Raw genomic sequence first — 141,617 nt, forward strand, 5'->3', positions numbered from 1 at the left:
TCTCTTGTTTTAGACACTGAGACAATGTACAAACAACTGAACAAAAAGCAGAGTTTGCATATATATTTGAATATTAATAACTGACCCTACAAATAACATACTGTACTGAATCCAAGAGATAGATGTTCAGTGAAGGCAATTGATGTAACCAGGTGAACTTCAGCATGATACATCGTTAAAGGTCACATGCAACGTAAAACACAACTTTGCAGATTCTGATACCTTTCAGTATGGAGTTACCAAAACAAAGCGTCAAAAATGCTAATTCAACTTACAAAGTTGAAAAATAACGCGATGAAAAAGAACGCGCGAAATCGGAGTTCAAACGTTTCACTAATTTTCCCCATACTTTTCTGGGGAATACGGGTTTCAACAGCTGGGCTGCGCTCATAGCACGTGCGCAGTGAAATAGGTTCGCGCAACTTGGAAGTGGGCTGTCTGGTGAATACTCAGTGAAGGCTTTGGTGTGAGTTTTTTCATAATATTTTGTTGATATCTCACAGGCGCGAGCTTTTTGTATGTTATGACAGTAAATAAACTGTTTATATAATTTCATTTGTCTATTTCACCACACGTTCTTCTTACTTGCAAAAATGTTATACACAAAAAATGAGCATGTATTTACAAAACCCAACTTTCTATATATACACACACAATTAGCCGTGAAGGTGGCATCTGCTAATGAACCAGTCGTTACACTTGAGTGCACACCAACCCTCGCTTCTTGACTGGGTTCGGTATCCCGGCTGCTTCGTTCGAGGGGAGGTAAACCCAAGTACAAAATATTGCACTTTGATTAGCGATTATCGCTTATAATTTTGTTTATTCGCTTTTTTCATAATCAGCAAAATGCATATTATATGTCATGAAGAAGTGATAATTGTGTTTTAATTATGTTTGATTTTTTTGGTTGCATGTGACCTTTAACTATATTAACAAATGACCAAAATATAGACAAGACCTCTTTAACAATATCTTGTTTGGGCTGTTATGGAGAGTGTAAATACTAAAACAATAGTAAGCATTTCTGAATTGACAATATTCTATAAATTCCAACCACCTGCCAACTTAATCAGGTCGGGAGAACCGCAAAAGCGACCTATAATAGTTAGATCGAGCTATAGTAGTTCAAGCGAGCTATATGCCTATAGGTCGATCGAGCTATAATAGCACATATATATGGAAGAGGCCCTTTAACAACAACTTTCCGCTTTTCTGCGATCAGCATTGCTACACCGACTGGAATCGTCTTACCCATATGTGAAGCGACTTGCACCACAAACCCAGCGTTTGTGATATATGAGCTACTAAACTACCTAACCCTATGGACAGTTACACTTGAGAGACAATATAACACACCTGAAAACTGAAAATATACCCCAAAACTTGGAGTCCCACTTCGCGAACAGCTGAACTTGACGATTGCATGACTTCCGGTTTGGAAATAGTACTCGTTACCGCGCGTGTATTTTTGTTTTCCACTACCGTTAGACGAATAAACAAAAAACTATGCAAGCCCAGTGTGGGACACATTTATCCGTCGTAGCGAATTCTGAATCTGTTAGCGTATTGATCAATAAATAAGGTCTATCCTTGTTTTGTATCGCATCTGGATGTTTGTCGTGAAATTGTGTGTGTATTTAGATCGTATGGTCATTGCAACTCTTCGGAGAAGTACTTGTCATTTGGTCACATTCACTCATTCCATGCAATATATATATATATTTACCCTGGATTGGTAATCACCATAATGTGTAATGCACTTACATCAGGCTACATTCGTTGCATTTTACCCATTCACAATGGCATCCGAAGCCAAGGCAATAGTGTTCAACAAATTGAGTTCAGATAGTACTTATATTGAAGAACAACACATTCACAACATGTTCATAAATGTATTGAATGTGTATTCTTTCAATACGTACTATCTAAAGGGCCTCTTCCATATATGTGCTATTATAGCCTCGATCGACCCATAGGCATATAGCTCCGTTTGAACTACTATAGCTCGATCTCTTATCGATATAGCTTCGTTTTTATGGTTCTCCTCTCTTTGACCTGTTAATGATACACCTGACAAGAAAAGTAAAGTTACAGATGAAACAATTTACGATACAATTAACTTTGCATCAATATAAGTCTAACACACTGGATATGATCATGTAATTATTAACAACAGAGTAATACGAACGTAGCCCAATACACAGACCTATGTACCCTGCACACAGGCATATGCTTTGCACAAGTTGTTCAGGGAAGTCGTTCTGGCAACATGACAGCTGGTACGTATGAAGATATATTGAATGACAAAACATGATCGAAATCGCTAAATAAAGACATCTAAGCACATCCAATTTATTTTTAATGTATTTTCCTTGTAAAACCATATGGACTTGTGCCAACATGTGACACATATGGAGTAGAAAGTATCCTTCGGTGTGAGTTGGCAAGTCCTTATACCCAAGTAAAACAAAGACTCACCTTCGTCGGTAACATTGTCAACGAAATCTTCTGATCGCTAAAATCTGGCTCATATCTTCGTAGGCATGGTCATAATCGTTATCGTTTTGAGATTCTGATCTCCGTTTTCCCTCCATCTCTTCACTGTGCCTCGGCCGCCATCTTGAAAACCTCGTGGTCTTGCCGGCTTTGATTGCGCATGTCAGTAATACGAAAAATATTGTTTGTATGTGTATTGATATAAAAATATAAATATATTTTTAAATCTGAAAAACTATAATAAAAATTAAATAATGTCCATATTGAAGGTGTGTATGTCGAGTTTTTGTAACAATAAATGACAAAGGGAGGTAACTCGACTCAACATTGGCACTGACTACACAATGTCTTGTTTCAGTGGTCATGAGATCTCTATCCTGTTTGAAACATTTGATATAAAGCGTATGTTGTTTCAACCTATTCAGTCTCTTATAGGTTTACGTTTAGATTTTTTACCCCCATTTCTATTCTAAAACATCAAGACTGACCATGTGCACATTTTATTATAGACATTGAGATAGTGTATGTATTTTCTAACGGTTTGATGATATTTTACTACCGCAGTAGAGAAACAACAACAGCAGGTTTGGGGACACAACAAAATCAGATTACTGGCCACCCACCGATATCTGGGATAACATTAAACCGGTTCAGTTCAAACAGTGGAAATTCTGCTTTTAGAGAGTGTGATAAGTAGGAGTTTAGTTTTACGCCGCACTCCAGCTATCTGGCGGTCAATAGTAGGACCATTCATTCAGGGTTCATTCACATTGTACATGCTTCTTCATAAAAATCATCACCACCACCCCTAGCCATAACTTCATGAACGGTCCCTTTTAATTGCCTTAGATTTTCTCAGTGCCAGTGTTATGTACACTCTGCACGAACCCAGAGGACAGTCCTGATCTGCAGTCGCGTTCAACATTACCGATGTCAACCCGATGGTTTTACTGAGCCTACTGACACAACCGTTGCCAGGGTACAACTGAATACCGTTGCAGACAACGGCATGAGGTTGATAATGTTTGGACCGATAAGTAGTGGCACGTGACACGGTGGGACTAGTCGCTGGTGGTTAGAATGCAGTGGTTATTTTGTGCCCAGAAAAACAATTGATTCAACTGTTGTGGACATCAATGCCATATGTCTGTCATGACGAAATAATAGACGCATTTTAAACCAACGAACTGGAAGCGACAATTTACTTTAGTCATAAAGACGCCAAGAGGAGGATGAAGGTCACCGTTCATATTTTGTTTGAAAATTTAGAAAAGAAACAAGTTTAAATCTGTCAAAATGTTTGATGATTCAACTTTGTACACCACTTTCTCAGAATGACAAGCTAAGGAAAATCGTTCTCCTTGAGGCAGTGTTAAAACCCTGTGAACATCGATACAGTTACACATTTATCTCCACTAGTTAGTTTACTTCGTCAAAACGGAAAGCAAACGTCATCATTTTCCCCTCGAAACAATATGTGAAAAGCTGGACTTACTTTGTATACTTTAGCAAATTTGATCACATCTTTGTACAATAAGGGGGTCAATTTGATCACATCTTTGTACCATAAGGGGTCAATTTGATCACATCTTTGTGCAATAAGGGGTAAATTTGATCACATCTTTGTACAATAAGGGGTCAGTTTGATCACATCTTTGTATAATTTGGGTCAAAGTTGATGACATCTTTGTATTATTTGGGGGCAATTTTTATCATATTTTTGTAAAACGTTTGGGGCAAATGATATCACATATTTGGATAATTTGGGGGCAAACTTTATCACATCTTTGCATACACTAAACGCCAAAAGAAACGTTACCCTCCCTCCTGCCTTAGTGACGGGGGAACCTATTTTCAGCTGGCGCTCTGATGCGTGGACGTCCACTTCTTGGTCTGTCTACGATGAGCCCAGTCTGACTGAAGCATTGAATAAGTCTTATAACTGTGATGCGGTGGCATCCGAGGGGGTTGGCAACAGCATTATACGTCGACCCCATCTGTACCATCCCAATGACTCTTTCTGTCTCTTCATTTGTTAATCGTGGCATATTTCTCGTACTTGTGTATCATATCATATATTCTAGGCTCTCTTCATACCCTATAGAATCATTCTACATGTAAAATGGATGCAAATACTGCTTGAATATTGCTGCGTTTTGACGATTGATATTGCTATGTGTACACAGAAAATGGAAACATGTTACTTTGCAAGCAGAAATGTTAACAAAGATAATTTTGATGTTCCTATAAACACCTTTTCACAAAACCACCTTTTTCACAACTCAAATCAACAGGAAATGTTTTAAAAGACTGGCATCATAGGAATGGTTGTTTTACAATTTTACACACTCTACAATAGTTGTTTCTTGTTTTTAATAGTTGGAAAATGGTGACTTTAAATGGTTTATCTTAATCTCAGACAGAATTATATTTCAACCTTTCTTTGACATCTAAATCCCTAGTTTGGTTTATTTCGACATGGACGAAAATAGGACAATTTAACTCTTCTGAAAAGGATGCATTTCATCTTAATATGAATGCCTTTGGGATTTGTTTGTCGTGATTTGCATACAGCTGTTTTGTTATTAATAAGCTTTCTCGTAAATTAATATCTTCTAATATATCTTTGATAGTTTTTCAGTAATTCATAAAGGTAGAGGGTAACGTTCCTCTTGGCGTGTAGTGTATTTTGGGGGCAGATTTGATCACATCTTTGTATAAGTTTGGGACTGATTTGATCATATCTTTGTAAATTTTGGGGCAAATCATGATCACATCTTGTTATAATGTGGGGGCAAAACATCTAGGCAAGAAGGCAGGCATCCCCTTGGGCACCGATTGCGACCCTCGCTTTGATGATCTGTTTCGTTATGCATATGAATCGGAATTTATGCTCGGATAGGCAATGCAAAAACAACACAATTATGACGCTTCTAGTCTGCCTGGTCCAAACTCGATGAATAATGGGTAAAAACTGAAAAAACAAACATCATGTACAATTTGGATTACTAGTACTCCCACTATTACACACACACACACATCCATCATCCAGTTACATCCAACTAAGAATAGAAAACCAGCATTAATGACATCACGTTCAATGCGTGATCAATACTTATCGATAAACAATCATTTTGCAGTAGGGGAGGGAGGAAATCCAGGATGATCAGATGACATGGAAGTGTATGTTATCATGTGGAATATTGTGAATGTAAAGAAGCGCAGGTGTTGGCGGAGGGTGTGTGATCACCGGCGTGTGACCGGACGAGACTCAAGTTGATACTAGATGTAGCGGATACCTACGTTTAATAGGTCAGTTGTTTGTGTGTGGCTTCAATGCGCAGTCGACTCAAGTGGGATCACAGTGTACAGGCAGATAATGCAGGCTAATGTGAATTCATCGACAACAACAAATGGCGGATAAATATGTACCCGTAAACCCTCTGGTTTCATCGATTGGCTTATGAATAGATTCGAGGGTGCGGTCCAAGGTGAGAGTTATTTGCCGAACGAAGACGGACATGAATGCGGAAGTACTCAGACTGTGCGTGCTGTGATAACTCGTGAAATTTGAAAAATTAGAGCGACAATGGCAACTCTACCAGTGGACTTACCGAGAGTCAGAGGCCGTGTTAACCCACAAGGTCCTGCCAACCAAGACTGCCAGCCCGGTACTCATGTTCCTAAGACCGCTGGACCAATCGAAACAATTCCATGCCTATCGCTTCTGCCAAAGACCTCTCTCGATTCCCTTTCGACAAGAAATCCTCATTGACGAATCTAGAAGGGATTCATGGATTTAGGTGTTACCGAGAATTACCACAGGGGATTTAGTGGTAGGAGAGGGTTCTGGATTTAATGACTATGTTCATTTTTCACGTCGGACAGAATCGTCTTTATTCTGTCTGAGAATTTTTCTCAAGTCAAACTATGCCATGTACCAACTTCAGCTTGCCGTGCATTATTCCATTGACCACGACACAAACAAGATTGTGGCACTCCACTTCGATGAGTGTAGAGTGCCAAATCAGAGCTATTGACATTTCAGATCATTGACACAAAGTCTCACGGGTGGAAGGAAAGTTTTCTGGATTATTTGAAGAGAAACCCGGTAAGTCAGAAATACATATTATTCACCTATCATAAGTTTCTACAGATATTTCAAAAGGATGAATTAATTCCACAAATCTGAAAAACAGAAAATATGAATATATTAAAAAGTTAAACGATATAAATGTCAGTTTCAACTGAACATATGGACTGATTAACTGAAGAAATACTTGGGACCTGAATACAAGTCTGGGGTATTGAGGATTATTACGTACTTCTTCCTCATAATTCAGTTGTCCTGCTTCAAACACCTTCCAACAATAGCTCTATACACTATGGACTTAAACTACACAAAGAATGTGTGCGGTGCATATAACAACTGGTGTATACACATATTGCAATATATACATGTTCATCGGCTTTTGCTAGTGATGTGTGAATTGGGTTTTTTTCACTATTCAGCTTCTATTGATAATTTATGCTCACAAAATGGCGGAAATACTGTCGGCGTGACTTGTCAACTCACTCCTCCCTTAAATGTCAACGGAAACCAAATTTTGTGGTATATCTGCACTCTCCGACCGTCTCTCAGGTCTTATCGTTATATAGGCCCGAGAATGTTGCAGCTAAGTAAGACGTAAGGTGACTGATTAACATTTAGCACATTTGGATTCTTAATTACAAACTGGTTTATGTCATTTTTGTAAAGTTTAAGACTCCTTACATCGTATCAGAATTTTTTGGGTATTAATACTTACTTCTCCATTGACAATTGTCTGACGGCATTGACCCTTTCCCCAAACTGCTTTTCAAAGACCCATTGCTTCAATTTACATTTTTGTAAATCGGTCTCAGGATGTAAAATGTAAAAAATGTATGTACAAGACGTACCGCTAAACGTGTTAAGGATTGCTTCCACACATGTAACTTGGAAGAACAAGTTTCTGTGTTAACAGCGTTGGCGAACCCTCTGAAAAGCCGGTATCGTCTTTCATTAGGCCCATTTTGGAAGTGTATAAATGGAATAACCGTAGTCAAAGAAGAAACTGCGAAAAACGTGAAATGATACAAGCAGAAGCAACTCTGATAGTAAGAGATCTTCCAACATATTACCCAAGGTCGAGTTCATATTTTGAGACAGGGTGGAATCTCTTTCGAACAGATGTAAATCTAAAAACATTGTAAATATATACCAGTATCATGTATAATATATGTGCATATTATTTATATGACATGCCACCTAAGGTGTCAACAACTAATAGATATGATTTACAGGAAATCAGAGCAATATATATGTATATATATACAGCATGCGCGAAGGCTACACGCCGAAAACACTCATTCATTCCTTCTTTTTATCAAACTTTAGAGATTTGATAACCCCAACTGGACAAGTACAGCACCTTAGTTCACTTTTTAAAACTGATGATCCAAAGAACTATTAGTTCTTAACCAACAATGAAGCAGTTTACTTACCGCCTGGGACAATCTTGTAGATCTTATCCAAGAAAACCATCTGATACTTTGTCCCCTTCTGTTGTTTGAATTCCATGTGAAAACAATATGCACTACATTCTTGAGAAGGCCCCAAATACGCTCTTCCCAGAAACATCATGTCCATCAACACTGGCTGCCCCCCTCACTCTCTATCTCTCTCTATTTAATATGTATTTATAGAGAGCATTTAAGTGTTCTTGTAAAATGCAGGTATACATGTTTACTTATGCATTGAGTTCCTGTGTGTATTGATGTGGATAATATAAATAATAATGACTTCATATATATATGTATTGTACGTATATTTATGTTCTTTTTTCAACTCGTGTTTCGGTTTTCATATGATGATTTTTTATGTGTAAAGTCATTTCCGACAATCTTAAAGCAACAATGGTAAATGTCTGTCCATTATGTATTTGGGGGAGACCACCTAAGTTGGGCATCTATTGAACAACCCCACTGACCTTATATATAAATAAAATATAATATGTAATAACAAGCCTCACTGTAGAATCAAATACCAGGCAATATTAAAATTGGAAGAAAGAAAGAAATGTGTTGAACTACCTGATGTGATGGAGTTTGAGCAGCTGGATGTCTCAAAGGTATTTCACTGAACGTTCTATCAACCACATACTCGTTATTAGCTAAACTGGAGGGTTGATGACATACAGTTGTATTTATTAGGAACCCTAGATAACGTTTAGCAACATATTAACTTACTATAAAGTTCACATTCACCTCTACTCAGCTTACAACAACGATTGTTTCCTTATAGTTTATGAAGATATTCTCACATACCTGTGGAGGTCTACACAATTGATACCGTTCTATGATATTGGCAAGGTATTAAATCCACGTGTTCAGAGGAAATTGGATATGTCTACATCGTGACATGCTGTTGCGAAATACCGACACTTTAGATCAGATGTGCTGATTTGATAAAGCGTAACCATTTTCACGTGACACACCTGTCATGACAAAGGGGTTCACGCGTACTATGCTCCTGAACCAGGAAGTGATCGGGTTGTGGCCCTCCACGAATTTTCCTTGTTTATGGGCGGATCCAGGGGAAGGTATGTCCTGAAAGTTTATTAAATGACCATTGAAACTCTCAAAACGAGGTGAAAATGAACTGTGCCTCCCACCCCTTCTCAAAATCTATACCCACCCTTATTGTCTGTCACCTTGCATCCTTGACTAGCATATCGATATAACTGGGGGCTGTTTTCTTATCACCTGTGTAAACACGACAGCGCTATTATTATTAGCGGTAGTTTATTTCCGGTAAATCAGGCCACTGGCCCATTTTACAGTTAATGTGTTGACAAAGATGTTGATGTTGCGCAACCAGTGCACGTATCAATATTTGAAACAATACGTAAAAAAGACAACACCAACATGTGGAGTAATGGCCTTTATCCACATGTATTGTGGCGTCAACCCCAACATGTGGAGTAATGGCCTTTATCCCATATGTATTGTCGCGTCAACCCCAACATGTGGAGTAATGGCCTTTATCCCATATGTATTGTCGCGTCAAGCCCAACATGTGGAGTAATGGCCTTTATCCCACATGTATTCAGTGTCCCATCAACCCCAACATGTGGAGTAATGGCCTTTATCCCACATGTATTCTCGCGTCAACCCCAACATTTGGAGTAATGGCCTTTAACCCATGTGTATTGTCGCGTCAACTGCAACATGTGGAGTAATGGCCTTTATCCACGTGTATTATCGTGTCAACCCCAACATGTGGAGTAATGGCCTTTATACCCAAGTGTATTGTCGTGTCAACTGCAACATGTGGAGTAATGGCCTTTATCCACGTGTATTATCGTGTCAACCCCAACATGTGGAGTAATGGCCTTTATCCACGTGTATTGTCGCGTCAACCCCAACATGTGGAGTAATGGCCTTTATCCCCAACCCCAACATGTGGAGTAATGGCCTTTACGCACATGTATTGTCCCGTCAATCCCGGCATGTGGAGTAATGGCCTTTATCCCACATGTATTACCGTGTCAACCCCAACATGTGGAGTAATGGCCTTTATCCACTTGTATTGTCGCGTCAACCCCAACATGTGGAGTAATGGCCTTTATCCCCAACCCCAACATGTGGAGTAATGGCCTTTACGCACATGTATTGTCGCGTCAACCCCAACATGTGGAGTAATGGCCTTTATCCCACATGTATTCAGTGTCCCGTCAACCCCAACATGTGGAGTAATGGCCTTTATCCCACATGTATTGTCGCGTCAACCCCAACATGTGGAGTAATGGCCTTTATCCCATATGTATTGTCGCGTCAACCCCAACATGTGGAGTAATGGCCTTTATCCATGTATTGTCGCGTCAACCCCAACATGTGGAGTAATGGCCTTTATCCCATATGTATTGTCGCGTCAACCCCAACATGTGGAGTAATGGCCTTTATCCCATATGTATTGTCGCGTCAACCCCAACATGTGGAGTAATGGCCTTTATCCCACATGTATTATCGCCTTCGTCCCCCCCAACATGTGGAGTAATGGCCTTTATCCCACGTGTATTGTCGCGTCAACCCCAACATGTGGAGTAATGGCCTTTATCCACGTGTATGTATTGTCGTCAACCCCAACATGTGTGGAGTAATGGCCTTTATCCACATGTAAGCCCCAACATGTGGAGTAATGGCCTTTATCCCACATGTATTGTTCCGTCAACCCAACATGTGGAGTAATGGCCTTTATCCACATGTATTGTCACGTTATCCCACACATGTATGTATGGCCTGTCAACCCCAACATGTGGAGTAATGGCCTTTATCCATATGTATTGTCGCGTCAACCCCAACATGTGGAGTAATGGCCTTTATATTGTTGTCGCCAACCCCAACATGTGGAGTAATGGCCTTTAGTATGGCGTCAAATATCCAATATGTATGTATGTATTGTGCGTCAACCCCAACATGTGGAGTAATGGCCTTTATCCACATGTATTGTATTGTCAAACCCCCAACATGTGGAGTAATGGCCTTTATCCCATATGTATTGTCGCGTCAACTGCAACATGTGGAGTAATGGCCTTTATCCCGTCCCATGTATTGTTGCGTCAACCCCAACATGTGGAGTAATGGCCTTTATCCCATATGTATTGTCGCGTCAACCCCAACATGTGGAGTAATGGCCTTTATCCCATATGTATTGTCCGTCAACCCCAACATGTGGAGTAATGGCCTTTATCCCATATGTATTGTCGCGTCAACCCCAACATGTGGAGTAATGGCCTTTATCCCATATGTATTGTTTACGCACATGCGTCAACCCCAACATGTGGAGTAATGGCCTTTATCCCATATGTCGCGTCAACCCCAACATGTGGAGTAATGGCCTTTATCCCATATGTATTGTCGCGTCAACCCCAACATGTGGAGTAATGGCCTTTATCCCATATGTATTGTCGCGTCAACCCCAACATGTGGAGTAATGGCCTTTATCCCATATGTATTGTCGTCAACCCCAACATGTGGAGTAATGGCCTTTATCAACGTCAACAACATGTGGAGTAATGGCCTTTATCCCATATGTCAATTGTAATGGCCTTTATCCCATATGTATTGTCGTCACCCCAACATGTGGAGTAATGGCCTTTATCCCACATGTATTGTCACGTCAACCCCAACATATGGAGTAATGGCCTTTTTCCCCAACCCCAACATGTGGAGTAATGGCCTTTATCCCACGTGTATTCTCGCGTCAACCCCAACATGTGGAGTAATGGCCTTTATCCCACAAGTATTGTTGCGCCAACCCCAACATGTGGAGTAATGGCCTTTATCCCACATGTATTGTCACGTCAAGCCCAACATGTGGAGTAATGGCCTTTATCCCACATGTATTTCGCGTCAACCCCAACATGTGGAGTAATGGCCTTTATCCCACAAGTATTGTCGCGGCAACCCCACCATGTGGAGTAATAGCCTTTTTCCCACGTATATTGTCGTGTCAACACAAACACTTGAAATAGAGGCCTTCAGGCCACGTTATTCACATATCAACACCGACACATTGAATAATGGCCTTCAGACCACGAGTATTGACAAGTTTACCCCGACAAATGTAGAAATGGCCTTCTCGGCACGTGTATAATCCAGGCTCACCCCTCTCCACCTGACTGTCTAACCGCCAAAATGTTCACAGAAGTGAGGGGCCAAAGTGCTGCATACCTAATCCACCACGATGTCTGGTCACATGACAGGAAGAGAGTGGTGTGATCGTCTACTGGTTAAAGTCGGTGAGTGTTGCTTTAGCCCCGATGATTTCACAGTATTCAACAGTAATTATCATGGCATGTCATGTCAATATGGGAGGAAAGTTATGCAGGTCCAAGTTGCTGAAATCATTCCATGCATAGCGAAACTACATTATTCCATCAATATTGCTGAACACGATGTAAAATCATACCAACTCACGTTGGTTTCACAGATGTAAGAGCAGGGGTAGTTGAAGAAAAACACATTTAAGACACACCTTCAAGACAATATCATTTTATGGTTATAAATCGGAATTATTTTACATTGTAAACAATGGATATCATTCATTAAGAACCTATTATAACCATGATGGCGTCTCGGCTTTGCAAGAGGGAAGTGGCGTATTATTGCACCTGATACTATGACAAAGTAGACAAAGGATATTTTATAGGATGCAAATTGTTCATAAACAGAGAATGTTGGGCACAGGTAGTTCCCCATAAGTCCTTGTAAACTAGTCCTTCATTGGAAAAGAATTGAAAATCACCTTGAGTTCCAGTGAGATTACTCTACGTTTACATTGACAGCATCACTTCCGGTTGAACCATAGTTAATTTGTGGAGACAGAAGGGGGTCGTCAATTGCAAGCTTGCGATATACCGACGATGACTTTCGACGTCGCTTGATAAGAACGATGATGAGGGTGGAGATGACGACACACCCGAGAGTAGCAGCCACAGCGATTCCAGCTGCTGCCCCAGCAGACATAGCACTTCCGGTAGACGACGAAGTGGCCTCACCGCCCTGTGCATTGATGAACTGCATTGCCTCTTGATTTTTACGCCAAGTCAGGGTCAAGGGGTCAAACACCACCTGATTGTCAGTGCTTGGGAGCAACAGAGGAGCAGACTGGAATGGCGGCCGACGGATTTTGGGAAGTCCAACTTCTGACAAGGAACCCGCCTTCAGGCAATAGTTGATCTCACAGCCTTGATCGACGTAGGCCAGATGTTGACTGTAGCCTTTAGGACAGTGCTTGGGCCAGCTTTTGGATTTTTGGAAGAACGAGTGCAGTGATGGCAAGGCCGAGTTCTTGTTACCCTCAGGTTTAGGGGTCATAGCAAGGGGGTTACCAGTTGTACAGCTGATGAAACCTCCGAATGGCATGGAATACTTCATAGCCAGCTCGTAGTCATCACTGATACAGATGTGGAGGTCCTTCCCCAGGGTGCGAGTGTAGAAGTTGACAGGGCAAGTCTTTCCTTGAGTGAGAGGATTGTTAAGCTGTGACGTGTACAGGCCTCCGAAGAGGTAACCAGTCTCCTGAGACACCGGACCCGTAGCTGCGCACCAATGCATGATGTAGGTTGCCTCGCTGTGGTAATAGTTGTCGTGGCAACACTTGAAGAACAGCCAGCAGGAGTGACAAGAGTGGACCGACTTCGAGTCGGACAGGCGTCCTGTGTGCAGTTCTACTGGTTCATACCCATCTGGACAGGTATGTCCTCCTGTCTTAGGGTTCACTTGGTCGAGGCCAGAACAGAGGTCGCCGTTGTTTGATCCTGAGGACATACTACAGGTTTGAAAAACTCCACCAAATGTCAGATTAGTGTAGGGACTTTTACACGTTCCGTCATCCAGGTTGGCGGCAGGGCTGAAGTTAGGCGAGTCCAGTTCAGTACATCCCCTGTATGTGTTAAACTCATAGTAATGCAGAATTGTCTCCTGAACAAGGTTCTGAAGTTGATAAAGGATGGAGTTGGGAAGCTCGGGGAGAGAGGCAGAGTTGATAAGGAAGAAGAGGGGGTCTCCAGACCTATCCACGGCCACCAGTTCATAGTCAACCTCGTTAGTCCAGTCGTTGGCTGTGAAGTTGGAGGCCTTGAACATAGGACCTCCTAGAGTATCGATCTGAGAGGAGGATCTGTGCTGTTCATATGCTGTCTTCACTTCATTGGACGTAGAAGAATGATAAGAAACACCGAAACTGAAAATCCCAAAAAAAGAAGCACTCGCTCCAGTCGTTATTTGACTCTTTGAGAATTTCCTGCTGTTCACAAATTCCGCAGACACCTGGTCCTCCTGCACCAAGGCGGCACCGGCATCTACATTGGTGATGACGTGTGTACCGAAGTCCCGCACAAGAAGTTCACTGTCATAGCGTGCTTGGTCCGTCTTGTTCAGTTGCAGACTTCCCGCGATACTGAGCAGACGAGACTTGAACGTGGGATGAAGAGCGGCGTCGGGCTGCAGCTTGGCTGAGTAGCGAACGTATCTCAGTTGGACTCGGGTTGTGTAGGACCTATCACCTATCTGTTTGGACTTCACATTCTCATAGCCCGAAGAAAATGTACCACTGACTTTCACCGAGTCAAAATGAAGACCCGCGTCGATATTTACACCGTGAGCCGTGGTACTGGTATAGTTGGACCAGTGAGAGATTAGTTCAGCATAAACGTTCAGCTTACTTGCCTTCAAAGGGATGGTGTTGACTGTATCAGGGATGAGGTAACGGCCGTCTTCAGTTGTCCGACACCTGGAGTAGTTGTAGACGACAACGAGGCCGGAGTCCACGTTCCGCAGGTTGTCCCAGCCTTGACCAGGCAGAACCTCAAAACGCTCAAGTTTTTGGTTATCTCTGTAACACGCTCGAACGTCACCGATGGGAAACTCAGGTTTGTTTCCAGAGTCAAGCACTTCACCCCCTAATATACTGGCCACACCACTGACTACGAGGACGAAGCTCAACATGTCGACTGTCGATCTCAACACCCTCTCTCGTTGTGATTTACTTCCTCATTTCACCGCATATTTGATCATATCCACTCGTCACGTGCTTCGACAGCGTCACGGAAAACCCGTTTTAACTGTACTTTCTGTTTGACAGTCAAGTTCCAACTAACAGCTTTCAAGGAATTATGAGAGCATTGTGAATAGAATAATTACGTCGCGCTTAAAACAGCGAGAACACTATATAGTGAAGTATCTTACCGCATGGAACCTTACCCCAAACGTTCTAGAATTTGTACATTACTTAAACTTGTAATTGAAACTATAACGCTTCATCATGAAATATTTTCACCCGTGACAACGTCCTCGTATGTAAGTGTAACTATGTTGATAGCGAGGAGCGTGTCAGGGAGACATGGGGAATCCCCAAGGACAGCCTCAATAGGGGGAAGTGACGCCACTGTCACCGCGACGCTTGTGCGTTATGTAAACAACCTGTGGCGGATAGAGAGTATGTTGACAGGGTCAGTCACTGGTAGTGTCCAGTATGATAGAATGGGAATGTGTCCAGTATGATGGAATGGGAAACCTATGGCGAATACATCACAGAGAGAGAGTGTGTGTGTGTATGTGTGTGGCAGAGAGTGAGAGACAGGCAGACAGAGAGAGAGTGTGTGTGTATGTGTGAGGGAGAGAGACAGACAGAAAGACAGAGATGGAGAAAGAAAGAGACAGAGGGAGTGTGTGTGTATGTGTGAGGGAGAGAGAGAGAGACAGAGATGGAGAAAGAAAGATACAGAGAGAGTGAGATGGAGAAAGATATGGAGAAAGAGAGAGACAGAGAGAATCACTGTCGATGATAAAATTCTATTAAGTCGTATTCTCATCATGGTCGCCTATTTCTAAGAGGAGAACTTGTCCAGGGTTAAGTTTGATCAAATCACCCAGCTTTTCTTTTCGCATTCAATAAACCATATCATGTAAACAATGCCTACAGTTGTGGTAAGGAACCACATGGAAAGATGCCTATTTGTTTAACAGGTTCCAGCCACTTAGGTACAACTTCCAGCTCAACAGAGCCCCGTTCCTCAAAGCGATCATAGCGCTAAGATGATCGTAACTCTCATACTTTAACATGGGCTTACGACTGTCGTAGAGCAACTTAAGATGAGGAACGGGGCCCTGGACAGTGACTACAGGTTTAAATGTTCGATGGGATATTTACGTGGAGGGGGTGTCATACATGAATATTCGGGTTAGAATTGGTCTTCAGCAACCCATGCTTGTCGTAAGAGGCGACAAACGGGATCGGATAGTCAGGCTCACTGACCCACTTGCGTAGATCGATTCTCATTATGTTGATCACTGGATTGTCTGGTGCAGACTCGATTATTTGCAGACTGCCGCCATATAGCTGTTAAACAACAAACACACAAACAGATTAGCTACCATGACACCACGAGTAGAATGAGTATCCATGTTAAAACTACTGGTATTGTAGTAGACTGGCGTATTAAACCTGCATTAGTCTTCAACGATACTACAACCAGCAACATCCACACTCATGTGCATGGACGCTGATCTCAGCGCAATAACTTTGAGTCCATCATTATACCCCATTTTACCCCACCTCGCCTCACCTCGCCTTACCTCGCCTCACCTCACCTCACCTTCCTCCACCTCCAGTATGATGGAATAGGAATGCGTCCGGTATGAAGGAATGGGAATGTGCCCAGTATGATGGAATGGGAATGTGTCCAGTATGATGGAACAGGAATGCGTCCGGTATGAAGGAATGGGAATGTGCCCAGTATGATGGAATGGGAATGTGCCCAGTATGATGGAATGGGAATGTGTTCAGTATGATAGAATAGGAATGTGTCTGGTATAAAGGAATAGGAATGTGTTCAGTATGATGGAATAGGAATGCGTCCGGTATGATGGAATGGGAATGTGCCCAGTATGATGGAATGGGAATGTGTCCAGTGTGATTAAATAGGAATGCGTCCGGTATGAAAGAATGGGAATGTGCACAGTATGATGGAATGGGAATGTGCCCAGTATGAAGGAATGGGACTGTGTTCAGTATGATGGAATAGGAATGCGTCCGGTATGAAGGAATGGGAATGTGCCCAGTATGATGGAATGGGAATGTGCCCAGTATGATGGAATGGGAATGTGTTCAGTATGATGGAATAGGAATGTGTCTGGTATAAAGGAATAGGAATGTGTTCAGTATGATGGAATAGGAATGCGTCCGGTATGATGGAATGGGAATGTGCACAGTATGATGGAATGAAAAGGTGCCCAGTATGATGGAATGGGAATCTGTCGAGTATTATGGAATGGGAATGTGCCCAGTATGATGGGATGGGAATGTTTTTCAGTATGATGGAATAGGAATGTGTCTGTTATAAAGGAATAAGAATGTGCCAGTATGATGGAATGGGAATGTGCCCAGTATGATGGAATAGGAATGCGTCTGGTATGATGGAATGGGAATGTGCCCAGTATGATGGAATGGGAATGTGTTCAGTATGATGGAATAGGAATGTGTCTGGTATAAAGGAATAAGAATGTGCCCAGTATGATGGAATGGGAATGTGTCCAGTATTTTGGAATGGGAATGTGCCCAGCATGATGGGATGAGAATGTGTCCAGTATGATGGAATAGGAATGTGTCCAGTATGATGGAATGGGAATGTGCCCAGTATGATGGAATGGGAAAGTGTCTAGTATAAAGGAATAGGAATGTGTCCGGTATGATGGAATAGGAATGTGCCCAGTATGATGGAATGGGAATGTGTCCAGTATGATTGAATGGGAATGTGCCCAGTATGATGGAATGGGAATGTGCCAAGTATGATGGAATGGGAATGTGTCCAGTATGATGGAATGGGAATGTGTCCAGTGTAATGGAATGGGAAAGTGGCTGGTATAAAAGAATAGGAATGTGCCCAGTATGATGGAATGGAATGTGTCCAGTATTTAGGAATGGGAATGTGTCCAGTATGATGGAACAGGAATGTGTCCAGTATTAAGGAATGGGAATGTGTCTGGTATAAAGGAATGGGAATGTGCCCAGTATGATGGAATTTGAATGTGTCCGGTAAAATGAAATGGGAATGTGTCCGATATGATGAAATGAGGATATGTCCGGTATGATGGAATAGGAATGTGTCCAATATGATGGAATAGGAATGCGTCCGGTATGATTGAATGGGAATGTCTATTTACACGGGGCACATGTAGAGGCAGTCGTTACTTTTATACATGCGGGTCTCCGAATGCTGTCCGCCGAAATTACTGTTGAAACAACACTATAGCATAACCCGGTGTGTAGTGTGTTAGTTACTAATCGCCCACGACGTCAGATTTCACGGGTACGATACGCCCGTCTCATTTGTAGATTCATAATTTGTGCAAATATTATTCAAAACAAACACGAATTGGTGCAGGAAACAACATTTGTCAACAGCCTTGTACATAGCAGCCAAGATGTGAGAGTTGTCACTCACGTAAAGTCAGGTGACGCTTTATGCTTTCGGGATGCGTGACTTTTATACAGGCGAGACATCGTCAGTATATTCTAAAATGTTACCAAAAATTAGAAAAACTGCGCCAAACTTTTTTGGGGGGGTTCTTTTGTTTGTTTGTTTGTTTCAAGTAATCTTCTTCCATTTTTTTTACATTTTTTTTTATTGTTCCCAATGTGATGAGTACAAAAATATGATGAGTACAAGCATATAGAGGAATATGTGTACATAGCAGCTAGTGGGCTCAATAGAGATAGAGTACATTAATTACATTAATATCAAGATCAGTAATATGTTTTGGTTAAATAGTCATTGAGGTTTAAATTCAGGGATGAGAGGAAACCATTTTGGCTAAAAAGCTTTCATCATTATTATTTCTTCTGGCGATGAATGCTTCAGTGGTAAATATGTCTTTCAATATCCTTAAGTAATTATCAACTTTTGGAATTGTTTTTTTCAAAGAGCAAGTGTAAATATACCTCTTAGCAGATACGATTATGTGATTCAGTAATGGGTTCTTACCTAAAAAGCCAAACCAGATCAAAGATTTTGTCAAATTAAGAGTTTGGATACGTTTCGTAATCCACTGCGCCAAACGTTAGTGTTGTATATCTTTGTATGTAAACATTTCAGTTGTTGAAAGTTTAAAGGAGGAGCTCCTTTGTTAATCTCGGATCTAATCTCTGTACAATGTTTATGTTTATAGTGGATACAACATCGCAACAAAGGACAAACAAGGTCATAACACCCTGTGGACATTGTCATGTAAATATTATTCAACATGTGGAAAACTATATTGCCTGAATCCATAAGAATAAGGACATCGACCTCGTCAGCAAACATGTATCGACACGTCAACACCTGCATGTGGAGTAATGGCCTTTATCCCACATGCATTCAGTGTCGTGTCGACCCCAACATGTGGAGTAATGGCCTTTATCCCACATGTATTGTTGCGTCAACCCCAACATGTGGAGTAATGGCCTTTATCCCACATGTATTGTCGCGTCAACCCCAACATGTGGAGTAATGGCCTTTATCCTACGTGTATTGTCGCGTCAACCCCAACATGTGGAGTAATGGCCTTTATCCCACGTGTATTGTCGCGTCAACCCCAACATGTGGAGTAATGGCCTTTATCCCACATGTATTCAGTGTCCCGTCAACCCCAACATGTGGAGTAATGGCCTTTATCCCACATGTATTCAGTGTCCCGTCAACCCCAATATGAGGAGTAATAGCCTTTATCCCACGTGTATTGTCGCGGCAAGCCCAACATGTGAAGTAATGGCCTTTATCCCACATGTATTGTCGCGTCAACCCCAACATGTGGAGTAATGGCCTTTATTCCACGTGTATTGTCGCGTCAACCCCAACATGTGGAGTAATGGCCTTTATCCCACGTGTATTGTCGCGTCAACCCCAACATGTGGAGTAATGGCCTTTATTCCACGTGTATTGTCGCGTCAACCCCAACATGTGGAGTAATGGCCTTTATCCCACGTGTATTCAGTGTCCCGTCAACCCCAACATGTGGATTAATAGCCTTTATCCCACGTATATTGTCGTGTCAACGCAAACGCTTGGGGTATAGGCCTTCAGGCCACGTGTATTCACATATCAACACCGATACATTGAGTAATGGCCTTCAGACCACGAGTATTGACACGTTTACCCCGACAAATGTACTTGTAGTAATGGCCTTCTCGGCACGTGTATAATCTAGGTTCACCCCTCTCCACCTGACTGTCTATCCGCCAAAATGTTCACAGAAGTGAGGGGCTAAAGTGCTGCATACCTAATCTACCAACATCTCTGGTCACATGACAGGAAGAGAGTGGTGTGATCGTCTATTGGTTAAAGGCGGTGAGTGTTGCTTTAGCCCCGATGATTTCACAGTATTCAACAGTAATTATCATGGCGTGTCATGTCAATATGGGAGGAAAGTTATGCAGGTCCAATTTGCTGAAATCATTCCATCTATAGCGAAACTACATTATTCCATCCATATTGCTGAACACGATGTAAAATCATACCAAATCACGTTGGTTTCACAGATGTAAGGGCAGGGGTCGTTGAAGAAAAACACATTTAAGACACACCTTCAAGACAATATCATTTTATGGTTATAAATCGGAATTATTTTACATTGTAAACAATGGATATCATTCATTAAGAACCTATTATAACCATGATGGCGTCTCGGCTTTGCAAGAGGGAAGTGGTGTATTATTGTACCTGATACTATGACAAAGTAGACAAAGGATATTGTATAGGATGCAAATTGTTCACAAACAGAGAATCAGCATTAGATGTAGACACGTTGTATTGGACACAGGTAGTTCCCCATAAGTCCTTGTAAACTAGTCCTTCATTGGAAAAGAATTGAAAATCACCTTGAGTTCCAGTGAGATTACTCTACGTTTACATTGACAGCATCACTTCCGGTTGAACCATAGTTACTTTGTGGAGACAGAAGGGGGTCGTCAATTGCAAGCTTGCGATATACCGACGATGACTTTCGACGTCGCTTGATAAGAACGATGATGAGGGTGGAGATGACGACACACGCGAGAGTAGCAGCCACAGCGATTCCAGCTGCTGCCCCAGCAGACATAGCACTTCCGGTAGACGACGAAGTGGCCTCACCGCCCTGTGCATTGATGAACTGCATTGCTTCTTGATTTTTACGCCAAGTCAGGGTCAAGGGGTCGAACACCACCTGATTGTCAGTGCTTGGGAGCAACAGCGGAGCAGACTGGAATGGCGGCCGACGGATTTTGGGAAGTCCAACTTCTGACAAGGAACCCGCCTTCAGGCAATAGTTGATCTCACAGCCTTGATCGACGTAGGCCAGATGTTGACTGTAGCCTTTGGGACAGTGCTTAGGCCAGCTTTTGGATTTTTGGAAGAATGAGTGCAGTGATGGCAAGGCCGAGTTCTTGTTACCCTCAGGTTTAGGGGTCATAGCAAGGGGGTTACCAGTTGTACAGCTGATGAAACCTCCGAATGGCATGGAATACTTCATAGCCAGCTCGTAGTCATCACTGATACAGATGTGGAGGTCCTTCCCCAGGGTGCGAGTGTAGAAGTTGACAGGGCAAGTCTTTCCTTGAGTGAGAGGATTGTTAAGCTGTGACGTGTACAGGCCTCCGAAGAGGTAACCAGACTCTTGAGACACCGGTCCCGTAGCTGCGCACCAATGCATGATGTAGGTTGCTTCGCTGTGGTAATAGTTGTCGTGGCAACACTTGAAGAACAGCCAGCAGGAGTGACAAGAGTGGACCGACTTTCGAGTCGGACAGGCGTCCTGTGTGCAGTTCTACTGGTTCATACCCATCTGGACAGGTATGTCCTCCTGTCTTAGGGTTCACTTGGTCGAGGCCAGAACAGAGGTCGCCGTTGTTTGATCCTGAGGACATACTACAGGTTTGAAAAACTCCACCAAATGTCAGATTAGTGTAGGGACTTTTACACGTTCCGTCATCCAGGTTGGCGGCAGGGCTGAAGTTAGGCGAGTCCAGTTCAGTACATCCCCTGTATGTGTTAAACTCATAGTAATGCAGAATTGTCTCCTGAACAAGGTTCTGAAGTTGATAAAGGATGGAGTTGGGCAATTCGGGGAGTGAGACAGAGTTGATAAGGAAGAAGAGGGGGTCTCCAGACCTATCCACGGCCACCAGTTCATGGTCAACCTCGTCGGTCCAGTCGTTGGCTGTGAAGTTGGAGGCCTTGAACATAGGACCTCCTAGAGTATCGATCTGAGAGGAGGATCTGTGCTGTTCATATGCTGTCTTCACTTCCTTCGACGTAGAAGAATGATAAGAAACGTCGATACTGAAAATCCCAAACAACGATGCACTCGCTCCAGCCGTTATTTGACTCTTTGAGAATTTCCTGCTGTTCACAAATTCCGCAGACACCTGGTCCTCCTGCACCAAGGCGGCACCGGCATCTACATTGGTGACGACGTGTGTACCGAAGTCCCGCACAAGAAGTTCACTGTCATAGCGTGCTTGGTCCGTCTTGTTCAGTTGCAGACTTCCCGCGATACTGAGCAGACGAGACTTGAACGTGGGATGAAGAGCGGCGTCGGGCTGCAGCTTGGCTGTGTAGCGAACGTACCTCAGTTGGACTCGAGTTGTGTAGGACCTATCACCTATCTGTTTGGACTTCACATTTTCAAAGCCGGAAGAAAATTTACCACTGACTTTCACCGAGTCATAACTAAGGCCCGCATCGACGTTTACACCGTGAGCCGTGGTACTGGTATAGTTGGACCAGTGAGAGATTAGTTCAGCATAAACGTTCAGCTTACTTGCCTTCAAAGGGATGGTGTTGACTGTATCAGGGATGAGGTAACGGCCGTCTTCAGTTGTCCGACACCTGGAGTAGTTGTAGACGACGACGAGGCCGGAGTCCACGTTCCGCAGGTTGTCCCAGCCTTGACCAGGCAGAACCTCAAAACGCTCAAGTTTTTGTTATCTCTGTAACACGCTCGAACGTCACCTATGGGAAACTCAGGTTTGTTTCCAGAGTCAAGCACTTCGCCCCCTAATACACTGGCCACACCACTGACGACGAGGACGAAGCTCAACATGTCGACTGTCCACCTCGCCAACCGCCCTCTGAGTGATTTATTTCCTTACAGATCACATGATATGACATCGTCACTGAAATGCTTCCTGTTCCCACAATAGTAATGCGATTTGATCGTAGTTTCTATCAATAATACAAATATTACAAACTATTTATATCGCTGCCGTTATTATTTACAGATTAGAATATACGAATGCAGCAGAGGGGGTTCGGGTGATCCTGGCACATTCGGGCTGATGGGGCTCATCATCAGCTCAGGGCCTATGCCAAACACGCAGCCCAAACCTCTATCAGCTTTCTGCATTATCCAGAGTGCCAGTAGGCTGTGTTCTTGGCAGCAGACTCCGGTACACTCCCAAAGTCAGACAAGGCTAAAGCACCAATAACTATACGGAGTCGAACAACTTGGTACTTCGGATACAAGTGTGACATTTAATCAGCGATGTCCACATATCTTGTCAGTCACATTTTTGCCATAACGGACAGAAAAGTCACTGATATTCAAATAAGTTCATTGGGTTTATAATCGATGAAAAACATTTAAAAATAATTTAACACCATGTTTTAACACATTACAGAATGTATAAAGATCTAACACCATGTTTTAACACATTACAGAATGTATAAAGATCTAACACCATGTTTTAACACATTACAGAACGTATAAACATCAGACACCATGTTTTAACACATTACAGAATGTATAAACATCTGACACCATGTTTTAACACATTACAGAATGTATAAACATCTGACACCATGTTTTAACACATTACAGAATGTATAAACATCTGACACCATTTTTTAACACATTACAGAATGTATAAACATCTGACACCATTTTTTAACATATTACAGAATGTATAAACATCAGAGACAATGTTTTAACACATTACAGAACGTATAAACATCAGACACCATGTTTTAACATATTACAGAATGTATAAACATCTGACACCATGTTTTAACACATTACAGAATGTATAAACATCTGACACCATGTTTTAACACATTACAGAATGTATAAACATCAACACCATGTTTTAACACATTACAGAATGTATAAACATCTGACACCATGTTTTAACACATTACAGAATGTATAAACATCAACACCATGTTTTAACACATTACAGAATGTATAAACATCTGACACCATGTTTTAACACATTACAGAATGTATTAACATCTGACACCATGTTTTAACACATTACAGAATGTATAAACATCTGACACCATGTTTTAACACATTACAGAATGTATAAACATCTAACACCATGTTTTAACACATTACAGAATGTATAAACATCTGACACCATGTTTTAACATATTACAGAATGTATAAACATCTGACACCATGACACATTACATGTTTTAACACATTACAGAATGTATAAACATCTGACACCATGTTTTAACACATTACAGAATGTATAAACATCTAACACCATGTTTTAACACATTACAGAATGTATAAACATCTGACACCATGTTTTAACATATTACAGAATGTATAAACATCTGACACCATGTTTTAACATATTACAGAATGTATAAACATCTGACACCATGTTTTAACACATTACAGAATGTATAAACATCTGACACCATGTTTTAACACATTACAGAATGTATAAACATCTGACACCATGTTTTAACACATTACAGAATGTATAAACATCTGACACCATGTTTTAACATATTACAGAATGTATAAACATCTGACACCATGTTTTAACACATTACAGAATGTATAAACATCTGACACCATGTTTTAACACATTACAGAATGTATAAACATCAACACCATGTTTTAACACATTACAGAATGTATAAACATCTGACACCATGTTTTAACACATTACAGAATGTATAAACATCTGACACCATGTTTTAACACATTACAGAATGTATAAACATCTGACACCATGTTTTAACACATTACAGAATGTATAAACATCTGACACCATGTTTTAACACATTACAGAATGTATAAACATCTGACACCATGTTTTAACACATTACAGAATGTATAAACATCTGACACCATGTTTTAACACATTACAGAATGTATAAACATCTGACACCATGTTTTAACATATTACAGAATGTATAAACATCTGACACCATGTTTTAACACATTACAGAATGTATAAACATCTGACACCATGTTTTAACACATTACAGAATGTATAAACATCAACACAATGTTTTAACACATTACAGAATGTATAAACATCTGACACCATGTTTTAACATATTACAGAATGTATAAACATCTGACACCATGTTTTAACACATTACAGAATGTATAAACATCAACACAATGTTTTAACACATTACAGAATGTATAAACATCAGACACCATGTTTTAACACATTACAGAATGTATAAACATCAGACACCATGTTTTAACACATTACAGAATGTATAAACATCTAACACCATGTTTTAACACATTACAGAATGTATAAACATCTAACACCATGTTTTTAACATGTAACAGAATGTATAAACATCTGACACCATGTTTTAACACATTACAGAATGCATAAACATCTTGCATTATGCGTTAACATGCGACATAAGGTTTTGAATACAGCAGAGACTCTATTCTCAGCATATAACAGGGAAGTAAAGTGCAGAGTTTAACCGAGTATTTCATCACGAGGTTTGAACAAAGCCATCAAGTACAACCTCAAGTAGAACCTTCCCTTTCAAGAGTACAATTGTATCTCATTCCTGTTTCGGTGAAGTGTTGAACTGTACATGTGTGTCTATCTTTATGATGTATGTGTCTGTGTGTACGCATGACAGTATGTGTGAATGTGTGTCGATGTGTGTACTGTATGTATCTGTGTCTTTGTGCGTTTGCGTGTGTATTGGGTGTGTGAATGTGTGTACGCGTCTGTGTGTGCTAGTTCATTTCTGTGTATGCGGCTTTTGTGTGTGCGTATCTATGTTTGTGCATGTGAGTGTGTGCACGCGCGCGTGCGTGCGTGTGTGTGTGTGTGTGTGTGTGTTTGGGATGTGCATCAGATGCCAATTATGTATGAAGTGTTATAGGCACACAACCTTCATTTCATTTTTCACATTAAATACCAATAATGTTATCAGTGTTTAGAGATATTCAGAACAAATGATAAGACCTACGGTTAGCTTTAAACTGTGTTTGAATGACACGAGGAAGTTTCATGCATTCAGATTATTTCATCCGCATTGACAGTGAACTACAGCCATGGGTAATGGTGTTTCAAATGTGTCTTAAATTATCTATTTAGAATTATTGCCGATTAACACAGACTGGGTTCAACTTGGGGGAAAAGGCTAGCTTACACCTCGCTGATCCGGTGGTTTCGGACGAGGCGACACTTACACACAACGACGAACATTCTATTTAACATAAAGGAAACAACTGATCGATAACTAAAGGCTGGAAGACTTTAGGTAACAATGAAAGTATATTCTTTGTTACCCATATTGTGAAACATAACCAGTCTCATACACATGTGCACACATAACTTTTGCCAAGCAACCATTGTTTCTGCATTTCGTCGCCTGTGACGTCATTAAACAGTTGAACGTGACGTCAATGAAGAGGGTCGTCACACTTGCTTACCGTGTTTTACTGCACAAATGTACATGAATAAAATGGATCATAAAGAAATTATCACACTCGAGCAAGTGTGTCATACGATTTATACGAAACTCGTGCAGAATTATGTCCACACTCGTTTCGTATAAGTCGTATGACACACTTGCTCGTGTAAAATCTCTATTTATGTATGTTTTAACAATCAACCCCAACATGCTAGAGGAACATATAATGCTAAATGAAGACTAACAGGTGGAATATTCTGCGACGATGAACATATATGGCATTAAGCAGCGTTTGAAATAAAAGTTCGATGTCTGTCTATAAATGGGTAACAAACAATAGCATATTGTCCTTAAACAGGTAGGATGTAAAGTGTTCGGGCTTTTCAAACGATAAGTTTTACTAGATTGTCCACTACTTTTTGGTCATGACTTTTGTTAAACAAAATATCGAAAGTCTCACAGAGCGCTTTTATACCCAATATGTAAACCAGTCACTTCAGAGAGCGAGGCATAACATCCAACAGGATTCACGCAGTCGTTGACCAGTTCCCTAAAAGTGGTTGAGTAGGGCTTTACGCCGCCTTTAGCAATAGTTTAGTCACAGAACGGCGTTCGCCACCACAAATAAGCACCATCGAACACGGGTCTTAAACGTAATGGGTGAACGCCTTACCCACTCGGCTACCCGACTGCCCCTCACTGAAACTGATGACACCAACTGTTGGCTAAAAGGTTTCACATGACTTTTGTTCTGTTAACCGACCACTGCCTTCCAGCATAAATCATCACTTATTCACTCAGGGAAACATTTATATGCCATTCCGACGTTCAACTTTAAATACGTGACTGTTTAAATGAGGACGTCGAACTAGAAAGTCACATGTTTCTAGAAGGCGTAATGAGGAAGTTATCTACGTCCTTCTTGGTAACTTCCTGTTTGGGAAATATTGCATCAGTGTTTGCATGTATGGCGACATTACTTAAAATGACTGACTGAAATGATAATAACCAAACCATGTAAGCACGACATTTCAATGAGTCCGACCTTGCTTGAGTGTTATAAAATCCAAAAAGTACCAAAGCTTGGGATGTAAACGGTGCCAGTAATTGGCACAATCAATGACACATTTTACCCCAGCTAAAGTAAGGCAAACCATTAGCCTTGAGCAGATCTGCATGATATGGTAGGGGTTGTTTTCACCCCCGCTGAGGAATCAGTGTCTTAGAAACTGATATATCTTTATCAATCGTGGCCCAAACTCTTTGAATCAGGGCCCCTACCTTAGAAAAGCTGTAAACTTTAATATGTTACGATTTGGTTATTTAACATGTAAGCTCAAGTGGCAAATATAATCTTTTCATCTGACGGATTCTGAAGAACAACCCCATGGTAGCTGGGATACGATATTCTATTACAAAACACCAATATTAGGCCACAATTAATCCCGGACGCGTAATGTAGTATTTCCTTATATCGTTTCATTTTAAATATTTAATATTTATATTCGTAACCGCTTTTCGTGGTTTGCAAATACGATTAATTTCCTTGTCACGCATTTCGTTTTGTAAGCATTAGGTTGTGACGTGTCGTGGGCATAACGCGTATCTATAAAGCCTGGACAGAATTTGTAATTCTTTTTCTTTATAAAACCCAAGGCAGCTGTTGCCAAGGTGACCACAAGATATACTTTCATAATACCGTGATTATAATATTATATACGGAAGGGACAGGGCAATGTCTCGCAAATCTTCCTCGGGCTCAATAAATCAGACTGAAGTGTGTTTTTAACACATTAGTATCAGTAAGTACTAGAACATGATGTAGTTGTCAATTAATCATGTATTCATAATGTAATCAACTTACTTACGATTTTGAGTGATAGGCACATTCTGGGGTAAAATAACGTATATTTACAACCAACATATTCATTGTTGTGAACAATATTACCAACTGTAAAATTGATATTATCTTCACTGAACATATTACAGTGCTGTTGCATTTTGGTTGGTTTGTTACACCACTGTTTAACGCCGCGGTCTGTAAATACTAAAGTCTGGGCCAGACAATCGACTGATCAGCAGCATGAGCATCAATTTACGCAATTGGGATACAATGACATGTGCCAACCAGGTCAGTCAGCACGACCACCCGATCCCGTTAGTCGCCTCTCTAGTTAACTGTATCAGTTGCAGTTTTAGACGCCCCGTGTCTGACTGCAGTTCCCAGGGCAGTGGGGTAGCCTTGTTGTTGAAGCGTTCGCTCGTCACGCCGAAGGCCCGGGGTCGATTCCACACATGGGTACAATGTGTGAAGCCCATTTCTGGTGTCCCCCGCCGTGATATTGCTGGAATATTGCTAAAAGCGGCGTAAAACCCAACTCACTCACTCACTATAGTTCCCAGAAAAGAAAACAACAATGAAAGTGACTGCCAGTTTCTTCAAATCGAACTAATATTACCTTGATTTGAGCCCCTCTCATATCACTGCCTGTTATTACTTTCACGATCTATAAAGCTTTCGTTAATCGCCATACGATAGAAAGTTACCTCCAAGTTGTAGGGCGTCCCTGTCGTCAGACGACTCATAACAGGATTAGGTATATGTGCAATCGTAACCGTTAACCTGTTTACCTTAGTCTACATTAGAACGGCCCTAGTTACTTGACAGAGCTCTAGCAAAATATACATAATCATAATATGGATTGTTTGCCTTTCAGGTGACTGAAATCAACCCATAACAATTAACAGGTATATTATACACAACGACAAAAAATATCGCAACAGCCATATTTGGATATATATCGCTGATGTGTGATTCAATGTGCTCGCTATATTACGTGTGTAAACAAATGTTTTTTCACTGTTATTTGTAGAGCAAATATTGATACGTTTATGTTGATTTACAAAATTGCCAAAATGGGGAATTTCGAGTCCAACCAACTAAGGCTGTAACAGGCCTATCAGAATTCCCAAATCAGTTTCCTTTCATGTCACTATCATGAAGTTCGTAGAGTTTGCAAAACACGGAAAATGTCAGTATCTGGTGCAACCTCCTCCATCTTGAATTACCTGTTCAACCCTCTTCCTCACTGTAAGATTGTTCCATTCCTAGTGTAGCGCCTGTTCCAATTCATCAACAGTCTGTAGTGATGGCTCCCTCTGACGTGCAAGAATGTCCCAAATATGCTCAATGGGTTTGAGGTTAAAGGGCTTCTGGCTGGCGAAGGTAGGGTAGTGACAGCTTCCCGACGCAGAAAATCAACAACAGCACGCACACTGTGTAGTAGAGCATTATCATCCATAAAGACTGGCCTTGTGCTTAGAGGATGATTGTCAAAATGAGGCACTACAGCCCTGTTCAGGATCTCTGTTTGGTATCGATGGCCATTAATGGTGCCTCTGACTGTTTCCAGTGGCAGCTCACAGTCATATGACAAGCAACCCCAAATCATGACAGAACCGCCGCCAAACGGAACCTGTTCCATGATGTTCCTCTGGACCTATGTCATATCCGTATGTCGCCAAACACGTGCTCTACCATCTGCGATGAACACCAGAAAGCGAGTCACATCAGACCAATGGAGTTTTCTCCATGACGCAATAATCCAGTGAGTACGTGTTCGACACGATGCCAATCGTGTTGTTTTGTGGACACGTGACAACAAAAGGTCTTCTGATAGGTCTTCTGCCATGATATTAAGCAGTTATGAGACGATTACACGCGGTTCTGGGGCATGTGCGGGGATGAGGTAACCCCTCCCTTTTCAGTGCTTGGTGCAAAAGGATAGAAGAGCTGCATCTTCACTTTCTGACGTCTAGCGAGGTCCACACGGACGGGGACGGTCCATGACGTCATTAGTCTGCTGATGCTTACTTAACAAACGACTTATTATTGAAGGATGGCGACCCAGATCCCTTGCCTCATGGACATACCAGCATTTCTCCTGCCATAAGTTGCCAACTGAGTTTTCGTGGACCCATTGTTTAATTTAGACAGAGGAATCAATGACTCGTAAGCTTTACTCTATACAGTGACAGATTTCAAAACATGATTGTCAAGGTGGACAGGGTACATGTTTTCCTCGTGCCGTAGATAGGACACGTGCTAGGCATGCATTTGATCATGACTGGTATGGAGGACAGGATATGCCATAAACTTAAGATCAATAAAATAAGATCACCTATACTTATTTATGAAAAAAATGTCTCTTGAAAGCTTATATTTGGGTGTTGCGATACTTTTTTCTTTGTGCATATTTCCCATGTGTGTCCTCTCAGACTTTCTGACCACCTTCTTCCTGGGTGGGGAAGCAGCTGTGTATCCAGGTCCGCTCTCTCCCTTTTACTTCAAGTCTGAGATTGTTGTACTGATCCACGAGACTTCTGTAAACCCTCCATGTTGTAGTTTGTTCTGGACCTGACGGCGTGGGGAAGATGCCTAGGTAGGAGTCATCGACCCCTTCCGTCACATATAGTCATGGAAGTATTCGGGCCAAGCTCCCTAAGGTGCTACATCCATCGCCTTCGGCCTGGCGTCTTGAACATCAAAAAGAGGGAAAGGGGGATCCATTTGCCATCCGTATCTTGCGATCGTACTTGCTTGTATTGCTCTGTTAGGCCAAATTCTTGGGTCCTTCTCCGTTTGACCTGTACTACAGTGAAAACACTCCCCTTGATGCTGGGAAATCGAACTCATTCTCGATTGCTCTTATGATAGCCATCTCTAGGCCTTTCTGTTCTGAAGTTGGAGCATAATGATCGTTACATTGTTTCACCTCCAACGGAACAGTCGGGTGTACGTCGTATATAGTCGGTCGGGAAGAAACTACAGTGGTGTACAGCTGGTTCCACAAGCGTCGGCAACTGGAAATGTACTAACCATGTATACACTGTGTCAGCTTCTTGGAGGTATCTCAGCTGCACGTGTGGGAAACTCCAGGATCTTGCCATCTTCACCGTCTGTGCAGTCATCCTTCATAGTGACACATGGTCCCTCCAGGTGAACCTCAGCTCTGGTCTGTTGAAGAACGGGGATTGTTGTTCTGCGATGCGATGCGATGAAACGATGAATCAGTACAATAAATCGACTGGGCGATGCGATGAAAAGATGAATCAGATAAATCGATTGGATTATGTGATGAAACATGAGAACTATAAAACAAATCTGAGTGTTGAATGCGATGGAGCAGAAAACGCCTAAACAGGCCCCTTTCAACTGTGTGAATGTAACTGACATAACAGTGTAGATATTTGTCTAAGGAACTCTAATTCCAGATTCGCCATATTGTTCATTCCATTCTGGTAGGATCATACTAGTGTCCAAGAAACATGTCCAAAGCGGGAATTGAATGGACAGGTTGATCAGATGCATGTTTTTCTGTCTACTTGACCGTTTTCTTTCTGAGTCTGAACAACAATATGCAAATATTTGTCCACTTTCCAAAACACATTGGCCACTGCCTTTTCACTGACTTGTCTCAACGCAACAATTTGCTCAACTGACTCAAATTCTAGTGGAAATGTCGCTTTGACATGCAATGTAAGAACGTATCAGTCAATCAATTTGGCGTAAATCTGCGTTTCGTCATCGCCAATATGATAAGGTTATACAATTTTGCATAAAAAACACATTTCTGGATTATGTTGTTTATTTATATGCAGTGAAGACAACATTTGACGGGGGAACGCTTACAGCCAGTTGTAGTGACAGAATATTACCATGTATACTGTACAGCACGATTGTATTATGTTGTACATCTTACTGGCTGAACGTGCTGTTTAAGCCCTGGGTGTGGGTTGCTATACGTCTCTCTTTAGCTTCCTTCCTCGTGTTTCGTTCTTCAAACTCCAGTCTGACAAAAGAACGCAGACAATAAATGTGACATCCGCTTGACCTAAAGTAATGTCAGTTGAATACTAAACACCCTTCACAAACTCTCTGAAAAGGCCTCATCGGGAAATATAGCTTGTGCATTGTCTTTCTTACGCCCTACCCCACTCATTCTCTCTGTCAGTACCAGTCGAGATATAGAGTTTAATCATTGTATGCCTTACGTCTCACCATGTTAAACCCACCTGTTTTGAACTGTCCTTTCGATAATCATCTTGGTGATCAACTCACTGCCACTGTCCAGACATAGAGTTAAATCATTGTATGCCTTACGTCTCACCATGTCAAATCTTCCTGTTTTGAACTGTCCTTTCGATAATCATCTTGGTGATCAACTCACTGCCACTGTCCAGATATAGAGTTAAATCATTGTATGCCTTACGTCTCACCATGTTAAACTCACCTGCTTTGGACTGTCCTTTCGATAATCATCAACTCCATCTTGGTGTTAAATCAACTCACTGCCACTGTCCAGACTGTCCTTTCGATAGAGTTAAATCATTGTATGCCTTACGTGTCACCATGTTAAACCCACCTGTTTTGAACTGTCCTTTCGATAATCATCTTGGTGATCAACTCACTGCCACTGTCCAGATATAGAGTTAAATCATTGTATGCCTTACGTCTCACCATGTTAAACTCACCTGTTTTGAACTGTCCTTTCGATAATCATCTTGGTGGTCAACTCACTGCCACTGTCGATCACTCGAAACTTCCCAAGTCGCTTTGGCTCCTGTGATGGAAGAAGAAGATATAGGATTAGTAGAAGTTAATTACGTACCTCTAAATAGATTGCATCAACATGTGACACTAGGTTTTCGTTGTTACTCGTGTAGTGTATAAAACTGAAGTGGGATAATGGGGCAGCTTTGTTGCTGAACGGTAAACATATCACAACGAGGTCGTCCCTCGACTCTCCACATGGGTACAATGTATGGCTAGAATATTGCCATTGTCATTGAACGTATGAGCCTAAACATACTATTGCAAAACACATGTCTACATAGTAATTTTGTGGAGGACAGGTTTTAACACTCTTAAGAATTATTTTACAGCGTTCTTCTTGGACAATCATTTCTGCGTTTAATTCCCATCCCTGGTGGCTTGAGGTGAGTCAGAAAGCTAACTATACCCCTTCATGACAGACATGTATCAAGTGATATGACGTACCCTGTAGGGATCCTCTCCGTTAGGCCCAGTCTCCGTCGGGGTCATCCCGTGACACACAACGTCCACCTGAAACCAGTAGCCACCCATCGGTACCCATGCACATATAACGCTCATATTCCTGTACCTAATAAAAAAGTGTTCCTCTCGACTGTTTTTCTATGGAAATTACCTTTCCATAATTCTAGTTTCTTACCTGTAACTGATTCATAATTTCTTTGGTGACAACATAAGGACATTTACATTTTAAGTGTTTCATGAGCTTCTTTTTGAGTTACCTGATGACGACACTCATGAAAACTGCTCATGAGCTTCCTTGTGGCGACGTACGGGCACTTACCTGGAAGTGTTTCATGAGTTCACTTGTGACGACAAATGGAGCTCCCATAATGACATCCGATACGTACTGAAAACAAATATTTCAACTGCTACCTATGGTGTATAAGATTCATATTAAAATTGTAAAAAAATATTTACGCATTCAGAGCTCACAGGTTTAACAATGTTTTGTGTGGCTTATTCATTGGCGTCCACTTGTGTGGAAGCAAAAGCCAAACAGATACAGGTCATAAAACGTTGGTACAAACATGACAGCCTATTTAGTCTTGACTTTTAGACGTCTTGTTCTGTATTCAGGCTATAGAGAACAGCAACCAATGCACTAATGCACGTGTCACCATTGCCAGGAAGAAATTTGCAGAGATTTACATTCATCAGTATGAAAGGTAATATGGCCGTTTAATATTGTCGATATGTCGGAGTCCATCTAGTCACTGTTGATCAAACCTGTCCAAAGGTTCTTTAAGGCGTTAGTGTTCCGTTTCTTATCAGTTGTGTTCGGTGTAAACTTGAGGGAAAAACGGTTCACATACGCCCTGGTCGGTACCGATGGACTCAGAATGACAGAAAAATAGAGTATGACGTTAGGTCACTTTAAATAATCACTATACCCAAAATCCAAATTTTGAAACGAAACTGAAATTTACTAAAGCCACGTAGTCTGTACAAGAGTTCCAATATTAACGAGTGTATTAGGAGAATACAAATATATTTTAAACTGAATCACACTGCTGAAATCGGATAATAAACTGATATGATTACAGTGGAGATTTCAATACAGTTGCCTCATTGAACAAAACCACCTAGCAACAGAAATAAAGCACCAGTGTACCACAAACAATGGGGACGAGGAAGGTCGCATACCATAAAGGAGGAACCTAAATAAATTAGGATAAATCTCGAACAAGGAAAAACATGTACTACATGCCTATGATCTCATCAGTATTAAGAGTAATATTTAGAGTAAAGAATATTGAGTTAGTTTAACGGTTAGTGTTTGCACGTTCAAGCAATTAGATAAAATAGAAATTTGCACATGGAAGAATGTTGTATGACACCAACAAACCACAAAGAAATGTTATCAACGAACAATTGTATTCTGAAATCAACTAAGTTTACACGTCGATAAAATTACCTCAAAAGAATTACAATGCTTAAAAAATAGAGTGGCAGTGGATATTCAATGGTAGTACAATTACGATGGTCATATAGATTATTATGGCAGTAGTAATAGCATCAATGATAAGGTATCATCAAACGCCTGCAGAGTTCATGAAATGTGAGAGATAACATGCATGTGCTTGTCCCCCTAACATAGTGTAAACACATTTTACTGCCTTCATAAAGCATATATTTTATTCACCCTTACTTGGACAGGACTGGTAAACGGGCATCGCTTATCTAACCATCGATCTTTATTACATGACATGATTACATTTGTGTAGACATCAAAAGGCCCATGTCAAGAGACAATACAAAATATATAGTGCGAGGATATGAGTATCTCTGATTCTCTGGGAATTAGTGAGTGAGTGCTTTCAGTTTTATGCCGCACTCAGCGATATTCCAGCTATATGGCGGCGGTCTGTAAATAATCAAGTCTGGACCAGACAATCCAGTCATCAACAGCATGAGCATCGATCTGCGCAATTGGGAACCGATGACATGAGTCAAACAAGTCAGCGAGCCTGACCACCCGATCCCGTAAGTCGCCCCTTACGACAAGCATGGGTTACTGAAGACCAATTCTAACCTGGGTCTTCACGTGTCACGCTACCAGTAAAGAAATTCGTGAGATCTATTTATCCAGAATTATTTCCACCAATAATCTATCAAAAAGCAAAGCTTTGAGGTTATTGTCTGACTTACAAGTATAAGTGTTGCTTATATTTTAGCAATAAGAATTATCAAATTTGCAACATTGTCCATTGTATGACTGTAACATTGCAATCAACGCTTACAACATGCATTGTTTAATATACTGCGATAGTAGTTGTACTTTCTATACAACATGTACATTGTAACGTATGCTGAAGCAGTTCCCGTATTGTACCAATTCAGTATGTATATATGTTTAAATCTATATATTTCAACACTGTGGGAAACCAAAGAAACCTGGTAGGTACAGACCTTGACAAAAGTATCTGAAGAACAGGTTTTCCAGCTTCCGAACAACGTGAACAGGGGAGATAATTCTATGTATGGGTGTAGATATCAGCACCGTTATCAAGCAAGCCAGGTGTAGCCTGTTTCTGTATGTCTTTCATACTATGGGCAGTGGTGTGATCTATTTCCTGTACATATGTCACACGTACCTGTAGTGAGAAATATCGTCGTTTTATTTCGAGATGGCAGAAACGAGACGTGTATGATTGTGAAATACATCTGTTTTCCTGTAATATATACTTCTGTTTCAGTTATTGTCCCTTCCTATGTTTACTTGAAACATATATTGTCCCTACGATTCCTTATAGATGATGTACACCCGATAGAATAATACTGGGTCGACCGGGGTAACACGTAAAGCCATGCTCTGGAGAAAAAGCCCAGCTTCATCCAAGGATGTTTCTTCGATTCAGTGCTGTCAATTCACTACCATCATTCCACTGGTCGTGGTCGGGGCAAAACATCATTATCTCATGTTTTCGTGATATATAACAGAACCGATTACCCGTGGGGCATACCTCCTTGACCGGCACCCAGGTGCTTGTCTCAATGCCCGTGATACTCAAGCCAAAGCCCCACGTATGATTTATATGAGATTTATTTTTTATCAATAGGCCACTCTTACATTTCTTAAAATATTTAGACAACGTCACAAAACAATGTCAAAATAAGTATGTCAGTTTAGATTCTGATATCCTCTGTATGTCAATTCACAGTCTTCTTTGGGTCTTCAGGGGCGTAGCAAGTCAATTTTTTCGTTTACGCCCGATAGTTTGCAAAGCTATTTATTCAGATAGTATTGAGGACTTGCCCAACCTTTTTAGCAACAATTATGGGCATTTTTTATAATGGTAGCTACGCCCCTGGTCTTTTAAACATGGCTGAGACGACACAATTTCGCCATTACTACATTTCTAGGACAATCATTAGTGTCAGCCGAGCTGGTAAATGCACATGTATCATCACGTCACAAGGTACGTGGGGGTCGCAGTGTCACAGTTCACAGTACTGAGCAGGGAGCGGTGGGTAGCCTAGCGGTTTAAGAGTCCACTCGTCACGCCGAAGATCCAGGTTCGATTCCCCACATGGGTACAATGTGTGAAGCCCATTTCTGGTGTCCCTTGCCGTGATATTGCTGGAATATTGCTAAAAGCGGCGTAAAACTAAACTCACTCACTCAGTCAGTACTGAGCAGAGTGGAGCAAGGTATCGCATGACCAGTTTGACTGTATTATTCCTTGTCCAGTTACTTTCAGCCAGTTTCGATGGCAATAAGTCTTAAATACTACGATGATTAAGATGTACATGACAAATAGAACGCTGAGCTTTGAAATACCATTGTGTTTCTCCTTCCATAACCTGATGATGCTGATATTGTTTTGGACAAAACGTAAGTTAATCATTTGTACACCTCCGTTTTAAGATACGTTGGGTTTTCCTGGTGTTTGCACATACACTGTCTAGCATATCACTAACAGAGCAGCGCTGAGAAAAGGCTGGTGACCCCTTAAGGAGCGAGGCCGAGCGAGGCCGAATATGACCCTTGGTTTGTCACAATAACGCTCGTAAGATTCATTGAAGTTGCAGCCGTTACAATCACTATGGGTTTTTTCATGTTCACGTGACACCCCAATAACTGAAATACAATTGTCAGAGAGCCGAAATGACTCACTAACTCACAGCAGTCTCACCTTGCAGGCCAGGACGCTGAGTGTCCTCTCATGCAGGTTCATCACTGGGTTGCCTGAACCCCCGCAGCTGCTGACAGTCTTCCACAGACATGGGAAATAGATGAATCCTTATTACAATGGAAACACTACGTGGCCTGTCAGGAACTGTTCTGGGATTTGTTTAGACAGGAAGTGTTCTGGGATTTGTTTAGACCGGAAGTGTTCTGGGATTTGTTTAGAGATTAGTCATTGTTTCAGCTACATATGCAAAACCAGATATTTGTTGAATAATAAACTATGAATCATTAACATCAAAATACCTTACAATAATGCAGTTTACAGAGATTTAAAGAATAATCTTTCCAAAGAATGTTCTGAGCTGGGACAAGCAATTTTTTCCAGCCCAGACCAGACGAGCAATCAACGATTTCTACACACGGTATCTGGGTGTATTCCTGTAATCAGTGAATTCTAAGCGCATTAGTACTCAAGTAGTCAGGGTGTGTTAGTACTCACGGTGTCTGGGTGTAATCCTACAATAAGGAAGTCACCCTCTGCTGCGGCCTTCTCCAGGAAGTCAATGTGGCCTGCATCTTCACTAAGGTCAAGGTTTGTAATGATAAAGCAGAACGTGTGTTGACTGGGCCCAATGTAGTCCTGTCAAGCATAATATTCCAGAAAACATCTTGCTTCTGATAGCACCGAGTTACCAAAACACACTACGCTGCTTCTGCCAAGGTGATTCAAGTGGGTTTTCGACTTCTGTGTTATGGGGCAGCGCTGTACATTGTCCCTACAGAATCATTCACAGTGTTGTGATATATATAGACCTGATGCAGTTAGACAGAAAGATCTGGAAAGCATATTCTAGAATCACCTGCCCTTGAATCTAGAAATAACTTACGCGAACAAATATATTAGGAGAGAGGAACGGGTGTGATGGAAGAATTATGTACACCAAAGACCCTCTTCTACCCGTCGAGCAGACAATGGTAACAACCACCACTACAACTCACTCACGAGATAGACCACCTGCAGTCGAGCAGACAATGCTACCAACCACCACTACAACTCACTCACGAGATAGACCACCTGCAGTCGAGCAGACAATTGTACCAACCACCACTACAACTCACTCACGAGATAGACCACCTGCAGTCGAGCAGACAATTGTACCAACCACCACTACAACTCACTCACGAGATAGACCACCTGCAGTCGAGCAGACAATTGTACCAACCACCACTACAACTCACTCACGAGATAGACCACCTGCAGTCGAGCAGACAATTGTACCAACCACCACTACAACTCACTCACGAGATAGACCACCTGCAGTCAGAGCAGACGATTGTACCAACCACCACTACAACTCACTCACGAGATAGACCACCTGCAGTCGAGCAGACAATTGTACCAACCACCACTACAACTCACTCACGATTATACTACAACTCACTCACGAGATAGACCACCTGCAGTCGAGGCAGACAATTGGTACCAACCACCACTACAACTCACTCACGAGATAGACCACCTGCAGTCGAGGAGCAGACAATCGCACTGATAGACCAACCACCACTGCACACAGCTCACTCACGAGATAGACCACCTGCAGTCGAGCAGACAATGGTACCAACCACCACTACAACTCACTCACGGGATAGACCACCTGCAGTCCGAGGCAGACAATTGCTAGCAGCTACCACACTACAACTCACTCACAGGATAGACCACCGCAGTCGAGCAGACAATGCTAGCAACCGCCGCACTCGCTTTCCGAGGCATGATAACGCAGATAGGCAGACAATTAAACCACCACTACGTGCTCACTTTCACGGGATAGACCACCTGCAGTCAGGCAGACAATGCTAGCGAACCACCACTACAACTCACTCACGAGATAGACCACCTGCAGTCGAGCAGACAATTGTACCAACCACCACTACAACTCACTCACGAGATAGACCACCTGCAGTCAAGCAGACAATTGTACCAACCACCACTACAACTCACTCACGAGATAGACCACCTGCAGTCGAGCAGACAATGGTACCAACCACCACTACAACTCACTCACGAGATAGACCACCTGCAGTCGAGCAGACAATTGTACCAACCACCACTACAACTCACTCACGAGATAGACCACCTGCAGTCAACGTTCTATATCGTCATTCTAAAAGTACAGATACACATGCTGTTTGAGAGGTTTCACAGCAAGTTGATCAGCGCGTGCCATTAGTGGAAAACATCGACCAGCACAGACAAGACATATGGGAGCAAATGATACCTGGAGTTTTCTGTTGGGAATAAGTTTTGCTGAAAAACACTCCAAGGAAAGCGTTCATGGACATAGCTTTTTAAAATCAGATATACAGGTCCATAGACCTTTTGCTGTTATTGGACTAGAGCTCCTACATGCTCAAGGATGTGTATGGTTAACAACGGCATTACACGATACACGTTGTCGCTAGTCAACTGGTCAGTGAACCTGTACTTCATAACCTTCAGTTCTGTTCGATGCCTACATGAGCTATGTCATGTGAATGTCTCGAAAGAGAGGGTGACCTATGTTAGAGGATACGGAAGAGATCGAAGGCGCCGTCAACGTACACGACCTTGTCACCAGGCTGAGGAGCGTTCCCTTCACTGAACTCATGTATCAGGCAGGTGGAAGTCAGGAAGCTCGACACACCAGTGCTGCCCGCTTTCTGCAAACATCAAACGTTTTCAAACATTTCAGTTCCCCCGCTGAATGAATATATTGTGTCGGACATATCCGTGCACGCACCCAAACACAACTCGACAACATCTTTACACAGACATGTCCGTGCACGCACCCAAACAAAACTTGCCAACATCTTCACACAGACATATCCGCATACGCACACAATCACAACTTGCCAACATCTTCACAAAGACATATCCGTGCATGCACCCAAACACAATCCAACAACATCTTCACACAGACAAATCCGAGCACGCACCCAAAAACAACTCGCCAACGTCTTAACACAGACATATCCGGGCACGCACCCAAACACAACTCGACAACATCTTTACACAGACATATCCGCATACTCACTCAAACACAATCCAACATCTTAACACAGACATATCCGCATACGCACACGATCACAACTCGACAACATCTTCACAAAGACATATCCGTGCATGCACCCAAACACAATCCAACAACATCTTCACACAGACATATCCGAGCACGCACCCAAAAACAACTCGCCAACGTCTTAACACAGACATATCCGGGCACGCACCCAAACACAACTTGCCAACATCTTAACACAGACATATCCGTGCACGCACCCAAACACAACTTGCCAACATCTTAACAAAGACATATCCGGGCACGCACCAAAACACAACTCGCCAACATCTTAACACAGACATATCCGGGCACGCACCAAAACACAACTCGCCAACGTCTTCACACAGACATATCCGTGCACGCACCCAAACACAACTTGCCAACGTCTTCACACAGACATATCCGTGCACGCACCCAAACACAACTTGCCAACATCTTCACGCAGACATATCTGGGCATGCACCCAAACACAACTAGCCAACATCTTCACACAGACATATCCGTGCATGCACCCAAACACAACTTGCCAACATCTTCACACAGACATATCCGTGCACACACCCAAACACAACTCGACAACATCTTCACACAGACATATCCGTGCACGCACCCAAACACAACTTGGCAACATCTTCACACAGACATATCCGTGCATGCACCCAAACACAACTAGCCAACATCTTCACACAGACATATCCGTGCACGCACCCAAACACAACTCGACAACATCTTCACACAGACATATCCGTGCACGCACCCAAACACAACTTGCCAACATCTTCACACAGACATATCCGTGCACGCACCCAAACACAACGACAACATCTTCACACAGACATATCCGTGCATGCACCCAAACACAACTTGCCAACATCTTAACACAGACATATCCGTGCACGCACCCAAACAACTTGCTAACATCTTCACACAGACATATCCGGATGCACACCCAAACACAACTTGCCAACGTCTTCACACAGACATATCCGTGCACGCACCCAAACACAACTAGCCAACATCTTCACACAGACATATCTGGGCACACACCCAAACACAACTCGACAACATCTTCACACAGACATATCCGTGCACGCACCCAAACACAACTTGGCAACATCTTCACACAGACATATCCGGATGCACACCCAAACACAACTTGCCAACATCTTAACACAGACATATCCGTGCACGCACCCAAACACAACTAGCCAACATCTTCACACAGACATATCCGGGCACACACCCAAACACAACTTGCCAACATCTTCACACAGACATATCCGCATACGCACGCAAACAAAACTTGCAACCATCTTCACACAGACATATCCCTGTTACCTTCCAGTAGGCGGTTGTATGGGTGTTTGGAACCTGTGTGGTCGCTTGCAAAATTCTGTGAACAGATCAGTCCAGTCGTTTTTCATAATGAGATTTCACTGCATTTATTGTGAAATATAGGCAGAATGGATACCCTAATGTTTAAAACGCTAAAATGATTTATATACATAATTAGTTTTTGTATTAAGTAGCATTCTGTTAAAGTGAACATCACAAATAGTTCAGTTTGTCGTTTAGCTGACAGTGGTCTGCAAATTCAATTCAATTCTTTATTCATGTGAAAGTAGATCATTGGACCATGATACATCATTTTATATTAGCAGCCTTCAGGCTGCAACGACGACGATTGTTAGCATAAAATATGAACATGGCGAGATTTCTTAAAACCAGAGGAGTACCATTACACATCAGTCGGTTTAATTTACACAAGGTCGGATGAGTGAAAATATCACTGGATCAGACAATGCAGTGATTGACATCACGAGCATCGATCTACGCAGATGGGATATGATGACATGCATCAGTGACGTCAGCCAACCTGACTACCAGATCCCGTTAATCGCCTTTTACGACAAGGCCAATGCTGAAGCCCAAAATTAACCCGGGTCTTCACGGGTCCAACTCAAAAATACACATGTGTGGGGAAAGTACAAGATTGTAGCTTTCTCGTCACAGCGGTGACGTTTATGATGTCGCTAGCGCTCCTGCTGGTTGGGTTCGAAAGCAAAACCAGAGACACGACATCATTCAGAACTCGTCAACCTGTACAAGGAGCCAAAGTAAACATGGCAGCATCATGCTCCGCCTTGGCGATGGATGTTAGTGAGGTTTTGTCGGTGTCCTTGATTTTCTTGTGTATGATGTTGTACACATATTCAATCAAATATCTGCCATGGTTGAGTAGGAGAGTAGGATATGAATACAGATTATTACACGAACAAGTGTGACATATACGAAACGAGTGTGAAATTTCGTATTGTGCACGTGTTTCGTATAAGTCATGACACACTTGTTCGAGTGTAATAATTTCATTATTATCCATTTTATTTATGTACATTTGTGCAGTAAGACACGGTAAGCAAGTGTGACGCCCCTCTTCAGAAACAATGGTTGCTAGGCAAAAGTGATATGTGAAATATATGACACTGAATATGTTTCACCATAAGGGTAATAATTGTCTGTTTTGACTCTGAACGAGATGCATTAACATTAACTCAACATTAAGTATTCTAAGATGCTTCGGTGAAAGATCAAAGGCGCCGACGATACTTTATCACAAGATAATGTGCACTTTTTGCATTACGTCACAATGTATTTACGTCACTGCGCCATTCTAGTCTGCCCCTCGTAATCGAACAATTTGGCATTAAGTCACAATGTAAGCCACGTCACGTGGCATGTCAGTTGTCATCGCCTCGTACAGCCTCCTACAGTAAACTACTGTTGCATTCCGGTTCTTGGTTTGCAGTTGCTTCACGCAGCTAACATCACAGGTGGAAATATTACGTTTATGTTTTACGATGGTTAAAATGTGTCAATTAGACTCACACGTTTTCAGCGACACGGTAACATTCGCAATGTTTACATTCCCACAATGCAATCGTGGAATGTCGCTTGACTACTCAGCTTCATCTGGATGTACTGATCTAAACATACGTTGGTAGTAGAAATGCGACGTTCACATGGTTTACGTTAATCACAGATGTAATTAAAATAATTTAGAGAAGGTATTTAATCCGAACGTAAACCGTCCATCCAGTCCCCTTTTCTTTGTCTCATATGACGCCCATTCTGACCCCCATTCTGACCCCCACATACTTCTCCGACGGAATATATGCAAATATGAATATATGTATCTGAGGAAATCTCACCTTTCCACAATATCTGTGGTAGATATGCCATCCAGACGGTTACACTTGCTGTCAATGAATAATGTAATGTATTGTAAACGTTCATCAACATCAACCAGCTCCATCAGCAATCATGTAAACATAACTTTTGTCACACGAATGACTGAGTGAATACTGAACAATATTTCCCACTTTGTGTGGGAGTTGAATTTAAGTAACTCCAGAAGTGCCGCCCGTGTTAGGCTTTTACCAATTTGGCAAACCTATATTAACATAATCTGGACGAATCTAAGTTTTAAGCCTTCGAGTTTACAGTGCACAAAGGGACGCAACTCTGCGCCCAGTGCTATCTCATACATACGTGCTAAGGCGGCTGTAATCCTTAATTCTTAATTTATTCATATAGAAATAACGACAATAATGTTGAATGGATTTCATTCAATCCTAATCTGAACCATGGCAGATCAAACAGGACAATATACTTTTTTCACAAAAGTTTCCGACAAATTAGTCAGAACCGGTCGAATTGTTGCCTGTTGTTTTACTTATGTGTTCAGGGCATCAGTGGTGGAACTCACATATATCTTTGTGCAGCCTTCACTTCTCCATACGAATCTTTACCGTCACCATTGGTCGCAAACTCATCTTCATGGAGAAAACGTCAAGTTAAATAATTGAATGTAACATATGTTATGTTTGGCATTACACTTTCTTGGTAAACTACAAATTCTAGTGCACTCTCAGAGTAAGCACCTTACTACTTACACAGAGTCAAACCCATTCAGCCACCGCAGCTTCCACAAAACAGAAGTCAAGAAACTGGTAAATGTGTAAAAATTGCCGAAAGCCATTAATAGCAATGCTTTTCAGAAAGTAATCAATATAAGATATGCATTACTCTGGATAACACTTTCTCCGTGAAGTACACATTCTTGCACACCTATGCGTTGAGACCCAACCGGGATTCGAACCCAGCCAAAATGTTGTCCAACCCACAGGCCCTCGTGTCTTTGCGAGGATTAATTTAAAAAATATATATATAACAATGTGAGATGACCCCCGACTCGAAATGCTTCAAAACCAAAATCAGGGTCAAAATCGGGTTTCAATCGACATGCAGAAATAATAATAAAGAATTGGTAGGTGTGATTAGTGGTGATCGATAGGCCAATCATCCATGATTATGTTTACATTAAGTTTTAATCGATTGCATGCGATGGTAGCGTAGCGATCGGCAAAGCAGGTGGGTGGGGTGCACCGAAGTGTCCGGCCTTGTCATGATGTATTATACTCTTTTTAATCCTCGCAAAGACACGAGGGCCTGTGGTCTAACCCCGCTCTGAAATTGGGGGTTCAAACCAAAACTCAACCAATACAATAAATACAATTTGTGCGTTACAAAGGAAAGGTAATCCTAGATGCTTTTGACCACTTTATAAAAGGCTTTGTGTATTATATCATTGAATGTTTTTTTGTATGGCACACGGGCCAACCGCCGTCATATAGCTGGAATATTGCTGAGTGCGGCGTAAAATTGAACTCACTCACTACACGAGCCAATATATTTCCAGACTCTATTGAGATAACTATCCCATCAGTATGGTCATAGTGTTTCATGTCTAGCTCTTCAGCTGCATGGGTCGGAAAGTCACCCTCCCATGGCTAGCTCGTACAGCTGGGCCGGAAAGTAACCCTCCCATGACTAGCTCTTCAGCCGGGTCAGAAAGTAACCCTCCCATGGCTAGCTCTCAGAAAGTGTCAACCTCCCATGGCTAGCTCGGGGTCAGAAAGTAACCCTCCCATGGCTGGGCTCTTCAGCCGGGTCAGAAAGTAACCCTCCCATGGCTAGCTCTTACAGCTGGGTCAGAAAGTAACCCTCCCATGGCTAGCTCTTCAGCCGGGTCAGAAAGTACCCCTCCCATGGCTAGCTCTTACAGCTGGGTCAGAAAGTAACCCTCCCATGACTAGCTCTTTCAGCCGGGTCAGAAAGTAACCTCCCATGGCTAGCTCTACAGCTGGGCCGGAAAGTCACCCTCCCATGGCTAGCTCTTACAGCTGGGTCAGAAAGTAACCCTCCCATGGCTAGCTCTTACAGCTGGGCCGGAAAGTCACCCTCCCATGGCTAGCTCTTACAGCTGGGTCAGAAAGTAACCCTCCCATGGCTAGCTCTTCAGCCGGGTCAGAAAGTAACCCTCCCATGGCTAGCTCTTCAGCCGGGTCAGAAAGTAACCCTCCCATGGCTAGCTCTTACAGCTGGGTCGGAAAGTCACCCTCCCATGACTAGCTCTTCAGCCGGGTCAGAAAGTAACCCTCCCATGGCTAGCTCTTACAGCTGGGTCAGAAAGTAACCCTCCCATGGCTAGCTCTTACAGCTGGGTCGGAAAGTCACCCTCCCATGACTAGCTCTTCAGCCGGGTCAGAAAGTAACCCTCCCATGGCTAGTTTCTTACAGCTGGGTCGGAAAGTAACCCTCCATGTCTAGCTCTTACAGCTGGGTCGGAAAGTAACCCTCCCATGACTAGCTCTTACAGCCGGGTCAGAAAGTAACCCTCCCATGACTAACTCTTACAGCCGGGTCAGAAAGTAACCCTCCCATGGCTAGCTCTTCGGCTGGGTCGGAAAGTCACCCTCCCATGACTAGCTCTTCAGCCGGGTCAGAAAGTAACCCTCCCATGGCTAGCTCTTCAGCCGGGTCAGAAAGTAACCCTCCCATGGCTAGCTCTTACAGCTGGGTCGGAAAGTAACCCTCCCATGACTAGCTCTTACAGCCGGGTCAGAAAGTAACCCTCCCATGGCTAGCTCTTACAGCCGGGTCAGAAAGTAACCCTCCCATGGCTAGCTCTTACAGCTGGGTCGGAAAGTCACCCTCCCATGACTAGCTCTTCAGCCGGGTCAGAAAGTAACCCTCCCATGGCTAGCTCTTACAGCTGGGTCGGAAAGTAACCCTCCCATGTCTAGCTCTTACAGCTGGGTCGGAAAGTCACCCTCCCATGACTAGCTCTTCAGCCGGGTCAGAAAGTAACCCTCCCATGGCTAGCTCTTACAGCTGGGTCGGAAAGTCACCCTCCCATGTCTAGCTCTTCGGCTGGGTCAGAAAGTAACCCTCCCATGACTAGCTCTTCAGCCGGGTCAGAAAGTAACCCTCCCATGGCTAGCTCTTACAGCTGGGTCGGAAAGTAACCCTCCCATGGCTAGCTCTTCGGCTGGGTCAGAAAGTAACCCTCCCATGACTAGCTCTTCAGCCGGGTCAGAAAGTAACCCTCCCATGGCTAGCTCTTCAGCCGGGTCAGAAAGTAACCCTCCCATGGCTAGCTCTTACAGCTGGGTCGGAAAGTAACCCTCCCATGTCTAGCTCTTACAGCTGGGTCGGAAAGTAACCCTCCCATGTCTAGCTCTTACAGCTGGGTCGGAAAGTCACCCTCCCATGACTAGCTCTTACAGCTGGGTCGGAAAGTCACCCTCCCATGACTAGCTCTTCAGCCGGGTCAGAAAGTCACCCTCCCATGACTAGCTCTTCAGCCGGGTCAGAAAGTCACCCTCCCATGACTAGCTCTTCAGCTGGGTCGGAAAGTCACCCTCCCATGACTAGCTCTTACAGCTGGGTCGGAAAGTCACCCTCCCATGACTAGCTCTTCAGCTGGGTCAGAAAGTCACCCTCCCATGACTAGCTCTTCACAGCTGGGTCGGAAAGTCACCTCCCATGACTAGCTCTTTTCAGCTGGGTCAGAAAGTCACCCTCCCATGACTAGCTCTCTTCAGCTGGGTCAGAAAGTCACCCTCCCATGACTAGCTCTTCAGCCGGGTCAGAAAGTCACCTCCCATGACTAGCTCTTCAGCTGGGCCGGAAAGTCACCCTCCCATGACTAGCTCTTCAGCCGGGTCGGAAAGTCACCCTCCCATGACTAGCTCTTCAGCTGGGTCGGAAAGTAACCCTCCCATGGCTAGCTCTTCAGCTGGGTCGGAAAGTCACCCTCCCATGACTAGCTCTTACAGCTGGGTCGGAAAGTCACCCTCCCATGACTAGCTCTTCAGCCGGGTCAGAAAGTAACCCTCCCATGGCTAGCTCTTACAGCTGGGTCGGAAAGTCACCCTCCCATGTCTAGCTCTTCGGCTGGGTCGGAAAGTAACCCTCTTCAGTTGAGCCAGGATCGAGCCTTCACAGTGACGTTCTGACATGACATAAGACTTACCTCCATGGACACAGAAGTCACACTTGTGCTTGTCCAGCAGGTCCGTCGAGGTGCCAAACGGAATGTCCTCCACAACCTGTAACCACGATCCTACATATAGCGCACTTGTCTTCAGTGGATGTTCAGTATAAAGCAAATGAGAATATTATACCAACCTATTCCTGAACGACAGTTGTAAAGGCTCCAAGTAACTTTCTCATGTCTTTGCAGACCCATCTTCAGCCCAAGAATCCAGATCACCCCCTGTTAGCAGTCCTCTCTCAGATGTATAACTCCTCTCTCAGATGTATAACTCCTCTCTCAGATGTATAACTCCTCTATAACTCCTCTCTCAGATGTATAACTCCTCTCTCAGATGTATAACTCCTCTCTCAGATGTATAACTCCTCTCTCAGATGTATAACTCCTCTATCAGATGTATAACTCCTCTCTCTCAGATGTATAACTCCTCTCTCAGATGTATAACTCCTCTCTCAGATGTATAACTCCTCTCTCAGATGTATAACTCCTCTCTCAGATGTATAACTCCTCTCCCAGATGTATAACTCCTCTCTCAGATGTATAACTCCTCTCTCAGATGTATAACTCCTCTCTCATGGATGTATAACTCCCTCTCTCAGATGTATAACTCCTCTCTCAGATGTATAACTCTCTCTCTCAGGTGTATAACTCCTCTCTCAGATGTATAACTCCTCTCTCAGGTGTATAACTCCTCTCTCAGATGTATAACTCCTCTCAGGTGTATAACTCCTCTCTCAGATGTATAACTCCTCTCTCAGATGTATAACTCCTCTCTCAGGTGTATAACTCCTCTCTCAGATGTATAACTCCTCTCTCAGATGTATAACTCCTCTCTCAGATGTATAACTCCTCTCTCAGATGTATAACTCCTCTCTCTCAGATGTATAACTCCCTTTTGCCTGAAAGTGTTTTCACATCGCTGACACCTTGCATGGATTATCATAGTGTACCCAAGAGCCCTTCAAAATCAATAGCAGCTTTACGAAGAAAATATCAGTAAGTGATATAAAGTCGACATTTTTCTGATATATTAAGAGAGAGGTTTGATGTACAGAATGAGTAAATATTTCGACTTGCATTTTAAAAAGAGAAGAATTTGAAAGACATGTAGCCTTGTTGGGGTTTGTATATAAAGGTCATGATCAGTTTAACATAAGCTGAAGTGTACATAGAACATGGAGTTTACATGACTTGATTCAAAGACGCTAGGACAACGCCTCTCCCAGATCCTAGACTCAATTTAACTAGTGTCTTATGTTGCCAAAGAGTTAAATCTAGCATCATGTGTGATTCACCAATTCGTGACAATCTTTATTATAACGTACTCTCTTTAATTGATATTTGTTGTTTTTACAATTGCTAGTGCTCAAATACGAGTGGTAGACCTCTAAATTCAATGTTTTGCCACACTGACACATTATACGTAAACATGGTATATTTTGCCAAATTACGTACCTCGTCGACCCATCTGATAGAGCTGATCATTCTCCTTCTCTCCACCTCGGTGGTCAGCGGACGGCCTTTGTTCGTCGTGATGTCAGCTAAAACAAACTACATATGCCAATTTTCTGACCACTTCGACTTGTGGAAAGCACAATCACTGTCTAATATATTCAAAATAAATTCACTGTAACTGCGAATAGTTAAAGGCACAATGTCACCTATTTTCAACAATATTTTGGCTTAATTCAGGGCATATGCGCTCACATTAGCTTCCTACTGATGCAGTAAAGACTTATTATCGTTTACGACTTGCCTGAAACCGATAATTGAATTTATGATTGTAGCAAGGTTACCTATATATGGCAGAAACTCCAAGATTGGCTAAATGATAACTGGATTTAAATTTAAATTTCACTAGACAACAAATTCTTCTTGATTCCGTCATAAACATAACGACCCAATTAATGTGATCCTCATCCTTTCAAAAGTATTGTTTTTAATCGTAAAACATCAAGAAATATGCCAACATTTCAGTTTATTTTTGAAAGACTTACCCAATATTACAATTTAACCAAATATGCAGCTATGTTATGCCCCAGAATCGACGCTTTTTACAAATTCTGGTCGGCATGTCACAACCTGTTCAACGACTGATTTATTTTGTATTGCCATTGCTACATGCTCTGTATAACCTCTATACAGAAGTAGCCCTCTACCCTGCATGTTGGAGCCCATGTGTAACTGTAAAAATGGTATGAAAAATAAAAAACTATTTAAAAAAGCTTCCAAACACAGAACACTTGCCATTTATGGAATGTAAACAATCGCTCCGTATATCGAAAACTCTCGCAAACAGTGTTGTCAGTGTTTGCCGAACTTTTATCACAAGTTGTGCGTAGGATATTCGTAAAGTGCACTCTAAGGGACATAACTCAATGGGGTTCGCTTGGAAATACTATTCGGCCTGTAGAGGGCGCGAGAGTCGATTTAATGCAACGTTGCATTCGAACTTTTTAATTTAATATTGTAATCTAAATACGTAATTCTTTTTGGAATAGATTATATGGGAGCTTCTCTGAGGGTTGATTGTTAGTATTATTGAGAGAAACGCATTTTGTATTTTTAGAGAGGTGAGGTGAGGTGAAATTGGGTTTTACGTCGTGCTTGAGAATATTTCGCTCATATGACGACGTCCATGCGTGTGTATGTGTATGTGCGGCTGCTTGAACTACTGGGCCCAGACTTAAGCTGGTTTTATAGTGCTAGCCCACTGAGATACCATGCCGCAGTGAAGCATGAATACCCCACTCAGACACATTATACTGACTCCGAGCCAACTAGTCCTTGTTGTACCCATTAATGCCGAGCGCCAGGCAGGGACCAACAAGTACCATATTTTAACGTCTTTTGGTATGACGCGGTCCGGGATCGAACCCGCGACCTTCCGCTCTCCGGGCGGACGCTCTAACCACTACACCACGGAGGCGGTCGTATTTTTAGAGAAGTATGGTGAGACATTGTGCCTTTAAAGAGCATACAGATTTTGTTGTTCAGCGGGACGTAATATGAAAGGAAGTGTTGTATCCGTGGTATCATAAGTCGTTAATATTTAATATGGGTTCATTCAGGTTTTCGGTTACAGTACCAATATGCCTGGGGCAAGATGGCTGACGGTTAGTCGAGCATTAACTCGCACGTGAGGTTCTAGCACGTGATGCCCTTCATATATATGAAAGAGAGTTACCTCCCCTAGTACTCTATCGCGCATATACCACAGGGAGGCTGGTTGTTTTAATGACCATTTCAGGGAATGAGGGGATGTATTTTCATTTTTTCTTAATTCCCCTTATACCAGCAGCTAGACGTCGTTCATAAGGTTAGAGATCAGCCCCAGAAAACCAGACACAATGCCCAACAGACAGTAACTTATATGACTGAATCTATGAGAATCAACTAACGATTTATTATCCATATGGGCAATACAAAATTTCGGGCAATACAAAATTTCACTCTCGTTTCGTATAAGTCATATGATAAACTTGCTCGTGCAATAATCTATAAATGGGTCATTTTCAAAATTGGTAGTATTTTCTGTCCGTTCCAAATAGAAAAACTCTGTGAGTTTAAAAGGAGCTTTTTTGTTCTAGAAAAAGGTAAAGGTCATGATTTTCCCTCACCCTATTAATTACTTATGTATCAATTAAAAGGTCAATTGGTACATTTGAGCCTGCATGTTTGTATTTTTTAATAATTAAGTGTTTGAGATTTTATTTGAATAAGAATTAAATCATTTTTGAGGAGTTTGTTTTCACTGTAATAAGGAACTGAAACTCCTACTAATTTTGAAAATGGCCCATATGTTGTACAGGAAACAGTACGTACCGTCTGTGTGAAGCCCAACGACCAACTGATCCCCACACATTTTGCCCTGTCAGCAAAACATGGAAGGACACAAAGGTAAATACACAGTATGTGTTATAATCATTTTAATTCGTGTGTAATGTGTGATCTGGGACAAAGATGAGCCATACCTGAGATTCTTTCTTCTTGAAAAGCATTATCGACAATAAGATATAAACGGCAAAGTCCGGTCGGAGTCAAAGTCAAAAGCCATGGTATTATCAAGAGGAAACTGTCCATGTGTGATTCAAACTAACGATGGACGGATCCTGACACGGATAATGGATGTGGTGCTACGGACCACAGGGCTCTCATTGCGCTACCGAGAGGCAGACAAATATCATGGCCATCTAGTCGGTCAGCATTTACACAAACAGATATTCGCAATATCAGAGAATGTCTTGAATGCTGTTCTTATTAGTATAGCAGTTTCGCATTACGAATGCACCATTCTGAAGAAGATCGTAGTCCAATAACTTTGTGCAACTTGGAAGGTTATCTAGTTAGTATCCATGTGGACGGAAATACATGTACTAATGCCAAGAAAAACGAAACGAATAATGCATATATTTTCTGAATAACGTAGGGGGGGCTGTTTTCGCATGAAAATATTCATAATGTTTACTAAAGTTACGAAACTGAAACTGAGTCTTTCCTAAATATTTGCAACATTACAAAATTTAGATCATGATAGCAGGTGCTAACAAATTGAAATAGAATCAGAAACATAACAAAATTACATTTGCATGTGTATGATAGTAATCACATTTACATAAATTCGTGAACTCTTCACACGGATGTTATGTCAAACATATAAATGTTTCATGGTATAAGCCCATTTGAAGTCTCAATTCAGGAGACTTTGGCCCACTTTCACAAAGCGATCTTAGCGCTATGACTATCACCTATCTATGTTAGAGTGTGGGAGTCGCTTTGTGCAACCGAACCCTGAACATTTAACATATGCAGAAATAGGTGACACCTACCTGCCTGAGAGCGTTAGCGTGGCCAGCGTGGACCATGTCAAAGCTGCAACATGAAATCAGTTGGGAATAAGACTTGGTTGAGAGGGTTGGTGTATATTACACTGAAACCAACGGTCTCGTTTAACAGTGTAGGCTCGTTAACTGAAAGGTGTATGGACTATCACCAACAGAGTTACTCGTTGTTTGACTAACACAATACTTTGGCATTCTGGGATACACAAGATACGGCAATGCAGCCACCTTGGAAGAGATGCCTGAACAGTGCCAGATTGTGGAACCATAATTCTACCATCAGATGCTCTGGCACCAGTCATCAGTGAGAGGAGAAGAGCTGAAGGGGCTGAGGATTTTACATGTATAAAATATGTTACACCCAGTGTGTTTGTTTGTTTGTTGGTCTGTTTGTTTATTTGTTTAACGCTGCATTCAGCAATGTCCCAGCTGTATGACGGCGGTCTAAAATGATCGCCATTGGCATCAGTTTATGCAATTGAGATACAATCACAAATAACAACCAAGTCAGCGAACCTGACCACCCGATCCCGTTAGTGGCCCAGGGCTAGGTTGTTGTAGTAGCAAGGAATAGTTCCCATTGCCTTCAGCTTTCTTTCAAGCAGTCTTCTGGGTGACTGGTCAGCATGTTCGAAAACTGTTAGTCTTCCCACTTCATTATTCAGAAAGTAAGGCCAGAAATGCATGGAAAATGCTTTTGGCTTCAATATCAATATGATGAATTTGACACAAGATAAAAGCACATATATGATACATGTACGACTCTACCTAGTTGGATATTAAAGCTCAGATGAAAACATGCATTTGAAAGGTTGACTTCACAGGAGGAAACTTTGACATTCGTAAATATTCTAAGTACAAACTGTAGTTTTGAAATACAGACTATAATTATTCATATAGCCTCAACTAATTAAATTACATAAATGATTGTAAAAAGTTTTGGGTTTTTTAACATCTATATGTGAAAAAAGATGGAACTCTTGTAGTAGCTATATTCAAAATAATTACGTAATAAAGTCTTAATTCAAATCGCATAGGTAATCTTGTTCACCCATAGAAGTTTCACTTCGTGTATGAGCATTGAACTGGCAACATGCGACTTGACATCTCTGCAGAACAATTAATTTCAAATTTATACCAGTATTTCATACTGGAGAAACAAAGGAGGACACCTCTCGTCAGCTATGACAGGGTTTACTATAGAATGTGTAAAGCCCTTAATTTGACATATAGTCAGGTTTACAAACAGCACGAGGAAGGTTGAAACACAAATCAGTTACCTCAGGGGTCGTGTCAAAATCAAAACCAGGTAGGAAACAGAAACTTGATAGCTTTGACAAAGGTGTCATACGCCGTGCAGTTTATAAACTGTATGAACGCAAAATCTCACCGACGTGATGTGATCAAAGATACAATAAATGTCCTGTTGTAATTCCGTTAGAGTCCTCAAGCGGCAGTGATACTGACACTTGATATTTTGAGACGGTCCCTGACATGTACTGCCCTTGCGTTACATAACGCTGTCACCCTGTCTGCCTGTCAGGTGGGTCACAGTATAGTTTGTTTCTTAGAAGTGTTTCTACCATGGACCTGTTTCTAAGTTTTTCGATATTTTACGAATAATCATTATGATTAAGGAATGGTACATCGTGATTACTCATATGCCATATTAGGTCGAGGTTTTGAATCTGAAATATCAACCATTATAATTGCAAAAAAGCATTTTCCAATCATTTGTGGCCTTACTTTTTTTTTTAGTCTCATCACTCTCCCATCAAACGTAGAAAGGGAGCATTGAAACCACCATACCTGCTTCATACTTTGATCAGTGCATAGAGATTCACAATAACAAATACTATCCACTACACTGTTTGAAAAAGGATGACTTCAGCTTTCACTTTATGTTCAGTAATATTATAACAATTCCCGCCTTTACATTTCATGACTGACTGACTGACTGTGTTTGGTTTTACGCCGCTTTTAGCAATATTCCAGCAACATCACGGCGGGGGACACCAGAAATGGGCTTCACACATTGTACCCATGTGGGGATTCGAACCCGGGTCTTCGGCGTGACGAGCCAACGCTTTAACCACTAGGCTACCACACCGACCCTACATTTCATGAAGTTTGGGGTACATTAGATTGCGCTCTTTTCACAAAGGTTTCGAAGAGGGGCAAATGACTCGAGCTCAAAAGTTGTTTAATCAAGTTTACAACAATCAAGGCCCAAGCAACGCTTAAACAGGTTTTATTGTAGATATATGGACGACATCAGCGACGGTTCTGTCCGGTTCTGTTTCCTATTTTGACTCAGTGGCTCATTTTTCAGTCGAACTATTGATCTAATTGTATGTGGCGGGTTCCACTGGTAGCGCTGGATATGGTCCCCTATTCCCGACTAATTACTATTATTACTAATAACATAGATTCATAAACAAATGCTTATGACATTATCGGAATCGACCAGCAGCCTTCTCTTTGACATATGTATTTCTGTTCGTTATGGTCCGGTGGTTGCTGTTTTCGTCTCCTCCCTTGGTTGTCTGGTCCTGTGAACTTAAATGCTATTCTCTATATGATGATGCAGACTTTGAGGACGCTTTACGTGCATAACAAATTAGGGCTGTGTATTGGCAAATAAATTGTATACAATTTACAGCATAACAGTATGCCGTTTTGTCACTGAAGAACGATGGCAAACATTTGTTGTGGATGTAAGTATGTGTAGATTTTAATTTAAACCTTAAAGATAATCACAAAAACTTCATATATGTTCTTTCCTCAATACACCGGTTCTCTGAAACAAATATTGCAATAAGTATCGTTTGAAAAGCGTTCTGCGATATTCCGGTATACCGGTGGTACCGTGCAGTCCAGTATATAACTCGTACAATCACCTAATAACGGCATACCGGTAACTCGTACAATCACTTAATTCATGTCAGGCAACGGCATACCGGTGGTACCGTGCAGTCCAGTATATAACTCGTACAATCACTTAATTCATGTCAGGCAACGGCATACCGGTGGTACCGTGCAGTCCAGTATATAACTCGTACAATCACCTAATTCATGTCAGGCAACGGCATACCGGTGGTACCGTGCAGTCCAGTATATAACTCGTACAATCACTTAATTCATGTCAGGCAACGGCATACCGGTGGTACCGTGCAGTCCGTAAAAGCATATAACTCGTACAATCACTTAATTCATGTCAGGCAACGGCATGCCGGTGGTACCGTGCACAGTATATAACTCGTACAATCACCTAATTCATGTCAGGCAACGGCATACCGGTGGTACCGTGCAGTCCAGTATATAACTCGTACAATCAACTTAATTCATGTCAGGCAACGGCATGCCGGTGGTACCGTGCAGTCCAGTATATAACTTGGTACAATCACTTAATTCATGTCAGGCAACGGCATACCGGTGGTACCGTGCAGTCCAGTATATAACTCGTACAATTTTAATTCATTGGTGGTACCGTGCAGTCCAGTATATAACTCGTACAATCACTTAATTCATGTCAGGCAACGGCATACCGGTGGTACCGTGCAGTCCAGTATATAACTCGTACAATCACTTAATTCATGTCAGGCAACGGCATACCGGTGGTACCGTGCAGTCCAGTATATAACTCGTACAATCACTTAATTCATGTCAGGCAACGGCATGCCTATTGCATGTTAATCAGTCTCGTCAGATTTTGTATATTGTATTGGAGGGTTTGTTAAACTAGTGTGTACAACACTTGTTTTCGTTATCTAATTTAATTACAAGGATTGACTGTATATTTTTCGGATCTTTGAGGTATGAATTGAAAAACCAATGTGCAGGTTTTTGCACGGATTTCTACAGTTTTTCTCATTTATAATTCGCTTAATGGGGTTAAACTGAGTTACCATTTGGTATTGTCGCATATGTTAATTTTAGCGTGTACTAGCATGTAAATGCGTGGCTGATATGGAATCAGGTTCATTGCTGTTAGAGGGCAACACACTAACTCACATTCACCCCACGAGCGTTCCAGCAAATAGACACACCATGTTTACAATGATGCAGACTCGGTCTTCATTCTACCCTTTCTAACAAGTTGGCCCAGCGGTCTTCAGTTATGGCTATTTGAACAATAGTATGGGTCGTGCGAAATTGCTGTGACTAAAGATCTGTTCACATGGAACCCAATTTGCACATGTGTAAACTTGCACCCTAATGTATATTTACATGCGTATGCAAAAGCAAATTTGCTATGCGTTCGCATGAAGAAAGGGGTGTGTGTATTGTTAGGTGAGTAAACAACTTGTTGCCATGTGATCCTTCAGTCTCTAACCGTTGCCATGGAAGGATACCGAGGAAATTTAGGAGACAGTTCCCCTGTCACTTAAGTTTGGCTCTGATTGGTGGATGGTATCATGATAGAAGAATGTATGGAAGATTCACAGGCCAACAACCTGGTGGAATCATATCTACAGCATCCTTCTCTGTCCTTTTGGAAGTCTGATGCACGGCAAAGCAGTGTGAGAGTGACGGCAAGAATTCCCGCCAAACTTATAGATAGATCTTATGCAATTCCGGCCTATAAATTAGTTTTGCGAAAGTTTAGCTTTCTAGACATGTTTATTTTGCACACGTGTAAAGTAATTATGCGTTCGCATGGGCCAATTTGCTTACCATGCAAATTTGCACATGTGTAAAAGTATATTTACACCTGAGTCAAATCAGATGCAAATTTACTCCTAGTGCAAATTTGCACTGTGTGTGAATTGCGTCCACATGGACCAATTTGCACATGTGTATTTTATTTGCATATGTATGTATATTTGCATGGTGTGCAAATGGGTCCATGCGAACGGGGCTTGTACTTGTTACTGGTATGAGTTCTCTTACTTTTTCTAACTTCCGGTACAGGTCAGGTGAACAATTTGAAGAAGAAACAGAAATCAAGATATGCTCAACACATTTATCAAACAGTGAACATCAGTATTTAATACGCCATCTCATTGTTCATTAACATCTCATCTGAACAGTTGAACACGGACTGAATAGTTTGGTTGTCTGTAAAACTGTAAATCGGAGTTTTCACCCTGAAACCTTTGAGACAACACGGGGACTGGATACTTCAACAACGGGCAGTGTTCTTGTTATTATCAGTCTGACGGTGACTAGTACATATCAATATCATTCGATGAGGTTTCGGACAGCAGTGTTTACTCTCGCTATAAGTTGCGTCACCCAAGCATCGTAAATACCCAGATGGTGGCTTGTATTTACGATAGCCTTGTCTTTGATAAGTTAGTGACATGTTTTACAATGGTTCTCGAGGTCGTCGTTAAACCAAAAGTTTGTTCTTAAGCGTCCGAAAACCCACAGCACGAGGAAGCTTCAAACGCAGGTCTTAACGTTTCTGTAGGATATCATTTGTAACGGAAAAAAACATACTTAGTTCGGAGTTTTGCACGAGTTGTCAAGCGAAATCAAACTGAATAAATGCGCAAATCCGGCCCGCCCATACTTGTACAGTGTGAACAGGGATTGCTCTCATCAATAAACCAACCAGTTCCCAATACAGTGTCTTTATCATGACATGTTTTGACACGAAGGTATCATCAACATACATAAGCAACTTGACAAGTAACCTCAGTTCTTTATAACCAATCTTGCCCACTCACAGGAGATGACATATAGTTTTCGTTCAGTTACAAAAAATAGCATTAAATATGTACATAATAACAGGAAACCGCGAAGACTGCGTCAACTTCAAACCAAGAACAATACTGGAAAGACCTTTAACTTTAATACAAAAGTAATTTCAATATAGGCACTGCCATACGTTTACTTCAAAAAGCGACACCAGCAAGTGACATCGCGTTCAAGCGATTTCCCACTTTTACAACTTTTACACGCCAATATTATTGCAGTGATTTCGTTCAATGTCACTATCAAGACGAGCCAAAATGTCTGTTTCATTTCGAGTTCCATATTGAGACCTATGTTACCACTCCAGTACCATTTTTATATACTAACTTGATACATCGGATTGCAATGCATTCCCGAGCACTAATTATTGTTTAAACACAATTTAAATCTCACCACCCATCCATCCAGACACGTACAGGCTTTTACCCCGACATCCCGGTATTCCGTCTTCTCGGGGAACGCAGCAACAGGTGTGTACGGGGTGGTTGGTGTGTACAGAAGTGAGTGAGCCCGATGATGTCATGCATTTAACTAACTAATCTGTATTCTAACAATCTGACTCCACTAACGCAGTAGAACTCATTAATATGGAAATGTAAGCATTATTTCAGACGCAAGTAGAATATTGGGCGGCAGTAGGGGAGACCGGGGTCAATTTGTAACACTTTTATATATTATATATTTTGTATATTAGTCTGTACTGTGCTATTTGACTAATATTGCTTGGCAGCACTACAAGGGTCTGTATCAAGCAGGATCGCAAAGACGTTGCCATCAACAATACATCTTGCCTTGAATGTTACCAGGGAGACTATATAACGTAGATTATCCCTGATGTTACTTACCAACCAACCAATCTGTTCGTTCATTGATCCACGCATATATTTCGCATCAACTCAGTACCAAGCATCGACAGTCACCAGACAGTTTTACAACTTCAAATTTTGTATTTAAAAAATGTTTTAGAGGGCCTCTGCGCGGTCTCTTGTCCAATTCTAGACTAATTCTTGTTCTTCAAACACTTTTACGTGTGCAGATAAGGCAGAAAGACGTAAGTTCAGAAGATATTTCTTCACTTACTGTGAGTCTAGTTTCAGCACGTACGTATGATTCAACTCACGTTGTCCCACTCCCAACCCACATTTACCTGTCTGCTTTTGAATGAGCGGATTTGTTCAGGTGTCGGTAACCTGCAACATTGAATCGTTCCCATTATCAACTTTCATTTTGCAGATAAAAGAGTTTCCCCAAGCTGATCTCAACACTCAGTTTATGGTGTAACTTCAAAAGTGTGTTAGTGAAACAAAAACTACAACCCCATAACAAAGACAATTTAAGACACTCAAGATGGCAAGGCCACGATTGTGGTCACACTTGTCTTCTACGTTTTGTCAAAGTAAGCTAATGGCAATCATAAAATATTGAACCAGCATTTAGTTCAAAACAGGCTTTCATACGTCTCAGTAAGTCAATATCAGTTTGTGTGCAGAATTCACGGTTCTGTATCACTGAGCTGTTGCAATGGATACAGCTGTGTTTTGTTTCTTTGGGGTGTACATATTCTTCAGTGTCGTGTGATTTTAAATAACAATACAAAATAATATTTCATTTTTTATTTTCACAATTTTCTAATTGTTTGATAAAAGACACCACAGACAACCTTAAAATACAAGATAAGATCTAAAACATCACATATGTTATCTGGGGTTATTGACATTCTTCACACATGATGTACGTAATAATAGAACTATTCATAAAATATTATGAGGCAAATAACGTAAAAATCTGCTTATTATTAACATACATCAAGTGGATCACTTGCAAGACAAAAACATAGGTAAAGACAGATATGATATACACAGTGAAAATACTTTCTTAACTGATCTCTGTCAACACTATTATACAGCCAATGTTGGTCCTTGTAACACACTGGCAGGGCTGATAGAAGGAAATTGCGTAAAACAATTAGCTATTTACAATTTCTTTTTAACAATGGCAACAATGATGACTGAACCTGTGTAGATATGTACATCCTATACCATGGACAGTCCATCCCACTGACGTAAGTTGTGGGGTATATTTTGTTTCATCTTTTGCTACTGTTGAGGTTCAACAGAGGTAAATCTAGGCTCATCAGCTTACCACAAACCCACTATATCTGTCTGAAAACATTGGTATCTCTGAAGTATGGTAGGACTGTTATTGAAATAAGCTGACCAAACTGTATTTCTCAAAACGTTTAGCATGTCCATCAAACAATTTGCTACCTAAGGCAAAAATCCATTTTCAACATTTTCTGACAAATATGTATTAAACAAAATCCTTCATGCACAGAATATCTAATTGTCTGTCTTTTCATAAATATGCTACAAGCCCACAAGTTAAAGCACACTTGATATTTTCATCATATGACTATAGTTCATACGTCATGGCAACCAAACTTTAGTGATATGAAACAATCAGGTGACATTTTACCCATTTGAGTAGGAAACATACATTAAATTGGCCCCGACATGCGAGGTAAACATTACACTGTATCGGACAACAACTTGAGCTGCAAGATCTACTATCATTGTCAGGAGTTGAGGACAGTAATGAGGTTTTCAAGCTACTGAGTGAGTGAGTGAGTTGGGTTTTACGCCGCTTTTAGCATTATTCCAGCAATATCACGGCGGGGGACACCAGAAATAGGCTTCACACATTGTACCTATGTGGGGAATCGAACCTGGTTCTTCAGCGTGACGATCGAACGCTTTAACCACTAGGCTACCCCACCGGCCCTTCAAGCTATTGTGTCATGCAGCCCTCTGTAGCTCTGTCTGGCTAGTGGTTTGTTTATCGTAGTTGATGCTGACTATTGTGTGAAACATTACAGATGGATGCTTCTAGTCATTTCGGTGTGAAAATATGCTACTCAAAATAAGTTACACAACACCCAATTCTTTTACATGATTGATCATGTTGATCATTTACATAGTTGATCTGGCATTGCCATGGTAATAAATTATAATTATGTGAAGAATATTGGTGAAGTTAAAGAGCACCAAGCGCTTTGACATGATTACAATAGATGGAAAAGAAATCATAAACATGTGAATGAAAAATACTGTGTGCTCTTCAACTTAAATTGAGTAGCAATTATTCTGAAACATCATTTGTAGCAGATAATGTCATATTTGTTTGGTTGTCATAGCAATCTCCATAAACAGCTTTCTCACAGTCATAAATACTAGTAATCTCCATTGAATTTGATTCAAAAGTATTCTTTTGTCTTCAGAAATCACTGACATTTACATCTTCAAGACACTCCTGTGCGAAACCACATCTACGCCTTATCCTAATATCAAATCGGTACTCTGTCTTATTCTTTAATATATCACGGGGATGACTCTATGGAATATATTAAACCATGGACAACTTTGAAACTATACTAAGAGTTGATTCCTTAGAAAATTCATGTATTTGCAAGATCTGTTTAGAATAAAATCACCAGTGAAACATAATATTGAACACAATCATTGGCCATCTCATGAACACATCTGTTCTGAACCCATGTAATACCCTTGATATCCCTCTGTGACAAGTGGTTGTAAGGTGAGCAGTATATACGATCATTATGCTATATATCAGTGAGAGGCAAGACTGGGGGAACTGTGTCTGTGTGCATTATCCACTGGCATTCTTTATGTGTTCATAGATTTTTCTTTCCTTTTCTTCCTTCTTCTTGTTGCGGGACTCATACTCCAGCCTGAAACAGTAATGTGTCATGTAAACCTAGACCTGTGGTCAGATTTAGGGCTCCCTCCAAAAAACAATTGTGCAACCAAAAGTCTTTGTAAATGTAACGGAGTGCAACAGGACCAGTGGTAGGATTGTTTCCCTTTATCATAGCCATATGTCTGTTATAAGATTTATAACATGTGTGGTCACACACTGTGGTCTGACCGAGTCCCATCATCGACTTCATGGATGATGCTCAGGCTTCGGTCAGTGGTCTGTACATCCCAAATCATTACTTAACATGTTTTTGTGATATACTGGGAAAACTGCTGGATATGGGGTAAAGCAACATTCACTCACTCACTCACTCACAAACACCAGCCTGGCCAGTATCATACCTTGACTACAGGTGTTCTCGTGTCACAGCCAACACTCACACTATCACAACATGCACATATGTTAGTTCTACTGTTGTACAGCTTCTCACTCTGCAATAATCCAGCTATAAGATGCTTGTCTCTAAATAATCAAGTCTGAACCAGACAATCCAGGACTGACTTATAAGAGCAATGTCCTACGACACAGAATCCCACAAGTTTCACCATCAAGTTTAATCTATTGCCAGGAAGTATAGGTATCTGGGGCTTGTCCTCCATGTTCCCAGGACACAATATGAAAGCCAGTGTGGGGAACCAGCTTGGATTTCATCACGGACCTCTGATTGTAATCAGTGTTTATGATTGGTTCATGATATTTGCTGTACTTCAATATAAATGTCAAAGAGCATAGTTTTAAAAATCTTACTTCCTGACAACGGTATAAGAATTCATACTGAAACATCGCATCATATACAATAGAGAAGTTGTTGTCATCCATAAAATATCTTACTTTCTTCTTACTTCCAGAAATGAAAATCTGAAATATCAGTTAAGTTTGTTTAAAGTCAATCATGGAAACTTGCAAAACTAAACATTGCATCAATATATGACAAGCAATTGAACACTGACTGTGATCCTCAGAACATACACAACAAGACACACCTTCTCTGTCACAGAATGATTACCTACCTGTGTTTGATGATTCGTTCAATGATCATCTGTGTTGTTAGTTCATTCTTGCTATCTATCAGTTTAAACTTTCCTTGCCTCTTAGGTTCCTGAAACAAGGTATCATTTATTTGTAACATATTTGCGTACGTCAAATCTATGTAAAATAGAAACATATAGTCAGCATGAGCATTCTAATCAGCCAATCGGCAATGAAACTTCTAAATTCTAAGTGCAAAAACAAATGAAGCATTTCTGGCAGCACATGTAATTCCTGTCTGTTGTTTGTTTGTTTGTTTGTTTATCGACGCACTCAGCAATATTCCAGCTGTATGGCAGTGGTCCATAAATATTCCAGTCTGGACCAGACAATCCAGTGATCACCAGAATGAGCATCAATCTACGTAATTGTGATACGATGACATATGTGTCGACCGAAGTCAGTGATCCTGACCACCTTCTTATGACAAGCATGAAGACCAGTTCCAACCTGGATCTTCATAGGTTCGTAATTCCTGTCAACAGTGAACATGAATGGGTATTTCTGAGTTGAAATGGATGTGAATATTCACCATGTCAGCTCTGAGAACCATGGATGTAGGTCAGTAATGTATGAATGTTAATGTAGCGTTAAGTTGGCATACAGCTCAGTGGGAGCTGAGGTGAGAACAAACAGTACTGACAAACTGTCATCTCAATATTCTGTTCAAATTACCGTATTTCCTCTAACAACACTGGGTCTCTAATAAGTGACAGGGGTAAAGCACCGGTTTAAGAAATAAGCGCCAGGTCTCCATTAAGCACCAGATACATTTTTCATGAATGTATTCTCCCTTGATAGATGTATTAAGGAATGATCCCTTTAGTCATAACTTCCTGTCCTCCACATGGCACGGGTTAATGGATATTATGTAATCGTCGAAGTTGCAATGAGGTGGTTTCATGTATATAAATATGCATGGGGTCCGGTGCTAGTTGAATTTTTACGGATCAAACTAGATCCTGGTAATAAGTGCCGGGTCCCAAATAAGCGCCAGGTCTGGAAATCTGTTGAAAAACTAAGCACCCGGCTGCTCCCTTATTAGAGGAAATATGGTAACTGAAATATGGTATTGAATGTACATTACTGATGATTTCACCTCCCATCAGTTGGATTGAAATCATGTCAAATGGAAGGCGATGTCACTCGGGACAAAGCAGTCTCCTACTGAATTTACAAGACAAACAGAGATGACACTTACCGCGAAGGGATCAGATCCATCGATGTCTGGCATGATGGGCGTCATCCCGTGGCACACCATGTCGACCTGGAATCAGGGCAAGACTTCATCAAACCAGCAGTAATAATAAACAATTTAATACTGATAAAGCACTTTATCATATATCTATCAGTCATGACTTCCATTCTGCATGAAGTTTGAGTTTATATTACATCTCTTTTCAAACTGTTTATCTTGACCTGCTTAGTGGACAATACTGCAGCAAATATCAGCCAATATTCCCAAATTTGAATCATACAATTCCCAATTCATGTTATCAAGTAACAGCTAATGTTATGTTTTTCCTTCCATCATAAGGTATCTGGTTGCTTGTACTTATCAAGACTCATGTTTTTTATAGTGTTATCCCTCTGAAATACAAAGTAGAAGTAAAACAATAATGCTCTACCTTGACTGACTCTAGGCATACTGCTTTAACCCTTCAATACCAAGTGCCAGGCTACAACATGTGGCATCTGTTTACAACTTTCTTATGATGCATCTAGGGATCTCACCACCTATCGTCGCTCCATGAGCAGATACTCTTTTCACTTTTTTATGTGAAAGAAAGCCCCGAAATGATGTCAAAAGTAAACCCTGCTTCTAAGTTGCTGGGTATATGCTGCTGGGTAGATGAAGGATCTTTATTTTGGCATCTAAACCCAAACACAGCAAAGGATTCAGCTCTGCATAGTAAGATGCTGTAATATAGGCCCTGGGCAGTTGCTGTTGGGACTTTAGGTTACCTGAAGATTATCAGTACCCTCAAGATGCTGAAGTCAAACTCACCTTGAAATGATTCATGAGATCCTTGGTGACAGCAAAGGGTGCTCCTATCACAACCTCCGACACATACTGAAACATGGATCAAACCTTTGTCAGTGACAGCACACAATGATCCTATCACAACCTCTGACACGTACTGAAGCATGGATCAAACATTTGTCAGTGACTGATGCATGGACAATCACGGAACAAATACATGGAAAAGGAAGCAGATTGTGCACCGTAGAATAGATTCGGTTGTCCTGGCTCCAGTGTTAAACATTGCCAAGACAGGCTACACTCTCGAACTGATCGGGTTAATCAGAGAATAAAGAGAACTACCCAGGGAATAATGCAAACTATGGTATGACTGAAGGAGTTTTGGTTAAACACCCACCGTAACTTCAACAAGTCCTGTTGACTACTTTGTGGAAACAGTAGCAGTTTGGTATAGACAGACTGATAATCAGAATGGATGTTTTCAACCCACAAACATCAATTCATGGCACGGAAAAGGTTGCCAAGTCAACACCATCATCTGTAACACCTCTGGCCACAGAGCCATCCTCCTTATGCGTGAGAAAATGGTTTTACTTGGCTTATTAGCAACATCTTAGCAATATCACAGCAGGGGACATCAGACACGGGCAAATACTTTAACAAGTAGGCACTGCAAGTGAAACATCTTTGTTCTGTGTTGCCCATAAAGTCCTCACCTTGCAAGCCAGGACACTGAGAGTCCTTTCATGTAGGTTCATTATCGGATAGTTGGACCCTTTGTATCTGTTCACAATCTGCAACATTCAATAAACACAACTACAATCAAAGTAAGAATTACTTGAAAACAATACAAGAACCTGTATCAAAACATCATGCTCTAGAATAAAAGAAGTTGTCATCCATATGCACAATATTTACATTCTGATACATATTTAAGAGAATTATCCAGCATTTTAGCCAAGGCTTGTGTCAGTTTCAAAAGACAGGTTTCCAATGCAGTTTGGGTGTTTTGTAATGGTGACACATTTCAAACATTAGAATCCACCCGTTTCTTTACATGGTTGATTGTAGTTGTCTTCTTTGAGGGGCATTTTTAGAAGTTGGAAGTCAGATAGAACAAGTATATTTAAAATATGTATTTTAAACTCAGGTTGTAAAGTTTAGATGTATTTAGTATTTATTGATAGTGGCTACTGGAAATCTGTTCCAAGAAAAATCCCAGATTTGTATAGTGAAGAGACAAATTGCTCTGAATTTTCATCAAATCATTTTCAAAGACGAATCTGTTTTCCAGCTTTACAGAACATAAACCAAAAGGTGGTCTCAGGGTGGACAGTTTGTGAAAAGGTTCCAGAAGCTGTCACCGAAGCTGACAGTGCATGGCAGCATTTCTAAATGGGAATTACGCTTTAGTTCATGTGAAGGGTAATATCAACTAAAATACACTCAGATTCTTCAGTGGTGACTCCTGGAATCTGCTGGTGGTGAAAGTGGTGTCAAATTTATGTTGCAACAAGACAATGCCTGTGCACATGCATAAACAAAAGGTTACTGTGCTTGATTTTCACTTAACATGACTAGAACCCCACTGAGAATGTGTGGCAGTGTAAGGACAATAGTGAAAAAAATGGAAATCTGATGTGTGGGCGACTTGGCTGGATCTACCCCAAAATAGACAACTTCATTGACAGTATGCAGAGATGCTTGTGCTTGCATCAGTGTACTGAGAAAGAGAGTGCCTCAAATGACTGTTAACTTAACCTGTCACCATTGTAAGTTGCATATCCATGTGAATATGAAAAAAATGAAATTGATCTAGACACAATTTATAGATAGGACAAGCTTGTGAAGTATTCTGGATGTTTTTGCACAAAGCTGTACTTCAACTGCTACTTCAGTTGCATGCAACTGATTTCATATTGAGGAGTTACACTCACAGGGTCTGTGTGGAGTCCAACAATCAAGAAGTTGCCCTCAGCTGCAGCTTTTTCCAGGAAATCAAGATGGCCGACATCTTCAAGGTTGTCAAGGACAAGTATAACCATCGCTCACATTGTCAAAAAATATATAAAGAAAACTTACCCTCTTTCATTCTTACCATTAAGTCATTGACTTCTCAAATTAATGTACGATCTGATGAATTTATTTAAATTTTGGCTACATTTTGGTAGAGCTTAAATTCTAAAGTCATCTTGTCTGTGGTACCAAAATTGTCAATGACAAACTAAATCATTATTTCAAATTTTATTCTAATTTCTCAATCTTTTGATACAAATAAATCATTAATGGTTTGGTATGATCTATTTCAGTTAGCCAATCAGAAAGATTCCAGTGGTAGCCTAGCGGTTCCGCTCATCATGCTGAAGGCCCGGGTTCTATTAACTACACGCATCAGGTCCATGAAACCCATGTTTGTCTCTGTCGAGGGATATGGCTTAGAGTAGGTCACCAGCAACTTATGGTGGGCGACCAAACAGATCGGTTGTCCACGCATTCTGGATGAATGTTATTCTTGGTTGACACCGTGTATCTTTGTATCATTATTTACAGGCTGGTGTCAGAGTCAGCATCCAACATTAGACCTGTCAACCAGCAAAGGATACGGAAGAGATCATAGGCTCCAGATACATAGACAATCTTATCCCCAGGGGCCGGTTCCTTGCCCCCAGCAAACTGAATGATCTTCCTGGATGTGGGCAGGAACTGTGACACTCCAGTCCAGGGACTGTGAGAGGATGAGTCCTGGAAGGAAAGAATAAACAGTTTCATATAAAACACCCATGATATATTTGAAACTTATTTTTTGAAATCTGACACAAGTAGCCCAAACGCTTGATAAATCTGAATCTAAAAATGACATATTTACTTCTCAATCTTTGTGTATGGATTTCCTCAATAGTAGGTATGATGTGGGAACAAGTGTTACTTCTTACAGTTAACATCAGCAGCACTGGTGTTGAATACAGTTTGAATATACACTTTACTATCAACGGATAAAACAGCTACACCATTTCTGCTGTTTTATCAAAAAGAAATGTTCTGTGTTAGATGGTAAAAAATCACTCAGTTTAATTCAATAGAATATGCCTGCTGATTAAAATACATTGCAATAAAACAACATAATTTAAAGAGAGTCTGACAATGACTAGCCATTAGCTCATTGTTAAATGGATGCTTTAATGCCAAGCTCAATTTCAGAAGTGATATAAGGCTATGATCCTGATGAACATGAAAAGGGATGATTTTTAGAATCTGAACTTATTACAATGTTGATATATGATTATAAGAAATTATTTCTAAATCTACAAATTAGTTCTAATTTTTTTTTAAATTATGCATATATATGTAAAATAATTTTAAGATGAGTCTGAAAACCAAGTTTTTGATGGCTTTGAAAGCAGATAATTTAACAATCTGTAAACTAGATAAAACAATATATATGTTTGTAAGTACCATAATTTAAGTACAAGCTTCAATCAACTGTCAAAATAATTGCAAAATTGGTTATGACTTTAAGAACTATTAATCGATTATGAATGAGTGTTGCAGAAGGAACCCCAGTCCATCGCTCTGTCTCTGAAATTGTATTACTTTGACAGGAACAAGCAACAAGATCGAAACTGAAAATGAGCCCCATTTTGATGGGAGAAGCTGCAGAAAATTTTGACTTGCTTCATTTAGAGCTATAGCATTCAATAAAGCATTGGGCAGTAGGAAAATGATATGGTTTAGGGATTGTAAGACAGGTTAAGGTGCGACCTTGGATGGCCCTCTCAAACAGAATCCCTGTTGGAATCAAACCCAGGACCAGTACATGTTTAAACACTAGGCCCACTACACCATTTGTCCCACCAGCTGGCTTGTGGCAGGAATTAAGACCTTTTTTCTCATCTTCTTCTTCCAAGTGAGGTTTAAATGGTCTGTTACAAGTAATGAAAGGTAAATGGCATACATTGTGTACAGGAAGGAGATTAGTTCTTGTTGTTTCCTGAAAACCACTCTCCAGGTATCATTGCTGCCACCAGTGAATGTAGATGTTACTAGAATCTTGGATGCTTTCCTCCAAACCCCAAACATGCCAAACATGCTGCATTCAGAGTATGTTTGTTTATTAGATTGTTTGCCTGTGAACTTTAAAAATAGTTTATGTTCACTTACCAGAAGGATTTGAAATCATTCAATCAAGTTTAAGTCTTTCAGGTATATGACAAGCACTGAACTTCTCACTCACATGTTAATCCCACAGACTGCGTGAGAGATTAAATACACTTTCAAACAGGAAACATATAAAACAATTTATCAAGAAGCAAGTATTTCTGCTTCATTTGTTGGTTAACATTACCGTCAGTCGGTTCCAAGTTCATGTTCAATGTTATGGGCCATATTCAGGCACAGGAAACCTGTAGCAAACTGCAGCGATAGTATACATAGTTAATCACTGTGAGAAGCTTTGCTGTAGGCTGTCTAGCACAGTACAGACCAGTCATTGGTGGCAGTGATAGTATACAGTGCAATAAAACACTTTATCACTGTGAGAAGCTTCACTGATAGGCTGCAATAAACCACTTTATCACAGTTCAGAGCTGTCATTGGTGGCAGTGATAGTATACAGTGCAATAAAACACTTTATCACTGTGAGAAGCACTTCAGAGCTGTAGACTGTCTTTAGCACAGTTCAGAGCTGTCAGTTCAGAGCTGTCATTGGTGGCAGTGATAGTATACAGTGCAATAAAACACTTTATCACTGTGAGAAGCTTCACTGTAGACTGTCTAGCACAGTTCAGAGCTGTCATTGGTGATACTTTTATCAGTAGCTTCTTATGTAGCTTCACTGTATGGTAGCACAGTTCAGAGTCATTGTGGCAGTGATAGTATACAGTGCAATAAACACTTTACTTTATCACTGTGAGAAGCTTCACTGTAGACTGTCTAGCACAGTTCAGAGCTGTCATTGGTGGCAGTGATAGTATACAGTGCAATAAAACACTTTATCACTGTGAAGAAGCTGTTGGCACTGTACTGGTGTAGACTGTCTAGCACAGTTCAGAGCTGTCATTGGTGGCAGTGATAGTATACAGTGCAATAAAACACTTTATCACTGTGAAGAAGCTTCACTGTAGGCTGTCTAGCACAGTTCAGAGCTGTCATTGGTGGCAGTGATAGGACATACAGTGCAATAAACCACTGTATCACTGTGAGAAGCTTCACTGTAGACTGTCTAGCACAGTTCAGAGCTGTCATTGGTGGCAGTGATAGTATACAGTGCAATAAAACACTTTATCACTGTGAGAAGCTTCACTGTAGACTGTCTAGCACAGTTCAGAGCTGTCATTGGTGGCAGTGATAGTATACAGTGCAATAAAACACTTTATCACTGTGAGAAGCTTCAGTGTAGCACAGTTCAGAGCTGTCATTGGTGGCAGTGATAGTATACAGTGCAATAAACCACTTTATCACTGTGAGAAGCTTCACTGTAGACTGTCTAGTGACAGTTCAGAGCTGTGGTGGCAGTAGATAGTATACAGTGCAACAAACCACTGTATCACTGTTCACTGTAGCTGTATAGCACAGTTCAGAGCTGTCATTGGTGGCAGTGATAGTATACAGTGCAATAAAACACTTTATCACTGTGAGAAGCTTCACTGTAGGACTGTATAGACAGTTCAGAGCTGTCATTGGTGGCAGTGATAGTATACAGTGCAATAAAACACTTTATCACTGTGAGAAGCTTCACTGTAGACTGTATAGGACAGTTCTAGCATTGTGGTGGCAGTGATTATCACTGTGAGAAGCTTCACTGTAGGCTGTATAGCACAGTTCAGAGCTGTCATTGGTGGCAGTGATCACTTGATAAAGGACAGTTCAGAGCTTCATTGGTGTGATGATAGTATACAGTGGCTGTGAGAGTCACATTGCACAGTCAGAGCTGTCATTGGTGGCAGTGATAGTATACAGTGCAATAAAACACTTTATCACTGTGAGAAGCTTCACTGTAGACTGTCTAGCACAGTTCAGAGCTGTCATTGGTGGCAGTGATAGTATACAGTGCAATAAACCACTTTATCACTGTGAGAAGCTTCACTGTAGACTGTCTAGCACAGTTCAGAGCTGTCATTGGTGGCAGTGATAGTATACAGTGCAATAAAACACTTTATCACTGTGAGAAGCTTCACTGTAGGCTGTCTAGCACAGTTCAGAGCTGTCATTGGTGGCAGTGATAGTATACAGTGCAATAAAACACTTTATCACTGTGAGAAGCTTCACTGTAGGCTGTCTAGCACAGTTCAGAGCTGTCATTGGTGGCAGTGTTAGTATACAGTGCAATAAAACACTTTATCACTGTGAGAAGCTTCACTGGTAGCAGTGATAGCAAAGCAAGATATGTCTTTATTGTGAAATATTGTCATCAATAAACAAGAAACAAAAACGAAAATGCTTAACTATTCTGGATGAGTCCTGTGAAAGTTGTGGTAATAGGTTGATAACAATGAGGACAGTTAGTTTCAGAAGGAGTACAGGATTATATAAATCACATGTCAGTATGGTGAACGTATATACATTTTGTGTCTGAGCGGATGAAAGTACTGAAAGCAATCGTATGAGGGTGTGCAGGGTGAGCCCCAAACCAAGAACAGACATACACTGACTGTTGTGACTCAGTACACTTTACACATTCCAGGTCAACATGCTGAACATTTGGTGTTACTCTATTCAAGACAGTATAGAACGTGCAACATTACCATCAGGGGCAAAATGACACTTCAGAAAGAATGTACCCTAGTCTGTACAATACCATGAAGTACCAAAGTTACTCTGTACATTGGAAATTACTGATAAGCCCTTTTTTTGTTGGTTTACATGTCCCCAAAAATCAAACAGTTTTTATCTTCCACAATTTTACTGCTACTTAAGAATTAAACACAAACATGTAGGTCACACTATCAGGGAAGCATGGTTTCCATGGTGATTACTCACAATTTCCTATCAACAGTGGGGATAAGATATTGTGGAGGGTTTCATGTAACATTTTTTTAGTTGGCCCCAAAACACTGTCAAAATTCTTTTTCGTTTTAGCAAGTTTCAGGGTGGACAACGTAAACCAGCTGAAAAAATAGACCGCCTTGTTTGGGCCAAATTACACTGAAACATTATAAATACAAAGTGTCGGACCCAGGGGATATGTTGGGAAAGTAACGAAACAACTTAAGCCGTTTTATAACATAACTTGATCCACCAATTTAAGCTGTAGCTCGAAATATTGTTTCTCCTTTTCGAGTCCAGGTTTTAAAGTAAACAATAGGCGTAAGACCCTGCAAACCCCCACAACAAGCCGTGCAGCAGACGCCAGCATATCACAATACTTACACTGGCATTATCCTAGCAAGTTACCACCCATGTGAATATGGCCATACATAAAAACAACGAAACAATTATTGCATTACATTGCAAACCTGCAGGTAAAGCACAGTACACCAGTATGTCATGTAACCAGTACTGTGTACATCAAGGTATGTGCATGTCAAGGTAAGGTAGAAGTACCACTACTAGTGCAAGGACTTGGCATACTACAGTCCGTTTGAGACAAAATGATACCGTTGTATTGCAATCTAACACAAAAACAAATAGACAGAAAAGAATCAAACCAACATGCAATAAAAACAACAGACCAACTCTAGAAAAAAATTGCATAATTTTTGTCACAAAAATAAAAAAGTTGTTTAAGAAACTGTCGTCATTTATTTGTGCGTTTTCCCAGTTTGTTACAAGGGTGCAGTGGCAACTAAAGGAACAGCGAAAAGCGAGATGCACGTGCATTAGTGACGTCAGAGACATGTGATTACTGCTGATTGACAAAGTGAGAGAAAATGAAAGTCTATAATTTACAAAGTCTATGATTTCTTCAAGGATGAAAATGACAGGGGGTGACCCCAGTATGCAATTACTAAGTACATACAGCTCACTGCCTGTGCAGCTGGGGTACGTGTCATCTTGCATGCTCAAAAATGTGTTGAGAACCCGTTAACGCACGTGCATCTCGCTTTCCGCACTTTTCCTTTAGTTGCCAATGCGCCCTTGTAACAAACTGGGAAAACGCATAAACAAATGATGACAGTTTCTTAAACAACTTTTTTATTTTTGTGACCAAAATTATGCAAATTTTTTCTAGAGTTGGTCTGTTGTTTTTATTGCACTCCGCGTTGGTTTAATTCTTTTCAGTCTATTTGTTTTTGTGTTAGACTGCAATTCATCGGTATCAATTTGTCTCAAACGGACTGTAGACATCTCATGAGTCTCCCCAGCTTCGATACGCTTTCTCTTCTCACCTGCATGCAATTTGGTGTTTTATCCACAGAAGTAAGACGACAGCGATCACACTTTTCATTGTGCACAAGACTTTGCACTCTAACAACCAATCAGAAATGTAGAGGGTATCGCAATGCGTCAATGCTGCTATTTTTAGCCTGGGCTTTCCAAAACTGCTATTTTTTACTTGACAACACCTTGATGTCATTGTGAAAATGTAATCTTTTTTGAGGAGAAATACAATTGACAGAAGTAATCAGAAAATTTATTTCAAAATTTGCCAGACACAATGACTGGCAATTGATGACCTTTGAAATTACCAGACATTCTAACTTTGTACCGGTCAAAGTCTGGTATACACCAGATAACGGAAACACTGAATTGCAATATTATCTAAACAATGTAGAGTCACCAAATGTCTGAAATATGTTTGTTCACTGCTGATCAATACATGTTAAGCTTGTTGTGTATGGTGTTCATAAGCTTCTTTCAAGCACACATGAGACACATGTGAAGCATATCGTCAAGCACATATGAACATCATGTGACATATGAAGCACATGTCAACACATGACATATGACCATCATGAGACATGTCAAGCACACAACACATGCATGGCCTGAGACATATGGCAAGCTCATGTCAAGCACGCATGAAATGACTATCATCAGACACATGTCAAGCACACAACACATGCATGGCATTAGATATGTGGCAAGCACATGTCAAGCACGTATGACATATGACTATCATCAGACACATGTCAAGCACACAACACATGCATGGCAATAGATATGTGGCATGCACATGTCAAGCACGCATGACATACGACCATCATGGGGCAAATGTCAAGCAAATGTTAAGCAAATAGGGCTGGGACTCAATACTTGTGTAACCAGGTCGGTTAAATAATTTTCACTACCCGGGTCCTGAATAAAATACATGGACCATCATGTGACTGGTCATGAGTTGCTGATAGTCTGATACGGTATTAATCATAAAAATGAAAACGACAAAAATGCAGGGTTTGAGTTACACTGTTGATGAGTGGTGCATGTAAGCAATGCTGTGTCTCTCTCAACCAATCAACGCCATTCATAGCTTCACTGACCATGCTGCCGAGGACTTGGCAAAACACTAGACTTGAAGCAAATATCATTTTAACAACTTCAATTCATCCGTGAATGAACACCACTATAACCAATTTAGTTAATAATTACTTTGTGATAATAATTACTTAATTCATGAAATTTCCAGTTTATAGAGTTGGGTACTCAGGTCCAAAAGTTCAACCCGTCCCAGCCCTATAAGCAAACATGACATATGAGCATCATGAGACACATGTCAAGCACATGTTAAGCACACATGACATTTACAGAGCAGGTGCCAGATCCCCTTCCCACACTCGTGCTACTCACAGAGCTGATTGTCCCAACATGGGAGGATGCCACAGCTTCTCCCTCGTCAGGCTGATGGTGAGTCTTTGTTACCAGCAACATCCTGTAACACAAACATAGCAAGTCAAATACTGCTTCACACAGAGTCTTTGTTACCAGCAACATCCTGTAACACAAACACAGCAAGTCTAATACTGCTTCACACAGAGTCTTTGTTACCAGCAACATCCTGTAACACAAACATAGCAAGTCAAATACTGCTTCACACAGAGTCTTTGTTACCAGCAACATCCTGTAACACAAACACAGCAAGTCTAATATGCTTCACACAGAGTCTTTTGTTGCAACATCCTTCAGTCATCACACAGAGTCTTTGTTACCAGCAACACCTGTAACACAAACATAGCAAGTCAAATACTGTTTCAACATCCTGGAACTTTGTTACAAACATAGCAAGTCAAATACTACTTCATGCTTCACACAGAGTCTTGGTTACCAGCAACATCCTGTAACACAAACATAGCAAGTCAAATACTGCTTCACATCCTGAGTCTCTTTGTTACCAGCAACATCCTGTAACACAAACATAGCAAGTCAAATACTCACACAGTCTTTGTTACCAGCAACATCCTGTAACACAAACAACACAGTCAAAAGTCACACATCTGTTACCAGCAACATCCTTCACAGCAAGTCTAATACTGCTTTACTACAGTCTTTGTTACCAGCAACATCCTGTAACACAAACACAGCAAGTCTTTGTTACAGTCTTTGTTACCAGCAACATCCTGTAACACAAACATAGCAAGTCAAATACTGCTTCACACAGAGTCTTTGTTACCAGCAACATCCTGTAACACAAACACAGCAAGTCTAATACTGCTTCACACAGTCTTTGTTACCAGCAACATCCTGTAACACAAACACAGCAAGTCAAATACTGCTTCACACAGAGTCTTTGTTACCAGCAACATCCTGTAACACAAACATAGCAAGTCAAATACTGCTTCACACATAGTCTTTGTTACCAGCAACATCCTGTAACACAAACACAGCAAGTCAAATACTGCTTCACACACCATGAACAACTAGCTTCATACAAAACTAGTGAAATTTAAGTGTGTATGGTTTAACACGGCTTCGAAACAAATTCTATCCCATTGTGTCCAAGACACAACTCGAGTGAACCCACAGGTTGGATGTTGGTGCTGACTAACTGGTGTGGGGAATCGAACCCGGGCCTTGGCGTGACAAGCTTCTAGGCTACCCCACCCCACCCTCTGGTGCTGACTAACCGGTGTGGGGAATCGAACCCCACCCTCCCACCCCCTCTGGTGCTGACTAACAGAGGATTACAAAAGAGAGAAATCTGGGTATGAACCACTTGCCTACCTGACCCCTGATCCCTACCGTCAAGGGAAACAACTCCGAAGATACCTGAATGAGAAATTGGATCTACCGGAGGCACTAATACAATTTTAAACAGCAAGGAACAAGCTTCAGTTATTACTTTATGGTGTTTCCTGGTAAACACTATCAGTACACTATTGACCAGACCACTGGTGGAAGCTGGTATTTCTTGGTGGTCCCCTCAAGCAGTCATAATGTTTATTCAGAAGGCATAGTGTCCATTCAACTTCTTTTTTAGTCGTCTTTTAAGGGAACAGTTATAATAATAAAGGAAACAGAGAAAATGCAATCAAAGGTAATGTTTTCTGCAAGTAATGATACATAATTTATGACAAAAACATTCCTACCTGCCGACCAGGTCTGTGGTTGAAACTCCTTCTGTTCGCTTGCACTCCCTGCAACGAGACAATACTTGTTTTAGAAGTGTTACTTACAGTTGAATATAACCTGTATTCTAGTTTTTACTTGAATAATAGTTCCTAATTCTTTGTATCAATGATAATAAGTTATCAATCTTTTAGCCATCCTAGGTAATACTTGTAGATTTTTTCATTTACTTGTATTTCTTGGCATCTTTGACGAGCTGGTATGTGTCATCGCCATCTGCCGTTGTGGTGATATCATCTGCAAATACATGAGATAAGTCTACAGGTGTGGCAGGTGTGATATATCATCTGCAAATACATGAGATAAGTCTACAGGTGTGGCAGGTGTGATGATATCATCTGCAAATACATGAGATAAGTCTACAGGTGTGGCAGGTGTGATGATATCATCTGCAAATACATGAGATAAGTCTACAGGTGTGATGATATTATCTGCAAATACATGAGATAACTCTACAGGTGTGATGATATCATCTGCAAATACATTAGATAAGTCTACAGGTGTGGCAGGTGGGATATCCTCTGCAAATACATGAGATAAGTCTACAGGTGTGGTGATATCATCTGCAAATACATGAGATAAGTCTACAGGTGGACAGGTGCAGTGCTATCCTCAACAAATACATGAGATAAGTCTACAGGTGTGGCAGGTGTGATGGTATCATCTGCAAATACATGAGATGATTCTACAGGTGGACAGGTGTGATGATATCCTCAGCAAATACATGAGATGATTCTACAGGTGGACAGGTGTGGTGCTATCCTCAACAAATACATGAGATAAGTCTACAGGTGTGGCAGGTGTGATGGTATCATCTGCAAATACATGAGATGATTCTACAGGTGGACAGGTGTGATGCTATCCTTGACAAATACATGAGATAAGTCTACAGGTGGACAGGTGTGATGCTATCCTCGACAAATACATGAGATAAGTCTACAGTTGTGGCAGGTGTGATGCTATCCTCAACAAATACATGAGATGATTCTACAGGTGGACAGCTGTGATGCTATCCTCGACAAATATATCCTAGGATGATATATGTCAGGCACTCAAACTGTATAGTCAGATATATCCATGTAGAGTAATGGACATTGAAAGTCTGCCTATATAATGAATGTGTTCTTAATTCAGGTAAGTGGTGAGACAAAGTAATCACGTCCCCGTGTCTGTTGCCTCCCATTCCTAGAGCTCTTCACAACAGGTATTTCTTACCTCCATGAACGCAGAAATCACAGTCGTATTCACTCAGTGTCTCCAGCGTGGTCACATATGGGGCGTTCTCAATAACCTGAAACATCAGAACATAAACTCAAATATATACATATCATGTACTGACAATGGCCAGTATCATGCTCTGGCATTAGTGAAGGAAACGAAGCTAACCCTGTACTAATCCTATGTCGTGTAAGTGAAGCCTAAAATTGGTTTTCCTTGAAAACTCTAGAAATACCAAACAGAATGCTTTATCGATATGTATGCATGGTTTCATGAACATAATACCCAGGCAGAGGAGGACAAGGTGAACAAATTCTAGTACTCCCAAATACTTTTTCTGTTAGCTGGTTTATGAGACAGATCTAGGAAAATATCAACTGCCTTTATACTAAGCTTAATATCGCTAAACCGGTTTGTTCACAGAGAGTCAATGGACCTACCTCATCCACCCACTTGATGCCGCGCACAATCTTGTATCGTTCCTGTTCATGAAACACCGGGGGTCCTTTATGCTTGGCAATCTCCTCTGAAACGAATAACCATGTACTTAGAAATCTTTGTGCAAGTATCAAGGTACCTTTGTGTTAACCATCTGGCCGAGAGAACATCCCACCACCCATAGATGATATACTGGGTACATACCATCTGAGTGAACGCCAACCTTTAACACATCGCCAAACTGTTTACCCTGGGGACAAAAGAGTTCATATTATAACAAAACATTAAAGAATACCGTGACCCACTCACAAATGATGTTTTTCAGTTTAACAAAAACAATCAGTGCCAAAAACCGAAGATCTATGGATATGTCGACATGGAGCTTTAACGGGCATGCTCAAGGGATGTAACTCTGCATAACAAATTATGGGGCCTTGGACAACGCTGCTCAATGTGAACAAAATATGATGACATTGTAAAGAGAATCTTATATGCCAAACTTCAGCTACCTTAGAGCCAAATATACATTTTCAGAGAATTAAAAATTTAAAAACAAGGTCAAAATAAGTAAAAAGAAAAAGAGGAGGCATTGTGAGCCCTCCAACTAGATTCACACATACATAATTTCATTACATTTTGAACAAACAATGGTCTTATGGTAAGTTAGTAACGGCTATACAACTAATATCTGAACCCCTGTGAAGTCATTCTTTGAACAACAGAAAGTTACATCACTTTTTGCAAAGTTGTTTCTTAGGATATAAAAAAAGTGTCATGAAAGAAATGTTCAGGCCAACTACATAGTACATTTATACCATTACATTAAATTTTGAAAACAAACCAAGCAATGGACATTGATAGGTTTTTCAATTAGGCTGCCATATTTGATAATGTTTAGTGAATTTTCAGCCTCCCTGGTGCAGTTGTTTCTGAGGGAATGTTCACGGTAGATGACAGAAACCTAACAATCAAGCAATTGCATGAGCTTAACTTGACTTTAAATCATGTCAGTTAACTGCATAAAGGCCATTATTAGCTGTTTCAATATGGCTAATATGGCCATGTTGATTATTAGACTCAAAGTAAAGCTATAAAACTTGACTTATTACTTCATTTTATTATTATGAAAGTGTATTTTTTGTAATTTGTAATATCATTGATTAAGTGATAGTTATTATGGGTCACAATGTTTAAAGTTTTGAGTGTGGGTTGTGGCTCACATCTCGCTTCATATATGTTTAATGGCAATAGTATTTTTAGCAGTACACCTTTTGAGATAGCGCTTCAGAATTACCTGCCCTTGGCAATATTTTGTTTTGACTTCCTGTCTAAGTTTGAGAAAATCGCCTAATGTTCTGAGTGGATAATGATACAGCCTAGCTTTGCTAGAATGCTCGAGAACTGTGTAAGAGCTATGTAAAGGCTGGTTGTTGTGTTGTGCCGCGGGACTAACACACAGACTTTTCATACGACTTTTTATGTACATCTGTCTGCCATCGTCAACATCATCAAGACCTATCACTTACCTATTTGTCTACTGTCATTGTAAACAACCTTCAATCAGTATATCTGCTCTCACTGTAAATGTCAAGACTCTGGTGAGTTAATATTTTATATTTGTGGCCCATTACTTTAGATTTGTGTCTCAATAGCAGTGTACTAGATATCTGTATTGTCATTCATTGTAGCTTGCTCACTGTTTGCTCAATATATTATTCAATATTTTAGATTTGTCTGTGTTCTATTTTGCTGGTTCAGAGGGGACTTTTAAATCTTTTGTCACTGCAATTTATTAACCGTAACATTATGATAATTACATTTTGCAATTGACACATCCAGTAAATTGAAATATGAAAGAATATTGGATAAATAATGTCTCTGACCTCCTTTTCCACCACCAGCTAGTATAGCAGAGATAAAAACACATATATTTGAACAGAGTATCAGGATTGTCACGAAGCTAGAAATATGTTACATTTGACAAACATGGTGCTGATCTTAATTCTCGTTATAGCATTTATTTTGCTCTGTGAAAGAGAGAACATAATACAATGCAAAATTGCACTTCTATTCCAGTGCAACCAAACTGATGAGTTTGTAGAACCGCAGCATTCCAGTGTGACCTTGACATGACACAAAATACTGAAACTGAGCCGTAACTAATGTGTTTTAGGCATTATCATTGCTGTCATGAGCTCATGCAGAAACTGACATATAATCAATATCACTTCATTCCAGAACTGTGACATGTTGTCCCACAAGCCTGGCTACAATACATACATACTAATACCATTAATGTGATGTCAAGTGTTGAATATATCTCTTTATACAGGCCATGCACCTATACAGTTCTTGAAAAACACTTTTGACACCTTCAGTATCCTATGTGTTTCACTCAATGAATAACTTGACAAATAAGGGTGGTATTCAGAATTGTTTACTGAGTGCCCTTGTCGCAAATTAGGGAGAAAATTCATCATTGTGTTTGAATTGGGATTTTTATATGTGGTCTTATTTGACAAAACTTTAAGGTTGCATTTTGTACACTGCCATCAATGAAATAATGCATGCCTAAGAACTTAATCCTCCTTTGGTTAAGACAACTGACATACATATAACTGTAATAATATCCACTGTAGCTGTAACATGACATGGAAACTTTACATTTACAACTTGAGAATTAGGGGCAAGTCTAGATAAGCCCATTGTATAATTGTCAGTAAGATAGCATAATCATTTAAGTAGATAAATCCTCTATCTCTGCTAAGTGACAATGAACTGACCCCACACACTCGTAAGTGATGATATCATACATATCGCTAAGGATGTCAAGTTCAAGGCCACAAGTCATGATATAAGGTATGGATTATAGATGATCACTTAGAAAGATACCAATTCACACTTGGCATTTGATAATTGGCAATTGCCTGATGTGTATGTTAATTCCCTGCCAAAAACTCAAAATGACAGTAGATCAAGTATATTATCTGTGTTTTCAAATCAAGCATGAAACAATTTCCGATTCAGTCATGATTCAAACTCTCAAACCAAAACATCACTGCACCACACAGCTAAGCCTCGTCATTCAGCAGAGTAAACTTGTTTCAGTCACGTTCCTTATTAGCAGCAAATTGAAGGTGAAGGTCACATGGGTTTCTTATGGATGAGATATGAAATACTAATTGCCAGCAATTTGATACGAAACCAATGATTATCAATGACCACATATATGCCACGGTCATGTGAAGCCAATAATGCTCCTACTATGAGTGCCTTGTCACAATGTCTCAACTTACACAGTCCATTCATGAGCTTTTTACCTGGTTCATGAGCCTATCTCACATGTCATGATATGTTTAACTTTCATTGAGAAAATACATTTATTCTATGACATGAAAACCTATTTCCAATTATGAATTTACCCTCCACATGCTCTCACAGAAACCCTACAGAGGCCACAGCTGTATGTAGAGCTATATTGTCACACATCTCACAGTAATGGTTGTAGTAGAATATATCTACATGTAGTACATATCCAGGCTTTTATATACGACACAGACATGTTCATCAAATACACACAAATGTTTAGAATGGACGCAGACAAATACATCTAATGTGTCCTCAGACACACAATAATATTCACTGTTCAAAATTTGTTCATGTAAATAAAGTAATCATTAAGCCTTACAATACAGTCTGCTACATCATTATCTTACAGGACCCTTGTATTTCACATAAAGACCCTAGAAATTAGGAAGTGGGGGCCTGTGGACCCCTAATTTTGTTGGTTAAGATAAAACATTATTTCATTACCTTATAGGAACCTCGTATTTCACAGAAGGACCCTAGAAATTAGGAAGTGGGGGGCCTCTGGACCCCTAATTTTGTTGGTTAAGATAAAACATTATTTCATTACCTTATAGGAACCTCGTATTTCACAGAAGGACCCTAGAAATTAGGAAGTGGGGGGCCTCTGGACCCCTTATTTTGTTGGTCAAGGTAAAACCATATGTTTTGTACATTGCCTGGCAAGCATTTGGATTAAACATATTTTTATTTCATAAACAAAATCTGGTAAACAAGCAAACCATTGCTTATATGAACACAACTCTATGAAAAATATATTTCAGTTTGTAACTATATCATACTGAATATACACATGTAACATGTATAAAATTAATCTGTAACTTTAAGTTCAAGCTGTTGATGTCTGTGTAAAGGAATGCACTTAGTTCACTTGTTCTTATTAAAAAAATAAGCATGTCAGTTTACAAAAATGCCACAAACTGAATCCTTGCAGGTGAAAATATCCGATCTAACCCAGGGTTTTAAATAGCTCTTCGAAACTAGGAGTCCTGGGGACTCGGGGCATATTGTTTTGAGAGTCCATTTCCAAAATTGGGAGTCAATCAATTTGCATGAAATCAATGATAATGGATGCTTCCCATTTGATAATGATTATGTTATAATATGTGTTAGTTTCAATGTCATTAGAATAATGATTGTAAATAAAATGTTTACATATTAATATAGGATGTCATTGCAAACTCAGAAAGTTCTTTCCCAGAAAAAAATTATATTGCGTCCACAAGGACTCACAGGATTTTAGTTTGGGGGTACTTCACCAAATTTCTGCGTCCAATACGCAGGAATCTTGCATCCCGTAAAACCCTGCTCTAACCACACCTCAGTGATGGTTAACAGCCATGACTGAATATATTATATACTTTACATGGTCCCCATGACAACAGATTGGTCACCTGGCAAAACCATGTCATCTGGAGGATTACGAAGCCTGCATATAGCACATCAATCAGAGTTTTAACAAATATGTTATTCATGGCAGATCCCAGTGTCAGCTCAATTTGACCTCTTGATCTTCCTTTACCAAGTGTGCATTAGGAACTGTCCATTTAAACATGTTAAATTCCTGTATCATGGTATTGGTATTTCTGTATGTGTTACTAGAACAACAAAAATGGAGTGTTGCACCTGTTGGATGTCCTGAAAAACCTCTTGCAATAAATAAACATTTTCAGAAAATAATATGTTTTCATGCTGTGACCGAATAGAGGTTTTGCTCTAACATAAATCCCAGTATACCAAACGCCATCCCTTCCCGAATATTAAATGGCATGTCAACCCAACAAGTTAAACTCACCTGTCGCAATGCATTGGCATGGCCGAAGTGAACCATATCAAAACTGAAAAGAAATAAGTACAAATTGATGGTTGGTTTTCACATTTTGTGTCTCTCACTCAGACAACAGTTTCAGGAGCACAAAATTTGTAAGGTATATTTACAATTTGAAACACTACATGCCCACGATATCATGCCTGCATTTGTGAGGTGATCATGTCATTTGGATCATTAATATCACCAACACTATTTCACAAGTTTAGAAATGAATTCATTCATATCATAATTACATGGAAATTGATTCTGTCAACTTATCAAATATACTCTGATGTACATGCTGCAGTGGAGTTTAATATTTAAACAATGTTAGAGTCAAGGTCACAGCAATTCAGCAAATTTGATGAAAATCAAATATCAGCTACATGTCATATTCTGTTCCTGAGATAACCTCGATTCTAAGGCCTAAAAAAAATAAACCCTTGAATTCTGGTCCCGACCCTATTTTTTTAGGCAGTATGAATAAAATAACCGTTCAGACACAATTGTTTTTCCCCGAACTGACAGACATCGGTCTTTCTGACAGAGAAAGACGACATGATGGCCGCAAGCTTGATTAAATAAACAATTACACATTGATAAATGTGTGATTATTTTGTACTTTACTTCTAAAAAACAATTCAAAAAAAAAAAATTCCTACCTACATACCCTAAATTGTAAACAGCTGTAATCGAAACCACAACATTCTTTTTATTTGGCCTTACAGCAGCTGTGGATCTGTGAAGATCTGGGTTAGAATTGATCTTTAGTAACACATGTTTGTCGTAATAGGTGACTAACGTGATCAGGTGGTCATGCTCAGTGACTTGGTTGACCATGTCATCATATCCCAATTGCGTAGATCGATGCTCATGCTGTTGATCACTGGATTGTCTGATCCAGACTTCATTATTTACAGATCACAGACATATAACAGGAATATTGATGAGTGTGTCGTAAAACTAAACTCACTCACTGTTATAAATGTGAGTGATTGTGCTGGATTTAACACTGCCTACACAAATATTTCATCAAGGTCCTATGGGAGGAAAGTTTTAGTGAAGGGGGCCGTAGTCCTTGCCACTTAAGAAAACTCCATGAACCTGCATAGGGTGCTGACAAAATAGTCATTATAACAATGATCAATCTGTGATTCAAATAATGATAGAATCCAGACACACGCACACAACAAACTGCAGGTCCTAACATGACACGATTACCCATTATCCATGAATGTCCCTGTATAAAGCACCCTAAACTAATTCACATTTGTTTAGTTTGTTTGATGTTTAACACCGCACTCAGCAATATAACAGCTATGTGATGACAGTCTGTAAATAACTGAGTCTGGACCAAACAATCCAGTGATCAACAGCATGAGCATCAATCGGGATTTGATGACAAGTGTAAAAAAGTCATCAAGTCTTGACTGCCCCATCCTGATAGTCGCCACTTACGACAAGTATGGGTTACTGAAGACCAATTCTAACCCATATCTTCATAGGCACTGTCTAGTGGTGAAATCAGTAAGTCGGTCATAACCTATGGAGTACAGATCTTCGATCATATCACTAAAGTTTCTTTGTTAAATGGACCCAGATGCAGTTGTCATTATCTGTTGTAATTTAGACAAGAAAAGACAACCCCTATTGAGTATGTTCACCCCTAATCTAACCCTAAATCTAACTGGAGTAGGATTTTAGGATTTAAACATAACATAAATCGAATTTATACATCTAGTTGATCTGTACAAAACTAACATTCATTCAGATGCGTCAACAAAAATCAACCTTGCAATCGATGCTTCGAGCAACGTTGTCGCGAAGTGAGCGAATAATAATTGTGCGCATAAAAGTGGCGTGATGTGACATTTAGTGATCTACCATCGACACGCCCACCCTGACAACCGTCACCGATATCTCAGTTAAAGAACAAAATCGGCTAAGCTAATGGAATTATTCCAGTCGTTCATGTTACCATCCGTCCATCCATACTATCGTCTGTTTCTGCTTCTTTCCTGTACTTGGCAAGTCCTCACTTCGTGAACATGTTTCTTCGGACGCCATTGCTATGAAGCCAAGAGGTTTGTCTACATTCCACATTCGTTTCTGACGGATTCGCACAAGCTCCTCTTCAGCGCCACTGGATTCGCTCGTGTAACTATAGACTGGTGCCCTGCCGCAAAAAGGTTGTAGTGCGGCGACAAGCTCAAGGGATCTGAGGCAGACAAAACCAGTCTGTCGTAACTAACGCCAGTCGCGTCTCTCATGATCACGTGATCCGAAAAAGGTCTGCCTTTCGAGACAATCCATCCAGAGATGACACTTTGTATTCACCAGTAAACATCTCTGTGTAGGACAGTTTTAAATGGATTTATGCAGCTTACAATATCAGTCATATGGAAAGTGGGGTACCTTGCTTTTTTTCATTACCAAAGCCACGTTTACGTGGAACGCGAACTATCAATGACCAGTGCTCTTGGTCGGAAGTATTGGGCGATATTTACTGTTATCTTACCACTGTGTCAGTAATCTTTATGAAATATGCTTTATCTTTCCTCGGTGTCATAATGCTGAGATCTCATTGGTTCACGTGATGTTGATAGATACAGGATATTTCGCGCATCTACTGACATATGTATCCGTCATCGACTGACATGAAAGACGTTATGGCGTATAAACGTGAGAGGCGTAAAGCTGGCATTTTTCACTTCTTTGCAGGAGGCAGATACTGGACTGAAAACTTTCCAAGTGATATTTCCATTGCATTGAACATGTCGATATTCCTTCATTTCTAGGAACTAGGAAATCTCAATCTTTCACACTTTCAGTACATAATTAACACTTTTCATTGACAACTAAAGAGGCAACAAAGACTTAAATATCACTCACGGATATATTAATCAAAGATAATCTATATACAATGAATGAATGAATGAATGTGCTTTATTTCCTCCATTAAGAAGGAGAGTACATATATGAAAACATCTTAGGATATAATATTAAACATATTCAAACATAGCCTCTGACATATTGTCAGCTTCACAGATACAGCAGGGATTTGAGGTTCCAGGAGCTGATGCATTTTGTTGTAGTGTCAATAAATACAGCCCACTCATTCAGTGACATGTTTTCAATGAGTGGTGTGATTCCACCTAGAAGGGTGGTAATCTTGAGTTCATTATCATCACAATCCTCGAATTGTATATAGCTTTCAATGGTCATATTGTCAAACAAACGTTCACTAAGTGCATTACGCTTAGAGAATAAACTGCAGCAGTATAAGAGTTGGTGTTTCACCATATCATCACACTCGGTGTCACAGAGTATGCACATCCCACCTACAACAGGTAATACACCAAGTTTAACTAGACTGTACACAGGTCTGGTTGAGATTGGGTACAGTTCACACATTCCCCACAGTCTATGTGGGGCTGGAGCACCGTGAATGTTGGCAAAACGGCTCATTTCTGGTGTCTGAGAGAGTGTCATTTGCCAGTTATAATATTCTGCGTCGGCTACTTTTCTATTTATAGTTCTACTCCATTCCAGTTTGCACGGAAAATTACCAGTCTTCATAAATTCACACACATGCGACCAGAGATCGTACTTTTGAACAATTTTCAGAAGATCATGGGTTAACCACACATCACACGTGTTATCAGTAATAAACTGTCCTATTCTATACAGGAGTACTCTTTTGTGGGTGCTTCAGTATCTGCGCGACATAGCCTGCCGAACAGCATGAGTTTGAGTCTGTCGATGGTTCCATGCACTGACCAGAGACCCAAGCTTTGAACAGTTGCTGAAGTTGATGACCGCTTATGGAAGTTTTGAGCAATACGAGCAAATAACCGTTGAACTCGCTCCATGATGCTATATTCTGTTTCCGTGATGTTTGTCCATAATTCACAGGCATAGAATGCACAAGGAAGTATAACTCTACGCCAAATTTTGACACCTCCTATAGGACTTATAAAACCAGCCTTTTAAAAGCCGACGTCCTTGAGGGAATATAGCAGTTTTCTGGCTTTTGCACAGGAACGCTCTGTTCGTTCGGCTTGTTGTTTATTACTTATAAGGGATCCAGCATATATGGTGTTACTCACTGTTGGAAGAACACTTTCACCAAGTCTAAAACACAAGTTTTTGTCAACCGAATGACCGCCTTTGAATATCATCACACAGCTTTTATCTGCATTGTACGTAAGGCGCCATTTAATAGCGTACGATTGCAGAGTGGTCAGCATGGCCTGTAGTCCGTTTGGCTGAGGACTGAGTAATGTTGTGTTGTCTGCTAGTAGAATGCTTGGGATATGTTCATCTCCAATGACGAGGCCTTTTGAAAGCATATCCAGCTGCGTGATGAGGTCATTAATGTAGACAAGGAACTTTGAAGGCAGAGAGTACTCTCCGTTGTCCTACACCTTGCTTTATGTTGAGCGTCCGGCTCGTACATCCGTTATGGAGTACATATGCACATGAGTGTTCATAGCTGTGAAAACTTTCCAAGTGATATTTCCATTGCATTGAACATGTCGATATTCCTTCATTTCTAGGAACTAGGAAATCTCAATCTTTCACACTTTCAGTACATAATTAACACTTTTCATTGACAACTAAAGAGGCAACAAAGACTTAAATATCACTCACGGATATATTAATCAAAGATAATCTATATACTATATATCCTTTGTACGATGTCTTCTTTATTTTGAGAAAATTTAAGGGTATATTTCCGATTTTCCTTGTGGGAGGACGGTTTGCTTCACGCGAGAATCAAATTTCTAAAAAATATAATTCTTCCTCGAACAATTACCATTGTAACATACTTACAATGTTGATCAAATATGTGTTGCAGGGTTATTGGGGGAAATTAACGTGAAGATCCTGTTCAGAATTGGTCTTCTTCTTTGAATTATTTTTTAAATGGTGCATATCAGAAGTTAGACTAACAACTAGTCTCTGAAATGAACATATTTTACTGAAAAAAGTTCATAGTAAAAAAATGTATAATGAAAAGGAGCCCTGAGACTTTCTTCATTTTCAGAAGCTGAGGAAATCTAGACTTGCCACATTTTCTAGACTTGCGAAGGCTATCTTGGATATATTTGCTTCAGGGTCTGTATGACAGACTAATATCAGAAGTGTAACAATATGTATATATGTAGCCTGGATGCAAACTAGTGTTGGGTTCTGATAATTGATGATTAGTTCATTACAACCGATCAATCATCGAAAATAATTGGTTAGCGTCATTTATCAAAATGTCCTGTGTATGTTTTTTAATCCACAAAAAAATAAGAAAAGACGTGTAGTTCTTTTGTTGTTGTTTTTCAAATTTCACATTTTAAAAGGATGTCTAATAAGTTAGGAACATAAATTTCCTGGAGTATTTAAGATAAATTCAATCATGACTTGGAACGAGCTTGTAGTGCTTATGAAATGTAACAGACAAAACCAACCTTGTGAAAAATATTGTTAATGCAAGCAAGTGTTCCAAAATTGTTTGTGTTCGATTATGAGAAAACATGATCGATTGCTTGGTCGTTTAGTCATTGCGACCAATCTTCGATTATTTCAATTAATCGGACCACCACTAATGCAAACTATAACATATGGGTATCTAGTCTTTTTTCTGAAATCGCCTTCTGAACAGCTGAGCTGGATATTGGTGCTTTACAAATATTATGGTCTCTGTGTTAGCATAATAATATTCTGACGTAATAATACATATGGCATGATGTGCGATTAGCATGAAGAATATGTTCCGCTGCTGTTTTGAGTATGTTATCTGAAACTCATTATTGCAAATATAATACGTACACCTGACTGCTGTGTACTGAAGTACAAATTTGGACACACACTCGACACAAGTGAAAATTAAGTTTTAGTAAACATCATCTGCAAAGATTCATGGGGATTCTCGTTGTCTTTCCTTGCTTGTCCGAAACACAGTTTGTTGAGTCACTGACCCATTTGGCATCTGGTTATTACGAGGGATAATTAAAATTGCGCCGGCAAGACGACTGAGAGTTGGAATGTTGTTCCCATTTAACAGTAAATATATGTTCTCGTGGGTGCGTGGCGTCAGTTTGGGACCTGTCTCTCATGTAGCTTTTGCGCAAGTCTACGTGCGCAAAGGGAACCGGGAACCAGCTCAAATGATAACACCGACCGACAAGCGCCACCTGACGGCATTTGTTTTGGAAGTTTGCCGCTGTGTGGAGTACGCAATAAATCGTGAACTCCTAACTAGAAAATGTTACCTGTAGCATGCGCTGTTATGGAGTGTAAAACATATCTTCATCAACGTTTTTGAACCATGTACAAATGTGTATTATGCTAAAAATCATTCTTTACTTGAGAGATTATTAAAATTTACGCCAAATATATATGTAGACGCGAACGTTGATTTTTTTAAATGCGAAACAAACTTCAAGATATTAAGTTGCATATTTGCAGAAAAAATGGCGGGTAATGGCGCGACTTTCAAGCAGGTGCTCCTCAACATTAATATATATTTGATGAATGATAATGTTACTTAAAGGATAACTGGTCATCCGTGCGTTGTACTCTATTTAAAAGATCCCATTATATTCTTGTGCTGTGGTACTGTTTCCGTGGAGTAAAAAATATATTACCGATTTCGGCCCCCGATTTCATTACTACATTCTCTTCCAGATCTCTCATATTTATACCCCCGCTACGAAGTAACGGGGGTATATAGCGTTCATTCTGTCCGTCCGTCCGTCCCGAAACTTTGTCCTGAGCATATCTCTTAAAGTTTACATGCTAGGTTCACCAAACTTCACACACATGTTAATCATTACCCATTGATGTGCCTTTTGCTATTTTAAAGTTTTTCAGAATTTGTTTTGTTGTTGTTTCCATGGAAACATGACTTGGTGCAAAATGTGTTTGATGGTTACCTGGCCACAGCATATCATCAGAACTATACATGCTAGGTTCAACAAACTTAATACACAAGTTAATCATGACCCACAGATATGCCATGTGCTAAAAAATAACAATCTTCATCTACGTCCACTTCATTGTGTGCAACAAGTTCAATTGTATGTCAGGTTTCCATGGAAAACACAAAAAATAATGTTTCCATAAATTATTACTGTAATCAGTACATGGCAAAACTATTATCTAACATGTATATAAAGTTTAGTAGAGTCAAGGAGAAAGTCTTGTGAGCTGCTGATCCTTGTCACATTATATATATCAATATCAGTCATTTCCATGTCCTAAAGTGGGAAGCGGGGGTATGTGAGCTGTGCTCACTTCTACACTTGTTGTTTAGAATATAGATCCGTCAAATATAGATACCGTGTCGGAAGATGTAGAAGAGTCCAGGCGCCTACTAGATCATGTATATTCCATTCAACGTTTCCGTCCAAATAAATCAATTATGCTGATAAGCGCCAAGGTCTGTGAATTTGCGAGTGATTGGCGTTATTTTGGAAAGAGTTGGCAAAGTTTTCTTAAAAATAGTTTTGAAAACACTCTACAAAATAACTAAATGAACTTTGGAACGAATGCTATGATAGTATTCAGAATTAAGGTTGTGTCATTGTTATGAACATATTGTTGCTGTTGCCGTGGTTCCCTAATGACTGATTTTTGTGAATGTAAAACCATAAGCCGACTTTGATATATATTTATAAGCATGACCTATATATAAGATATATATAGGTCATGCTTATAAATATATCAGAGTCAGGCTTCTATGGGTAAAACCTCAGGGCACACTATTTTGTCAGGGATTTTTCAGGGACAGGTAAGTTTGGTCAAAAATATCCCATCCCATACCCAAATCAAATGCACACAGTTACCATACATGGCAACTAAATAAAAGCCAGGGAAGATGTGCACATTTGCACAAGATATATGACGCCAGCTATTCTCAGGCTTTATATACTGACATCTTTTCATTTTTAGAAAACTGTGCAGACAATTCTCCAGAAGAATTTCAAAGATGAGAAGACAAAAGGTAGGATTGTTTCAAAGGCAGGATTAAAACTCTTTTCAAAACTCCACTGGACACAAGTCCAGTAAACTTTCAAAATCCACTTGACCAAATATTAATTTCATTATACTACCCATCTAAAAGTTTTAGACTACATATACTACCCACTTAAAGCACTCACTATATGTTATGTATATATATATATGGTTACATCGAAGATGAATTTCCCCACTAATTTAGGGGAACCAACTGCAAACCTTATGCAGATGAATTGCACAAGGATCATGCATTAAATTGCTGAAAGCGGGGGTATGTGAGCTGTGCTCACTTCTACACTGTTGTTTAGAATATAGATCCGTCAAATATAGATACCGTGTCGGAAGATGTAGAAGAGTCCGTAGCCTACTAGATCATGTATATTCCATTCAACATTTCCGTCCAAATAAATCAATTATGCTGATAAAGCGCCAAGGTCTGTGAATTTATGGTGATTGGCGTTATTTTGGAAAGAGTTGGCAAAGATTTTTCTTAAAATAGTTTGAAAACACTCTACAAAATAACTAAATGAACTTTGGAACGAATGCTATGATAGTATTCAGAATTAAGGTTGTGTCATTGTTATGAACATATTGTTGCTGTTGCCGTGGTTCCCTAATGACTGATTTTTGTGAATGTAAAACCATAGGCGCCCGGCTCTGATATATTTATAAGCATGACCTACATATATAAGATATATATAGGTCATGCTTATAAATATATCAGAGTCAGGCGCCTATGGGTAAAACCTCAGGGCACACTATTTTGTCAGGGATTTTTCAGGGACAGGTAAGTTTGGTCAAAAATATCCCATCCCATACCCAAATCAAATGCACACAGTTACCATACATGGCACGAAATAAAAAGCCAGGGAAGATGTGCACATTTGCACAAGATATATGACGTCAGCTATTCTCAGGCTTATATACTGACATCTTTTCATTTTTAGAAAACTGTGCAGACAATTCTCCAGAAGAATTTCAAAGATGAGAAGACAAAAGGTAGGATTGTTTCAAAGGCAGGGATTAAAACTCTTTTCAAAACTCCACTGGACACAAGTCCAGTAAACTTTCAAAATCCACTTGACCAAATATTAATTTCATTATACTACCCATCAAAAGTTTAGACTCACTTAAAGCACTCACTATATGTTATGTATATATATATGGTTACATCGAAGATGAATTTCCCCACTAATTTAGGGGAACCAACTGCAAACCTTATGCAGATGAATTGCACAAGGATCATGCATTAAATTGCTGAAAAGCATGTGCAAATGTCGTGAATGTGAACAGCTGCATTTTAGTGTAATGTTTGGTTAAGAATTCACCAAATTTCACTGAGATTCATTTTTTATTGAATTGATGACAATATTCTTTTCAACGTTATGAATTTGTTTTACAATGCATCTGTTCATGTGTAAACAGTACCTTTAAACAGTATGGAATATTTTGCAAAATCTAGTTTAGAACAGTTGACTGAAGTAAGTGGCTACATTTACACGAGTGAGTCTAAACTTGTGATGGGTAGTATATATCAAAACATTTCAGTAGTCTGGCACTACTGCACCACAGAAAGGCCCCCAAAAATATATGTCCGTTTCCTATTACATGCTTTTATAAATAGGGTAGGTGGGTCGGTTTTATCTTCTTTTGTTTTTTCTTCTTTTTTTTTTTTTTTTTTTTTTTTTTTTTTTTTTTTTAGTAGCACCAGGTGGGCACCTGAGAATGTTTTCAAGCATACCATATCATGTTGTGACATTGTCTTGTGATGAAACATTGATAGATTTCTATATCAAATCATTATGTTATTTATTTGCAGATTTTGTCAGTTAGAGCCCATTATGCCAATTCAATGCAATCCATTTTAGCCCTACGTACACTGAAAAACATGAAAATATCATACTTGATTTGGATGAAAATGATGAGTTGAAATGCACTCCAGTCATGATTTTGACTTGTTTAAAAAAAGATTAAGGGTCTGGTTGGTTAGGATAGGGTCAGTCGGGTTATCGGAAACAGACTTTGGGGGGGTTAATGTCGATATATTTATTGGACCAACCCTAGAATTCAACTCAACTCGGGTGTCGGGCAATGGCATTTTTCAACCCCTGAAAGGTCAAAATGATTTTTTGCACTGGTGGTGTAGGTGAAAACAAATAAACAAGTTTGGACAACTCTTTAAAAATACTGCATGGGTGACATGATGATGCAAAATTTATAGTTGCCTTATCAGATTAGATTGATGAAGAGAGACAAGACTTATAGTTGCCTTATCAGATTAGATTGATGAAGAGAGACAAGACTTATAGTTGCCTTATCAGATTAGATTGATGAAGAGAGACAAGACTTATAGTTGCCTTTCAGATTAGATTGATGAAGAGAGACAAGACTTATAGTTGCCTTTCAGATTAGATTGATGAAGAGAGACAAGACTTACAAATAACCTGGGTGTCATGATATATGGTGTAGGGAAGGTGTCACCACTTCCAGTTGAAGTAAACTGAGGCTCAGTATTATTCGTTACACTTTCAGTATAGCAGTGTAATGAATAATACTGAGCCTAAGTTTACTAAGACTGTCACCACTTCCTGATCGATATTTTTCACACCGGTCATGAAAAAGGTCAAGACTGATTCCATTTGTCTGATCGGTGTTCATTGTAAGTTTGGTGCCTTTAACAGTTCTTTTTTCACCTTTTTGAGATAATGTTGTAATTTGAATTGTTATCCCCCGCAACGCGCTTTTATGGGGATTAAAATGGACTCGATCCGTCGTCCGTCGTCCGTCCATCCGTCCGTGCACATTTGTCTTTTCCGGAGCAGAACTCTAAAACCGTTCAATATTTCTTCACCAAACTTGGCACATACATGGATCTGGTGGTGTACTGGTGCCTTTTGGTAGTTTTGGAATTCTGAATTAAATATTTTTGGTGTTTCCATGGCAACAAGTTCGACTTAGACTGAAATTGGTGGTAGTGCTCTTTTCCGGAGCTGAACTCTAACACCGTTCAATATGTCTTCACCAAACTTGGCACATAGATAGATCTGGTGGTGTACTTGTGCCTTTTGGTAGTTTTGGAATTCTGAATAAAATATGTTTGGCATTTCCATGGCAACAAGTTCGACTTAGACTGAAATTGGTGGTAGTGCTCTTTTCGAGACAGAACTCTAAAACTGTTCAATATTTCTTCACCAAACTTGGCACATAGATAGATCTGGTGGTGTACTGGTGCCTTTTGGTAGTTTTGGAATTCTGAATTAAATATTTTGGCGTTTCCATGGCAACAAGTTCGACTTAGCCTGAAATTGGTAGTAGTGCTCTTTTCGAGGAGCAGAACTCTAAAACTGTTCAATATGTCGTCACCAAACTTGGCACATAGATAGATCTGGTGGTGTACTGGTGCCTTTTGGTAGTTTTGGAATTCTGAATAAAATATTTTTGGCGTTTCCATGGCAACAAGTTTGACTTAGCCTGAAATTGTGGTAGTGCTCTTTTCCGGAGCTGAACTCTAAAACTGTTCACTATTTCTTCACCAAACTTGGCACATAGATAGATCTGGTGGTGTACTTGTGCCTTTTGGTAGTTTTGGAATTGTGAATAAAATATGTTTGGCATTTCCATGGCAACAAGTTTGACTTAGACTGAAATTGGTGATAGTGCTCCTTTCTGGAGCAGAACTTTTAAAACCTTTCAATACTCTCCTTCCACTTTTCTATGTACACACCTAAATATTTGACATAATCATAACTCGTAGACATAATCATGAAGAGTATTTTGCCATTGTGGGGGATATTGATGACTTTGTCTTCTTGTTTTCTCTGTGTTTAAGCCGAGCTTTCTTTACAGACACAGCACATAACTTGCTTTGAAGTTCTGGCAATTGTAAAATATTTTGAGGAAGCTAATTGCCATTTAGGAAAGCATGCATGACATGGGAAAATGGTCCCACTTGCAACAGTTGTTGTCCAAAAATCATTTCATTTGAGTAGCATCAGGAAATGTAATCCCGTGAGAATTCACCTGGTTTTTATTTTCCTTTCTTTATCCATGTTATAGTTTTCCAATGGATAGTGACCTGTCAAGACCCAGTAGCCCATGGTTGTCGTAAGAGGCGACTAATACGATCGGGTGGTCAGGCTCGCTGACTTGGCTGATAAATGACATTGTATCCCCATTGTGTAGATCAATGTTCATGATGTCAATCACTGGATTGTCTGGTCCAGACTTCATTAATTAAAAAACACCATCACATAGCTGTGATGTTAACAAACCAAATATCATACAAATAGTGGCAGTAATTGTCACACTTACTTGACATACATGCTTCATTTGTTCTGATTGTTTTCATCAGTGAACTCGGATGCCCTTGTGCTCGTTGGGGAGGTTCTGCGAGTTTTTGTTGCAGGTAAATCACATTCAATTCAATTATGAACTTTACTGTGTCTGTGAGTAGCATCAAGTTTGCCAGTCCACTATCCTGAGACTAGCAAATTGTGTTGAGGACAATAACAAATCTAAGAATGGAAGTCCTCTAACTGTGGACAACTTGGGGCTTACTAGTTCTACACTTTGTAATTTTACTATGAATCAGTCATGTACTACGGGCTACAAACTTTGAGGAATAGCGAGTAAGGTTTTGGACTACAGTCCGTTTGAGTCAGAAACGGACCGATGAATTGCAAATTTTGTCATTGTACAAAATTGCCACATAAATATAAATAGTACACATGTTTATCATTTACTAATACCCAACAGCTTTCTTATATTTGAAAATTTTCCGGACTCCGCCAAAAAAGTTCTTTAAGAAACTATCATTAAAATTTTGACACAGTTCACTATTTGTTACGAGGGAGGAGTGCAGAGAAAGGGACAGCCAGGTGTGCGAGAAAGGATGGAGACGGCACAGCACAGGCTAATGAATCAATAACTTGGTGGGCACTTGTGCACGTGCTTCTCTAACACCTGGCTGTCCCTTTCTCTGCACTCCTCCCTCGTAACAAATAGTGAACTGTGTCAAAATTTTAATGATAGTTTCTTAAAGAACTTTTTTGGTGGAGTCCGGAAAATTTTCAAATATAAGAAAGCTGTTGGGTATTAGTAAATGATAAACATGTGTACTATTTATATTTATGTGGCAATTTTGTACAATGATAAAATTTGCAATTCATCGGTCCGTTTCTGACTCAAACGGACTGTAGTTCCCAGGGCTTATTTCAGAAAAAGAAAAGTATGCCTGCAATGCTATGACTTTTGAGCAATGTTGTTCCTTTAGAAAAATATTATATATTTGTTTAAATATGTATAGTTTTAAAATAGCATTGATTCATCATCTGTTCAGTTTAGAGATATTTATTTTTAACCAACATACCACATCATAATTTGAATCTATAAACTCTTCCTCTTCAGAAGCAGCCTCAAGGGCAGCAAGTCAGGCCAAGGTCAGTTGTAGTGGTTTCCTTGGTTACTTGAGAGAGAGACAAAAAAGCACAACTACAACTTTCATGTTCGTGGATAATTATCCCATCTGCCACTTGTTTTTGCTCAACACATTTATTCATACAGTTTCGGAAGGCAGTGTTTACTATTGTTATCAGTTGCATCCCCCAGACTTTGTAAGTATTCAGACGTTGGCTATATAGTTTGGAGATTTGCATGAGTTGCCAAGAGAAAACAAACTTAATGAGTACACCACATAACATTTCAGTGTCCGAATGGCACAAGGGCTCGACTTAGAATGAACACTTCTTTTATATAACTAATTAAAAGTGCAATATTTTTTCTGTGGAAATAAAGCCATCAAGCAAGTGTTGAGCTGATGCTTTTTGATGATCAGACAGGTTTTTATTTGTACTGGGTTTCTTCCCCACTGTTTTGAACAATGACAAGGATTTCATTTTCCAGAGCAAAATTCATAAACCATCTGAAAATTATTAACAAATTGTGAAGTTTTTTGGGTTTGTACAGGAAAGGTTTAGAAACAGACCCATAAACTTTCCCTGTTCCACTTAAACACAACCCCTGGATGAATACACTGATCTACAGGATATAATTTGTTTGATTTCTGTTTCAGAAAATATTATGTATTGATTGTTTTCACGAAATCATGTTATTTTGGATTTGCTAATTCATTGTGTATTTTTATAGCCAAGCTTATACATACGATTATGGCATAACTTTGTGTGCCCTCATTCTATTCAGAAAGATGCCTCAGACGAAGTGACCATTGATTACTTCGAGAAGATCCTGCCTCAGCTGGTAAGTGGTCATGAATCAGATTGACAGTTACTGATAATAGGACTGGTTGTTTCAAAAGTAACTGATATCAGGGCGTGGTGGGTGAGCTGTCTAAGGCGCCAGGCTAGTAATCCAGCGAGGTTGAGGTGTTGGGATCGAGCCCACCTGTGACAGGGTGTAAAAAACCTTGGAGTCAACTTTGTGTGCAGACTCTTTCAGTGTTGTCACAACCCCTAATGTACAGTACACAACCCTATGCACTTAAAAGAACCCAAGAATCCGTTAGTAAATGACCAGATGGTGGCCACATGAATACGTGCAAACACCTAGTTGCGGGTACAGCAATGTGCAATAAACTTGGACAAAGTGCTGTGACTATGTGTCCCCAGCTGTGACACCCAGCTGTGAATGGGTACCTCGTAAGGATTGGAAAGCCCCATTAACTCGGTGCACCTAGTGGCTGAAAGAGTTGTATGATCTCCAGGGAGTTGAGATTAATAATATGAAGTGCCGTTGAGATTGACATCCTATGATCGAGGGGAAAAAACACAAAGTGCCTGTGAGCGGCCTAGTTGGAACTCAGCGCTATAAATCAATAGATTATAATATAATAATATATATCGGATCAGATTACCCCAACTGTAAATGATAACAGATCATATTGTCTCTATAGTAACTGATAATAGTTCAGATTGAATAAATAGTACTTGGAAACAGTAAGTAAATTCAGGAAAAACATTTGACGCATCATGATATCTCAGTCTAAGTAAACTTAGGCTCAGTATTATTCGTTACACTGCATATACTGAATCTAACAAACCCTAGTAGAAGGTCGCGTCAGCTAACCTTTTCAATTGACCAATCAGAACACAGCTTACCAAATCGCGAAAGTTGACATTCGCACATACATGTACCTTTTGAACTTTTACATCGAAAAAGTTTGTACCCAAACGATTCCAAATGCCAGTTTCCGTATGATCACTTCTGAGTGATGCACATGGAGCATGCCACAACACTGAGTAAACAGTCACTGAAAATAGCGTTTTTGTCAATATTCAAGGATGTCAGCTTGCGGAAATATTAGCTAATGGTAACCATGTCATCAGAAAGCCCTAAGCGTATATACTGTAGGGGCTTCTTTTCACGAAGCAACCTTTACTAAGGTTAACCTTAACTCCCATTCTTTAACCTTGCACTAAGGTTACCTTAGTGACTTACAATCACCTTAGTGCTTTGTGAAAGGAGGCCCAGGTCAAATATCTGTGTTTAATGCGGATTGTCGTTTGTTGAGAGATCAGTGTCAGTAACCAAGGAATTTTGTAAGTCCTGTCGAACCCTAAACAGTAGCCGTTGTCTGATTGGTTAAATCCGTTTGGCTGACTCATATTTGATTGGACAGTCATAGGTAGTTTAGCTGACGCGACCTTCTACTAGGGTTTGTTAGACTCATTATACATTCAGTGTAACGAATAATACTGAGCCTAAGTTTACTGCATGATATCTATGCAGACTAGCAAGCTGACATGTATTAGTCTGAAGAAGGCAGTAAAATGTCAATCAGGTAGATGGATTATTGAATATATTAAACATTATGAATTTGTTTCCTTGAATACAAAACCCTCAAAATAGTTATAAAATGAGATATTTGATTCAATTCAGTGACCATTATATATGGGATCCTTTTAATTTGTCCACAGATGCTAGACATGTGATATGGACAATAAGGTGGCAGCCAGTGAAGTTACCATGGTTACCAAGTCCTGTCAGCATTGCCATGGTTGCAACTGCCAGATGAATGCAGAGCCAGCTCACACTGACGTCATTAATACTTGCATTGTGTCAGTTATGACACAAGTGATGAACATTCTCAGTCAGCATATATAACTCATATAATTAGTAAATATATGTTTTCTGGGGGTATTTTTCATTTATATTTACTACTGGATTGACTACAAGCAGAATGTTTAGGACCAACAAGAAGGGAAATTCGGTTAGTTGTTCCAGTGCAAGAAGTAGACACAAGTTCCACCAAAGAGGCAAATATCAACATTACACCTATGTCATTTACTTACTTATGTTTTGCTACAGTATGAATTATCGTTTTGTTTACTTTGTTCCTGTTGTATGTTAATTAATCTGTCTGAACTGAATTTGGGAAATATATCTGTTACGTGTATATTTTACACTAAAAGAATGTTGCTATTGGTCAGTGATGAGAAAACTGTGATGACCTTGACCTACATGCTGGTGTAGCAGAGTCCTGAATGACAAAGGGTCCGGATTCTCTGTTACAGTTTTAAGCCCCCCAGTGTCAAGCTGATGTAGAGGAGAGTTGGGGGACCATGTTTCTCCATGCCTGGTGCAGTGTCATTGTGACAGGGGACAATATATTAACATGTTTCCATTTTGTGTCATTATTGAAACTTTAATAATATTATGTTCCATTTATATCAGCTGTGAACTCCTATTGTGGAAATATATTATTGCATTTTCTTATAATCCTTGATATTGTTGTTTTTGATGCTGGCTCATAAAATGTTAAAATAACACCCATCAAGTGAGCTAAACTGTTGTTCAGTGTACAGCTGTATTGTTCATGATAAAACTCAGGGCAGGGAGGAAGACTCCTGAGATCGGTGTTGACACCTGGTGCCAGGCTCTATCATACTGACTCCTGAGATCGGGTGTTGACACCTGGTGCCAGGCTCTATCATACTGACTCCTGAGATCGGGTGTTGACACCTGGTGCCAGGCTCTATCATACTGACTCCTGAGATCGGTGTGACACACCTGGTGCTCTATCATACTGACTCCTGAGATCGGGTGTTGACAGGCTCTATCATACTGACTCCTGAGATCGGTGTTGACACCTGGTGCCAGGCTCTATCATACTGACTCCTGAGATCGGGTGTTGACACCTGGTGCCAGGCTCTATCATACTGACTCCTGAGATCGGGTGTTGACACCTGGTGCCAGGCTCTATCATACTGACTCCTGAGATCGGGTGTTGACACCTGGTGCCAGGCTCTATCATACTGACTCCTGAGATCAGGATCATGTTGACACCTGGTGCCAGGCTCTATCATACTGACTCCTGAGATCGGGTGTTGACACCTGGTGCCAGGCTCTATCATACTGACTCCTGAGATCGGGTGTTGACACCTGGTGCCAGGCTCTATCATACTGACTCCTGAGATCGGGTGTTGACACCTGGTGCCAGGCTCTATCATACTGACTCCTGAGATCGGGTGTTGACACCTGGTGCCAGGCTCTATCATACTGACTCCTGAGATCTGAATGTTGACACCTGAGATGGGTGCCAGGCTCTATCATACTGACTCCTGAGATCGGGTGTTGACACCTGGTGCCAGGCTCTATCATACTGACTCCTGAGATCGGGTGTTGACACCTGGTGCCAGGCTCTATCATACTGACTCCTGAGATCGAGTGTTGACACCTGGTGCCAGGCTCTATCATACTGACTCCTGAGATCGAGTGTTGACACCTGGTGCCAGGCTCTATCATACTGACTCCTGAGATCGGGTGTTGACACCTGGTGCCAGGTTCCACTTGGCTTTCACTGTGTGCTTCTGATAAAGAGCCGCGAACAGTGTTACTTGTTTCTGTGTGGTGAAACCACTCGGATATTGTTGACTGAGGTAACCCATGCTTGTCGTAAGAGGCGACTAACGGGGTCGGGTGGTCAGGCTCGCTGACTTGGTTGACACATGTCATCGGTTCCCCATTGCGCAGATCGATGCTCATGCTGTTGATCACTGGATTGTCTGGTCCAGACTCGATTATTTACAGACCACCGCCATATAGCTGGAATATTGCTGAGTGTGGCATAAAACTAAACTCACTCAATTGTTCACTGACTGCAATGCCTCTTCTACACATTGTACAGAACAAATGTCTTACCTGATCAGAGATGGAAGATTTCATCTGGTTTATTCAAGACCCCAATTTCTTCAATACATGTCCCTAACAACTGTGGATGGTTGTCAGGGGTGACGTAATGGATAACATAGCCAGGCTGGTTGATCTGGTTGATTTCATGTCATCTTACACAAACTCGCAGTCACTCGTTTATATACAGGTTGCCATTATACAGCTGGAATATTGTTAAGTGCAATAATAAACAAACAAGAAAGACGTTCAATATGTATTCAGTAGAACAAGTTTCATATTACTGTACTTAATCATATCGTGGCATTCCATGACAAATTAACCATAGTAATATGTTCTTTAACTTGATTTAATAGTTTACATAAAGGCAAAAACAGCAGTTGATTTGCTCAGAATTCATAGTGTGGCAGCACTGTCAATGGGTTTGACCAAAGTGGTTCACATATCGCAGGGATATGAAGCCTGGGGACATGAACAGCAATGTGATGGAGAGATTGACATGTGAATAGGGTGGTGTGATGCATGTATATTCATGTCATACAAAGTCATACAAACTGAAACTTGTTTCATTTTTGAGCAAACCAGAAAGCATTTGTTTCTCTGTTGAGCAAACCAGAAAGTATTTGTTTGCACATTAAACAAACAGATGCAGATCGGTAAACATTTCAGAAATTCCATGATATTCATGAAATTAACACTTTGACTTGCTAACCCCTCTTATAGCTAACCCTTCTTTCATCAAGATGTCATTGTATCATTTAGACACTCATTGTTGATGAGGAAACAGAAATATTGAGGAAAATTCATGGGAAGCATGTGATACTGCTGCTTTCATCTTTAGTAATGACAGACATTTTCTAGGATCTCAAATTCTTTTCCATTTCCCCTATCTCATTATTCTCAATGCCATACCAACATCACATTTGACAAATATCAATAGTATGGTTCCCTCATGTTTTAGTTGTTTTTATTTTTATATATATTAATGTTCTGGAACAATGACTATGACCCAGTAAGCAATAACAAAAATCATTCTTCCAAGAGAATTCAAAATTATCGTTTAAATGTAGCAAGAACGGATGTTTTAATGAAATGGTGTCTGCAACAATACCCGAGAAGATCCAGGTTTTAATAGTTTTCAGCAAAACGTACTTGTAACAGCCTATCGGGTGGTCAGACTCCCTGCCTTCGTTGACATGTGTCAGCATATCCCAACTGTGTAGATCGATGCTCATGATGTTAATCACTGGAATGTCTGGTCCATACTCGATTATTTACAGACCAGCGCGCCATATGTGCCAATGTGGTCATGAAGTAGATGTGAAACTGTTCGCTTATGTGATTATATATGTATTTTATGCCATCTATGAATGAAAACAAGTATGTATTGTTAGTATTTTTTATTTCTGTGAATATTTTTACATACGATGAAGATAACTAGATCTACCATTTCTGATATGCATGCAACAGTATGACGATCATGACATTTAGTAAACATTGATATTTTCACACAAATACATTAATCCGACATTTTCATTAATCCGACATTTTCGTTAATCCGACATATTTCTCTGCAACCACAAGTGTCGGATTAACGAGAGTTGACTGTAGCTGGAATATTGCAGAGTGCGGCGTAAAACTAAACTCACTGACAGACCGGCGCCATATAGCTGGAATATTGCGAAGTGAGGCGTTAAAGCGACAGACAAACAAATCAATCACGCATGACACCAATATAAACGCCCATTTTGTGTTTGTCACCACACCGATGCGGTTTAACACTCAATGTTTGTATAGAAACATTCATTACATTTCAAACATGAGACAATTGCCATTTGTTTCACTCTCATTGAGGGGCGTCGGGGTAGCCTAATGGTTAAAGCGTTGGCTCGTCACGCCGAAGACCCGGGTTCGAATCCCCACATGGGCACAATGTGTGAAGCTCATTTCTGGTGTCCTCCGTCGTGATGTTGCTGGAATATTGCTAAAAAGCGGCGCAAAACCAAACTCAGTCAGTCATTCTCATAGATAAGTTTCCCTTTGTAAATAAATTTATCTATATCCTCTCCACATATTACCCAAACAGATTCATACTTTCAACACAAAATCAAACTCTTACATAACTTTCCTGTTTCGGATATATTTTGAAATTTTGCCTTTTAACTTCAGAGTAACACTGTTAACAATGAGCTTCGAAATAACGAAGAGAGTTTATGGATGTCAACTTCTTCGAGCCCATTTCTGGTGTTCCCCGCCGTCATATTGCTGGAATATTGCTAAAAGCGGCGTAAAACCAAAATCACTCACTTATAATGAGGAACAACGTTTCAGAGTGTATCCTTACCTTTAAACAGGTGGAACAATGGTATGAGGCAAAGAGCAGTCAGACTCCAATGAGAGATGACAAGAACTTTACAAGAGGGACCTGTCACCTTTTATCTGATGGTTGTAGAATATACGTTTTATTTGATAATGTCGCCAAGTGCTACGTTATTAGTCTCCGAATGTCCCTAAAACTGGTAGGGACCCTTTTCAATTTATATACATGTATTTGTTTCTATCGAAATTATTATTATTACTCACCCGTTGAAGATATCACTGTTTAATAAGTTTACAATGTTATTACACAATGTGTAATAATATCGCGTGACGCTGTAGGTATGACGACGATATAGTGATTTACAGTTATGACGTCACAATGCTAATATCACTGTCACAGTAGTATTAAGCGGCCTTCACACGGCAAACTAAAGTTTGACAACACAATGTCAAACTCGAGTTTGAGAGTGTGAACATTACAACAACTCGGAAACAACACCAATTTTAGAGTTGTCAAACGTTTCATTCTCACCAACTTTTCCATCAAACTTTCGGTGTTGTCAAGCTCGAGTTTGATGTGTGAAGTGTTGTCAAACTCGTGTTGTTAAGAAACAACTAATCGCAGTCAACGAAATTGTCAAGTGACCGCATCGATAACGACATGGCGCTCAAATGACCAAAAAGATTTGACAACATGTGTTTGTCGTGTGAAAACGCGTGTTTGACAACTTTTAAAATTTCAACAACATGTATTGGCAAACTTTAGTTTGCCGTGTGAAGGCCGCTTTAGTCCTTGTTTGACTCGTGGTAAGCTGAAAGTCACTACAGTTTCTATCAATTTATGTTGGAGAGTAATAAACAGAATACTAAACTCGCTTCCGTGAAATACTATTTTTATAAATCTCGAGAAAGATTTAGTATCAAACTCGCTTTCGCTCATTTAATACTAAAGCATTAACTCGTTTAATAAAGATAGTATTACACGGAAGGTTGTTTAGTATCCTCAACATACTAGTACTCAGAGACTGTATCGCTGGTCTGGATGTTACCCAGCTTGTCCTGGGTGATAGCCTATTTTTAGAACCGCAAGTCACGAGGGGAATCCCATGTACTGCACGTGACCACACGTGATCTCAAGTTCAGTGTTGAGGATACATTCGACATGGAGGGGTGTGTAGCAGTGGTAGTGCTTGCAGTTGTGTTCGGCTGCGTGTCGACAGGATATGTGGGAAACGGTGAGATTCAGTGAATGACATGCCTAATAACGCACCTGACTAGTCGATGCGGTATAGAATACTGGCCCGAATACTGTATTATGTAGAGTAAATAGACCGATATACTTCCTGCACCTGGAGCAGAAGATTTACTGTCAGATGTGTATCCACTACGATTAGTCGATTAGATGGCCCTCATTCACATACTCCAAACCTTCCAGTGCACAAAGAATTACTTATGTACTTCAGTGGTGTCATCAACATATCAAGAATGACCTTACGTTGGATACGTATTTTCCACTGGCTGTTCCACCCATAAGGTAGAGAGATCGGGTCATTCAGCGGCGAGGGGTTTAATGATAGTGGAGTGCATGCAGGTTTTATAGTGCCAGTCCACTGAGATACCACGAGGCAGTTACCATGGATACCCAGTCTGATATGGTATACAGACCAGTGCTGATCTTATACCAAAATGCCGGGCACCAGGCTGGGTAATAACAAGTGCCGCCTTTCAGTATCACGTGACTAGCGATCAAACCACCAGCCGTCTGCTCACCTAGCAGACACTCTATCCTATCTATAGAGGAAAGAGTCAGTTTTATATACAGTGATACAAGTGGCAAGCACACTCAGTGTATAAACTTTGGATAGCAATCCCCAAAAAGGTTATGATAGAGGTTGCATGGGATTACATTTGGAGCATACCTGGCTGTAAATTATTTGGCCTTGTGAAATAAATGGTGCATTTCACTTGGTAAATGTATTATTCTGTCGTTTTTTATCTTACAGTAGTGCAGAATATTTTGTCATAAAATTGATTAATCATAAGACACTGGGGATGAAAAGACTTTTACAATCATACATTTTCATATTGTAAGTATCAATGATTATGTATAAGGTTCCCATACTATTTGTCCACCACCATATAGCTGGAATATTGCTGAGTGAGGCATAAAAACTAAACTCACTCACTCACTCATTATTTGTATTCTTTATGTATGATACTTACAATTCAAAGACATACACACACAAAAGAGTAATTATGTACACATCATATTTAATGTCAGTCTGTGACTTATCGAACATATGAAACAACAGTGGTAAAAATCTCTGTTTATCCATTACTATAACCAACTAGATCTAACCTGACCTTTATAAAGGTCTTGTAATTTAGTTGACAATACACTGCAATACTAATATACTGTAACAGATGCAGGACCAGAATAACCTTCATAATACAGATATTGAATGTGTTATTCTTTTCCAATACAAGACGTGTGGATGAGATACTCGGCACCAGGGGGCGCTGACCAGGAATGGGCATATGTAGATGTGCGTCCTGGGGCCCATATGTTTTACTGGCTGTACCGAACTACCTCTCCCTCTGCCAATGCTCCGCTTGTCATGTGGCTACAGGTGAGTGCAGGTTAATTAATATTACTTATGCAATCTTTAAAAATTAATAACTGTTCCTTTAAAACAAAAATAATGGCATGGCTGAACAAATTACTGTTGTTCAGTTTTCTTCAGCCTTCTCGGTTTTTGTTACAGACTCTGCAATGAACATTTCAATTTTAATTTCAGTTTGCTAATGTGGTGTTTTAAAATGTCAGCATAGTTTTAAAGATTAACTATTTAGTTTTGCCTATAAATAGAAGATTTTGTGCTGGTCAAAACTCTTTTGGTTTTGGTTTCTGAGCAAAACATACATTGAGCTATAGAGGAAAGTTTTGAAAATTATGCTTTTGAATTAAGAGAAGGCTTCTTTACACCTAATGAGCTACTGAGTGTTGAACGATCTTGTGTACAAAAAGGTGTTTTAACCTGCACAAATATCTGGACTCTATTTGTAAATATTTAATGTTACGCCCCTAAAAAAATAATCGCTTGTTTTTAGTTATATACATATTGCTTTAACTTTAAACGGCCCAACATGAGTAACTTGTGTGAGACATTTGACACAAGGAAGATAACTGGATCCTGCTGACATGAGTTTCTGTAACAAAAGTATTTGTGAGTTCCATGGCATTGAAACCAGAAACTCATGTGGATAACTGTTGGCTTATGTTTGCAGGGAGGCCCAGGTGGATCATCCACTGGTTTTGGCAATTTTGAGGAGATTGGGCCCTTAGATGTCCAGCAGCAGCCAAGGAACACATCCTGGGTGAGTGAGCCCTACCTTGTCTCTCCGCACACACCCTGATGAATGACATCCTGTTGCTTTAATATTTTGAGTTCTTTAAGCCTAGGTGGGGTAGCCTAGTGGTTAAAGCGTTGGCTTGTCACGCCGAAGACCCGGGTTCAAATCCCCACATGAGTACAATGTGTGAAGCCCATTTCTGGTGTCCCCGCCATGATGTTGCTGGAATATTGCTAAAAGCGCGTAAAACTAAATTCAGTCAGTCAGTCTTTAAGCCTAAGTAATGCAAGGGCTGTATTGTCGAAGGAGACAACCCAATACTGCAACTGCATCACAGCTGCTGGGCGAGGGTGCCGTTGTACTAAACAACCTTAGTGCTAAGACTACCTAAAGTCAGTGTTAAGGTATGGAAGTTACAGTCACCTAAGCACTAAGATCACTTTGTACAATGGCACCCTGGCCTTGTTTCTGAATATGCTACATGAAGGACATTTCTAAATTTCATTAAATGAGAATTGAAGACTTTCTACTATCCATGAATTTGGGAAATTAGACGGCTCACATTGCAGTAATTACCAGGCTGAAACATGTTTATTATTGGAATCACCTCATTTATAAGTTCTTCTACGTATGCGTCACACCAAACTAAATAAGACATACTATTTCTTTAGCTGTCAGCAGCTAACCTGCTGTTTGTCGACAATCCTGTTGGCACCGGCTTCAGCTATGTTGACAACGACGACGCCTACACCACCGACGTTCAGATGATAGCTGCAGATCTCCTCACCACATTCCAGGCCTTCCTCAAGAAGGCACCCGAGTTTCAGGTGGGTGGGATTAGATGGAAGAAGTCATCGTAGCCTCCCTTTAAAGGAAGGATGTTTCATTACAGTCATTGATGTGTTGGTTGATTATCCTGGAAGATAGATTTTCTGGAGGACAAGTATGACTGATGTCTACTGATCTGTATCAAGAGAATTTACTTACTTAACTAAAGATGTTTCATGTTTATCTTATTCTCCCATGTGTAAATTGCTGTCTCAGGTGTAAATTGCTAGTCTGTATGCAAATTGTTCTCACATATGTAATTTCTACTCCAAGTGTAAAATGCTACATTGTGTGTACATTGATCTGCTGTAGGCAAATTATACCATACACAACTAAATTACTCTCTTGTGTGGAAATGGATACTGAATATGCAACTTTCTCTTCCACATGTAAATATCTCCTCTATGTGTTGATACAGAGCGTGCCCTTCTATGTGTTCACGGAGTCCTATGGTGGGAAGATGACATCTGCCTTTGCCCAGGTCCTTTACAAGGTCGGTGTATCTCTCAATTCTCTTCACTGGAATAAATTTTATGATCTTAGCTGGTATATCTCTTAATACTCTTGTCACAGTACAAGTGGTATGTGGATCCATTCTCTTAATTAGTGGCCTGCCATAAGGTGAAATATTGCTGAGTGCAGCGTAAACCTAAACTAAACTTAACTTAATTAGTGGCCTGCCATATAGCTGAAATATTGCTGAGTGCGGCGTAAACCTAAACTTAACTAAACTTAACTTAATTAGTGGCATTCATGTCTATCCATTTTACTGAATAGTCACTGCACTCTATTACAGTAAACTGCATTTATAATGAACATGGTGAAAACAAACTGGTGGATTTAATGAACTAATATGGGTGGTTCCTTTGAGTTCATTATAGTGAGTTTGGTTTTATGCCGCCTTTAGCAATATTCCAGCAATATCACGGTGGGGACATCAGAAATGGGCTTCATACATTATACCTATGTGGGGAATCAAACCCAGGTCTTTGGCATGACAAGCAGACGTTTTACCCATTAGGCTACCCCACTGCCCCTGAGTTCATTCTAACCATAGTGTACAGTAATCAATATCTCTCCATCACATTAACATTGTGATTCAATTCTCTTCAGCATAGTATTCTGTAGATAGTTTGTTTTACATGAATGATCACAGATGATTCCGACACATGCAGAAAACAGGTGTTTTGGTTTAACGAGTTAAATTTCTTTCGCAAGGTTAATGTAGGCCTACTAAATATGTCTTGTCGTAGACCTTGTTAGTCCGACTCATGCATCCTTCATTGTTGAGACTACGTGTATCATCCATGTGTCCTTCATTACATAACTTTGTCATCTTCAGGCTATCCAGTCCAAATCTGTGACATGTGACTTCCGTGGCGTTGCCCTCGGAGACTCCTGGATCTCCCCGATCGACTCGGTTCTTGCCTGGGGACCATACCTCTACACAAATGTGAGACTTTCAACTTTAATCTTGGCTATGAATACATAATGTCTTTTTTCAAGTGGTCAAATGTACATTGGTTATATTTAGGGCTACTATCTATTAGTAATTCTTTGGTTTGTGTCCCATTTGGGAATTGAACCCACACTCTCGGAGTGAGGCTATTCTCTTCAGACACCCAGGCTGTCACAAGGAAGGCTGACAACTCTTAGTCTTTATCACATGCTTTGTGTACCCCTCTGTTTTGTGTAAGGCATTGGTACAGCTGCTACAGTGTAGTTAGAGGTTTCAGTGCGACTGTTGGTGGTTTGTATAAGACAGTGGTATAGCTGCTAGTGTGTCTGGTGAGGTATTGATGCGACTGTTGGTGGTTTGTGTAAGACAGTGGTACAGCCGCTAGTATGTTGTGCAAAGTATTATTGCAACTGTTTTGTTTTTTTCGTAAAGGCCGTGGAACAGCCGCTAGTGTGTCATTTGAGGTATCGGTGCAACTATTGGTGTTTTGTGTTAGGAACTGGCGTGACTGTTCTGTGTCCGATATTGGTGCTCCTGTTGTAGTCCCTGGTGGACCAGAAGGGGCTGGCAGCGGTGAAGAAGGCAGCACAGGAGACAGCGGTCCTGGTTCATCAAGGCCAGTGGGTCAATGCCACAGTGCAATGGGGCATAACAGAGGACGTTGTGGAGAAAGTCACTAATGGCGTCAACTTCTACAACATCCTTGACTGGGCTGGCAGTGAGCAGCTGAGGGTGGCAGACAGACAGGATCTCACATATATCGGTAAATAGAAATGCCTCATAGTGCAGTATGTAGCATCAATGCAGATTTGCATTTTGGAGGACATGACAAACTAGGGCGGTGTAATGGCAAATAAATTGTGTTGCAGATCAAGTACCCGCATTGCGATGTGTATTGCGATATATTTGGGACTTAAGTGTTTGACAGTGAGTAACACTAACTGTGCATGTCAATGCTATTTTCTACATATTAAGTCCCTAAACATACATGTTATGGTCCTGATAACAGCAATCTCAAAATTAGGTTGCATAGTCAGGGGTTCTATTTTCTCTTTTATACAATTTATAGTATTACAAAAAACTCCACAAAACAAAGACTCATTTTCAACATGAAACTTTTCAATGCCCACTATCTCCAGCGCCCACCTCACTTCCGGATGGTATCGATCGTCCTTCTTCGCACCATCCTGAAGAAAGGGGATTTTCTTGTCAGCTTAGACCTGCAAGATGCTTACCTTCATGTGCCCATTCATCCGGATTCGCGGAAATTCCTCGATTCGTCTTCCAAGGAATCCATTATCAATGGACCGTCCTGCTTTTGGGAATTTCCACGGCCCCATGGCTGATCACCAAGCCGATCACCAGGTTTCTTCATCTCCACGGGGTCGTGTTCGAAAGTTACATAGACAACTGCATTCAGGCACAGAGAGACCCAATCATTCTTCTACGTCAGTTGGAGTTCAGTATGAAGCTACTCTGGCAGCTAGGTTGGTTGTTAAACGCTGCGAAGTCGGAACTAACACCAACCCAGACCCTTCAATTCATCAGACCCTTCAATTCATTCGCACCAGAGCCTGATTTTCGTCCCCCAAGACAGGTGGCTGAAGATTCAACAGCTAGTTCCGTTAGCACTGTCGCAGGCCAGGACCTTACGACAGTGGCAGGAACTGTTGGGCCTCTTGACATCTGCACAGGCATTGACACGGCTGGGACAATTGCAACTGCGTCCTTTGCAACGTTTCCTACGTCCGTATCTCATCTCAGAGAATCTCCAGGAGTTGATTCGTCTTCCCAAACCCATACGTCCTTTTCTTCAGTGGTGGCTTGTCGAACAGAACATTTGCGCCGTAGTTTGTTTGATGCCGTTCATTCCAACACACCACTTGTTCGTCGACACGTTGGGGGGCTCACTTGGTGGGCTCACTTTCTTCAGACTGCCGGGCTGTGGTCGTCTGCAGAAGGGGACTTGCACATAAACGAACTCGAGTTTTTGGCGGTTCTTCTTGCCATTCGACATTGGGCGACAGAACTTCAGGGGTCCTCCCTGCTGATTCAGACAGACAACTCCTCGGTCGTCTGGTACATCAACCATCTCGGTCGAAGGGTTTGGCAAACCTCCTTCAGTTGGCGTTTCGGTTCTCCATCTGATCTACTCCCTCGCCATCGATGCTCGAGCCAGACACATTCCCGGAGTCAGGAATGTCATCGCAGATGCGCTGTCCCGGCTCCGATCGGCCATCTCCCACGGAGTGGCAATTGAACCCACAGATCTTTCGGGAACTGGTCTTCCCGTTATCAAGGCCCCAAGTCGACCTATTCGCCACGCGGTTCAACCATCACCTCCAGCAGTTTGCCTCGCCGATACCAGACCAACTAGCGTGGGATCTCGACACTCTGGCGATTTCGTGGGAGGGACTCAACGCTTACGCCTTTCCACCTCATCCAGAAACTCCGAGCGACCAGGCAGATTCTACTGACTTTGGTCGCGCCTTACTGGCCAGTCAGGAGGTGGTTTGTCGATCTCGCACAGCTCACAGACCTAAACCCAGTTCCTCTTCCCGATCCGGACGACCTACTGTTACACCCTCACTCGGATCGGCGTCATGTATCCCTTCACACCCTGTCTCTGCACGTTTGGCGCATCTGCGCATCAGAGAGTGGCTCTTGCCATCACTTCTGCTCATCGGACTTCCACCCGTTCACTTTATGATGAGAAGTGGAAATGTTTTGAGAGGCATTACATCTCCTGTTTCTACTTCGCCTCAAATCATCGCTGAGTTTCTGCAGCATTTGCGGTCGTCTAAGAAGCTCAAGAGTCCCACTTTGGCCAGTTACCTTGCTGCGATCAACTCGGTCCTGGCTACCACCACAGGCTCTAAGGTCTCCACTGTTTTTGAGCTTCAGTATTTGCTTCGGTCCTTCAAGTTGGCCTATCAGTCTAAGAAGTTTAGACCTCCTGCTTGGGATTTATCTGTGGTGCTGTGTCATTTGGCCTCGACGGACTATGAACCCCTAGCTCAGAAGGACTTTGAGAAGATCTCCTTCAAGACCTTCTTCCTTGTGGCTTGGCTACAGCTACTCGGATTTCTGAACTGCACGCTTTGGACGTTAAGAGAGTCCAGTTTGAATGGAAGAAGCATGGCAAAGTCTTCCTCGGTCTCCGTTGGGATTTTGTAGCGAAGAATCAGTTGCCGGGACAACCCGATCATACTTTTACTATCCCACCATTGTCCTTGGGCCGCATGACAAGGAAGACCTGCAGCTTTGCCCTGTTAGGGCTTTGAAGACTTTTCTTGCTGCTTCTAAAGATCACCGCCATCTCCACAAGAGCCTCTTCATTCCGTTGTCCTCAACATCCAGGGCGGAAGTGTCTCGCACCACTTTATCCTTCTGGATGAGAGCCACCATCCTACAGGCTTAAGCCTTCTGACAGCTTCCAATCCACATGAGAATCAGGCATTAGCATCTACAATGGCTCTGCATAGTAACTGCTCTCTCCACGCCATTATGGAAGGATGTTTCTGGCGATCCGACTCGGTCTTCTCCTCGCACTACCTTCGAGCTCTCTCAGTCAAGGATGTCCAAGGCCTGCACCAGGTTGGACCCCTTCTGCTCGCACAACAGCTGTCTACGGCCCACCAACGCAGATAGGGAACGGTCCCTCGCGGTTGCTGCTTCCCTGTATTTTCTTGAATATAAGTCTGAACTTGCTGTCTGCCTTATGTTTTGATTGCTTATGGGTTAGAACTACTTCACTTAGTTTTATACTAAGACACGGAGATACTACCACCTCGGTGGTTGGACGAATCTGGAGCTCGATTCTGTATCACGATGTGGAAGGGTTCGACATTTCACGTTTCCTGACCTCTAGTTTTCGAAGCAATTACGTCAGTGAAGTGTGTCAGTCCCGAATTCCAGTGGATTTCGTTGCATTCCGACTCCGAAGTTGCCGGGCACATCCTTTGACTAAGCTTATGCAAAGGAGTGAGGGTCAGTTTGATACTGTTCTGGAACTGAACATTAAAACTGGGAGTTCCCGAGTTGTGCTTCTCTTTCACCCGCCCCTGGTCGGTGTCTGTGGGGGTCTTCTCGAAGCTGGGGCTGGCCCGATTATTGTCAATCGACTTTAATTTACGGGGGTACCTTGAAAATCGTGGCGAAGTGACATACTTTCTCACTGAGCTGCGTCTTTCTTCGGAGGTTGCGGCCAAACACCATCGCTTGGGAGCACCTATCTCCTTGGGGGACGTTGTGCTTAGTAAGCCAAGGAGTTCAAGAGAACTCAGCACAAGTATAGGAGTTGCGTGCATGCGTAACAGGCCTCCCTTGTGCATCGCTATCTACGGTCGTTTCCAGTCTACACAGTTATGAAGCTGTCTTATAGTGAGGGTAGCATGGAGTGCTTGGGCGAGAGGCCTAGGGAAAAAGTTTACATCGTTCCACTCAGTGTCGAATCAAGACAGAGAAGTGCATACCGTGAGATAGGATAAGTATATTCAGGGCTCGATTTAGTGCTTTGTTACTTGCACTGGTGCAACGCAATATTACAAAGTGCAACCTAGGTATGAGTCTTAACTTGCACAAGGTGCACATCAATTTTTTAGAAATAAATCAACAATAAATCTAACATTATGAGCATAAATTTGTCAGCTAATTTTTCTTCTAAACTTTGAATAGCTATAACACTGAAATATTGCTATTCATATACACGCTTCGGCTATGACAGCTCTTGTAAACAGGGATCAGCTGTGTCTCTGTGTTGCTATGGTTTCATAGGTACTACATCACTGAAATGTGTTTATGTGCTTTGAAACCTCTGACGTTTTAGCACACTACATTGCAACTGGAATTGGGCTGGTGCAACTAGGTTTTTATCTTAGGTTGCACCGACTGCAAGTAGGTTAACCTCTCTTAAATCGAGCCCTGATATAAATATACAATTTATATTAAAAATTCAAGTTTTCAGTCCTAATAGTTATTCAAGACCATCAATCATGTTTATGTAATGCCTAATAGTTATTTATAATTGTTCTTGTTGTCAGAAAAGTTATATGCACGCCATGTTGCGCCACTCCAAGCCATGACACTGGACCAGCTGATGAATGGACCTGTGAGGGAGAAACTGAAGATTATCCCGAGGAATGTTACTTGGGGAGGTATGTTGTCATGGATACCAACATCAACACTTTTCTACATGCATTGCACCAGAGACAAAATCTGTACATTATATTCTCCAATATTGTGCTTAGTGAGAGGATTACATGTGGTCCTTTTGTAACAATATTTTAGTCATCATACTGTTGTATTTGTGTCAGGTATTTCAGAGTTAAACATTCAGTTAAAAGTAAGGTTAGCTGTTTGAAAAATGTGATATAGCAATCAGCATCTCCGTCTGTCCCATCCATCTGTATGTTTTACCATTATCAGTGCAGAGCAGAACTCCTAGACCGTTGAATACTGGCTATACAGATCAATCTAGTTGTGAACTGGTGCCTTTTGATGATTTGGCACATGTATTTTTATATTTTTTTCTTGACTTGAACAGAAAATGCTCGTTTTCATTCAGAACTCCAAAACCATTGATATTTCTTGATGAAACGTTCAGATCAGTCTAGTTGATGATTTACAATATATTGAAAAATTCTGAACTGAAGGCAATGAACCAAACGAAGGTAAAAAGTAGCCTTACTCCATTTCTGAAACTGCATCAGACCAAGGGATAGCTGGCATCTCCTGATGACATGTCTTCCATATGAAACAAATCTACATGAATTAGGCACCCTTAAACTTAAAGCTTCTGTTCTACACTTCTGGTCACTATAATAACATCTCATTGTCCTTGTGACACAAAAGATGCGACTGCACAATGTCTGGAAAAGTGCCAAAATAACATTTTTTCTCTTGTCCCTTTACTTGAAATACTGTCTGAGCAATTTCTATCATGGTTTCTGACAAAAATACCATACTTGAAGTTATGAAAGTTATTCCCTGTAAATAGCAGTTCAGCAGAACAGAGATTATTGCAGTTTAAAAACCAGTGTTTGACCAATCAGCATGGAGTAAATTCTTTATTCACACTGCAAAATTATATTTACAGGTCAGTCGGGAATGGTGTTTGTGAAACAGAGGGGGTGACTTCATGAAGCCAGTCACAGACATAGGTATGGTATTGGTATTGGTAGCAGCAGTCTACCCATGTTCCTGTGTTCTGAAACTATGAGCCTCTCATCAGTGTGGAACCGCCTTAAAATATCAATAACTGTTTAAGCTCTTCATCAGTTCTAATAACCACAAAACCAAACACCTAGCTACCTCTTTATAGCTCAAACATCTCAATTTGGGTACTTTTTACAGGTTAAACTGGTGATCTAAGATCTCTTTTCAATCTTGTTCCAGTGGAGTATCTGGTGAATGAAACCCCACTTAAGGTGGTAGTGTACAGTGGACAATTGGACCTCATTGTGGAGACACTAGGTAGGTCAGCCTCATTGTGGAGTCACTAGGTAGGTCAAGCCTCATTGTGGAGGTACTAGGTAGGTCAGCCTCATTGTGGAGATACTAGGTAGGTCAGCCTCATTGTGGAGGTACTAGGTAGGTCAGCCTCATTGTGGAGACACTAGGTAGGTCAGCCTCATTGTGGAGGTTCTAGGTAGGTCAGCCTCATTGTGGAGACACTAGGTAGGTCAGCCTCATTGTGGAGATACTAGGTAGGTCAGCCTCATTGTGGAGACACTAGGTAGGTAAATGCACGTGCAGTTCATGATAGTTACCTGTGCACTGCACAGTGATAGACTGTTTGGATCATTCACATTGACTACTTCTAGCTGTCATCATGAAAGCTTATTCAGATGATGCTAAATGTTTAATTAGAAATGTGTTGAATGTTTTTTAAAAAGAGAGCAAACGTAGCAAACCGATTTATAAGGTGTCGGATTACATGAAACGTACAACTTTTGCTCTTGGCATGAAAAAGAACATCGTGCTAAAAATTGTGAAAAATAGACCAACAACCAATAAACAAAACCTTGTACAAAAAGGTAGGCATCCAAAGTTAGATTCTTTTGACATCAGGGTCAACAGAGATGTCATTCACGCGGCTATTTGCTAGAAATGAACACCTCTTCATCTTCATACCTGTCACGTGCATAGCTGACCTACATTGATGACTAATAGACCTTTGACCTTTATGACCCAACACTGCCGCTGTTACAGGTCATTGGCTCCCTCCCTCAGCAAGCAGTTTATGCTCTGCTGTTTATTTTGTTGACAGTTACATAGACAGATTCTTTAATACAAATGCATAAAATCGGTGATTTACAATGTGATTAAGTTGTCTGACAAAACATCCACTTGCACAGTTTGAGATCGATTGGGTCATTGGATGAAGAGATATTTACAAACAAACGGGTCCACATGCATTTCATGGCAACTCGCCATGAGTCAAGTGAGACTTTAACAGAGTAGTATCTCAGCCTCATTAATTTGGAGACACTAGGTAGTCTCAGCCTCATTGTGGAGGTACTAGGTAGGTCAGCCTCAGTTGAGTTTTGTGGAGACACTAGATGGGAAATATGTCAGCCTCATTGTGGAGACACTAGCCTCATTATGGAGTAGGTAGCTCAGCCTCATTGTGTACTAGGGAGGTCAGCCTCATTGTGGAGACACTAGGTAGGTCAGCCTCACTGTGGAGACACTAGGTAGGTCAGCCTCATTGTGGAGACACTAGGTAGGTCAGCCTCATTGTGGAGACACTAGATAGGTCAGCCTCATTGTGGAGACACTAGGTAGGTCAGCCTCATTGTGGAGACACTAGGTAGGTCAGCCTCATTGTAGAGACACTAGTAGGTCAGCCTCATTGTGGAGACACTAGGTAGGTCAGCCTCATTGTGGAGGTACTAGGTAGGTCAGCCTCATTGTAGAGACACTAGATAGGTCAGCCTCATTGTGGAGACACTAGGTAGGTCAGCCTCAGAGGTCAGCCTCATTGTGGAGTCACTAGGTAGAGTCAGCCTCATTGTGGAGGTACTAGGTAGGTCAGCCCATTGTTATTGTACTAGAGACAGCCTCATTGTAGGTCAGCCTCATTGTGGAGACACTAGGTAGGTCAGCCTCATTGTGGAGACACTAGGTAGGTCAGCCTCATTGTGGAGTACACTAGGTAGGTCAGCCTCACTGTGGTAGGTACATTGTGGAGGTAGGTCAGCCTCATTGTGTCAGCCTGGCCAGGAGGGTACTAGGTAGGTCAGCCTCATTGTGGAGGTACTAGGTAGGTCAGCCTCATTGTGGAGACACTAGTTATGTCAGCCTGATTGTGGAGACACTAGTTATGTTAGCCTCATTGTGGAGGTATCATGGGACCCTCTATTATCGCGGTAGTTAATGTTGTTGCCATCGGGATTATAAACAGCTACTGACATTTAGCATGTTATATATATTTTCAGTTGACTGATGTTTAATCTTCATTTCTGTCACAAATAATGTGACACATAGTCGCAACTCGTTTAATACCATTGCGGCAATTCCGATTGTCTCGTTTATCCGGAAATTGAAGCAACTCTCTATTATCGCGGTATTGCTATTTTCTTACTATGGCACGTTGTACAAGCAGATGACACTGTGAAACGTTTACTAAGACAAGTAACGAATCTAAATAGTTTGATCATTAAAAAATATTTAGGAATTTCATTCACATTAGTAATAACATCATGTTTTTAACCCAAACATCTGAAACTTCTATTCATTTGGATACAAGGTAACAATAACGCTACACAATATTGTTTTTCCACCTTAAAATGCACTACCATACAAGTTGCTGCGATTGTGTGTAGAGTGAAGTTGCATAATACGTCACTTCCTGTTATATTTTTAGCACGGAAAATATGCAAATGACCTTATAGTTGTCGCATAGGATTACTCTTGACAAAGTAAGTTTTGATTCATGCTAGATGTAATGGCAGTCGGGTCATTCTAGTTTCAAAATGTTCTAGAACTTACTGAAAAGATGAATGCTTTAATATTTCTACGATTAGACATGACATTCCAATGAAATAAATGACTTTTTCAAGAGCGATGAATATATTTACGTAATTTGCATATGTAAACAGCCGATGCGGGGCGTGGTGTTTCTGCTTTCCCGATGTTTTCGCGTGCCGCGATAATAGAGAGCCTGCGATAATAGAGAGTCCCAGTATACTAGGTAGGTCAGCCTCACTGTGGAGACACTAGGTAGGTCAGCCTCACTGTAGAGACACTAGATAGGTTAGCCTCATTGTGGAGACACTAGGTAGGTCAGCCTCATTGTGGAGACACTAGGTAGGTCAGCCTCACTGTGGAGGTACTAGGTAGGTCAGCCTCACTGTGGAGGTACTAGTTATGTCAGCCTCATTGTGGAGACACTAGGTAGGTCAGCCTCATTGTTGGGACATTGGGTTGGTCAGCCTCACTGTGGAGACACTAGGCAGGTCAGCCTCATTGTGGAGATACCAAGGTCAGTTTCAGGTCAGTCTCATGTTGCGTAAAACATTTTCACACCATCATAAAGAATCTGTTGTTGAATTTCAGGATGTAATTCAAGCTTTTCATTTGTTGATCTGAACCTGTAATACTTCCAATAAATGTGACTCAACTGTTTTCCTTCAGGCACAGAGGCATGGGTGTATCGACTGAAGATTGCTGACATGTTCAGAGAGGCCACTAGGAAACCTATCTTGACTAAAGGAGTCACCAACGGTTTTGTGAAGACTGCCAAAAACTTTTCATTTTACTGGATACTGAAGGCTGGTCACATGGTGAGTTAAAAATTTAACAAAGCATGCCATTTGGTGAGATGTCTTAAAGAAGTCCCCCAGACTGTTAGTCTGCATAGTAACTAGGATAACATAAATACATAATTCCAGTTGTTGTCAACAGGTTCCTGCAGACAATGGAGAAACTGCTCTACTGATGATGAGACAGATCACAGGACAAAGCTGAGACCTTCACTGCTGAGCTACAGCATACATTCCACATTTTTTGCAATCTTATCTTTGACTGAAGCAAGTAGAAATCCTTCATTTAGATTTGGAAGCCTGTTTATCGCACCATTGTTTTGTTGTTGATATTGTCAAAGCACACGGCTTACATTGTCTTGAACATCTGATACTTCAAATTACCCAGGCAACTAATCCAAACCAGCAGCACTCTCCCCATAGCCACTATTCATGCTATGTATATATGTAATATAGAAAAATAAAGATATTTTCACATAACAGTTTATCAATGTTTCATCCATTTTCAAGGTTCAGGGACAGAATGGTCTGCATTTACATCACTTTATTTATGACAAGTTTATAGCGTTGAAAGCCACACTCAGCAACATTTGTTTACTTATTTCGATGAAATAGTGTCCAAACCAGATAATTCAGTGTCAGATATTGTGACAAACATTTGACAAAATCGGGGTCAAAAAACACCTAATCAACCAAGTCTCGTGACCAGCATAGGTTAGATTGTAAACCCAAGTCCCAACACAGTTCATCTCAAGTGCCCAAAGAAATTGGGTTCTTAAAAGTGTGTGCAGATCATGTTTGAGGCAATGAACCACTAGTTTCAATAACATGTCAGTGTGCAGCATAAACACTAAGTTTGCAGTGAGTTTTTGTGATCAGGCACAAATGGTTCATTGGTTTTCTTATTTACAGTACCAAGTCATATGGTATTGTGTGTAGGGATCTAATATTAATTTTCTACTTGTCCACAAAATATGCAGCAGAGATGCCATCTGCCTCACTGCACAGAGCATAATTGTGAATCGCTGCACTCTATAAATGCATGTATTATTACCTGTTGATGAAAGTAACAGTTCCCAAAGAAATACTACAAGTCCTTCCTGAATTTTAGTTATGTAATCTTTGATGAGCAGACTCTTAAATTGGAACGTTGGTGTGCGATTTGAACTGCATGTTTTTCAAAGGTGTGAACATGCAGTGGCCACATACCAACAATCATCTGGACTGACATTGAGTAAGTTGGATTTCATGCCACTTTGAACAGTATCCCAGTAATTTTGGGAGATGTCAGCTTAATGTGGGAGTAAAGTCCAAAGTGATGCTGGTCTCAGACCTTTGGTCAAACCTGAACATGTTTAGGTAGTCAGCACTATACCCCTGCTCAAAAGGTTTCGCAATTTTGGCTAACATCTGATATTGGAGTGAGTTTAGTTTTACACTGCACTCAGCATGTTGACATGTGTCAACCAAGTCAGCAAATCTGACCCTCATTGACATGTGTCAACAAAGTCAGCAAGTCTGACCCTCCTCCCGGTTAATTGCCTCTTACAAGCATGGGTTACTGAAGATAATTCTAACCCGGATCTCTTACATTGGAACCTCATGGATTGGATCATCAGACTGAAGCTCAAGAATAAACCCATAGCACTGTATTTCACAATGAAGTGTAGAGTACCTGTCCACATCTGCATCCGTGTCAACAAAGAATGCTGGTGTTGCTCTTCAGTTGTTTCTCAATTGATAATTCATAAAATCAACAGGCAATTTTTTTATTCCAACATTTCTGACTTTAAAATAACAATGTTTGCATGACATGAGAAAACATTTCAAGATGAATAACAATTTATTGGATGGACAGTTGTAGGAATACTGAAATTCTTTGAATATGATAACCTTCATAAAGTTGAATTATTGAACATATTCACAATGAATTCAGGTACTACATATATATAAGATCTACACTCCTACAGAGGAACTGTTTCATACACTTTTGTCATAACCTAAAAATACACAAGTCCTGCCAAATTCTAATGCCCTAATGGTTTAAGACTTCAGAAAACAACCAGTCCAAACAAGGATTCACTGTGTAAATGAAGGTGAACTAGAAAGGTGTTGGCAGCTAACACACGGCGGCAGTCCCACTCTACCTTTTCCTCAATGCCCACAAACAGAAATGGGTGAACAACTGCTTTGACTTTCAGTAACTGAAAGGACAGCTGGCACCATCCCAAATCATCTTTCATCCCCAATGGCTGACACATGCAACTTAAGGTTTTGAAAACATGCTCATTGCCTCCAGCTTCCCAGTTGAGAAGGTTTTATGAACTTCTAGCTTCATAATGGACACTGAATTTCAGTCAATGACATTTCCTTATTTCTCAGTGAACACATGAACATAATCTCTTCCAAACATCATACAAACACAGGTTTGTTCTGTATACATTGAAGCAGAAATGCCTAATGGTTACCATTCTAGTGACCTTGACTTAAACCTCCCTTTACACAAAGGATGCAATGCAACAAGTTTCATCCATCTACTGTGAACAATTTTTGAGTTTATTGTAAACATTACACATTCAGAATATATGGCCCTGATAGTTAACCTAATGTTTCTTGTCATAAAAAAATCCTTAAGAGATCATGCAATCTGACTCTCAGAATCTTGAACATGATTATGTCTACTGAAGTGACTTTCTCGAAGGAGACTTAATCTCTTCATTTGTCTCCAATGGCTCTGGTTACTTCAAAGGTAGGTCACTCCACATCCAGATGATTTCCCAAAACACCTTGCTGCACACATCGTCCTTTTGAGTGTCACACTGAGTAACAGTTTGCCTCACACCTCATCACCTGATCCTTTGCTTGATCCCATGGAAACTCCATTATCGAGATCAAGAAATCTTAACTCATCAGCAGACAGTCCATTCTGAGCTGCCTTGACGGGCTCACACAGATACTCATACTCACACTCAGCCAGAGTATATGGCAGTGTGTCTATTCATGAAAACTGAATCTCTCCGCACCCAAGTAGATTGACTGTGGCCATATTGTCACACATCGATGAAAGTGCTCACAACTATTGCCTTAATGTTTTCCCTCCCATGTTCATGATGCATTAACAGATTCCTAGCTGTATCTAAGGTGGCTTGAACTGATCTGACATGTCAGACGCGAGTTAAAGTGAAAAAGAGAAACAGCCAATCTTCATGGTGATCATCAATTTAAGGAAAGGTGGATGTATGTGTGCTTATTAAATAACTGCAACTATTCAAGATATTAGTGCAGTACCTACCGCTGAGGTACTCACCATGTCTATCTATTTTGATTCTGGTCCATGCTTCGCTAGTGGAACTATTTAACAGCTGTCTTCAAAATATACCTGGAAGCGTTATCTTGAAGCCTAGGGGTTCTCCGGCTTAACCCTAGGATGAGACTTAGAAGATATGGATCAACAATGCACGGAAGTCGCCAACAAATTGTTGGGGGCCACGAAAGCCCAACAGCTATGACCGCTGTGACTATAGACCAAGAATAAAGCAATAATTTGGCAAGATCTAGTCACCCAATTCAAACAAAATGAAGCCAAACATCTCATTGAAAGTCTACTTGAAAGAGTAATGCTGAACATATTAATGTTGTCAGAAGTTTAAAAAACATTTTGTGAAGTTTTAAAAAAAAATTGCATCTCCTCTGAATAATTAACAGTAGATTTCTTGTACAAAATTCTAAAATACTGATTTCCACCTGCACTAGTAGTCTACTTGAAACATGCAGCAGATACATCTCTTTATGCTTAGAATGAATGTAGAAATATTCAAAATATCTGAATTAAGATAAATGTGTATAATGAAAAACTCTGCTACTTAATTTGTTTTCAATGAATGAAATAGAAAATATTTGTCACCAACAAAATAGTTGGGGGCCTTAAAAATATTAGCCCAACAGCAAAGTATTGCTGTGACCACTTGCCTGCTAGTGATCCATTTTCAACAGCCCTAGTACTACCAATTCTGAAAGAATATATACACATCACCAACCGCAGTTGGGGGCCAAATAAAGCCCAACAGCTGGCAAAAACTGCCGCTGTGATGTTTCACTTGCCTTGAGCACTGACGGTAGACTCCATTCTTAGTACAGATAACATACACAGGGTTAATTCCAGTTCTACAAAATTCAAGATGGTGCTAGTAGCAGACATGCAAAAAGAAAGTTTTAATGCAACTTAAAGTATCACCGACACACACAAGCACAGTGAACTAACCTCTTTCCTGCTCAGAACCCAGCTTCAATAGTCAACCTTTCTGACAGCAATGAAGCAACAACTTATTTCATCAAGAAAACTTAACTTGCACTTTAGACAAAAATTAAAGAACTTTCTAATGTGTAACAAATTGGACTTTCAGTGAAACTGATTTGTAATCAAATTCATTTTTCCATATTCATAAATCATTACCTAAGAACATCATGAAAGCTACAAAAGTTAAATTGTACTAACCAGTTTGTGCCGATAAATCCATTTCTGGAACATAGCACTAGCGCTAAAATGGTCAAACACAAGCCATTTAAATACAACTTTTATTCACATTTCTTTTTTTACAATTACAAACCTGTCAAGTACTCGTGGATCAAGAGACGGACAATAGTAAAAAAATCCATTTGTACATGAAACAATGTGACTTACCGGGAGAGTACTTAGTCTAGCTTGACATTCAGGTCAGGACCTACCTCTCGCAGTGTCACTCTGGCTTGGCAGTGTCACATTATGAATACATGATATTTTACATGACAATGAGTTATGATGATAATTAAAACAATACTGAGGCCTAGGCCCCACCCCCAGTTGTCAGTACCGCCCACCCTGAGCCATATGTTGAGGCTGCTGCATCATGCTGCCACTACCTCCCTGGTACCCGCCCATGTTGAAGTTTGAGCCATTGCTGCCCCCCATTGGAGAGTTGCCCATCATTGGTCCTGGAAAGAAGAATACTGCAGTGTAAGTTACTGTTCCTTCAAACAGAGGCTTGTTCACAAGCATTAACACAGATGTACTCATCTCACACATATTGTTCATGTGATGAAATCAGTAATACTAAAGCATGCATAGTTATCCTTAGTTTGTTTTCATCACTATTCACAAGATCATTTATGTCCAGAATTAAAAAATATTGATTGGACATATATGTGCTTTGAGTATATTTTATTCTTGTTATTGTCATTAATATCAGCAGAAAATATTTTGCAATGTGAGTATTGCACTCCATAGAGCTAGAATTCATGACAAATGGTGTGAGGACATAGATATATATATATATATATCTTAAATTCATCTTGGCAACTTTTTAGGCTAAGCAAAATCAGTGGATACCGTTTGAAATAATGTACAATTGAGAAGAAAGGTGAAAATCCTGAAATTGTGTACAAAATCATAACTGAACTTATGATCGATTCTAGCAAGAGAGGGTTGCAAAAAGCTGTGACAGTGCTGGTACAGAGCCATTTGGTGCGAGTGTTGCTGCTGCTATGATTTTTAATTAACATTACATGAGGTTCACTTATCTGCAAGTGAGACTGTTACGCATGCAAAAAAATAGCTAGCAGATGTATCTTTTATAATTCATTAATCATGTGTTTTATTTAATATAGTGTTTGTGACGCTTACAACCATGTTTAAACATACATCATTCATGAGCAGTTGTGTTTAATTTACTCACCTGTCCTCATTCTGGCATTGGCCCCATTCCCTACAAAAGAAAGGGATGACACTTAGCAACAACACAAGACATCCTTCTTTTTTTAAGCAAACAATCTTGTAAAATGAATGCATTCTTCATTAATTCTTACTTTTAGCTTTGTATTGACATAGTTGTAGTTGAATTTGTATTGTAAATATGCGTAAGGTGTTGAGACAATTTGATCAAGGTAAGAAATCATAAAACATCTTCCAATATTTGTATTTGGGAAACATTTCTCAGTAATTTATGTTCATTTAGAATCATAAAACAAGAAGTGATCATTCCTCACAGAGTGGACCTAAAATCTACCCACCTGCTTGCATCATGCCCCCACCAGCTATAATAGGTGGCTGTATAGGAGGGGGTATTGAACCAGACAGAGACACACTCATACCCCCTCGCTTGTACTTCGGTGCATTGGCCCGTCTCTCCTCCTATAAAGAGATTACAATTTTGGTTGACAAATAACTCATGATTTTAATACTGAAAAAAAACCACACCAAAAACATGAACATAATTTAGAGAGGTTTGTCTCTCTGAAGATGACATTCCCCTCCATGTTTCTATCATTTTGTAATGTCGATCAAAGGGACACAATCCATGCCCATTTTTGTCAGTGATAGCCAATCTGTTTGGTCCAACTTGTCAAACATCTCACATGGATACGATTAACATCGGTACTGGAATTTCCAAAGCTATTGCAAGTTCAAAAGACGGGATGGCGTTATAGCAAGAGATCAGGTCATACATAACTGGGTTCAGAGTGAGTGAGTGAGTTTAGTTTTACGCCGCACTCAGCAATATTCCAGCTATATGGCGGCGGTCTGTAAATAATCGAGTCTGGACCAGACAATCCAGTGATGAACAGCATGAGCATCGATCTGCGCAATTGGGAACCGATGACATGTGTCAACCAAGTCAGCGAAACTGACCACCCGATCCCGTTAGTCGCCTCTTACGACAAGATAGTCGCCTTTTTATGGCAAGCACATGGGTTGCTGAAGACCTATTCTACCCCGGATCTTCACGGGTCAACTGGGTTCAGAAGTTAGGTTAGTAATCTGCATACCATTGAATACTAATAGAAAGAGACACCGATAGAAATACTTCCGGTAAGCTGTCCAGAACTTTTCACTAACCTGTGGCCAGGATCAAGGACATTAGTTGCTGTATGGAAATACTTACCAGAGATATATCCTCATCTGGGTGCATTAACCTAGAAGTCAAACCTGAGCTAGACTCTGGTTTTTTAATCATAGGAGCCCCAGTGATAGTAGCACTTGAAAGACTGGCATTGCCCGACGTTGCTGCAGCAGGGAATGTAGGTTTCATTGTGCCCATGTTGGATGACTGTGGACCTAAACTACTTGACGTAGTGGAAGGCTTCGACTGGAGTAAAGAGTAGAGCTTTTTAAGAAAATGTCATAAGAGAAGAAACAGAATGGAAGAAAAAGCCTACTTATTCGTAAGCAAGAATAATATAGAAATAGGAATTCCAACTATAGCAAATCCAGACAAATATTGAAGGAAACTGAAACAATCACAATGACACCCACTGTTTCCCCATGCAAGAATAAACATAGACATCATTGCTGTGAACACATTGGGTGCCCCAAAAACTAATGACAGGTAAAGAAAGTATTTGTACTACAATACTGGCAATATGTATTTGTTCTGAAATCCCTCATGACTTTTACTCAACCTGTGTTCAGCAGTACTACCTGTGATGCCCTTCATATTGACACATGACTTATTCAGATAGATCTAATACATTATGATTTGGAAACCTGATACAGTCAGGGAATGTGCCCCAGACCTAATACTGAACAAGTCATCTGGCTACAGACACCAGGGACATACCTGGGCTGCTGCTGGAAACAATGGTTTTGAGGGCCCTATTTGAGACGGGCCTGCTTGAGACATCCGAGGAGGCATCCCCATTGGTCCTCGGGGTCCCATGTTTGGGCCCATTCCTGGAGGCATGTTAGGGGGCATTCTGAAACAAGTGTTACAGAGACTTAGATTTGACAACTGGACAGCCAGAGCTGGGGCATAAACTTGAAGCCTATGACAAAAAAATCTGTGTGTACAGGATGGACTGAATTTTACATAAAATTAGAACTTCAGAAAGAATTAATGACAGCTTTTTTTGTTTGTCGACCTGAATGATAACTTACCCCATGTGTCCCATTGGCCCTGCAAAAGTAAAAAAAGTTTCAAGTCATATGTTTTTTCATAAATATTAAACATGCACCTTGCAAAGGTTTGTAAATTATATGTTAAGATTTTTCAGTGATAGTTTCAGAGTTACAACTGTAACATAACTGCGGTCATTGTTTCTAGTGTGAAAGCAAATTATAATGTAATAAGTCAAAACCTTTTAAGCATCTGTTTCTCATGCCACATTTACTAAGTCAATAATGATATTGATAATGGCATGTTCACCATTCTTTACCACCAGCATAATTAACATAATACCAAAAGATAATTTCTTAAAATTTACCCATCGGGGGCATTGGTCCCATTGGTCCCATAGGTCCCATTGGACCCATCGGACCCATAGGTCCCATCGGTCCAGGTGGAGGCATCCCTGGGGGTCCATATGGCATGCTGGGACCCGGCCCAACCATGTTGTTGAACTGTGGAGGTGCAGCAGGCATACTGTCCTCATCATCATCCTTCAGACCAGCTGAATATAAAAGGCATAACAATGATAAACAGCTGATAAACAGCTGATAGACAATTGGATCATATTAATATATCCAAAACATGCCACACGATTTCCAGTAAATATTTTCTGAATCTTCACAACAATCACAGTTTATTCTTTTACATCACTGCAAGTCTTCAGTTACAAATGAATCAACCTTCCTAGATATCTTGTTTGAGTGGCATTTTAGAAGTTGAGACGTACAGTATATAACAAGTTTTATGGATAACAACTTCTTTATTTTCGTGAGTGCGACGTTTCGATACAGATTCTTGTACCGTTGTCAAGCAAGAGTGATACATGAAGTGTAGGAGCTGCATATATATACTGTATATAACAATGAAACAACATAATAGACAAAGGAAACAACATAATTGCCATGATTGGCTAAGCAGTAAGCTGATGAAGCCAGTAAGTACATAAAGGATAGTGAATGGAAGCCAGAGATGTAGTTACAATGAGATGTTTATACAATGGATGCGAAGTTTATACAATAGACTGGGCTTGGTGGAGGAGTGGATCATAAGCAGATGGAATGAAGTATCCTTGGTCACGGTTGATGGTAGGCTTGTGGCGTTTGATGTGAATGGCTTCTGTGAGCTTGCGTTTAGTGAAGTCCGTTTGGTTGTTGGCGAGAATGGTGATGTCGGACCACTCTATTTGATGATTGGGGTTGGCTTTGATGTGGTCAGAGATAGCTGATTTGGTGTCGGAATTAGCAACAGAGGTGCGATGTTCTTTGACTTCGGGTGTTGATGGGTCGGGATGTTTCACCTATGTAGCATTGTCCACAATCACAGTCTATTTTGTAAATAACACATTTCGGGTTGTTGTTGTTGACGGTGGGTTGTTTTCTTCCGTTGGCATGGAGGAGGTTGTTGAGGCTGGAGGACGCTGAGAAGGTAGTGTCTATTCCTGCCTGTTGTTTCAGGAGTCGGCTGATTTGGTGTGATGGTTTACCAATGTAGGGAATGGATATCTTGATGGGGGCTGATTCTGGTTTAGATCTTTTGGCAGGAGGTGAAAGCGTTGCTTCGATGGTTCTGTTGACTATTTCAGGTGGGTAGTGGTTTGCGTTCCACAAAGACTTTCCTCAGGTGTTCAATTTCTTCCTGTAGGTTTGTTGAGCAGATGTTTTGGCTCTTCTGGTCAATGTGGAGATGGCGCCGGGTCTTGACTTTAGGTGGGTGGTTGGAGTTGTAGTGGATGTATTGATCCATTATGAGTTGGTTTTTTCTGTACACGGAGGTCTGGAGTTGGTTGCAGGCGGTCGCGGGACACAAGGACATCAAGGGAAAGGTAGTTGGTTGTTCTGCTCTGTTTCAATGGTGAATTTGATGATGGGGATGTTGGCTGTTGAGATGGGCGAGGAGCTGCTTTGGATCTTGCTGAGGTTGGAGGGGCGGCGAAGGTGTCATCCACTTTGCGGTACCAGCAGGATGGTTTGAAGGGTGCAGTTTCTAGGGCCTTCTCTTCCAGGTCGGCCATGTAAATTTCTGTTAGGATGGGGGATAGTGGGGAGCCCATGGGAAGTCCGTGGATTTGCTCATAGATGGCATCGCCCCAGGTGAAGTAGGTGGAGTTGATGCAGGCGGAGGTGAGGCTGATGATAAGAGTCGGTAGAGAGGCTGGTGTTGAGGGGTTGTTGGAGGTTGTCAATTCTGTGACGTAGTGCTTGAAGGGCTTCATCCCAAGGTACATTGGTGAAAGGGTGAAAAGGTGAAAAGGGTCTCCAACAACTTGCACCCGGTGGAAAGGTTGACTTCCTCCGACACCAGATCACCAGTATTCTCCACAAAGCCCAGCCTCAGAAACCAAACATCACACCAGCTGAGAAACAAGCCATCAGACAACTTAAACAACATCCTGATATTGTCATCGCCCCAGCCGACAAGGGCAGAGCCACTGTTGTCTTAGACAAGGACCACTTCCACTCCATGGTGGATAACCTCCTAGATGACACCTCAACCTACCAAATGATGAAGAGGGATCCGACTACAAAGCTCAACCGTCAGCATAAGGCCACGCTAAAAGCGCTGCATGATAAATATGAACTCTCAACAGACCTGTATCGTAAACTCACAGTATCTCACCCCAGCCACCTTATGCCAGAGCAACAGTCAAAATCCACAAGAACCCCGTTAAAACTCGTCTACTAGTCTGTTCCCCGTGACACTGTATTCTACAGTACTGCCCAGCACCTTACCCAAGTACTCTCCCCATTAGGTAAATCTGCCAACTCCTTCATCAATGATTCAACTGACTTCTGCTCCAAGATCCGTGACATCACCAACCCAGGTCCAATCATCAGCTACGACGTTGTGGACCTATTCACCAATGTACCTCGGGATGAAGCCCTTCAAGCACTCACGTCACAGAATTGACAACCTCCAACAACCCCTCAACACCAGCCTCTCTACCGACTCTATCATCAGCCTCACCTCCGCCTGCATCAACTCCACCTACTTCACCTGGGGCGATGCCATCTATGAGAGCAAATCCACGGACTTCCCATGGGCTCCCCACTATCCCCCATCCTAACAGAAATTTACATGGCCGACCTGGAAGAGAAGGCCCTAGAAACTGCACCCTTCAAACCATCCTGCTGGTACCATAAAGATCTAAACCAGAATCAGCCCCCCATCAAGATATCCATTCCCTACATTGGTAAACCATCACACCACAGCTCCTCCTCAGATATGCTAGTACTTATTTCTAGCCATGTTGCAGATTGAATACCTTGTTTGCCCGACTTATTTCTCTCATGTTCCTTCACATCTTCTTCTGGAATTCCTTCCATTCCATAGATCTCAATCTCTATGTTGTTCCTCCCTGGCAATGCGTTGGGAACTTTGTCAACCTTTTCTTTGTGTACCTACAACACATCAAACATGTACAGTTCAACATGGAGGAACCAACAAAATCAGTTTGTTAGATCTGTTGTTTGCTGTTTGTGTCAGCTCAATGTGGGAGGAAAGTCTACCACTTTGGTGGGTTTAATATCAGGCTATAAACATCATGCTCTGGGGGTAGTTTGATCTTGACTGTCTTAAATACCACTCAATAGTAGTCAAGTAAAAACTCAATTTTGTATATTACTGTAATTAATGTGTCATGGCATAATTTTCTGATCTGATCTGAAATGCAGACACGTTTTATATACTACTGTCAGTTATTCTGCTTGGTCAATGTCACAGCTATCTTTCAGATCACATGGCCCAGTGTACAAGGGTTTGAAGTATTACTCAACAAGGACTGGTCCTGAGCTTACCTGCATACAGTGGATGGACAGACCTGGTCCTGTGTAGAGCTTTTTATGACAGATGTGACATTTGAAATGCTTTGCCTTCTGATGTTGAATAAGAATCTTTTCATCATCAAACTCCCTGTTGCAATACCTGTGATAACGACTTAAGGATCATATATATATCAATGAATCATGAACTTTCAATTACATACAAGCTATAATACAGAAGACCTGTGAAGATCCAAGTTTAATTGGTCTTCAGCCACCCATATTTGCAATAAACTGGATCAGGTGGTAAGGCTCACTGTCATTGTATCTCAATTGCTTTGATCAATGCACATGTCAGCCACTGCTATTTCAGGTCCTGGCTAAATTATTGACAGACCATTATCACACTGATGAAATTTTGCCCAGTGTGGCATAAAACTGACATAGAAAAACAAAAATCTGTAAAGTCTCCTACTTATTGCCATCTTTGTCTTCCACAGCCAACATTGTTGTTTTCAATTTGGAATCCATATGAAATGATTATTTTCTCAGATAAGAACTATAAAAAATTAAATTCCATGAATTAAAAGAAAAAAACACTGACTAATAATGCAAACCTGAGTTTTTCATATTTATTAAGTTATAATTCACTTGAACCCAAATAACCTATATTATGCCTGATAGTGCGGACAAGAATACATCCATGATAAACATAAATACCAGATAAGTGTGCTTTGCAGTGCTACATCATAACAAGCCAACATGGGTCCTAACCACTGAGTGTAATTAAAAGCATACCAATAAATTCCTCAATTGAAACTACCAATAATCATGTTTCTGGATCTCAGATTGTGCAGCTTCATCACATGTTCATCACTCGTTTATAAGTTTCTAGCATGAGTGAAGTCCTACAGCAAAGAATATACATATACATTAACTTGGATTAACAAAGACAACATGATGGTATGAATGAAACAACAAAAGTGGTAATGAATGCAGTAACAACTGGAGGAAGCAAACTGGTGTAACTCTAGTTTACCATGGGCTTAAAAAATGTTTTTTGAACAGGCAAGCCCTCAGTGCATCACACATCAAATCTGTCTGCTGGTACAGGAAGGTTGATGACATTTTCGCCAGATCAAGACCTATCAATCCTCCTGCAACAACGCAACAAACAGCACCCCCATGTCCAGTTCAACTTAAAACAGAGACGAAGGGCCAAATACCCATTCAAGATGACTCATAACCAGAATCCCACCCAACAAGATCCAAATCAGTGTCTACAGAAAACCAACCTGACAGCATACATTTAGTCTCCAACCACCCCTTGAGAACCAAAGCTGGCATGATCTCCACTCTCAGCATGCTCAGAAGAACCATCAATCTCTCCTCACCCATACAGCAGAAGTCCAGCAACTTCATGTTTTCACCCAATTCAACCACTACCCACCTAAGCTAGATGTCCAAATCATCAGCACCATCCTTCACCCTAAAAGTTAACCAGCCACTACCAAATCCAAACCAGAATCCATGTGCATCTCTGTCCTTTTCATGGGAAAAACCTCCCACCATATTAGCTGTCTCCTAAAATATAGATTTCTGTGAGGATTGGGGACAGAGGGAATGCATTTAAGTCTGTGCTGTGCTGTAGTACTTCAATCTTGTTTGACAACGGTATAAGAATCTATACAGAAACGTATTATAACATCAGGCCTACCAAAGAAAACTTGCCCACTGTGCAGAAAAACACAGAAAGCCCACATTAATCGTGGAAATAACAACATAAACATAATACCTCGCTAATGAAACAGCAAAAACGGCAGCATTAAATTGCTAAAACTGGATAAAAAAACGAAGAGCCTGCAACTTCGATTTAGCGCATGCGCACATGGAAGAAGTCGCGACTGCATGTTGACCTTTTCCAGCTTGGACAAAAGTTACATTCCCTTTTTTAAGTATTTCTGTTGTGTTATTTGTCATTTATCATCATCATACTTGTGTGCACACTTGTTTAGTTTACCTTCCATTCGTATGAAATGATTGACATATTCAATACTTTTTCAATCAAGGCGATTCAAGGTTGCTGGGAAATTTTAAAGAAGCGCAGATCATAATGCGCATGTGCAGTAGAGGTCAAAGTTCGCTGATACAAAAATGTTGCAGTTTCATAGTCTTTCATCGTCGTTTTTACTGTTTCAGTAGCGAGGTAACATGTTTATGTTGCTATTTCCACGATTAATGTGGGCTTTTCTGCACAGCGGAAAAGTTTTCTTTGGTAGGCCTGAATATGTCAATAAAGAAGTTGTCACCCACAATGTATCCTACCTTTCTTATCTGAACTCAACAGATAATTGATACACATATTAGCAGACTTGACAGCAACATCGCCATAAACCTATTAAATTAATTGTTCATTCATTTTCAAATTGCATACCTTTTTCAATAACAATGAAATAATTTCTTTTAAATGTGCTGAACGATCGGAAGTCTTATCAATTTATACACACGCGTAACCTTGATTCGTGGATATAAGGGAAGTCGGCGAAATTCATATTTTAAATGCATGATTTCATTTTGTATACGCACTCATTATTTTATTCATTGATTCAGCAAATTGAAAATGCCTTATATTCCACTAGTGAATGAGACATTTGTTTACCAAAAGCCATTTGAAATCATCACTCATTCGTGTGCCCACAAAATGTGACGTCACCTTGTTTCATGGATTACGTAGTCGGTTACTTTATATCACATCACTATGTGAGGTGAGGTGAAATTGGGTTGAACATCGTGCTTGAGAATATTTCGCTCATATGACGACGTGCATGCGTGTGTATGCGTATGTGCGGCTGCTTGTACTAGCCCAGATTTAAGCTGGTTTTATAGCGCTAGCTCACGGAGATACCATGCCGCAGTGAAGTATGAATACCCCACTCAGACAGTATACTGACTCCGAGCCGACCAGTCCTTGGTGTACCCATTAATGCCAAGCGGCAGGCAGGGACCAACAAGTACCATATTTTAACGTCTTTTGGAATGACGCAGTCAGGGATCGAACCCGCGACCTTCCGCTCTCCGGGCGGACGCTCTAACCACTATAACAGGGAGGCGGTCACATCACTATGTACGACATCCCACTGCAGTAAGTATTGACACCAAGGAAAGCAGACGAGAAGTGAGAATGTTCGAGCTAACGATATCTTTTTACTTGACATTTTGTAAAAATAAAATTTGGTAATGGTGGCATTAGTGATCTGGGGCTATTCATCTCAGTGCTGGACAATTAGAGCTCGTGTACTTGCGTGTAATGCAGAGATTCGGAACTTTTTTTTCAGCGAGGCGTGGCATTGTATGTACATCAAAAGTACCGCTTCGTGACGTCATTCGAGACTTAATTTACGAGATAGCACGATAATTACCGCGATCCACGAATCGAGGTTATCCACGAATTTAGGTTACGGTTCTGTAATATTGAACAAACATTCACAAATGAAAATCGAAAACGTCTCAGAGAAATAAAATAAAAATTCAAATTTCAACATATTATGTATGTTTCAGGTACTTGAAATGCGGCTTCATTATTTCTCAGGCTAGTTCTTGATCTCATTCCATGACCATGACGATTTCCGTCACCAGCCAAAAATGTATTGAAACAATACCCAAGTCAAACCTTTCAGAATACGGATAGTTCCATTTCTGAAACAAACATGAAAAGGATACCAACACCATGGTTTACTCTGCTTCTTCTTCTTCCGACCCATTGTATCACTGACCAAATCGAAAATGTAAAACAACAGAAAATTAAACAGCTCACGAACACTCCTCGTACCAAAATGGCGTTGTCTGTACAGGATAGCCCGGATGAAGGCGGTGCACATCGAAATTATTCCCCGTAAAATATTACTCACTTTTTAATGGTTCGACCATTAAAACGGCGTAGTGCTATTCCTACGATGGGATATCTGTTGATGAGCACGCAAGATTAATATGTGGTGACTGAATGACATTATGTTTATTCACAATCATTGATAAATCATTTCACTGCAAAAAACAACATCGTATGGAAAGGTAAATCAATGCACCAAATGTATGGGTCGTAGAACGTGTACAGGTCTAACATATGTTATATTTGAGATTACCCCTTGTTATTAAAGTACAATTTCTAGTACTTTTGGGGTTGAGTCCCATCCGGGATTCGAACCCGCACCCTCAGAGTCAGGCACCTAATCGCCTGCACACAAAGTCAGATTAGGTGCCTGACTCTGAGGGTGCGGGTTCGAATCCCGGATGGGACTCAACCCAAAAACTACTAGAATGTGTACTTTACTAAGAAAGTGTAACGTATGTTACATTTGGCCACTTTCTAAAATGGCATTGTGTATTTCGTGTACAGGTCTATCAAGAAAAAAGGAAAACTGAATGCTTTAAAATGAAGACAAAATGAGACTTAAAGATATCTCCTTTTAAAAAAATGAACAAAAGCTCCAGATACAACATTCTTTCAAGTTCCATTCAAGAGATATATTTTACACAATAATATGGTCAACCTCAGACAGCATCTGGCACAAATCAGCACAAGTAGGACAGGATTTAACACGTTATATTTGGGATCACACTTTCTTGGTAAAGTACAGATTCTACTTCTTTTATTGGGTTGAGTCCCATCAGGGATTCGAACCCACACCCTAAGAGTCAGGCACATAGTCGCCAGTAAACACAGTCAACTGCCTGACCTGTGAACCTACTGTCAGGGTGTATCATTCAGCCCACGGCTTTAATAAAGTACAATGAAGCTTTGACCTATAATAACGGTCGTTTAAGGTCTATGTTTGTCTAAGCTAATTATAATACCTAGAATCTGTTGTCAGGGAACTAGATTGTGACTGCACACCTTTATATAACCAAGAGCAGCATCTATTGGTGGCCAGTCTTTATTCGGTGTCTCTCACTAGTATTCATATTTCATAATAAAACATCAGCAAAAGTACAACCTTGGGCAATTAATATATTCTGAGAATCATGAATTAATATTTATACAAACCTTACTGACAATGAATCATACAACAAACAATTGCAAAGATTACACAGAGGCAAAGAACCTTACATTGTGCTGAAAATAGACCACTTATTAAAATAACCTAACATAATCTTTGATATTTATGAAGAACATAATGATAATGCTTTACTACAACCCAGCAGAATACAGCTTATACCGAGTAATAAGAATACATAAATAATTACACAAACTTTATATTGTGGGTTCAATAATATAACCATTTCTTTCATAAGGGGGGGTCACCCATTTTGTTCTGGGAAGGTAGGGGGGTCATCAATTTTGTGAATATGTTTCTATGGGCGTCAGCAATTTTGTACAGACAAAAATTATGCTTTAGAAATATGGAAAGGGGGAGGCGGGATTTTGTACATATCATGCAGGGGTGTCACTTACTTGTACAAGCATGTTATAGAATGAATACAGCGTATACATACATAGAATACTGTGAACGTAGCAATATATGAGCAACTGCATAGCACAACAAGTGTTATGTGCACTCACGGTTTTTGAGTGAGTTTAGTTTTACGGCGCGTATAGCAATATTCCAGCAATATCACGGCGGGGGACACCAGAAATGGGCTTCACACAATGTATCCATGTGCGAAATCGAACCAGGGTCTTCGGCGTGACGAGTAGACGCTTTAACATCTAGGCTACCCCACTGTCCCTCACGGGTTTTGAGGGGAATGGGTTAGCTTCATGGTTAAAGCGTCCACTCGTCACGTTGAAGACCTGGGTTCGATTCCATACATTGGCACAATGTGTGAAGCCCATTTCTGGTGTCCCCCGCCGTGATATTGCAGGGAATATTGCTGTACGCGGCGTAAAACCATACACACTCACTCTAGGGTTTTACGTGTACAGTATATAGTTATATCGCTTAATATGTACATTGTTTAAACACTGATTTCGTCGGCGGTAGTTTGAATCATTTTAATTAAACACAAGTAGTATTAATTTAAAAATGCATTGATTGATAATATTCATATACACTTTGATTGCAAACATGCAATAGAATATATAACACAAAAATTACTTTACTTCATGAGACTTAAGTATGCAGAAATGACTAAATAACCTAACAGTTTCCTCTGAGAACTCGTTATCTTAGAGTAATGTTTACATCTCTCTCCGGACATGTTGTCCTAACGATTAGTACATAACGCTTATCAAGCAAGGGGGCAATCAAGACAGGCACCGATTTTAGACTTTGAACGCATATTAGTTTACAACCTGAGAACGAAGGCCAGTGTATGTCAATACCACGTGACATTTAGTAATCACACCAGTGAATAATATCCACAAAATATGTTGTTTAATCCAATGACATAAAGTCCTAAATATTTTAATAAGATCGAGGAAAATGTGACGTATTTTCAGCTATTTTGGAACTATGGTATAACTACACTGACATAAAGAAATATCTAATTTTCTATCTGATGGTATAAATTCAAGTGCGATTATTAATGCGTTTTAAAAAGGCAGTCGTGAGTGTTGTCCGAAGTTTTCTCATGCGACTTTCTGTAACTACAAACTAAAACAGATAAGGCTCCGGAATATGTTGACTTGAAGGAGGTCAGCCACCGTTGGGGTGGTGAGGTAGCCTAGTGGTTAAAGCGTTCATGCGTCACGCCGAAGACCCGGGTTTGATTCCCCACATGGGCACAATGTGTGAAGCCCATTTCTGGTGTTCCCCGCCGTGATATTGCTGGAATATTGCTAAAAGCGGCGTTAAGCTAAACTCACTCAGTCATTCAGCCACCGTGCGAACTGTTCATGATTGTTTATCTGATCACGCAGCGAAAGATTATTTCCTGTTAGCTCTCCTCCCACGTTTATTTAAACAAATAGTGTGATTTTATTCCCTTTTGAGTGACTTCCTCTATCATGTAGTTGTATCTGATCATATGAGATCACTGTCGGAAGTCGGAAACGCGATGTATTTCCCTCTCTCTCATGTGTATGTATGCTAACATTCTTTTGTGTCCGGACGGGTATAACATGTAGAACATAATGTGGGCAATGTGTTGTTGTTTTCTTTTCATCGAGTATTTTAAGTATTAACTACAGTAATGGCTGGATCATGTTCAGGTAGGTGATGGGGTGGGGGTGTTTGGGGTGGGGTGTCTTTGGGGTGTGTGTTTTAACCATTTAACCACTACTTTCTTCGGCTATTCACCACTATGCCCGTGACATCCGCGTCAAGCGAGAGATCCTTCAGAGCAATGAATAGTATCAAGACGTACCTTCGGTCCACCATGGGTGATGTCAGTATGTCTTCACTTGCACTTATCCATGTCCACATAGAAATGCCAGCACACACACGCACGCACGCACGCACACACACACACACACACACACGAAAATGCATGGAAATTAGTTTTTTTATTTTGATAAAAAAGTAAATCAGCTGGTACATAACACAATGCCCACAGAAGTCTCGCATGTAGTCCAGTTGTAGTTCATATGAATAAACTCGTATTCCAGCCAAGGCCTACATCGAGCACACCTTGGTATAGTGCAAAGACTAGTTATATGCTGGACTAGTCCAGTTGTGCCTACACTTCATTTCTTTCCTGGGTATGCCCCTGCTATTACTTACGCGCACAAGCAGAAGGTCGCGGGTTCGATCCCCGACCGCGTCATACCAAAAGACGGTAAAATATGGTACTTGTTGGTCCCTGCCTGGCGCACGGCATTAATGGGTACAACAAGGACTGGTCGGCTCGGAGTCAGTATAATGTGTCTGAGTGGGGTATTCATGCTTAACTGCGGCATGGTATTTCAGTGGGCTAGCACTATAAAACCAGCTTCAGTCTGGGCTAGTACAAGCAGCCGCACATACACACGCATGCACGTCATCATATGAGCGAAATATTCTCAAGCAAGACATTAAACCCAATTTCACCTCACCTCACCTCACCACACGCGCACACATACGCTGTAGGTTAGCCTAGTGGTTAAAGCGTTCGCGAGTCACACGGGTTCGATTCCCCACATGGGCACAATGTGTTAAGCCCATTCCTGGTGTTCCCCTCCGTGATATTGCTGGGATATTGTTAAAAGTGGCGTATGCCTAAATTTCATTCTAGTCCAATCATTTCACCTGAATATATATTCCTCATCTGATAATGATGCGTTTTAACGTGTTTCTTTAATTGTATCTGAACATACTAAAAGACATATCCAACTTCTAAAAATGCCACTCAAAGAAATCTTTCCTTATCGTTAAAGGAAGTCGGGCGGAACTCTCACCAGCTTGGGTATCTATAGCCCTCGTAGTGGGGAATATATTTCGCCAGACAAAATAATCTATTTCCAAAAATGAATGTCTTGATGTTAACAATGAAATTCGCATGCAGAACGAAAAAAGCCCGAGCGCCGTGTTCCAAATTACATGGAAAGCAAACACCGCCACGAGAGCATCGTGTATATGTGCGACATGTGAATATTTAACTAATTGTTTTCTCTCACTGCGTCTACAGGTTATGCAGGATCAATCGTTAAATATTAGGTTTATATATTTCACATATGTTCTATATCATGTATGAATTTCTTATCCCTGTTAAGTTCATTAAATGTTTATTATTCCTTTTCACAAAAGCTTCCTCCCTTGGAGGACCGTGAACCGACAGTGTATAGTGGAACCTAGTGATAACTGCGCACATGTACTTTGGCGCGCACCTAAAATGACAGTCACTTTGAGTAATACGCGCGATACCACGAGGGTGTACAACTCGATAAATTCAGTCACACACCGTGGTCTCTGAGACGGTGTAAAATAACGACTACGAAATGGCATCTTCCGTAGTTAAGTGAACATGAACAGTGAACGCTATGTATCTTAGCTACATCTTCCGAAGACCTCAAAGAAGGTCTTGTGTTTGACTGATAATAGCTGGGGCGATTTGACTGGCAACTGTTATTCTGACGTGGGCTAGAATGCACTTTCCAGCAGCCCTCGCTGCTGGTTGAGGGGCAATTATCGCGGTATAGCGCTACTGTACTGCGCACCCTTTACGATCCTTAGGGTTAGGGTTAGGCAGGGATACTCTACAACTCTACCTTATATAGTCTCCCTGGGTTAGGGAACCTTTACGATCCTTAGGGTTGACCTGTGTGAAACTTGCTGGGACTGAAGACAAGGCTTCTGTAATCAGGTGCTGAAGTTACGCAGCAGAGACCATATAGTACACCACCAGACGCATTCAGTATCGTGCCATAAGTCATTGGACATTTGCGACGTCGTAGGTTTGACAAGGCAAAATCGCGTTCGGTTATCGTGTCACACTTGGGAACGCGAGATGATATGATGTGTTATTACTCGCCCGTGGAAGATACTGCAGTCTAATGGAAACGCTGCTGGTTGAGGGGCAATTATCGCGGTATAACTGCGCACCCTTTACGGCATCCTTAGGGTTGATGAAACTTGCTGGGACTGAAGACAACTCAGTGTAATACGCAGCAGAGACCATATAGTACACCACCAGACGCATTCAGTATCGACGTCATTGGACAATCGTTTGACAAGGCAAAATCGCGTTCGGTTATCGTGTCACACTTGGGAACGCGAGATGATATGATGTGTTATTACTCGCCCGTGGAAGATACTGCAGTCTAATAATTTTACGGCAATATTACACTAGTGTAATACCGCTAGACATATGACGTCATAATCGTTAGTTATGACGTCACAATGCTAATAATGCCACTGTCGCAGTGGTATTAGACCTTGCTTGACTGCGGAGAGTCATCACACTGTTTTTATGTTGGAGAGTAATATAATTATAACAGAATACTAAACTCGATTCCGTAAAATATCATTTTTATTAAATTCGTGAAA

General features: G+C 40.7%; 7 protein-coding genes across 9 annotated transcripts; 2 read left to right on the forward strand and 5 right to left on the reverse strand.

Annotated features, from left to right (window-relative positions):
• Nucleotides 1-12,560: 12,560 nt before the first annotated feature.
• Nucleotides 12,561-15,084, reverse strand: LOC124263210 (macrophage-expressed gene 1 protein-like). Its single transcript, XM_046697794.1, has one exon. It carries the CDS (start codon nt 15,031-15,033, stop codon nt 12,847-12,849), a length of 2,187 nt encoding a protein of 728 aa, XP_046553750.1. The 5' UTR covers nt 15,034-15,084; the 3' UTR covers nt 12,561-12,846.
• A 5,567-nt stretch (nt 15,085-20,651) lies between these two features.
• On the reverse strand, nt 20,652-23,169 carry LOC124263212 (macrophage-expressed gene 1 protein-like). The gene is given in 3 exon segments (XM_046697796.1): nt 20,652-21,840; nt 21,842-23,016; nt 23,019-23,169. Coding segments are annotated over 3 exon segments (2,184 nt in total). The 5' UTR covers nt 23,149-23,169; the 3' UTR covers nt 20,652-20,961.
• A 9,214-nt stretch (nt 23,170-32,383) lies between these two features.
• LOC124263221 (ethanolamine-phosphate cytidylyltransferase-like) lies at nt 32,384-60,260 on the reverse strand. Its single transcript, XM_046697811.1, has 15 exons — nt 60,225-60,260; nt 59,428-59,453; nt 53,320-53,362; nt 49,946-50,041; nt 48,470-48,545; nt 44,858-44,924; nt 44,301-44,348; nt 42,430-42,484; nt 40,567-40,693; nt 38,496-38,572; nt 38,001-38,078; nt 34,145-34,210; nt 33,808-33,873; nt 33,282-33,370; nt 32,384-32,599 (listed from the first exon to the last, which is right to left on the reverse strand). The coding sequence occupies exons 1-15, from the start codon at nt 60,258-60,260 to the stop codon at nt 32,506-32,508; spliced, it is 1,044 nt and encodes a 347-aa protein (XP_046553767.1). The 3' UTR covers nt 32,384-32,505.
• Nucleotides 60,261-60,632: 372 nt separating this feature from the next.
• Nucleotides 60,633-86,292, reverse strand: LOC124263206 (ethanolamine-phosphate cytidylyltransferase-like). 2 transcript variants are annotated; one of them, XM_046697788.1, is made up of 16 exons: nt 86,134-86,292; nt 84,141-84,183; nt 79,184-79,229; nt 78,982-79,067; nt 78,539-78,614; nt 77,494-77,560; nt 77,284-77,331; nt 75,548-75,629; nt 73,190-73,201; nt 68,428-68,566; nt 67,762-67,838; nt 66,541-66,618; nt 65,849-65,914; nt 65,042-65,107; nt 63,822-63,910; nt 60,633-62,782 (listed from the first exon to the last, which is right to left on the reverse strand). In XM_046697788.1, exons 1-16 carry the CDS (start codon nt 86,256-86,258, stop codon nt 62,701-62,703), a joined length of 1,182 nt encoding a protein of 393 aa, XP_046553744.1. In that variant the 5' UTR covers nt 86,259-86,292; the 3' UTR covers nt 60,633-62,700. The 2 variants fall into 2 exon arrangements, with proteins under 2 accessions (XP_046553744.1, XP_046553745.1); XM_046697789.1 differs by lacking the exon at nt 73,190-73,201.
• A 4,214-nt stretch (nt 86,293-90,506) lies between these two features.
• LOC124263220 (centromere protein X-like) lies at nt 90,507-100,904 on the forward strand. 2 transcript variants are annotated; one of them, XM_046697809.1, is made up of 6 exons: nt 90,507-90,655; nt 93,119-93,170; nt 96,523-96,576; nt 97,578-97,609; nt 98,370-98,426; nt 100,103-100,904. In XM_046697809.1, the coding sequence occupies exons 1-6, from the start codon at nt 90,626-90,628 to the stop codon at nt 100,115-100,117; spliced, it is 240 nt and encodes a 79-aa protein (XP_046553765.1). In that variant the 5' UTR covers nt 90,507-90,625; the 3' UTR covers nt 100,118-100,904. The 2 variants fall into 2 exon arrangements, with proteins under 2 accessions (XP_046553765.1, XP_046553764.1); XM_046697808.1 differs by lacking the exon at nt 93,119-93,170 and adding an exon at nt 92,106-92,157 and having other exon boundaries at nt 90,510-90,655.
• A 4,849-nt stretch (nt 100,905-105,753) lies between these two features.
• LOC124263207 (retinoid-inducible serine carboxypeptidase-like) lies at nt 105,754-121,151 on the forward strand. Its single transcript, XM_046697790.1, has 12 exons — nt 105,754-105,868; nt 107,121-107,263; nt 107,922-108,011; nt 108,659-108,814; nt 109,234-109,308; nt 110,158-110,268; nt 110,818-111,037; nt 115,317-115,430; nt 116,372-116,405; nt 116,648-116,748; nt 119,914-120,062; nt 120,184-121,151. Exons 1-12 carry the CDS (start codon nt 105,796-105,798, stop codon nt 120,244-120,246), a joined length of 1,329 nt encoding a protein of 442 aa, XP_046553746.1. The 5' UTR covers nt 105,754-105,795; the 3' UTR covers nt 120,247-121,151.
• A 3,451-nt stretch (nt 121,152-124,602) lies between these two features.
• LOC124263205 (BUB3-interacting and GLEBS motif-containing protein ZNF207-like) lies at nt 124,603-135,589 on the reverse strand. Its single transcript, XM_046697787.1, has 10 exons — nt 135,439-135,589; nt 131,755-131,881; nt 131,223-131,358; nt 128,277-128,462; nt 127,951-127,969; nt 127,634-127,769; nt 126,959-127,162; nt 126,087-126,207; nt 125,753-125,782; nt 124,603-125,012 (listed from the first exon to the last, which is right to left on the reverse strand). Exons 1-10 carry the CDS (start codon nt 135,477-135,479, stop codon nt 124,885-124,887), a joined length of 1,128 nt encoding a protein of 375 aa, XP_046553743.1. The 5' UTR covers nt 135,480-135,589; the 3' UTR covers nt 124,603-124,884.
• Between the last annotated feature and the right edge of the window lie 6,028 nt (nt 135,590-141,617).

The sequence above is a fragment of the Haliotis rubra genome, unplaced genomic scaffold (genome assembly GCF_003918875.1).
Source record: "Haliotis rubra isolate DU_JTF1 unplaced genomic scaffold, ASM391887v1 Scf871, whole genome shotgun sequence".
Taxonomy (NCBI): Eukaryota; Metazoa; Mollusca; class Gastropoda; order Lepetellida; family Haliotidae; genus Haliotis; species Haliotis rubra.

Excerpts from the sequence above, each read along its gene's own strand:
- LOC124263210 (XM_046697794.1), bottom strand. The coding sequence starts at position 15,033 with ATGTTGAGCTTCGTCCTCGTAGTCAGTGGTGTGGCCAGTATATTAGGG.
- LOC124263221 (XM_046697811.1), bottom strand. The coding sequence starts at position 60,260 with ATGAAAGTTGATAATGGGAACGATTCAATGTTGCAG. Across the intron at positions 42,485-44,300 it reads ACCACAGATATTGTGGAAAG|AATTTTGCAAGCGACCACAC; the intron begins GTGAGATTTCCT and ends ATCTGTTCACAG. Across the intron at positions 33,874-34,144 it reads AACTCATGAAACACTTCCAG|GTGGACGTTGTGTGTCACGG; the intron begins GTAAGTGCCCGT and ends TACTGGTTTCAG.
- LOC124263206 (XM_046697788.1), bottom strand. The coding sequence starts at position 86,258 with ATGTGGAATGTAGACAAACCTCTTGGCTTCATAGCAATGGCGTCCGAA. Across the intron at positions 77,561-78,538 it reads TGATTTCTGCGTTCATGGAG|ATGATATCACCACAACGGCA; the intron begins GTAAGAAATACC and ends ATGTATTTGCAG. Across the intron at positions 63,911-65,041 it reads ATGGATCTGATCCCTTCGCG|GAACCTAAGAGGCAAGGAAA; the intron begins GTAAGTGTCATC and ends ACCTTGTTTCAG.
- LOC124263220 (XM_046697809.1), top strand. The coding sequence starts at position 90,626 with ATGGCGGGTAATGGCGCGACTTTCAAGCAG. Across the intron at positions 93,171-96,522 it reads CAAAGATGAGAAGACAAAAG|TGAACTCGGATGCCCTTGTG; the intron begins GTAGGATTGTTT and ends TGTTTTCATCAG. Across the intron at positions 96,577-97,577 it reads TCTGCGAGTTTTTGTTGCAG|AAGCAGCCTCAAGGGCAGCA; the intron begins GTAAATCACATT and ends CTTCCTCTTCAG.
- LOC124263207 (XM_046697790.1), top strand. The coding sequence starts at position 105,796 with ATGGAGGGGTGTGTAGCAGTGGTAGTGCTTGCAGTTGTGTTCGGCTGC. Across the intron at positions 108,815-109,233 it reads AGAAGGCACCCGAGTTTCAG|AGCGTGCCCTTCTATGTGTT; the intron begins GTGGGTGGGATT and ends GTGTTGATACAG. Across the intron at positions 116,749-119,913 it reads CCTCATTGTGGAGACACTAG|GCACAGAGGCATGGGTGTAT; the intron begins GTAGGTCAGCCT and ends GTTTTCCTTCAG.
- LOC124263205 (XM_046697787.1), bottom strand. The coding sequence starts at position 135,479 with ATGGGTCGGAAGAAGAAGAAGCAGAGTAAACCATGGTGTTG. Across the intron at positions 128,463-131,222 it reads AAATAAGTCGGGCAAACAAG|CTGGTCTGAAGGATGATGAT; the intron begins GTATTCAATCTG and ends TTTTATATTCAG. Across the intron at positions 126,208-126,958 it reads CAGATGAGGATATATCTCTG|GAGGAGAGACGGGCCAATGC; the intron begins GTAAGTATTTCC and ends ATCTCTTTATAG.